We start from the raw sequence: 120,661 nt of genomic DNA on the forward strand, positions 1-120,661 counted from the left end.
CCAAATAAACAACTACCCCACTCCAAGATGGTGACTCCTAAATGAGCCCACCCCGGGGACCGGACCCGCTCGAACAGCGGTGGACTCCAATTAAGGTGCAGGTGAGAGGGCACTTTAAAAACCAGGGCTAACAACAAAATGAAATAAAAGTAAATACAAAACAGGTTGAGATTAAAACGCTATTCAGCGTGAAGATATTGATCCCGCCTCTCACACCGTGGCTGTGAGGTAATTTTACAGTAGACTAATACATGTTCGGAACTGCGGGCCAAAATTTAGATTGCGAAGAAGTGCAACGAGATGTACTAAACTGAGGTAATATAAGGCTTTATCTATATCCGCCAGAAGTAGTGCAGCCGGGGCGTCTAGGTGATCCACAGTTACTTGGCATTATGCGCTCCCCTAATGTTGTGGTGGCTTGCACATCGCGGCATAAAGCCAGCTTGATCTGCGTGATCAAGATCTGTTATGTTAGGCATGAACCTATTAGCTAGTAGTTTAGCAATCAATTTAGCCTCTAGGTTAAGAAGAGAAATATCTGGGAATCAACCTGGTTTTAGGACACCACCACATCTGTGTGTCTCCAGTCCGGCAGGAGTCTACCCTCCTGTACCACGGTCTGGAGCGTTGCCAAGTAAGGGACTCCCAGTTGTGGCATATATATTTTTAAAAATTCACATGGAAATCCATTGGAGCCTGGAGCTTTACCTGGTCTCAGCTTGGCAGCAGCAGCCGTGAGTTCTTCAATCATAATGGGAGCGTCTAGCTGTGTCTTGGGGATGTTTGAGATGGCCCTTGGGGGAGGCCGTCAAGGAATTTTTGGATAGTAGCAGCTAGCAGAGAATAATGTTTTGCATATAGCTGTCTATAGTAGTCAGCAAAGCGGTCAGCTATCGATAACGTATCTGTCAGAACATTCCTGTCTGGGCTCCTGATGCACAGTATGTGGGTAGACCGTGTGGCTTGCTGGCATAGCCTATGCAGTTGCTTGCTGGATTTGTCGCCCCATTGGTATATGCCACTTCTAGAGGACAGCCATGTAGTCTTTGCTTCTTCCATTAACTCATCATCATACCTTCATTGTATCTGGACCAGGACTCGAGTCGGGGTACCACGCGGGTGGACGGCGTCGACCCACTTATTTTCCAGGGGGTAGGCCGTCCTTCCTGCTTATCAAAACGCTGTCCACCCTGCGCTGGCCTGTTCCTTCAAAATGCGATAAAGCGCGCACCGACCAAACCACGCATTTCCGGGTGAAGCCTCGGACTGCTTGCTGATCACCACACCCCTGCACCTAGGGTTACGTTAACTACGCCTATTGCAGCTCTTGCAACCCACCCCACCCCTTTGCCGGGAAGTCGTACCTACTTGTAGAACAGAGACATCTGCGACCAACCAGTGGTCATAGCAGATGTCACTGAATGGGTGTTTCTGCACCTCAGCAGTCCCGCCCTCGTGCTCCATGCCCTTTTTTTCGTGTTTTTCTTGCTCTGGCTTCTTTTCTTTTTGGATGTGACCGGATCCGGATATCGACGCAGCTCGCCCTCCCTTCCTGGCCTCGCCTGCTGCCTGACATGCTGGAGACTTCCCTTCCTGCATCTATGACCTACACCGTCTCCTAGGAAACCATTTTCCGCCTAGCGACGTTGGCGACAGTTTCACTTCTGAGGTAAGTGTAAGTTTAATGGCTGCATAAACAATGTTTGACACGGAAACCACGTTTCTGTCTAGTAGATCTGCATCTTTATTGAATTACACCCATCCCTGCGCCCTTTGCTTTTACGCCCGCTTTCCATATGGCTTATATGACAAGATTCCCAGTAAAAATGCTATACCTTTAACAGACCATGGGCTCCTCCTGAAGGTGGCCAGGCAGCATTCATTACATGGGCGCCTACTCTTCCCATCCTGTCCTTTTTTTTTTCCTTCTTGGCTACATCTCACGAGATTTATCGTAATTAGTTTAACTAAATATTTATGGGCTGGGATTCAGAGGAAGAGGGAGACTCGACAAGGGGTGAATGTTATTGTAACTAGCCGATGTTGACGCTACTGTATACAGCCTGAGTTTTCTTCAAAAACCACAATTAGATGTCTTTTTCGTTTTAGTGTGACCTAGCTTCAACTTTGTTACCATGATTTTATGATTTGAAGCAGTTCCTTAACGTCTTAAATCGTTTTCTAGGTTTTGTTCTGGCATCAGTCTAAACCTTATGAAGATACATTTTTGACACATCTCTATATCAAAGTTTTTGGAGGATTCCGCATTAGAGACAAAGGGAATAGAATTTTGATAATTAATATGTATTTGGAAGGACCGATTTGTCCTTTCTGTCTGACATAGATATTAGAAGCAACAACTCCTTCTAGGGTAGAAACGAAGTACATTTAGATTGACGTAGGTTTAAAGGCATAGGTGTACATCTAAGAGTGCTCATACTCACTACCCCAGAGTGTGTGTGTATGTTACTGAAACATGTATGCACTCACTGTTCTAGAATATGTACTGTCCCAGAGTATGTGCTTGTTACTGGGAAGTGCTGGTACTCACTGTCCCAGAGTGTGCTTGTTACAGAGTAGTGCTGGTACTCACTGTCCCAGAGTGTGCTTGTTACTGGGAAGTGCTGGTACTCACTGTCCCAGAGTGTGCTTGTTACTGGGAAGTGCTGGTACTCACTGTCCCACAGTACGTGTTTTCTATTGAGAATTGCTGATGTTCGCTATTCTATAGTGTGTGTTTGTTACTGCGAAGAGGTGGTACTCACTGTCCCAGAGTGTGCTTTTTACAGAGAAATGCTGATAATCCCTTTTGTTAAATCCCTTTTGTTAAATCCAAATCCGGATCCCCATTAGATACTTGCCCTGCGCACATCCTTCGCCACATCTATACAACCTGTCCTGATCCCCCCCTTCACTTCCTTAACAGCTCCCTCTCCCAGGGGGTTGTAGCCAATCCACTGAAAACCGCTGTTATTGTCCCCATCCTAAAAAAACCTGGCGCAGATCCTTCGATCCCCGCCAACTACCGCCCTATTTCCCTCCTACCATTCTTGGCCAAAGTGCTCGAACGCCATGTCACCAGCTCTCTGAGCACCTTTGTGGAGGAGTATGGGATTCTGGCTCCCTGCCAGGCCGGTTTTCGCCCCGCACACACCACGGAGTCCGTAGTTCTTTCGGTCCTTGACAACCTCAGGGAAGGAATGGATACCAACCAGGCCCAGGCCTTGGTTCTCCTCGATCTCTCAGCCGCCTTTGACACGGTTGACCATACCATCTTACTTTCCCGTGTCAAGGCGGCGGGGATCGGTGGCACCGCTCTGGTATGGCTATCCTCCTTCCTGAGAGACCGCACCCAGGCTGTTCGCCTGGGTGACTTTTTCGCGGACTTCCGGAAAGTTCAGTGCGGGGTTCCCCAAGGTTCCTCCCTCTCACCCCTCCTGTTTAACCTTTATATTGCCCCCCTTATTTTTTCACTACAGCAAATGGACGTCAGCGTATACAATTACGCTGACGACCTTCAACTTGTTTTCAACCTGTCTTCTTCCCCTGCTTCCATCTCAAACTTCCAGTCTATTATGATCTTTATCCAGGACTGGATGAACTACAATCACCTGAAGCTTAATCCGGATAAAACCGAATTGGTGCTGACAGGTGGTTGCTCCAGTCCCTGGTCTTCACTTTTTTGGCCCCCTTCCCTAGGCTCTCCCCCGGTCCCCTCCACCTCAGTTAAAACTTTAGGCATCAAACTCAATTCTCAGCTCACCCTTCACTCCCAGGTCAGCTCTGTGGTGTCCTCTTCCTTCTTGTCACTACTCACCATCCGCAAGGTATCCCGCTTTTTTACCTTTGATGCATTGAAATTGATCATCTTAGCGATGGTCATTTCCCGCCTGGATTACGGCAACGCCCTATATGCGGGTATTCCTGCATATAGTCTACGGCGGTTGCAGCTGATCCAGAACCAAGCGGCACGGCTGGTGTTTAATCTCCCGAAATCTCACCATGTCACTCCCCTCCTCAGATCCCTGCATTGGCTCCCTGTCCGCGAGCGCGTCCAGTTTAAACTTGCCTCTATCACCTTTCAAGCACGACTGGGCGCAGCTCCGGCCTTTATAAGTGGAGTAGTGTGGCTCACTGGTTAGAGGCGGCAGGCCTGAGAGCTGAAGTCAGCCTGGGACCAGGGTTCAATTCCCGACGCGGCAGGGTCGTGGACCTTGGTCAGCGGACTCGATAATTCTCGCTTCGGTGCTTACTCTAATCAGGGGTTCCACTCGGCAACTCTGGGCATTAGCTTGCCTAATCTCCACAACGGCCCCACCAATTCCGGGGATGCCTGGCTCCACCTTGGGGACTCCCAGCAAGGGACCATCCCACAGGGAAAGCCAGGACGGGTTCCCCAGAGTTATACAGCGCCGGGACGCCCCGTTGCTGGGGCAGCTGTGCGCTTTACAAGTATACTACATTTACATTTTACATTTACATTTATAACATCCGAGATTGTGCCTTATGTTTCTACCAGGGAACTGCGCTCTTCCTCGCAATCCCTATTGTCAGCCCCTCGCTTTCGGAGAAAGAAATGGGGAGGATCTAAGTTTGCAACCCTCGCCCCACTCCTGTGGAATTCCCTTCCTTCTGAGCTCAGATCTATAACTCTGTACCCTCAATTTCGGAAGAAACTTAAAGCCCTCCTGTTTGCCAAATGTTTCAACTAGATTACTTGGGGCTGTCTCCCTCTTATTCTGTTCTCCCTACTCCCTCTTTGGAGACCTGTCTTTTGCAGCGCCATGAAACCGCCGGTGAAAGTGCGCTATACAAATATTTTAAACTCAAACTCAAACACTCACTATCCCAGATGTGGTTAATTAAAAGTGCTGGTACTCACTGTCCCAGAGTGTGTGTTTGTTACTGAGAAGAGGTGGTACTCACTGTCTGAGTGTGCTTTTTACAGAGAAGGGCTGGTACTCACTATCCCAGATGTGTTTCTTAATGAGAAATGCTGGTACCCACTGTCCCAGAGTGTGTGTTTGTTAATGAGAAGTGCTGGTACTCACTGTCCCAGAGTGTACTTGTTATAGAGAAGTGTTGGTATTCACTGCCCCACTGTGTGTGTAGTTACTGAGAAGAGCTGGTACTCACTGTCCCAGAGTGTGTGTTTGTTACTGAGAAGAGAGGTACTCACTGTCCCAATGTTGTGCGTTTGGTACTGAGAAGAGAGGTACTCACTGTCCCAATGTGAGTTTGGTACTGAGAAGAGAGGTACCCACTGTCCCAGATTGTGTGTTTGTTAATGAGCAGTGCTGGTGTTCACTGTCATAGAGTGTGTGTTTGTTACTGAGAAGAGCTGGTACTCACTGCCCCATAGTGTGTGTGTATGTTATTGAGAAGTGCTGGTACTCACTGTCCCAGTATATGTGCTTGTTAAAGAAAAGTGGTGGTACTCGCTGTCCCAGTGTGTGTTTTTGTTAATGAGAAGTGCAGGTGCTCACTGTCCCAGAGTGTGTGTTTGTTACTCAGAAGAGAGGTACCCACTGTCCCAGATTGTGTGTTTGTTAATGAGAAGTGCTGGTGATCACTGTCCTAGAGTGTGTGTTTGTTACTGAGAATAGAGGCACCCACTGTCCCAGAGTGTGTGCTTGTTAATGAGAAGTGCTGGTACTCACTGTCCCAGAGGGTGTGTTTGTTACTGAGGAGAGACGTAGAATGGGTGCCTGTTAAAATGAAGTGCTGATACTCACTGTTCCAGGTTGTGTGTTTGGTATTGAGAAGTACTCACTGTCCCAGAATATGTGCTTGTTAACGAGGGAATAGAATTTTGATAATTAATATGTATTTGGAAGGACCGATTTGTCCTTTCTGTCTGACATAGATATTAGAAGCAACAACTCCTTCTAGGGTAGAAACGATGTACATTTAGATTGACGTAGGTTTAAAGGCATAGGTGTACATTTAGGAGTGCTCATACTCACTACCCCAGAGTGTGTGCGTATGTTACTGAAACATGTATGCGCTCACTGTTCCAGAATATGTGCTGTCCCAGAGTATGTGCTTGTTACTGGGAAGTGCTGGTACTCACTGTCCCAGAGTGTGCTTGTTACAGAGTAGTGCTGGTACTCACTTTCCCAGAGTGTGCTTGTTACTGGGAAGTGCTGGTACTCACTGTCCCAGAGTGTGCTTGTTACTGAGAAGTGCTGGCACTCACTGTCCCACAGTACGTTTTTTCTATTGAGAAGTGCTGATGTTCGCTATTCTATAGTGTGTGTTTGTTACTGCGAAGAGGTGGTACTCACTGTCCCAGAGTGTGCTTTTTACAGAGAAATGCTGGTACTCACTATCCCAGATGTGGTTGTTAATTAAAAGTGCTGGTACTCACTGTCCCAGAGTGTGTGTTTGTTACTGAGAAGAGGTGGTACTCACTGTCTGAGTGTGCTTTTTATAGAGAAGGGCTGGTACTCACTATCCCAGATGTGTTTCTTAATGAGAAATGCTGGTACTCACTGTCCCAGAGTGTGTGTTTGTTAATGAGAAGTGCTGGTACTCACTGTCCCAGAGTGTACTTGTTAAAGAGAAGTGTTGGTATTCACTGCCCCACTGTGTGTGTAGTTACTGAGAAGAGCTGGTACTCACTGTCCCAGAGTGTGTGTTTGTTACTGAGAAGAGAGGTACTCGCTGTCCCAATGTTGTGCGTTTGGTACTGAGAAGAGAGGTACTCACTGTCTCAATGTGAGTTTGGTACTGAGAAGAGAGGTACCCACTGCCCCATAGTGTGTGTGTATGTTATTGAGAAGTGCTGGTACTCACTGTCCCAGTATATGTGCTTGTTAAAGAAAAGTGGTGGTACTCGCTGTCCCAGTGTGTGTTTTTGTTAATGAGAAGTGCAGGTGCTCACTGTCCCAGAGTGTGTGTTTGTTACTCAGAAGAGAGGTACCCACTGTCCCAGATTGTGTGTTTGTTAATGAGAAGTGCTGGTGATCACTGTCCTAGAGTGTGTGTTTGTTACTGAGAAGAGAGGCACCCACTGTCCCAGAGTGTGTGCTTGTTAATGAGAAGTGCTGGTACTCACTGTCCCAGAGGGTGTATTTGTTACTGAGGAGAGACGTAGAATGTGTGCCTGTTAAAATGAAGTGCTGATACTCACTGTTCCAGGTTGTGTGTTTGGTATTGAGAAGTACTCACTGTCCCAGAATATGTGCTTGTTAACGAGGGAATAGAATTTTGATAATTAATATGTATTTGGAAGGACCGATTTGTCCTTTCTGTCTGACATAGATATTAGAAGCAACAACTCCTTCTAGGGTAGAAACGATGTACATTTAGATTGACGTAGGGTTAAAGGCATAGGTGTACATTTAGGAGTGCTCATACTCACTACCCCAGAGTGTGTGCGTATGTTACTGAAACATGTATGCGCTCACTGTTCCAGAATATGTGCTGTCCCAGAGTATGTGCTTGTTACTGGGAAGTGCTGGTACTCACTGTCCCAGAGTGTGCTTGTTACAGAGTAGTGCTGGTACTCACTTTCCCAGAGTGTGCTTGTTACTGGGAAGTGCTGGTACTCACTGTCCCAGAGTGTGCTTGTTACTGGGAAGTGCTGGCACTCACTGTCCCAGAGTGTGCTTGTTACAGAGTAGTGCTGGTACTCACTTTCCCAGAGTGTGCTTGTTACTGGGAAGTGCTGGTACTCACTGTCCCAGAGTGTGCTTGTTAATGGGAAGTGCTGGTACTCACTGTCCCAGAGTATGTGCTTGTTACTGGGAAGTGCTGGTACTCACTGTCCCAGAGTGTGCTTGTTACAGAGTAGTGCTGGTACTCTCTTTCCCAGAGTGTGCTTGTTACTGGGAAGTGCTGGTACTCACTGTCCCAGAGTGTGCTTGTTACTGGGAAGTGCTGGCACTCACTGTCCCACAGTACGTTTTTTCTATTGAGAAGTGCTGATGTTCGCTATTCTATAGTGTGTGTTTGTTACTGCGAAGAGGTGGTACTCACTGTCCCAGAGTGTGCTTTTTACAGAGAAATGCTGGTACTCACTATCCCAGATGTGGTTGTTAATTAAAAGTGCTGGTACTCACTGTCCCAGAGTGTGTGTTTGTTACTGAGAAGAGGTGGTACTCACTGTCTGAGTGTGCTTTTTATAGAGAAGGGCTGGTACTCACTATCCCAGATGTGTTTCTTAATGAGAAATGCTGGTACTCACTGTCCCAGAGTGTGTGTTTGTTAATGAGAAGTGCTGGTACTCACTGTCCCAGAGTGTACTTGTTAAAGAGAAGTGTTGGTATTCACTGCCCCACTGTGTGTGTAGTTACTGAGAAGAGCTGGTACTCACTGTCCCAGAGTGTGTGTTTGTTACTGAGAAGAGAGGTACTCGCTGTCCCAATGTTGTGCGTTTGGTACTGAGAAGAGAGGTACTCACTGTCTCAATGTGAGTTTGGTACTGAGAAGAGAGGTACCCACTGCCCCATAGTGTGTGTGTATGTTATTGAGAAGTGCTGGTACTCACTGTCCCAGTATATGTGCTTGTTAAAGAAAAGTGGTGGTACTCGCTGTCCCAGTGTGTGTTTTTGTTAATGAGAAGTGCAGGTGCTCACTGTCCCAGAGTGTGTGTTTGTTACTCAGAAGAGAGGTACCCACTGTCCCAGATTGTGTGTTTGTTAATGAGAAGTGCTGGTGATCACTGTCCTAGAGTGTGTGTTTGTTACTGAGAAGAGAGGCACCCACTGTCCCAGAGTGTGTGCTTGTTAATGAGAAGTGCTGGTACTCACTGTCCCAGAGGGTGTGTTTGTTACTGAGGAGAGACGTAGAATGTGTGCCTGTTAAAATGAAGTGCTGATACTCACTGTTCCAGGTTGTGTGTTTGGTATTGAGAAGTACTCACTGTCCCAGAATATATGCTTGTTAACGAGGGAATAGAATTTTGATAATTAATATGTATTTGGAAGGACCGATTTGTCCTTTCTGTCTGACATAGATATTAGAAGCAACAACTCCTTCTAGGGTAGAAACGATGTACATTTAGATTGACGTAGGTTTAAAGGCATAGGTGTACATTTAGGAGTGCTCATACTCACTACCCCAGAGTGTGTGCGTATGTTACTGAAACATGTATGCGCTCACTGTTCCAGAATATGTGCTGTCCCAGAGTATGTGCTTGTTACTGGGAAGTGCTGGTACTCACTGTCCCAGAGTGTGCTTGTTACAGAGTAGTGCTGGTACTCACTTTCCCAGAGTGTGCTTGTTACTGGGAAGTGCTGGTACTCACTGTCCCAGAGTGTGCTTGTTACTGGGAAGTGCTGGCACTCACTGTCCCACAGTACGTTTTTTCTATTGAGAAGTGCTGATGTTCGCTATTCTATAGTGTGTGTTTGTTACTGCGAAGAGGTGGTACTCACTGTCCCAGAGTGTGCTTTTTACAGAGAAATGCTGGTACTCACTATCCCAGATGTAGTTGTTAATTAAAAGTGCTGGTACTCACTGTCCCAGAGTGTGTGTTTGTTACTGAGAAGAGGTGGTACTCACTGTCTGAGTGTGCTTTTTATAGAGAAGGGCTGGTACTCACTATCCCAGATGTGTTTCTTAATGAGAAATGCTGGTACTCACTGTCCCAGAGTGTGTGTTTGTTAATGAGAAGTGCTGGTACTCACTGTCCCAGAGTGTACTTGTTAAAGAGAAGTGTTGGTATTCACTGCCCCACTGTGTGTGTAGTTACTGAGAAGAGCTGGTACTCACTGTCCCAGAGTGTGTGTTTGTTACTAAGAAGAGAGGTACTCGCTGTCCCAATGTTGTGCGTTTGGTACTGAGAAGAGAGGTACTCACTGTCTCAATGTGAGTTTGGTACTGAGAAGAGAGGTACCCACTGCCCCATAGTGTGTGTGTATGTTATTGAGAAGTGCTGGTACTCACTGTCCCAGTATATGTGCTTGTTAAAGAAAAGTGGTGGTACTCGCTGTCCCAGTGTGTGTTTTTGTTAATGAGAAGTGCAGGTGCTCACTGTCCCAGAGTGTGTGTTTGTTACTCAGAAGAGAGGTACCCACTGTCCCAGATTGTGTGTTTGTTAATGAGAAGTGCTGGTGATCACTGTCCTAGAGTGTGTGTTTGTTACTGAGAAGAGAGGCACCCACTGTCCCAGAGTGTGTGCTTGTTACTGAGAAGTGCTGGTACTCACTGTCCCAGAGGGTGTGTTTGTTACTGAGGAGAGACGTAGAATGTGTGCCTGTTAAAATGAAGTGCTGATACTCACTGTTCCAGGTTGTGTGTTTGGTATTGAGAAGTACTCACTGTCCCAGAATATGTGCTTGTTAACGAGGGAATAGAATTTTGATAATTAATATGTATTTGGAAGGACCGATTTGTCCTTTCTGTCTGACATAGATATTAGAAGCAACAACTCCTTCTAGGGTAGAAACGATGTACATTTAGATTGACGTAGGTTTAAAGGCATAGGTGTACATTTAGGAGTGCTCATACTCACTACCCCAGAGTGTGTGTGTATGTTACTGAAACATGTATGCGCTCACTGTTCCAGAATATGTACTGTCCCAGAGTATGTGCTTGTTACTGGGAAGTGCTGGTACTCACTGTCCCAGAGTGTGCTTGTTACAGAGTAGTGCTGGTACTCACTTTCCCAGAGTGTGCTTGTTACTGGGAAGTGCTGGTACTCACTGTCCCAGAGTGTGCTTGTTATTGGGAAGTGCTGGCACTCACTGTCCCACAGTACGTTTTTTCTATTGAGAAGTGCTGATGTTCGCTATTCTATAGTGTGTGTTTGTTACTGCGAAGAGGTGGTACTCACTGTCCCAGAGTGTGCTTTTTACAGAGAAATGCTGGTACTCACTATCCCAGATGTGGTTGTTAATTAAAAGTGCTGGTACTCACTGTCCCAGAGTGTGTGTTTGTTACTGAGAAGAGGTGGTACTCACTGTCTGAGTGTGCTTTTTATAGAGAAGGGCTGGTACTCACTATCCCAGATGTGTTTCTTAATGAGAAATGCTGGTACTCACTGTCCCAGAGTGTGTGTTTGTTAATGAGAAGTGCTGGTACTCACTGTCCCAGAGTGTACTTGTTACAGAGAAGTGTTGGTATTCACTGCCCCACTGTGTGTGTAGTTACTGAGAAGAGCTGGTACTCACTGTCCCAGAGTGTGTGTTTGTTACTGAGAAGAGAGGTACTCGCTGTCCCAATGTTGTGCGTTTGGTACTGAGAAGAGAGGTACTCACTGTCTCAATGTGAGTTTGGTACTGAGAAGAGAGGTACCCACTATCCCAGATTGTGTGTTTGTTAATGAGAAGTGCTAGTGTTCACTGTCCTAGAGTGTGTGTTTGTTACTGAGAAGAGCTGGTACTCACTGCCCCATAGTGTGTGTGTATGTTATTGAGAAGTGCTGGTACTCACTGTCCCATAATATGTGCTTGTTAAAGAAAAGTGGTGGTACTCGCTGTCCCAGTGTGTGTTTTTGTTAATGAGAAGTGCAGGTGCTCACTGTCCCAGAGTGTGTGTTTGTTACTCAGAAGAGAGGTACCCACTGTCCCAGATTGTGTGTTTGTTAATGAGAAGTGCTGGTGATCACTGTCCTAGAGTGTGTGTTTGTTACTGAGAAGAGAGGCACCCACTGTCCCAGAGTGTGTTCTTGTTAATGAGAAGTGCTGGTACTCACTGTCCCAGAGGGTGTGTTTGTTACTGAGGAGAGACGTAGAATGTATCCCAGGTTGTGTGTTTGGTATTGAGAAGAGAAGTACTCACTGTCCCAGAATATGTGCTTGTTAACGAGAAGAGGTGGTACTCACTATCCTAGATGTGTTTGTTAATGAAAAGTGCTGATACTCACTGTCCCAGAGTGTGCGTTTGTTACTGAGAAGAGAGGGACTCACTGTCCCAGAATATGTGCTTGTTTACGAGAAGTCCTGGAACTTTTTTGCCATTGAAATGATGGCCCTTTGCGGGGCGCGTGCTGGTATTTCCCATTTAAAACCAGGGGCAGGGGCTGCCCGTTTACAGCACAGCTTGGGTTGTCGCGGACTTCCTTCTGCTCCCTGTGAATAGATAGAGAGATGCGGTTGGAAGTGGGGGCGCCTGGTGAGAATAAGAGGGGTGAATGTTATTGTAATTAGCCGATGTTGACGCTACTGTATACCGCCTGAGTTTTCTTCAAACACCACAATTGGATGTCTTTTTCGTTTTAGTGTGACCTACCTTCAACTTTGTTACCATGATCTTATGATTTGAAGCAGTTCCTGAACGTCTTAAATCGTTTTCTAGGTTTTGTTCTGGCATCAGTCTAAACCTTGTGAAGATACATTTTTGACACATCTCTATATCAAAGTTTTTCGAGGATTCCGCATTAGAGACAAAGGGAATAGAATTTTGATAATTAATATGTATTTGGAAGGACCGTTTTGTCCTTTCTGTCCGACATAAATCTTAGAAGCAACAACTCCTTCTAGGGTAGAAAAGATGTACATTTAGAGTGATGTAGGTTTAAAGGCATAGGTGTACTTCTGAAGAGTGGAAGTTAGGTAAATGAGTGGACTTTCACACTAGTTGTCTGTGGATGAAGAGACTCTAAAATGGAATTTTCGTCTTCACTCTTATGTCATTCTTTCCTGCTGTGATGCCATCGAACCTCCAGAAATAACCAGAGCCTGGGTACCTATAAGAGAACCGCTTTTTATATCGAGATCATCCCAAACCTGCCTACCATGCTCATCAAGCATTGTCATAGCCAATAGGTCTCGCCGTGGGGACCTTGTAAGTGTTTCGCCATGCAACGGTTGATGTTGGTGCACCAAGGATATTGTGCTGCATAACTAAATACTTAGAAGGTTTCAAAAGCGAGATCTATTGGCTATGCCAATGCTTGTTGTTAATTTCCCTTGACTGTTGCTTGTTTGGCAGTGACTCTCAGGTAGCTGTGGCTAACAGATCATTAGTGCCTACTCTCCACCTCTTTTTCGGACTCTGTGTAATCCTATGAAATAGGTCCATTGTATCACTTTGAGACAGGTTCTTTAATGCTTCTCATTGCTGAATAGGGTGCAATGAAGGGTATCTATTACTTTGCACTTTGTAGCTTGGTTTTCACTGAGTGGAAAGCGTCACTCTAAGTGTCACACATACACACTGAAATCATGGAAACGTCACACATAAGTAGGGCTCTCCGTTTTATGGTATTTATTTTTTTAACATTTCCGTCTGTACTTACCCATATTTATCATTTGGCCATTTTAACTGTATTTATCCATAATTCTTTTGTGCTTTGCACATAAATGAGATTGCCAAACTGAACCTTTCCTTATTTATTTCACTGATTGACGCACACTCATACTTTGCTGTCTGTCGAGTTTTAGCTATTTAAGCTGGCAATTATTACATAACAATCAATCCACTGTAATACCAGCATTATACCATAAATGTATGTTGACATATGCCATTGTTTAAAGAAATGTCATCCTGTTTTTTAATTTCCATGCTGTCCAGCTGCTGGCCTATAATTCATGAAAGACAGCATGGACAGTCACTTAAAAGTATGGCAATTTTCTGTATTTATGCACTTTTAAAAATAAATGCAGGCAGAAAACAGATTGTTTTCGGTCTGTATTTATCAGTGAAAAATCCTTAAACTGAACACGTGGAGCCTTACAAATAAGCATCATGAAAACTTGGCAGCTATTTGTATTAATTCGAGTTATGCACTATTATCCCATCACTTTGCGACATGGAAGGCCAGCCTAACTGAAGTACACCATACCTACCTTGCATGAGAATGATTTCAACCCATTTTGTGCAGCTGCACTTTACAAGCCTGTAACATAGCTTGAGGAACTGCATCTTTTGCTTTGCTCTTGACCAATTCTCCTCCACACATCATGCATGACCTTTCCAATTGACTTTCCTATTAGTTCCCTAGTGGAATTGTTGTTAGGGCAAGGAAGCATGGAGGTTTCTAAGTTTAGGGTTAAAAGTGATCTCTTTTGAAAGGTCGCAATGCAGTCAATATAGGCAACCTGCTATGCCGCCAACATCCAAAAGTGCTTTAACCTCCTCAAATATTAAAATTTGGGTGCTCAAGATTGATTGAAATCTATGGAATGCCTCCGAACCGTTTCTAAGGCATGAATAACCATGGCAGCAGGATGCCACCATTCCTTCAACTATGAAAATGCTTAGAGTTGCCTAATGTGGAATATTTTATTTGCACTACAGCCTACAGTATCTTGGGAGCCATCCTATTCAACAGATCTCCCTGCCTGGCATTTGTCCTGCTCGCACCTGCAATGGTCCATCCTGCAACACAGCAGGCCCGCATTGGGTCCCATGCTCACCCAGGACACAACACAGATCTCCAGGAAGTCGCACAGCCAGCTGCTGCCAGACCGGAAACTTTACCTTCTACCCCTAGCACGGAGCCTGCAACAGTGGTAGCCAAGAGAGGTAAAAAGCGCTGGTACTCCTTGCTAGAAAACGTTTGGTTCATATATGACCACTAATCATTTTAATTTAATGTTTATACAGATTCCAGAACTTTCCACCACAGAAATGTGAGAAAAATGTGTTTTTTGACAATTTTTATGGGAAACGAAATGAGCAATAGCACACCGGGAAAACTGAAGATCATAATTTGCTAATTGAGGGAATTTTTCTTTTTTAAAAGGGCATTGTGTGACTTTCTCTGTTTTTTTTATTATAATACCACCACAAACCGGGATGGCTGGCTCATTGGACCACAAACAGTTTCCTAAGTGCCAAAAGTAATCCGAAAAATATTTTTGCCAAGCAATTTTGCAATTTTTTCTCCTCACCAACCATCAGTGAATATGAGATTGACCAATTCAAAAAATATAGCTGACCCAATGCTTTCTGCTTTCTACAGAGCTAAGCAAACGTAAATCCAGCATCATGGATTTCTTTTCAAATGCAAACAAGAGATCTCAATGCACAGTGCATTGAGTCCTCACTGTTGAAATGTCTTGAAAGACATGGATTTTGCAACAAGTTCCTTGCAGACAGTTGGATAGGGGTGTTCAGTGATGGTGCCAGTGTAATGCTTGGGAGAAACTCTGGTGTTTTGGAGAGGCTATGTTGTAAATACCCTTGCCTTGTAAAATGGCACTGTCTATGCCACCGGCTTTAGCTCAGTGTAGCGGACACAGTTGGTACAGTGCCTGGCCTCAAGCACCTTGCATAATTTTTCAAAAAACTGTATGCCATGTACCACCAGTCTCCCAAAAATCAGCGAGAACTCTCTGCATATGTGAAAGAGTTAGAAATTGCAATACTGAAAATTGGGCGAGTATTTTCAATCCATTGGATTGCTTCTAGCAAAAGGGCAATACAAGCAGTGTGGGAGTCATACCCAACCCTTCACCAGTATTTTGTTCAGTCCAGCTTGAGTACTTCTTGTGATGCCAAACACCGTGCTACTTTCAGCAGGCTGAATAAAATCCTGACATCTTCTGAATTTTTGCTGAATCTCGACGGTGTTGCGGATGTGGTTCATGAAATTGTAACACTGTCAGAAGCACTTCAAAGGGATGTAGTAACACTGCGATGAGCTGACCAGCTCATCAATCGTACAGTAAGGGCAATTGAAAAGCTTAAGGAGTTTCCAGCGACACACAGGAAGGAGGCTGCACAAACTATTGAGAGTGGCTTATTTAGATGAGTGCCAATAAGCTGGGAGGACTCACGTGGTCAGGTAAAAATAAACCTTCCCCAGTTTTATCAAAATCTGGCAGATAACTTGCGCTCCAGGTTGTATGCACAGTCTGCAAGCAATAGGTCAGCCACATCATCTCGGACAGATGAATTTTTAGTTCTTACATCAGAAATAGATGTTATCAACCCACAGAAGTGGATAAACGACATTGAGAGCCCATGGTATGAAGGTGAGGAGAAACTACAAAACTTGTGTAGGAGATTTGCTCTTAATTATAAAGGCATATCTGAAGGCTTCAGAGACTATGTTGATAATGGTGGTAATGAGATTCCAGAGCAACTGCAACCTGTTTTGAGGGCTGTAAATACACTCCCTGTGACTTCAAGTGACTGCGAAAGGGGTTTCAGCACAATGAACTTGATAATGTCACCCATATGAAGCTGCCTTGGTATCGGACATCTTTCCTTATTAATGTTCATAAACCTCATGGGCCCTCCTCTGCCTCTTTGGAATCCAATGCGTATGTCTATGCAGATGATACTCAGTCGAGAAAGGTAGATCCGACAGCCCAGCACAATAAAAGATATGCAGACGCATGGGCGTTTTTTAATTGATGGTTTTCAATGCTATAAGCGGTCTCACCAATTTTCCATGGTCAAACATCTTGTGGCAGTATAACATGTCCCATAATGTCTGCAATAACAGATGTACAGATTATCAGGTTGAAACTGTACAGAGTGCACCTTGCATTTTTTTTCTCATGGTCACAGTGTATTAAACTTGTCAGTATATTTAAATGTGGTGTTCTAGGTAGCGTAATACATTTTTATAGTTTTGATAATCACTATTGTAGTTTTTACCATGTGCTTTTCTTTGGGGGGTTTTTCAACGCACAAACTCTGCTTTTGTTCATGGTGCCATGTTTTAGTATGCCTCACTTACAGCACTTAATGGCTTGACTAATGTAGTTGTATGACAAACTTCATCCATATTTGGGCTGTTAATTCCCCCACAAAGGGACCTTAAGTCACAGGCTTAAGTACTGAGCAGCTTCAATTGTTAAATCTTGCAATATGTGCAAATTATAGATCTGCCTCACATGTGATGCCACTTTTGCAGTGATGTCACTTCCTGCCGTGATGTCACTTCCTGCCATAATGTCACTTCCTGTTACACCACCTAAATTGGAGAGTCCCCCCACTTCTTTTTTTAGGACTTAGGACTTGTGCCCTGATCTGGACCATATGCCAACATGCCTGCGCCCCCTCCCCGCCCCGCCTCTGTCTCTCCAGAGTCAACAATTGGGCTTCAGTATATATGAATTTGTCACGCTGTTGTTTGCGTTTGTGTCGTTTGTGTGCACAGAGAGAGATCAACACCATGCAGGGTCAGTTTCATTGCCTCCTGTAGGGTCCCAGCCGAAAGCACAGTCCCTGTGTTTGAGTGAATGGACTCCTGTTTCGCTCAGTATAAGTGTTCCTTATTGTTGATCGTGGAGCTGCCACGAGGACATACGCCAACGAAAGGGTGGTCGGCTCTGGCACACTAGGAGGTTGAGTCATATCATAGCATAATCTGACAGGCTCCTAGGTAATATCTCTGTATGTGTAGCTAGCTGGGACGAATATGTAATCAATGCGGGAGAACGTCTGGTGTACCTGTCAATAGTATGGGTAGCCTTATTCTATTGGATGGAGAATGTGCCATGTATCTGTCCATTCCATGTCTCTGGACAGGCAAAGAAGGTGTGATTCTCATATGATCCCAGGTTCCCCGGAGGGACGCCATCTATCTTATTGTGTAAGTAATATATTGTTCCAGTCCCCACCAATGGTAGTAGTCCTTCTGGAATATCTAGCCAGATGTCTGTTAGTAGTTCGGTAAAGGCCTGGGATAAGTGGGGGGGCATAGACACTACCTAAGACCACCCTTTTCATCAAATAGAGTGCCTGCCACTAAGACATATTTGCCCAGCTTGTCTATCCTAGTCTGGGTGGCGTTAAATGGGACTCTGCGATGTATCTGGAGCGCCATGCCTCTGCAGCCCCTAACGAAGCTAGAGTGGTAGTCCAAGTCCTAGCCGAATCTAGAGAGCCAGGGGGTCTTTGTTACCATAAGATGTGTTTCCTGAAGGATTAGGACATCTACACCCAGGCGATTGGCCTGTCAAAGCACCACCCTCCTTTTAACTTCTTCTAGGACACCTCGGATGTTCCAATTGATAATATGGAGCTTGCCCTGTGAGGTAATAGACTTATCTTCCATGGTGTGAGTGTTGCGTGTGTTTGGGAGCCTGCAGAAGGGCCATAGTCGCTTCTGAATGGGCCGCCATTATGTACATGTGGAGCATAACATGTAAAACTAATAAACGATCCCTGTTCCCTCCACCCAAACACCAATACTTCAGAAACATTGATGTACCTGTGGCAGCGGCAGGCCTGGCCTGGCCAACTCCATCAGGAGTTGGTGACCCTGCCCTTCAAATGGATCCCTGAGTGCCCACCCGCAAAAATAACTTTTTCCTGCTTTTCAGGTGATCTCCCAACAAAGGAATCCAATTATAACCTGCAGGAGAGCAAAACAATACAACATATATAGACTAATCTCGGGTTCCATCGGTGATCGGGCCACCGCCATCCCTTTTGCTCACCAAGTTCATTCCAAGTGTTCGGGAGGGCATTGTTTGATTGTAACTATGTGCCCGTGAGCACCAAGAGGATGCTGATCTGTGCCGCTGCTTCCCTTTGGGTGTGGATTGTCGACTTACGTTGTCATTTGTGAAAGAGTCTGATTCGAGGGACGGCAGGCTGCGAGATTTCACCGATATTTCTTTGCCCTTCCAGGCGAACACCTCTTCTGGGGTATCAAAGAACAAGGTGCGAAATTTATAAACCACTCTTAGGCGGGCCGGGAAAAGGAGGGCAAACACTATTTTGAGGCTGCAAAGCCACGCCTCCACCTCAATGAATGACTGCTGGTTTTGTTGAACAAGTTTAATATAGTCAGAGAAAATCATGATATGCTGCGATTGGTATTAGTGAGATTCCAGCAGCCTTGGGAAGAATTGTGCCCCTGTCGTGGAAATTTAGTATTCCGGCAATGATCGGTGGGGACTTGCTGCCCAAGAAGCTTCCTGGTAAGGGCCCTGTGTTGCCTTTCCATGATGAAGCAGGGGAGAGTCAGGCGGCAACCAGGTCAGCAGCCAGGTAGTGAGGATTTTCCCGACGTGACCCTTGCATCCTTCGACGAAGCACACGAAGCGTAGGTTATTTCACCTGCCTTTTCCCTCTGTGTCTTCTGCCCACGTTGTCAGGCTACCCAGTGGGCTACTCTGCTCACCAGTGAGTGTGGTCCCCGGGCACCAGGTCACCGCGCCGCACCACGTATCCCCTGAAGATTCAACTGTTCACCGATGCGACCCGGGGCCTCCTCTGGTGTTGTAGTGTTGGGCCTCAGGCCCACATAGAGGCAGACACAGGGGAATGTACATTAGTAACTGGCCCTGAGCACGTGCACCCGGGCCCTTTTATTGACGGGGCTACGTCACTCGTGGCACCCGTGATGGATGGGTGTGGGGGTGCAGTGTGCCCAGCCCTCGAGGGAGTGGCTGGCGTTACAACTTCCTGCGGGACACTAGAACGTGTCTCGCAGGATACTACATTCCTCCCCAACTTTATTGAGGAACAAACAAAAATGGTAGTCCAACCTGTGGGGATAAAAGAAACAGTTAACTAGTTACCACAGGGTCCATCAGTCTATAGAGTCAGGTGGCAGGACGACAGCAGACCTGGATTGGTGACTTGGCTTGCAGCAGAACCTTCTCGGCGGGCACCCGTAGTTTAACCTGAGGGCCTCAGGGCACGACCGCTGGCTGGGAGATGTCCTCTGCATGCCGACAGTTCGTTGACGGTGATATGTCTTGCTGCCTTGCCTGGTTTCCACTTTGCTGACATCCGTGATGGTCCGTGGTGGGTTCTAACAGTTCATTGTAGTGAGCTGCGTCATAAAAATGGATGGAGTCCTACAGGAGAGTTCGCAGAGGTGTGGCTGGGCTGACTGTCATTGTTGAACGGCTTGGCTGTGACCGGAAACCTGTCTGTGAAATAGTCTCTACTCACTCTCCCGCCTGGGGAGGCCCGTTTTCGGGGTTGCTGCGGGACTGTAGGAGGGCTGCACTGAGGGGTGCTTGTGTGCCATCTGGTGGCATCTGCAGGACCACTGCGGAGCCATTACTTAGTCAACGCCCAACTCCCATGGGTGGATGAGTCGTGGACAAGACTTGCCTTTGCTGCTGCGGTTTCGGTGTATGCCAGGTTCACAGGTGGCCTCTGGTTTCTTTTGTCTGCTGGTGTGGCGACGGTGCAGGACTCCAGTCCGCCGATCTTCTGGGAGTAGCGATGTTTGACGCAGGTGATGATGGCTGTCTTGATGGCGGTTGCCAGCCATGTGGTTACTTGGGATGACAGGTGGTGGCTTGGTGGGAGTGTTGGAATGTCCGGGGGGACTTGGCAGCCATGTGCCTCCGCTTTGCTGATGTTGACCTTAGTTGGCGGCTTGACACGTAGAGTGTTCGGTTCCTCTCTTGCCTTGGTGGGGCCACTGCCGACTCCATCTTGAGGCGGTGAGAGGGCAGGCGCTCAGTGCCGGTCTTCGCCCATGGCATCTGCGGACAGGAGCTCGGGGACGGACGGTTGCCTGGGGAAGCATTGGGATGAGACGTGGACTGCGCTTGCTGCGGCTTATGTTTGGTTCATCCGTGAGGCTGTGTCCTGGGACGTTGGTCCGTCGCCTGGGGAAGCGTTGGGATGAGACGTGGACTGCGCTTGCTGCGGCTTATGTTTTGGTTCATCCGTGAGGCTGTATCCTGGAACGCCGGTCCGCGTTGGTGGCTGTCTGGCGTGTCAGGGTGTGCTTCTTGGCTGGCTGTGAGTCCTCGGTTTTCTCCCTTTGTTGGCTTGTTCAGCCCACCTGTGCTCATCCGGTCTTCGGGGTGACAGGGCTGTCACTCTTCTTCTTTTCTTCGAGGGCGTTTGGATCTCGAGGCAGCGCTGTCGTGGCGCCGGCTTCTGCCTTTGATCTGGCGTGCTTGTCGAGACTAGTCACTTGGTGACGTGTTTCTTGCTTGTTGGGCGACGTGACGTCCGGTCTTGTGTCGCTGTTCGGTGGAGCGCATGGTGCTGTGGTGGCCTGCCACGTGGAGTGTGCGACTCCTCTCTTGCCTGTCGTGGGTCACCGCCAACTCCATCTGGAGGCAGTGCGAGGGAGGACACTGTTGTGTGGTCTTCGGCCTACTGCAGGGCTTCACTGTGGCAGTGGAGATGTGGGTGCTCTCCTACCTGCGTTCAGCAGTGCTTCTTTATGGAGATGTCTCCTGGGTGGTGTCTGTGCAATCAGGTGCACTGGCGCTGCTTTCTGCGCGCTTCTGGCTTTGCGTGGTCTTTGCGTGCTCGTTCTTGGATGCTTTCTTCTGGCACTTGGGGTGCCTGTGGTGTGGTTGACGGTTGTGCCTGTTCACCGGCAGGGGCGAGTGATGTGACATTATCACTGGCGGTGGCTTTGGGCGGCCACGTGCGGTGCGTGCTCTGCACTAGTCTTTCTTGTGCCATTGCTGGGGGCAGCTTCCCTTGAGACATCGCAGTCCTAGTTGTTTGTCCATTCCTGCTAGTGGGGCGGTCCGTGTGTGGCTCTGAGTTTTCTATAGCTCCTTGCGGGCTATGTCCATCTCTCCCCCGGACTTTGCAGAAGTGGCAGGCGGTGCTCTTGCCTATATGAGGCTGGTGCGGCTGGGGGCACCTTGGGGCTCTTGGGTGTGGTGGCTACCTGTAGACTTTGCAGTCTTCGAAGGCGTCCTGGCTGTTTTCCCTTGCATGGTGCAGAGGGCCACTCTGTGAGCGTTCTTCTCTGAGGGCACGTTTTGCTGTGCCTGGCGCCAGTCGTCTCGGCTGCTGGGCATGGGCCGGTTGGTTAACAAGGTGCGGTGTCTTAGTACTGCAGGTTTGTAGAGCGATGTCGGGTGGCGCAGAACTCCGTGCCGTGACTGTCTGTGGGCTGCAGTGTGGGTTCAAGAATACTGTGTGGTTCCCTTTCTGGAGGGCTGCCCGGTGTGGCTGATGTCGGTGGTATCAGCAGCTTTGCTTTTCCTGTTGTCGTTGCCTTGCACATGGGAGCGCACTGTGGGGCCCAGGTCGCAGGGGCTTCTCAGGGCTGGTGCATTGCTGGGTTTCTAGGTGGTGGAGCTCTTCACTGAGTCCTGTGGTTGCTTTGGTAACTTGTGTGTGGTGCAGGCACGTGGCTGCTGGGTGGCGCTGCGTTCGTGGTCTGTTCTCTCTGGGCCACAGCAGCTTAAAGGAGGGGCAGCCTTTGCTGGTGCTCTGTGTTCCTCCCTGGTGAAGGCACAGTGCTGCATCTGGTGCTGAGGGGGCGAGCCCGGTGTGGTGTCCCCAGGGCTTGTGGTGCGTTCATGCAGGCTTTTTATGGTGTCCTGGTGTAGAGGGACCAGACGGGCGCTGGCAGCGTGCCGTAGCTTTACTTTACGAGTGCAGGCTACGCGGAATCACCAGTGCAGGCAAGAGTTTATTCTTGTGCAGACCATCGAGGGGCACCCGTGGGGAGCTGGGAAGTCTGCGTGGTTTACTTTGGGTTAGGGTGAAATGGGCTGCACCGTTTGCTCGTGTGGGGTCTTATGTAGTGTTTGCGACTCAGCCTTGTTTCTGGGCCTGGGTCGCCTGGTTTGGGCCGCTCTATGAATGCATGGGCATTGATCTTCTTGCTATGATAATTATACCAGTGTGCTCTGACTTTCGCACTGTAGGCTGTTAATTCTTTGTGTGCTTGGTTCAGCGGCTGCAGTACCACTAATGGCCGCTGGGTGGCAGTGTAGCGCTTCAGTGCCCGGCAGACTTTCCTGGAGATTGCAGGCTTCTGCTCTGGCTGCAGTTGTGTGAGCTGGCTGTGCTTTCCCTGGAGCATCGTGGAGGAAGGTGTCGGGACATGGCCTGCAGTGCGCGCCATAGAAGGCAAGTTAAGGCAGTTAACCCTTCCTGCCCTGAAGCTGGGAGCTCTTGCAGGGGGCACGATGCGTGCGGCTGTTTTTTTTGTTTGTTGCTGTTTTTGCGCTGGTTTAGACTGTGTCTCTGTGACGGACATTGGGGGCAGCCTTTATGTGCAGAAGTGGTTTCCCCCCTTTTCTGCACTCATATCTGGAGTCTGGGTGCCGAGTACCTGCAACACCCACTGCAGTTACCACTGGGGTTGTTACGGACGTAGGGCCGGCAGCCCGAGGGATGCAGGTTGATCGCTGCAGTTACGAGGGCCTTAACCCACCGACTTGCGGCCTTGCTTTCTTCTGCTGCAGGGGGCGCTTTTGCGAGGCTTGGGGTTCCGTTTCTTGAGGGCTACACCTTTCACTGCGCTCTCCTTCCCGGAGCCGATCACCACAGCGAGAGGTCGCCGCTCATGTTCGTGGGCCTCTCTGGGGTATGCCTGCGTGGCTCTGTCTTCATTGAGCGTGCGCACCTCACCACAGGGACATATGGCGGTAGGATGGACATAAATCTGATGTGCCAGATCTGTAATATCGCTCTTCAAGCCGCGCGGGCACTTTATGACGGCGGCGCTTCACCCCGATTATTTTCGCCGCTCACTTCTTCGTGTGTGCCAGGCGGCTCGTCCGGTGTCCGGCAGCTTGTCGCAGCAGGTGGGGTTGCGGAGGCATGAGGGCAGCAGTATGGTCCTACCGGTCAGCGCAGGTGAGCACCGTGGGTGGCTGCTCCTTGCCTCGTGTAGCTTCAGACCCTGTCACACCGGCAGCCTGTAGTCGGATGCCGCCTATTATGTGTCCTCCTCCTTCCTCATGAGGAACTGCTGGCGGCAGCACACGCGGGTCAGACCCGCTCGTCGCCATTGTAGTGTTGGGCCTCAGGCCCACATAGAGGCAGACACAGGGGAATGTACATTAGTAACTGGCCCTGAGCACGTGCACCCGGGCCCTTTTATTGACGGGGCTACGTCACTCGTGGCACCCGTGATGGATGGGTGTGGGGGTGCAGTGTGCCCAGCCCTCGAGGGAGTGGCTGGCGTTACAACTTCCTGCGGGACACTAGAACGTGTCTCGCAGGATACTACAGGTGTGTCTTCGGTGGTGGGTGCCTCCTCTGCTAGTTGATGTCAGGCCCGGGGGAATGTTCTGATCAATGCCAGAGTGGGCTGACTCCTCCCCCCCACCTACCCATTGGGAGCGCCCCCTTGGGGCCAGCCTCATCTTCCCACATCTTGGCGGGCCCGGTGTGCGCCGCAGCTAATGCCCTCCCCCTCTCAGGCCTCTCCCTCAGTGCCACAACACCGCAGCGGAAATTATTATTTTGCCCCTGGGGGCCCACCGGCTATGCAGCCGTGGTCGAAGCCCGGCACCAGTCCACAGCTCGCCGACCAGGCCACCAAGATGTGCCTCCCAGCCGAGGCACCTCCGGGCACTGCAGTAAGGCGCAGGAGCCTTTGTATTAAGCCCAGGGCACAAGTCCTAATAAAAGAAATGGGGGGACGCTGACGTCACAAAAGGAAGTGACGTCACAAAAGGTGGCTTGCCCTCAGTTGCAGTTTATAGTTATCGAGCTCCCGGCAAAATAAGTGGGGGGACGCCATCCACCCGCGTGGTACCCCGACTCGAGCCCTGATTAAGCCCAATGCATTTTGGGGAAAAAATCTCTTCTACAGGGGCATCTGGTAAAAATTAAGGTCAACGCCAACAGATTGTATTAACCAAAGTAAGGCACACACCATATAACTCTTGCAGATTATTACTACTGATGTGAACTCCCTGCCCCCCCTCATCCCCCCAAACAACAACATATCACTGTGGACACTTTACATTGAATTAATAAATCATACATACATTGAGCCATAATTAACATAACGAAACCCACAACTCAAATGCACCGAAAATACCTCGTGCTTAAAAACATGCTGCATATAAAACAATCCCAATATCCAAACTGTACCTGGACTGTGAGAACGATAAAAGAAAATATCGGATCAGCCTTGCGGTCACGTGTTATTGAGTACAGGTTTGAAAGCCAGGGCTAAGCTGGCTAAGTATACACAGGGTGGTTATGCAGTTACTCGTTTACGGGCACACAGTTGAGACATGTTTTTTCTTATTTAGAGACACTTTTTGATTTATTGTTTTCGAAAGGCTTTTGCAACACCGTAGTGTTAGGTTTTTAAACTGCTGAGGTTTTTGCGAGTAAGCACGGAGTAAGTGATTTATGTATATTTGTTATTGTTCTCACAGAATGAGTTCAAGTAAGCACAAGGTACTTATGTGTATTTAAGTTGTGGGTTTGTTTACATTAATAATGGCTCGATGTATGTATGATTTATTAATTTTATGTAAATTATCCACAGTGGTATATTGTTGTTTGTGGGGGCGTGGGGTTTACATCAATAGTAATATGGGTACAAGTTACATGGGGTGTGCATTACTTTGGTTAATATGAATGATCTGTTGGCGTTAACTTTAATGGGATGTTCTCCTTAATAATTTTAAACGGTTCCCCTAAAGAAAAGATGGTTTTCTCGAAATGCATTGGGCTTAATAGTAAGGATGATATCTTTGCTGCTACATCCAATGATATACAATGCTTTGGAACTATTTTAACGACCAAGAAAACATGAAAAACCGGAATATTTTCACTCATCTTGTGCAAATTGCCAAAAGAGATGGACAAGATTGACGATAAAAAATAAGATTAAAAATGCTTACTTGGAGTCACATGGGCCTACGGGCTCCAGTTATTGTCTGTGCACCCTGATTCTTGTGACCTACACAGCTCACCAGTGATTCTTGAAGTACACATCTCTGTGTGCCAGGCCTACGAGCACTAGAAGAGTCATAGGTAAGTCACCCCTATATCAGGCCTTACAGCCCTGAGGCAGGGTACACTATACCTCATGTGAGCGCATAACAGTGTGAGCAGATTTGCCCCTATAATGTCGAAGTCCGTTCTTAGACATATGTGCGCGGTGAAGCCATACTGAGTACACTGGCTGGGAACTATTTCAAGATGTTTGGGACCAAACATCTCAGATTAATGAGCCCACACTAATGTCAGTGGTGTTGGATTCATTAATAAATTCACTCCAAGGGCACCTCAGAGGAGCCCCAATAAAACCTACCAACCCACTAGTGTGGGCCTGACTGGTCTCATTGCCTATGCTGACGATACCCAGCTTTTGTTTACTTGGGGGGGGGGGGGGAATGAGTGCCACATTTCCTCTGCTAAAAAACTGTCTGTCCAAGGTCTTTCATTGGCTGGCCTCTGCACAACTAAAATGTAATGCGGAGAAGTCTGAAATCCTCTTGTATGGAAAATGTCCTCCTCAGTTCAGAGAATCACTCTGGCCATCCCATTTTGCAATGCCAGCCTCAAAGAGGCAACCCGCCAAGAATCTGGGAGTCTGGTTGAGGAGAGTCTCATGTTTGCAACCCAGGTCAAGAAGTTAGCTGGGAACTGTTTTGGGCTACTTAAAAGACTTAGGAAATTCCATCCACTGCTCCCTAGGGCCGCTAAGGAAACAGTTATTTGAGCCCTGATTTTATCCCAGTTGGACTACGCCAATGCCTGCTTAACAAACTCCAGGTTTTTCAGAATGCAACAGCCAGGCTTCTTCTTAACTTCCCCGCGAGAAGTAGCGTGCAACAACATCTGCGTGCACTTCACTGGCTGCCCGTAATCAAAAGGAGTACATTTAAGTACTTAGTTATAGCACACCGTGCTCTTCAGGCCTCTGGCCCAATCAACTACGAAAGCGCTTCTCTTTTTATACACCTGAGAGACATCTGCGCTCCTCCACTTAACTTCCGGCGCATGTTCCGCAATTGCAGCTGCAAAGGATGGGTGGCCCTCCCCTTGTTTTGAAAGCCACTTAAGCCTGGAACTCGTTACCGTTCATTCTTTGGTGCATTCAGGATCCCATTCTGTATAAAAAAAACTGAAAATATTTCTCTTACTTAATCTGATCCCCACTCTCTCTTAGGCTCGCGCCGGGACACTCTTCGGAGTATCCGTGCACGTTACAAATATTTATAACATAACATAACAAAGAAGAGCCATGCAGCAGCAAAGACTGAAGACACCAACTGACTTGGCCCCATTTCTACTGGCCTCTTTGCAGCCCTCAAAGACCCTGCTACAGAATAGTGACTCGTACCGAAGCCCTGCAGCCTATAGAACCCTGGGAGGACTTCCTACCTTCTAAAAAGACTCCTAATCTCCGGTGGACAGCGGACTTGTCCAGAAGAAAGCCAACTATAAAGACAAAGTGCTCTGCCTGTGAAACCGCAAAACTAACCACCTCTGCATCCAAGGCCAGTTGGCCCACCAGTCCAGAAAAGGTTCCCCAGCAATCCTAAACAAGAGTACTTTTGTGGGTTGACCCCTGCCAGACTCCACGTCGACACCTGTAGGTTCTGCACGACGACCCCCCAACTGCGACTGCATCAGTAAGCCGTCTTCCAACGCCAAAGGACACCCTTGCACCTGGAGCCCCGGGGCCTTGCAGAGATCTACACACAGTGTCACGATGTTACAGCACATCCTAACTTTCCTGTGCAGCTGTAGGTTTCGTACAGACTCCTGGCCTGAGCCTGCAGCCTGCAGCCTTTTTCCGATTTCAAGATTCTCCATTTGTTTGCATTTGGAGCCTGACGCTATGTTAACACCTGCACCCGGCCACCCGTGTGCCACTGAGGGTGTACGTTTGGTGCTACCTTGTGGCCCCACTCGGCTTACCTTAACTCACGGAGACTGGGTTACCAAACAGTTCTACTTACCTGTAAGTAATTCCACTTCTAATGCCCCCTTTCTCCATTGGATTACTTTGGCACCAGATCCCGAGTTAGACCTCTGCACCCGGCCGCCCCAGTGCTTCTGGTTGTCCAGTGAGGTCTCTTACCTGAACCTTGCCTGGTACTGATTCTCCATCCAAAAGCTCAATATCGTAAATCATTTACTTACCTGCTTATTGCTGATTATGTTTCCTTCCGTAGGATAACATTGTACTGATTGAAAAATGCACTGTGTCCACTTTAAAAAACAGTGATATTGCAAAACGTATTTTACTGCAACAAAGTATCTTTGGTTCTATAAAATAAATGTAATACTAACAATAATTTTACAAACCATTAGTCTTGGATTTAGTCATTGAATGTGTGTACAACAAATGCTTAGCACTGCACTCTGATAAGCCTAACTGCTCTCCCACATTACTACAAAAGAGAGCATTAGGATTCTCTACTTAAGCCTCTGTAATGCCTCTGGGGATTTACTGGACTCTGTGTACACTATACCTTACTTTGGTATAGTATATACAGAGTCAGCTTCCTACACCCTCCATGCCGCAGTGTGGACCTGACTGGTCTGCACCATCCTGCCACCTCTAGACATGTTTCTGATCCCATGAGGTGAGAGCTTTTTGCGCTTGTGGGTCACAAAGCCTGCTCTGGGTAGAAGTTCTTCACACCCACCCTCAAGCTGGAACAGCATAGAACAGCGGTGAGCCTCAAAGGCTTCCTGCCCTTTGTTATGCTGACCAGGGCCTTTGGGAGACCCGCATTTAAAGGCTGGATCTGCCATTGTAGAAGGTGTTTGCCTGCTGAAGTGGCTCCCACCTTGTAGGAGACCCTTTTTTCGGCAAATGAATGAGTGTTTCAGGTCATTACGCTTAGGCGTACCTTTTAGAAAATTTTCTTCGCTAACATTTCTTTAGGGAAAAAAGAAATGTGACTTGTGTGCTAGAAGTTATTCCCTGAACATGGGAGACAGTTGAGTAATTTTCCTGTCCCAGATGTCAGGAAAAATGTTTAGGATGTAATTAGATAGAAAAAAAGCCAGTGGGTGTGGTAGTAGTGGGCTCATTAGAAAAAGCATCATCGCTGAACTCTAATTGTGGCACTGGATTCCACAGTAAAAGTCACAACACTACCCCCAACTACCATTAATGTAATAACTAAGACTGCAACAAAGATTGTCTCTTTTCCATGGGCTGCTGTAAAGCCATTGCTATATCGCATAGGATTAGGACCCCAGATCTTTTTCTTTCTGTGGGACCACTCTCACGCAGTATTGCGCCTTCCTTTTCTTTCCAAATATAAATCCGTAACCTATGGGGCTTTTTAAATCCCACTTTATTAAATGTCTATGTTGCCCCTTTGATTTTTCACAATTTGCTCCTGCAATGATAACACCCATTTGTTGGCATATCAGAATGATACTAAAATAATCAGTATCCGTACTTTTAAATCCTGTATCAAAGATGTGGCCCATTGGATAGCTGCCAATGCACTAAAAAAGTAACTCAGAAAAGACTAAGGTACTGAATTTGTGACGGCCTATTTGAACAACTGCCTAATGGCTGTATAATCTGCACTCATTACCAGTTCTCTTGGAGTCTTCTGCTACTTGGACATTCTCCTTGGGTAGGCTCTCTTTTTTTATTCCTCAATGAATCACCAGCTGCTCCAGTATCTGGTGGACTCGGCTCTGACCTCTCCCCAAGAATTGAAAAAGAAATCAGACAAATGGGTCCGAACCAGGGTGAAGCAGAAAAACAATAGTTGTGGAGGTGACCAGAAGAAGCAAGATTCTTTTAAGGCCAAAACAATGAGTAGGGAGAAAGGTAAAGATGAAAAGGGGTCTTCACAAGTTCCCCAAAAATCTTTCTCTGGGGGTGGGCCCCCAAAACTCTGGCAAAAAAAGCTTGGTGTTACCTGTGTAAGGGGAAAGGCCAAAGAGCAAGGGATACCAATTATTCTAAGGCTAACACCAAGGAAACTACTACTACTTACCCTAAGGAAACTAGTGCCCCTAGCACCAGTGCAAGTAGTAGTAGTGCCAGCAAGGGATTAGTAGAGTTGACCTTGGGTTCAGAAGTGGGTTCTGGCCTAGTCGGAACTCCCACTCAGGCTGTGTTGGTCTGTGACAGTGGTATGGAACTTGCAACTAAAGTCCCACTAACCTGGGCAAGTACAGGCAACAGCCTCTGATTAATGGTCATATAACTGTGGTATACAGGGACACAGTCCAGTGTCACTAGGGCCACAGAGAACCTTGCGTCTCCTGATCAGATCATACTTGGTCAACTTTACCAAGTGAACAATGCAAGCAATGTCAGGGCTGATCATTTCTTGGCAGTTGTAAATCTCAGCTGGGTTGGGGTAACTGACACTAAAAGAGCTGTGGTTTCCCCAGACTTACTGTGGACTGTCAGTTGGGCATTAATTTAGAACTTCCAGCCTGGTCTGAAGTGGATTTCAAGACACATGCAGAGAGGATGGGAATCGCTGCCAGTGCATTTGCTGTTACTTGTGCTCAGGCCAAACAGTTAGGTACTGAAAGAGCTCTGGCTCCTGGAAAAAATGAACCAGCTACCTCCTAAGAGAAGGAGCAGGAAGGGTAAAGAATTATCTTCCTCCCAGTGAGGATCAGGCTCCTCAGGGAGATGACCTCAGCCCCTGTGAAGGAACTGTTCCAGAGGGCCTGACACAGCAGAGCGCTTGGGAGCAGATTTTACTCTGGAGCAGAAATACTGCCCCTCTATTGTTTTATGAGTGCAGAGACCCCAAGCACATGGTGCAATCAGGAGGCTGGTTATACCTTAGAAATTAATAGTTTTCTTCTATCCCTAGCACATGACATTCCCCTTGCAGGACATCTTGAGCAAAGCAGGGCTTGGGACAGGCTTGTCCCTCACTTTCACTGGCCCACATGTCTGTAGACATCAAGGAGTTTTGTCACTCCTTTGTTACTTGCCAAGCCAGTGGTAAGTCAGGTGGCACAACAAGAGAGCCCTTAATTCCACTTCCAGTGGTGTGGCTCCCTTTGAGAGGGTAGGGATAGACATTGTTGGTCCCTTAAACCCTCCAACAGCCTCTAGACACAGTAACATCCTAGTGGTGGTGGATCATGCAACCAGGAATCCAGATGCTATTCCACTTAGAACCACTACAGCTCCTGTAGTGGCTAGGGCCCTTCTAGTAGTCTTTTCAAGAGCGGGTATTCCTAAGGAGGTCTTGTCAGACAGAGGTACACACTTCATGTTGCGCCACAGACCCGAAATATGGAGTGTGGTGTAAACTACAAGTTTACCACACTCTACCGTTCACAGTGCAATAGGCTTGTTGAAAGGTTCAACAAGACCCTAAAGGGTATGACCATGGGACTTCCAGAAAAGCTCATGCAAAAATGGGATGTCTTGTATCTGACTTAGCACGCCCTGATTGCTTTTGGTAATGTTGGGTGGGGGGATCCATTGGTGGAACCGCTTGGGTCATCATGTTTGGGGCCTGGGACGAGCTTCCACTGTGACAGATACTTGTTCTTGGAGGTATGGGGTTGGGGGGTGGCAGGGGGGGTCATGAGGGGTTATTTGTTGTTAATTCTATGTTTTATGCACCATGCACACAATTCCTTGCTCCGTCATTACTACATCGTCTAGCACAGTGGTTCTGTGCGCCGCAGCACCCCATGCGCCGTAATGAGGTGCCAGGGGTGCCGCGGCACGATGTGTGAAATTGCAGCCGCAGTGTGGGGGGAGTTAGTAATGCCACCTTAATCATTCTGAAACATGTCTGGCCCAAGGGCGACGTGCAGGCTTAGTCTCTGCCATTGCTTGAGAGGCTGGGGCCAGTGTGTGTATGTGTGCGAGTCATCTGGGGAGGGTAGTACATGTCTGTGTGAAAGGAGGGGATGTGTGTGTGAAGAGCTACAGGCTAATGAACCCAAGTGTGTATGCACGCGAGTGTGAGGAGGGAGGTCTTGCTCTTGTGTGTTCGTGTGCATGGCAGTATGAGTGTTAGAAGGGAAAAGGTGGTGACAGGGCCGGCTCTAGGGCGGTGCGATTGGTGCCATAGCACCGGGCGCTGACTTGGGGTGGGGGCATCATTTTTACAAGTATCTTATCATTTTGAAAGCACCTGCTTCAGCCTTCTTGGCCTCAAGCAATTTGTCAGGCATCAATTAAAATGTCAAGTTAAAGCTGGTGTTTAATGTCTTCCTGGAAAAAGAACTGAGGTTTGTCTACTGGAAGTTTTCAACTCATCCTAAGGAAGCGCAGAGCGTTAAAATGCCTGCTGCTAAGAACGTGTACAATGCAGATAAAAAACTGCATATAATGTAAATAGGTCAGGGGGTTACTGCTTCTGTAAGAGAGCTCCCTTTGTTACTCGTCATTTATAAAGCAGCCACTGCAGCTCCTGCGCTCTGGCACACGTCAACTAGCATACAGGTGAGGCATGCACACACGATCAAAGAGCATGCATACACACTTAAGCGCTGAATGGCTGTGCGTGCACACAGAAAAGTGCACACACTTCAGAGAGAGAATCTCGAAAGTGTGCACAAAGGCAGGCACTTCTGAGCAGAGAGTGTCCACCCGCGAGCAAAGAGCATGCAAACATAGGTAACGTGCACACCCTCGAAATTGCTAACACACACAGAATACACACCTTCCAAAGAGAGAGCATGTGAAGTGTGCACATACCACCGTTAGCATGCCTAGACAGGCAAGGCAAATGCATGCACATGCTCAGTGACCGTGTACACCAATAAAAAATGGTTGGGAGCCACGGCCAACTGCCGATTAGGTCAAGGGAGCCACAGGTCAAAAAAGTTTGGGAACCACTGGTCTAGCAGTGCACGCTATGAGAACCAGGAATGGCCCACACCACGGCTAACTCTCCGCTGGGGCAACTCAACATCATCACCTGGAATGTGGGGGATTTACTGAATAAGGTTAAGTAGGGGCGATGCTCCATCTGGCAAAGCGCTACTCGGCCGACATACTACTATTGCAGGAGACACATCTTCTAGGCACTAAAGCCCCTTGCCTCTCCCGTTATGGGTTCGCCACGGTGTATCACTCAGGCTTCACTTTTACATAGCATATACACACGTGTATGAATGTGATTATGTACAATAATGATTGATACTTCTGTGTGGAGAAGTGTGGCTCAGGGGTTAGAGGCAGCAGACCCGGAAGCTGAGATCGGTCCTGGACCAGGGTTCAATTCCCCGCCTTGGCGGGTTCTTGGGCTAAAAATTCCACGGACTCGATAATTCTCGCCCCGGTGCCTCCTCGACTCACGGGTTCACACTCTGCGACTCTGGGCAATAGCTTGCTTAATCTCCACAACGGCCCCTCGCGGCGGGATGCCTGACTTTCACCTTGTGGATACCCTGCTATCTCACAGGGGAATACCAGGAAGGGTTCCCTAAGCAAGCGCCGGGAAACCCACTGCGGGTAGCTGTGCGCTATATAAGCTCAACTACATTTACATTTACGATCTCTATACAACAGGTGAAGTAGGAGAGGAGGGGATAGAGGGTGGAACACAAATGTTACCCCATACACATTCCATTTGCCTCATACTTGTGGCCACTTTTTCAGGCATCCCCTGGACTCATATACAGTCTTTTCCCTCATGATGCATCAATCCATGTCCTTTTTCCAGGTGTCTACTTTAGGTGTAATCATTGCACCTCATATTCTGGTGACATTCCGCTTGGCGACCATCAGGCCCAGTGTTATCCACATTTATTTTTTGCTGTTCAGATCTGTGGGCTCCCTGATATTCATCAAGCATCTTTTGATTTCAAGATCCATTCTCAACCCCTGAGCCTCCTTCATACTAATGTGTACTCCCCTCCAGTATCGTTTGATATGTGCACATTTCCATATCCATCCATAATAATATTATAAAGAGAGAGCCCAAACCTTTGAGGCGGGTAATCTCAGTAACCACAGCACCAATCACAACACCCAATACAGCGTTGGAATGGGCAGTTGCAGCAGAAGGACATAGGCTATGCAAACGGCCACCATATACATTTAAAAGGTAAAAGAACCCTGCCAGTAAAGTAGTGCCTTGTGGGCGTGTCTGCGTTGTGCTGTGGGCGTGGGCTGGGGACGTGACTAACGCTGGGGGCGTGTGGTACCGCCATCATATCGTGGGCTGTGGGCGTGTGCTGGGGCCGTGACAAATGCTGGGGGCGTGTGTCTGCCCTTCATGCCATGTGAGTCATACATACAAGCGCCGATTACGTTGCTGCGCAGCATCAAGGGGCACGCTGGGGGCGTGACACGCTGGGAGCGTGAGAAACGCTGGGGGTGTGTGTCCAGCCTTCATGCCATGTGAACGCAATTGCACCGCATCAAGGGGCACGCTGGGGGTGTGAGAAATGCTGGGGGTGTGTGCTACGTTCCGCCCTTCATGCCATGTGGGTCGTACATTAATCAGAAGATCGTCTGCTGTGGTCGTGTGCTGGGGGCGTGACAAACGTGTTCAGCTGGAGGCGTGGTAAGTAACGTTACCTTAAAAAAGAGAGAGAGTTTCCCAGAGACCAGAAAGGACTGGGTACAGAGTAGTTTTCAGATGTGCCCACAACTAAAATAGTCTCTCTTTAAGAACAATATTGGCATGTATTTCTTTGTAGAAAGAAGAACACATTGGGTTTTTAATCGTCTGTCCTGAAGAAGGTGTCATTATACCTTAAGCACCGAAACGCGTCGACAAAGGACTTATTTTACTGTATGTGTATACTGAATATGTTTATTGAGTAAATTGTGAATTGCTTGCCTGACTTAATATTTAAGTTTGAATTGTTATCAACAGTGACTCTGAGCTAGAATACCGTAATCCGGAATTGTTAGAGAGAGGTGTTAATATTGTACCAGAGCACTGTACGTATATATTTCAAAAATGTTTTAATGGGAGGAGCTTGGCGGGCATCCGTGATGGCCGCGTGAGCACAGCGCTCTCCGGACCCCCGCCACTCCCGGCATGATATCCTGAACATATCCTGAGTCTTCACGAGGATTTATGTAGAGGACGCTGGGCTGATCTTCCTGTGATTTTTGGAATTTGATTTGGACCCGGGGCGCCGAAGATACGGCGATTCGAACTTTCGGGGTCCGCCCTTGGGGTGCGCCCGGGACTGGGTGAGGCTCTCTGGCCGTCTCGGAGTTGAACAACAACGGCAGGGGGATTGGACTTGTGGGTCCCCCTCTTAAGTTTCGGTTTCGATTCTGCCTCAGACTGAGACATCTGGCAGGGGCGTCTGGCCTGGGCTGGGTCCGGCACACGGTACGGCTGTCGGGCCTTTGGCTGACTTATTCTCCTTTCAGGCTGGTCCTCTCTTTGGGGTACCCTTGCAGCGGCCTTTTGGTCCCGACGCCCTACTTTCCTGTGGCCATTTCCATCGGGTCGAGTGAGTCTCCTGGTGACGCGGTTTCCGACATGGCGGGCAGAGGGGACCGAGAGACACGAAAGACCAAGACGCCCCTGCGTGGGGGCCCGGTCCAGTCTAACGTTATGGACCGCTACACCCATGCGAAGGGGTCCCCCGGAGCCGCCCTGCCTGGCCCAAGTGCGGTTGACCACATCGTGGACACATCAACGGAACCGTCCTTGCAGGACATCATGGGCGCCATTTCTGGCATGAAGGAAACGATAGGTCAACAATATGAAGCTTTGGCCCACAAAATCGACACCGTGGCCATTGATGTGAACTTGATTCGGGCCGACCTATCTAAAACCAATGAGAAGGTGAAGTCACTGGATCTCAAGTCATCCAGCCTCACGGCAGACGTCTCGGAGATACAGACAGAGATTGGCAATCTCCGTAGGGTGAACGAGTTCATGACCCGGCGCTTGGAGGACTTTGAGAACAGGGCACGTCGCTGTAATGTGCGTGTGGTTGGCGTTCCGGAGAATCCAGAACCGCACTCTGTTGATCTCCTGGTTGAGGACCTGATCCAGAACTACCTCTCTCCGTCTGGGCTGAGTAAGTTCTTTGCAGTGGAGCGTGCCCATCGTGTTCCGGGAGGCCAGGGTAAGCCTGGCGCCCCGCCGAGGCCTATTGTTGCGAAACTCTTCCACTATAGGGATCGGGACGCTATCCTGCAGGCATCACGTGTGAAGGGCCCGTGGGCCTTTGAGAATGCCACGGTGAACTTTTATCCGGACTTTTCTCAACAGGTGCAGAAACAGCGTATGGGCTTCCGTGGAGTCAAGAAGCGTCTCCGGGACATGGGACTGCGCTACGCTATGCTTTTTCCGACCAGGCTGCGAGTTGAGTACAATGAACGAACCTTCTTCTTTGATCGGCCTGATTCTGTGAATGACTGGCTGGACTCCCTGCCGGACCGACCTCCTGCGGCTGAGTCCGCCGCCCACCCGGGTGGTGCTGAGGGTGGTGTAGAGAGCTGAACTGTTTGTTTATGCCCGGGTCCTCGTGTAAAGTAACTTCTTCTGGGATTCTATGCCTAAGTGCCTCTGCTGTCTGAGTGTTTTCTTTGTTATTTTTCTTGTTGGGGTGGCGGGTGGGTCAGAGCCTTTCCTCCTCCGGGGTCTTTTTGTAGAATGGGGGTTCTTGGGCGACAGGCACACTGCATGTTGGGGTGGCTTTTTAGCTTCTTGCAGGGGTGCAGGGTGGGGGGTGTTTTCTCGATTGTTGGGGGGTGGGTGGATGGGAAGTTTGATGTTTGTGTGTTGTGTTCTCAAGGCGATTCTATCTTGCTAATGATGTTTTTGATGTCATGCTCATTGGAGGGGGGTTGCGGCGTTGCTGTATGGGATGGGGGGTAGCGGGTTGAGGTTTATTTCGTGGAATGTTAATGGTCTGGGGGATCGTATTAAGCGGGGTGTGGTGTTGCGATGTATACGACGTTTGTCTCCAGATATTGTTTTTCTACAGGAGACTCATTTGGTAGGCAATACATGTCGTGCAATGAATAGGTGGGGCTATCGCCTCGCCGCACATTCAGGGTTTACCACGGGTTCCAGGGGGGTGGGTATCCTTGTTCGGGCTTCCCTCCCCCTAGCTATTGATGATGTGGTCCTTGATGATCGGGGGCGTTACGCCGTCCTCGTGGGTCGCTATGAGGGTCGAACCCTTTCCATGTTTGCCGTTTATGTGCCCCCCGGTCTACAGACCTCTACCTTTTCCGATTTGGGCCGTGTGTTATTGAACCTCCCTGATAGTACTCTCTTCATAGCAGGTGACTTTAATTCTGTGCTCTCCGGTCTACATGATCGTCACCCCCCTAGGGACACCCCTTTGGCCCAACAGTGGCTGGGTGGGTTTCTGGATACGTTCGGCTTGGTGGATTGCTGGAGACTTATGCATCCTACTCAGCTTCAATACACTTTCCACTCTGGGGCCCATGGGAGTCTGTCTAGACTGGATTATTTCCTGATGCCTGCGGCGCAGTCGCCAGCGGTTCGTGAGATTAGGCACCTCCCCCGGGGCATCTCTGATCATTCCCCGCTCTGGCTTTGTTTTGAGGTGGGGTGGAGGTGGCGGGCCGGGTGGCTCCTATCAGCCCATGGTACCTCACCTCCCCCGAGACCCGCAATCTCTTGATTAAGTCTTTGGACAATTATTTTTTAGACAACGAGGGTTCCGTCTCTTTGGCTGTATCCCTGTGGGAGGCCTTTAAGACAGTGATTCGCGGGCAGGCCCTTTCCCTTATTGCCGAAGCCAAAAGGGCGAGGAATCGGGAGGTGGTAGACCTTGAGAGGGAGATTGCTGAGATAGAGGCTGACCTAGAATCGAATGTTACATCTGCTAAACTCCACGCCCTGGGTCTGAAACAATTTGCTTATACGTCTTTGGTCACAGATGCGGCTAAACTGATGTTTCGGGAGCAACAGGGTCGTTTGTATGATGTGGGGGACAAAGCGGGTAAATTACTGGCATGGTTGGATAAGACGGAGAGGGCGAATCGTGTGGTGCCTGTGATTCAGACTTTGAGTGGCGTGGGAGTGACAGACCCGGTTGGAATAGTTGAATGTTTTGCGGATTATTTTCGTGCGGTTTATACCCCTGTGTCTGAACGGGATGTTGATGACTCTCGCCTTTTGTTGCGTGATATAGCTCTGCCCAGTGTTTCCGATTTAGACCGAGTATCTTTGGAGTCCCCTTTTACTACGGACGAGATAGCGACGGCCATTCGCTCACTCCGATCGGGCAAAGCTTTGGGCCCGAATGGATTGCCAATGGAATTGTACAAGCTACGTCCTGACAGGGTGGCGCCCTATCTTCGTACCATGTTTTTGGAATCCCGCGAACGGGGTATTCTCCCGTATGATCAGCGTTTGGCTTCGATAGTTGTTATTCCCAAAGAAGGTAAACCTCGGGACCTTTGTTCGTCTTACAGGCCCATTTCCCTGTTGAATGTTGAACCCAAGGTCCTGGCTAAGCTCCTGGCAACCCGCCTCTTGACGGTCATTAGTGGCTTGGTTCATCCAGATCAATCCGGATTTATCCCACATCGCAACACGGCTCTTAACCTACGTCGTCTCCACGGCGCTGTTGCGAGGGCGGGGCTTCTGACGGAGCCGGCCATTTTGGCTTCGCTGGACGCCTCGATGGCCTTTGACACGGTAGAGTGGCCCTATCTTTGGGCAGCTCTTGAGAAATTCGGTTTTGGTCCTGAGTTTATTGGTTGGGTGAAGTTGTTATACGCCGAACCCTTGGCACAGGTAGTGGTAAACGGTCGAGTTTCTGTCCCCTTCTGTCTTGGTAGGGGGACCCGTCAGGGATGCCCCCTGTCTCCGTTGCTTTTCGCGCTTGCTCTGGAACCGTTGGCTGCGTGGCTTCGATGGGAACCTTCACTCAAAGGGATCCGTTGGTCACCGGATTTTGAAGACCGCGTCTCGCTTTATGCAGATGACATTCTTCTGTATCTTACTTCCCCGCGTAAATCTTTAAATGTCTTATTCGACGTTCTTACTTCGTTTGGTGCTAACTCGGGTCTGGTTATTAATTGGGCTAAGTCCTGTGTATATGTTCTTTCGGGTGTTTTGCCCCCATTACCGGACAGGTTTCCTATCCAGGTTGTCCAATCTGGCTTCAAGTATTTGGGGATTTTTATTACGCTGGACTCCTCACTCCGGTTCGAGCGTAACCTCCTCCCCCCGCTTCTTAGACTGCGACTGGATGTGGTCCGTTGGCGTAAGCTACCCCTGTCTCCTCTGGGCAGGGCTGCCCTTTTTAAAATGATGTCTTTGCCGCGATTCCTATACGCGCTTCAAAATTCTTATGACGACATTCCCGCTACCTATTTCCGGGAGATCGAGAGTCTTCAAAGGCAACTGATCTGGGACGGGCGTCCACGCATCGCTCTTGCGAAACTTACTATCCCTTGGTATGACGGGGGCATGGCGCTCCCCGAAATCAAGAGATATTATTGGGCTGCCCAGCTGTCTGCCATTAACCACGCAATGTATTCCCCGGGTCGAGATCCGGCCTTTGAGATGGATAGACTCCAGCTGCCGGGAGGGGATTTTAATAGAGCACTTTATTCCAGATCGGCCGGGCGCCATCTTGTGGGCCCGTCCAGGATCGCAGTCAATGTGTGGCGCGCCGCGAATGTGAGTTTGGGATGGGAGAACCAACTGACAATGGCGACCCCCGCTTTATGCTTCTGAACGTTTGGGGTGTCTCTGGTCTACTAAGGGCTTTGACCGCTGGGATATGATTGGGATATGTAAAGTGGGTGACGTCTGTGTGCAGGGTAGAGTGAAGTCTTTCCAGGCCCTTAAGGCAGAATATGACTTGAGTGATAGAGAGTTTTTTTCGGGATTTGCAGGTCCGGCATGCCCTGGCTTCAGTTCTGACTTCTGATGTGACCCTGCCCGAGTCCTCTCCCCTTGAGGATCGTATACTGGATGGACACCTGCCCGATAGCACTATCTCCCTTATCTACAAGAAACTGATTAATAATCGCGCTGACTTATTGGTCCGACTTAGGGAGGTTTGGGTCGGTGACGGATTGGACTTGGATGACGAGGATTGGCAGTCGGCACTCTCTTCTCCGAAAGAGGTCGCCATCCCCGCCCGTCTCCGTTTGGTTCAACTTAAGATCCTCCACCGGGTGTATGTAACTGGTCCGCGTCTGGTTGTGATGGGTTTTTCCCCGGATGGTTTATGTAAGCGTGGTTGTGGGATGAGTGCCACATTTCTGCATATTCTTTGGGAGTGCCCGGTGGTAGCAGCCTACTGGATTGATGTGCTTGCGGTGATGACTGTTGTGACTGGTGTTACCCTGCGGCCTGAGGCCCGACGATGCCTGTTGAACGTGTGGGAACCCACCGACTATTCTGTGGCCCAGACCAGATGGGCGACCTTGGGATACATGGTCGCGAAGCGGGACATCGCGCAACTTTGGGGCGCATCCAGACCTCCCGAAGTTTCGGTGTGGGAGGATAACATGGACTGGTCCATGTTCCGAGAGAAGACCGTCTATGTGGCTAGGGGCAGACCCAGGGCGTGGACGAAGATTTGGGGTCAGTGGAATGCATATCGTGGAGATATTTGTGCCCCTCCCTTGGTTGACACTCCAGATGTGACCCTATCTCCCTAGGCTGACGTTCCCGAAATTTTTTCATATGGTTTTAGGATTTTCCTGCCCTCCCCGCTGGCCCCCCCCGGCCATGCCGAGTTTCATTGCTTTGCTTTTGTCTTCCTGATTAGTTGCTTTCCCCTCCGCCTCCTGGGCTGACTTGATTACTGTGCATTCGCCTTGTTTAGAGTTTGTTGTTTTTATGATTAATATAAAAATTGTTATGTCCTGTCCTATGCTTCGAGCAATAATTGGTACCTTCCTTGTGCCCGGCCACGGGAATGATCGTTCGCTACTTATGTTGTGCGTTGCTATTAGCGGCCAGCCCGTGTGGTTGTAGGCCCATCTCTGTAACTCTTATTTTATTGCTCAATAAAAGTAAAAAAAAAAAAAAAAAAAAATGTTTTAATGATCAACGAACTTGTTTTAATAAAATTAATCTTGAGAGATCTTAATTCAAACCTAGTGTGGTGTTATAATAACATTTAGTGTCACGGTCTAAAAACAAAAGCTATTTGACAGATATGTAGGCCTGTTGGTCACTAATATAAAAGCCTAATAACACAGTAAGTAACGTTACTGCAGCCTCACCTGCACGCTGTTACTGAACTCTCTCATTCAACGAAATTACACGCGCCTGCTACCATCAACCAGGGCTCTAGCCCGGGCTCTAGCCGGGCTCAGGCGGCAGATCAGTACACTAATTACACACGCCTGATAACATCAACCATGGCTGCAGCTGGGCCTCTAGCGGGGGAACACACGCCTGCTAACATCAAACAGGCCTGCATCTGGGCCTTAAGCGTGGGAACACGCAAATGAGCGTGTCTGCGGGGACAATTACTGCAGCCTCTCCTACTCGCTGTCACTCAACTCTCTCATTAAACGGATTTACCCGCGGCTGATAACTCACTCATTCAACGACATTACACGCGCCTGCTAGCATCAACCAGGGCTGTAGCTGGGCTCAGGCGGCGGATCACTACACCAATTACACGCGCCTGCTAACATCAACCAGGGCTGCAGCTGGGCCTTCTCCGTCCCGATTGTAATGAAACAAAAAATGTTGTCTACCGCGAGATTTTAAAATAAATTGCCCACGCCAAATACACACATTACACACATTCTATTTCATACCCGGACAACGTCTGGACGGGCTGCTAGTTATATATAGAAACGTACCCTCTTGACCACACTGCCCCCTGCACCCGGGATCCTCCCTACTGCCCATTGTGACCATTGTTGGCCTATCAACAGAGACAATGGTCCCTAAGCAGGAAATAATAAACACAAATAAATATAGACTAGATAGTTCTATATCATATGTCCAGCCGGACAGTTTAATTTCCAATGAAGAAATATGTATAAAAAATCAGTGTGATACAAGTGGGACACCAGCCGGTGCCAAACTAGCACACTCAAAGGAAAAAGGACAGGGGAATTTCCAGGCAAATTTTGGACTGTCTGAGTATCATAAATCATAGACACACAATGCAAACTATACACATATGCAACTAGTAAAACACTTGATTAATATGCATTTAGTGTATTCAAGGTCGACGACGTTTCGAACCCAATTAAAATACAAGGTTCATCCTCAGGACAACAATGAATTGCCTAATGAGCACAATTATATATAGTGCCCACACAAGGGGACGCCGTATTAGGCTTAGTGGTTGTAATAATAGGCGTATTGCCAAACCCGGGACCTCTATTGCGGTATCACAATATCGGGCAGTTCATATCCAATAAAAACACAGGTCCTCAATGGGGGTCCTTGTCAGTCGTGGGACAAGGACTTTGTGAGGGGCCTATGTTCTGGGGAGGGTGGCGGTCGAGTCCCCCCCCGACACAACCGAGCTGAAGTCTCCACCCATCAATAGCCGCCCCGTGTAGAATGTTAGCAGGATATTGCCCAGGTCTTTGAATGTCTGCCTTTGTAGTCCTGTGGGAACATATACCGCTACTATTGTGAGTGTTGCTCCCTCCCATTTCCCTGACACGGCAGCATACCTGCCCTTTGCATCTGTCCAAGTTTGTTCAATCGACATAGGGAAGGAGCATTTTGTAATAATGCCACCTCCCCTGGAGCCTGTAGTGAAGCCGGAATGTATTACCAGACGATATCCCCACCTGGTTAAGGCTTTGTAAGTGTTGCCAATAAGGTGTGTCTCCTGGAGCAGTACCAGCTCTGGGGCCTGTCTTTTGATAAGCTGTAATACTATATGTCTCTTTAGCTTATCTCCCAGGCCGTTAACATTCCAGGACAAAAGCTTAATACTTTTCTCCAGTGGTGCTCCCATGTTTATGGTTGTTGCTGAGTTACTGTCCGACTCCCTCCCGCTACCTGTGTTGTATGTGGTCGCGCTGTCAACTAACATATAATATAAAACATACCAAGCCCACCAACCCCCCCTACCTGCTCCCCTGCACTCTGGGCCTAAAGCTGACCATAACCCCAACTATGCAGACTAAATGTATAATATAAGGGGGTGGATTCACATCCCCGGTGTTTACCCACTATGTACATTTTACATTTTAATCAGCTAGGTAATTTAAGAACATTAGTTAAGTCACTTAGCATAGTCATTGACGGTGGTGTCCAACGTCGGTGCTGTCTCTTCCCGACCTCAGTGCAACTATGTTGTTCCATTTTTAATTTTCTCCAAACGATGCACCGGTCACAAAGCAGGTTGTCCTGTCCGGGTTGGCCCTTTTCCTCTTCGGGCATTATGATCTTTCGCAGGTCTCTATCTCTCGAGCCAATCTGTTGCCGCATCTGGGTTGTCTAAGAACCAGACCCTACCTTCTGCCTCGACTCAGAGTCTGGCGGAGAACAGCATTGAGTACTGAAGGCCCTTTTCCCTAAGTTGTTTCTTGATACCCAAGAAGGATCTTCGCTGTCTCTGTACATTTATCGTAAAGTCCGGGAAGAAGGCTATTTCACTGTTTTCGTATTTGACTGGGGGGGAGGGTCACTTGGGCAGCTTGTAATATAATATCTCTGTCTCTAAAGAACAGGAGTTTTGTCAACATTGGACGTGGGGGCACCCACGGTTTCAGTCTTCCACCTGGGATTCTGTGCGCCCTTTCGACAGTAAAAAAGTTGGTGAAGCCCTTGGCCTTCAGGTATTTCACAGTTAGAACTTCCACAAAGAGATCTGCTGCAGGGCCTTCTGCCCTTTCAGGTACACCGATAATTCTCACATTGTTTTTCGTGATTGACCTTCGTAATCATCCAACTTGTCCTCCGCTACTTTTCAAAAGGCTTGTATTTCTTTAATGTCTTGTTGCATTTGCTTGGAGTCCCTGTTAAGGTCAGTCATGACAGTTTCCATTTTCTTGACTTTCTCTCCCATTTTATGTAGGTCTGCTCTCATCAGAGTGACCTCCGTCGTGATTGAGTCAATTTCTTGCTCTAGTGACGTGCGCACGCCCGAGATGGCGTCCATAATGTTGTTCACGGTCAGGTCGTTCTCCTATTGCTCTTGTCCCGCTATCGCACTGCCTTTGTTTGCCATTTCAGGATCAGCCTATCTTTGAGTTGCAAATGTGTCTAGTTTTGTCTGCAGCGTACCCTTAGGGCCCTTGGTTCCTGACATTGCGACCACTAATTGGTACTGCTCAATAGACCGCTTTGCCCGTGCCTGGATTATGGCGTGTCTCCTGGTCCGCCTGTGTCTCCAACAAAAAGTACAGATGTACTTTACCTTTTGGCTCTCAGGGTCGTCCTTTCAGGTCTGCTGCTCTCTAATAATATGCAGAGCCGGTTCCCAGTCGAGTTCAGAGTAGCTGGGCCTATTATTTGGTGAGTTGACTATTTACACGCTTCTGGTCCTTTTGCTGCGTTTGCAATTCCGGGTATGCTGCTGCTGACCATTCACGGCTGTCCAGTCCTCAAGTCCATCAAATGCACCTTTAGCTCTCCTAGTTCTTACAATGGTATATTGCACAATATAATTGCTTCATGCCCTGTTAATATGGCTGAAGCTGCGGGACCCACCACAATCTCCACCTCACACTTTTAAACTCACAAGATCAGCACAATTCTTGCACTCTCTCAGGCGAGTATGAATTTATGGGTTACGGTCCCTCTATAAGTCGTTGCTCCTTTTGAAACTACAGTCTTCCCATTGGATTGGCTGGGACTTCCCTTATTTTCTTGGCTCTTCAATGTATTCGGCGAAGGTGGATGCTCCAGATTTAATTCTAGGTGGCAGCCCCCCAGCCTCTATATTGCGATAGGTGTGTTTGTTCCCAAATGTCCATGCCTCTGCCTGGCACTTTAATGGCTCACACTATTGCCTTGTTTCAATTATGATCTGCGTCAGGAATCAGGCTTGTGTGCTTTGTAGCGTTGTTTTCCTGATTTTGCCAGTGTTTCTTTCCCCTCTGACCCGGCGGTGCAGCCGCTCACCTCTTTGAGTTTTACTGCGGGGTTTATCAGGCCTTCGGTTCCACGCCTCCCTGAATGCTGGCTTCATTTTGCCGCCGCCCTTGGCTCCATCTGTACGCAAGCCCACAGCTTCCGGAGTCCGCTAGGCCGCAACATTCAGGTCTTCTTTTCTCAGCCGGAACATTGAAGTAATTTCCGGTGTCATAAAGTGAATACCAAAATGTGCACACTCTTCTTTAACACCCAATATTCACCAGACACTTTTTGTTGGGTAATTCTTGAAACATTCACTAAAATCAGCGAAGAAGCTTTTTTTTACAAAGAACAAAGATGGGTGCATCGTCTGTCTTCTGACAAACAAGGACATAATGAAGACATTCCTTGGAGCGCTTTACGCACTTAAAAACTCCCTTGGAATAGCATCTTATTACTGACACCTATTGCCCTTTATTAGACCCAGTACACTAAGATTCACATTCATGTGATATTATATATTGGAGATGCTTTACAGGAGATGATAATGAAGCTTTATTGTGACCTTTACTCCACTCCAAAATGGCCCCTAAGCTTTCCATAGATTACGAAATGGCCCCCATCCTCCTTTTCTTCTCTTTACCATAAACGGAGGACGCGCCAAACTCACGATGGTTGCCAACCAAGATTACCCTTAAAACTCGACACATAACTTATTAGGTTACTCTCCTATCTGCATTTCACATAGTGCGGGACAGAACAATATATAGCTTCAGTAGCCTCACGTCCGCTCACCATGTATATACTGTTTATTTAAACTAAGGCAGAAGCCCGGGCGGTCGAGTATTTTATTAATTCAACAACCTCCAAAACACTGTACTTGATTGGGGTTGTTTCCATAGCCTTCAGATGTAGAAACTTACTTGCTGCTCAAGTTAGGGTACCCACACCAAGATGGCGCACGCAGTATAGAGAACAGCACAATGGCTGTCCTCACTCATGCCTTCGGTCCAGCAGCAGCTGGTAGCAATCAGGAGTTAACGAGGAGGAGCAGCAGGTATTCAAACCGGGCTTTTTCACTACACCATACCTCCTGGTCCCGGCAGCAGTGGGTAGATCCTTGGACACATTGCATACTATGCAAACATGAATACTATGTTAACCTTTATGGTCTGTTGATGTTCTGCACTCCCAACCCCTGTTAAAGGGTTACCAGCCAGGTTAAAACATTCAACTAGGTAGACATTTCCCTACCTCCTCTCCCTTTTTTGTTTCTTTAGCCAGACTTTAGTAACAAATATGAAGCTTGTGTAGTTCCACCATAACTGGGATCACTTATTAATGCTGTGGGCAATGTTAATGAACTACCCCTGAATGACGTGCACTTCTCTATGTGCCAGTTAGCATGATGTAGGAGCATGTCACTATGGGCCAGATGTAGGTGGCTAAATACCGGTCAGTAACATTTTAGCGTTACCGACCGGTATTTAGCCATTCCTAATGTAGGTAAGGAATTGGTAAATAAGGAATCGGTAAATACCGATTCCTTAATACCAATTCCTTATTGCTCTTGCATTTAAGGAATCGGTAATACCAATTCCTTAAATGCAATGTAGGAAGCATATTAAAGGGTGCCTTTGAGCCTAAAGAAATCGGTAATTACCACCAACTTCAAGTTGGTGGTAATTACCGATTTCCCTTAAAAAGGACTTTTGTTGCTTTTTTTAAAGTGCTATGTAGCACACATCCATGCCCTTAGGGCATGGATGTGCGCCACATGTGCACACATGCACATTTCAGGGGTGCAACAGGGTGTCCTTTGGACACCCTGGCACCCTTGAAATACCTCCCGGTATTACTGATTCGGTAATACTGAATCGCTAATACTGAATGTCTTCACATTCATTCCTATGGGCCTCCTAGCCCATAGAAATGAAAGGGTAGGTGTGGAAAATGACTAAAATCGGTATACATAAGCAGCGTTCATTTATGTTCACCATAGCCACTGTTGAGCGTAAAGTGAGAATCATGAAACATTGGCCACACCATCTTGTCCCTTTTAGGCCCCATCGCGAAAGTAGGTGGCAGTCATTTTTGTGTCACGACCTCTCTGCCCACTGCCAATAGCCTGCGCGCCTCTCCCCCTCACACCCCAGCCTCGCAAGCATTCCCCCGTGCCCCGACAGCCCCCGGTTTCTCCTGCTTGGGCCATAAGCGCACCTCTAGCGCGACCCTGTCTCCGAGCCACATCCCGTGCTGAACCCCCTCGCTCTTTCATCTCATTCAAGAACAGGCCCCTTTTTGATAAACTCTTCCTCCCTGCCCGATTGTCCAGCCCGATCCCAGGCCATCACCTAGCCCGACAGATGCAGTTTATTGCCCCCTACAGTAGGACCTCACCTCACATCAAAGGAGCGGTGGTTAATCAATACCCTCACACCTCCAGATCCGACCGATCGCCCACTTTCCCGTTCCCAGCAGAATGTCCAGCTGCGCGACAACCACCACATGCTGAGGTTGGGGTGGGAACTCTACTGTAAATATGTGTGGGAACGGGGGTGAAGCGGGGATTCCGAGGATGTCTTTCCGTACATCAAAGTATTGACAAGAATGTGTTTTATGTAATAAAGCAATAAACCTGTGTATAAGAGGCCAGGCCTCAAGGATGCTATTTAGAGCACCTCGAGAAGATACCCTGTTGTCTGATTTGACGTGTTCTGCTCCGTCGGAATAAACTCCTGTTTCCTGCCTTCTGTCTCCAGCGCCTGCCTCTTTGTTTGGTAATCTCGAATGGTATGAGAGGCGGCTAACGCCGGGCAAATACTGAAGGGTTCTTGGTCGAATTCGGCCCTACCTTTCGACATAGGTATTCATTATTACCGAATCTCAATTAAAAATTCGGTAATAAGGAATATTAAGGATTCTGTATTTTTATACCGAATCTTTACCTACATAGGAAATACCGATTTCTTAATAGCGAATCTGTAAAATTCGCTATTAAGAAATCGGTATTTCTGATTTACCTACATCTGGCCCTTAATGTTCTAAGGAGGCCCACATATCTAATCCTCTAGTTTATCCAATTAAAACGCTATTAACTTCGCAAGCTGGTAGCTTTTAACTGTTCCTTTTTATCTGAATACCCCTGTAGTACACGGGGAAGTTCCTCATATGTTGACCTGCCGGGGATTGATGAAGCAGTAGTATATCCTAATTAGGGTGAGTCTTGTGCTCTTTCTGCAGTTTTTGGTTTTTAACACACGGGTTTGGTCACTACACAACTGTTCAATAATGTGACCACTTCAAATTTGGCACCTGGTGTTGTTATGCCTGTAACACCTCACCACTATGTGCTGTCATTTAGACACACAGGGAACAGGACAGTAGTGTGTGATACTTGTGATATTTGTTTTACATCATACATTAATATGTGATTTTCTCTCCATAATAGGTATATCCAGTACTACCAGCCATTAGACAGAGTAAGTCATGGTGGCTTAAATCCCAAACATTAATTATTATTGTTTTCGAGTCCACCGTAGTGTAGATAGTTTTTTAACTTTAGGTCCTAACAAATAGCCTCTAGACTCGTAGAACTGCGAAGAAACATGTTAACTACACGGAAGAGCGCCACACCTAAGACATTAACTTAGCATTGAGCCTTTCCTCTTTATTTTAATCAGGGTAGGAGAACACACAATTAACCCCTTCCATGCTGATGACGGCCCCCGTCTGTCATGCAACACGGTGGGCGTGTGCCGATGACGGCTGGGGGCCGTCATGATCCCGCCCACTCTTTAGAAGTGCCGCACAGGCACTGAATCGCAGCCGCGCCCAAGGGGTTAAAGTTATTTTTGCTGGTACTCCCAATCCTGTTTTAACTCGCATAAACATCACACACCACTTATTCATCTACACTCGCTAAATCTCTCACTCACATGGCACCAAACGGCTATTTGGAAAAAGATCTCTGCCAAAGTGCCCCTCATCTGGAGCCCGTCAGGCATTGCATCGCCAGACAGACGAGGAGCAGCCCGATGATGAAGCATGGCACCCAACTAGGTGTGTGAGGGCATTACATTCCAAAGAAATGGATTCCCATCTCTTTGACTCTGTGGTCTACTGTCCTTTGTATATTGCTTAATTCTAGATCATTCAGGAACAGCACAACTTTCATTTTCATAAAAAGGGCACCCCTGACATACGGAACACAGATCTCGACGGACTGGAGAAGAGGACCAAAGAAGGATTGAGGCTACACTGACGTGGACTGCACCTGCTGGACTTGGTGGCTAGCCAAAGAGAAGGGACTGAGAGTCATCTCTGGAGCCCAGCCAAAGCAAGAGACTCAAAGGGTCAGTTGGCTGATCTTTTCACAGCACAGGGACACAACAGCTGAAGAAGCCTGCTGGGGCAAGTTAGTTGCATAGATCTTCGCATTGCCACTGTAGAGCACCAGAGACTAGGACCTCACATCCAAAGTTGCAGCAGAGCCTTTTGGACTATGGAGAGTCGCCGAAGTGTCCCTTTGTCACCCAGATGGCAAGTTAACGTGCCAGGAAGGATTCCACTGTGACCTTGATATCCTGTGACTGGTAGCCTAGTGGTGTCTGGACTTGTGCCAGAACTGAGAGGACTTTGAGTTACGTTGACCCCTATTGCCAGGACTGCATCACCAAGTTCATAGTTCGCGCAGTAGCTTCAGAAAGACCACTAATGACCATGTCACATCCACAGCCTTCTTGAGCATCTTCAGCATCCTATATCCCTTGCATGAGGACCACTACCAAAGGAACCTACAGCAAAAGGATAAAAATGCCTTGAAATGGTTGAAGACAACTTCTTCCTCCAAGGTAACTGTTTCCGAGGATCTTGCTGTCCCACTGACTGACTCCCTGCCATTGTTGGGTGCCTAAAGTAACTCAAAGTAACGCATTAATAATTACCCACATATTTCCTGAAGAAGTTTCTAAGTCTCAGATTAGTTGAATTTGCCAGTGGTTGTTCACGGTTAAGTAAAAAGTGTATATTCACTGTACCTTGTACATTCTATATCGCAGGAACCCTCCATTGGATCTTTTTCACTTTGGTCTCTAACAATACATAAACATACAGTATATTTTTATAAAATGGTGGTGGGATTCTTGAGTGTTTTGCAGATTTCCTCTTCAATTGTTTTGGTGCTGTTTAAATGCCTAACACTTATTCCGTTGTGTAAGCCTGACTGCTCAGAGCCACAGCTATTCAGAGTTCAACTAAGAGTTTCACAATCAAAACTTCGTCCCAGAAGGGTTGCTAGGTGTGTTATATGGTGAGACCGCACAACTAACCTACCTTGCAAGTGTATGAACTCACTTGCCCCTGCCCGCACAGCTGAATTTTTAGCACACTTTGCTAAATTGAATCAAACCTTTACAATGTTTTTCTCAATTTCTTAATACATTTCTCTACACATTATAGCACTCATCTGTGTACATTTATTGCAAATGACTTTATACCATCATATCATGTTAATTCATGAAAACATCGTACTTGTACATGAATTTAAACAAAAAACAGAACATGATCTCGATCAACAAACAATTCTCTGTGTAGTTGCTTCCCAGTGCATTTCGGGATCCACTGATCCCTTCTTCAGGGGTGAGCTGGTAACTTGTGTATGTCTGAAAAATGCCTGGAAGAACACCCACTGAGACCTGTAATCTTGCTCAAAAAGCTGCCCTCTTTATTCACACGTTTAACTCCGGTCCTGGCCAACCTGCATCGAAACTCACTCCTCCTCCTCCTTCACTGCTGGTATGCTTTGTTTGCTGTTTTCGTGTCACCGTTTAAGACGCTCAAGTTCAGAGGCAGGCTTCCTCTTTCCCACTCAGCACGCTTAAAAGATTTACTGAGTTTACAGTGGATGAAACTGTTAATACATCAAAACAGGAGTGTGTGACATACCATCAAACTCAAGAGACCGCACAACTAAACCATATAGTACACCCCATTTCCTTACATTGGTGCCTACGATGAGATCCACAACTTGTGTTTAACAGTACTATACTGTTGTTAAAGCTTGAGACCACTGAAAATCCACCAAAGAAGCTAAAAGCTTGAGACCACTGAAAATCCACCAAAGAGGGGGGCGTGGCCAACAGCATGGCAGTGTTGCTGCGTTTTTCGCTAGCTCTGCCGGCCCGTATAAATCCTATTGTTTATCCTGACCCTCGACGTCTGAAAATTGCCGCGGGCTGATCGGAAGGTGTGCAGAGCCTGCGACGGGCTTGATGATTGATGGAAACAAGGTTTTTATATTGAAACTGGCTGTTCACGTACCGTCATCGAGGTGTGGCCCCTTTAAGATGTGCTCTGCCAGAGCGGCCTCTGGTGACCTATGAGGGAAACAACCATTACAACGCAACTTTTACAACGCACTACCATTACAACGAAACTTTTACAACGCAAAACCCATTACAACGCATGTATTTACAACGCATGTTTTTACAACGCAGGTACCTTTACAACGCATACCATTACAACGTAAGTATTGGTAAGTATATAATTATATTTTAAATTTTATATGTTTGGTTTTTTTTAAGGGGTATTTTTAGGGTTGAGGGTCAGTTTTTAGTTTTTGGGTAAAGGGTATTTTTAGGGTTTAGGGTCAGTTTTTAGTTTTTGGGTAAAGGGGTATTTTTAGGGTTCAGGGTCAGTTTTCAGTTTTTGTGTAAAGGGGTATTTTTAGGGTTTAGGGTTAGTTTTCAGTTTTTGGGTAAAGGGGTATTTTTAGGGTTCAGGGTCAGTTTTCAGTTTTTGGGTAAAGGGGCATTTTTAGGGTTCAGGGTCAGTTTTCAGTTTTTGGGTAAAGGGGTATTTTTAGGGTTCAGGGTCAGTTTTCAGTTTTTGGGTAAAGGGGTATTTTTAGGGTTCAGGGTCAGTTTTCAGTTTTTGGGTAAAGGGTATTTTTAGGGTTCAGGGTCAGTTTTCAGTTTTTGGGTAAAGGGGTATTTTTATGGTTCCGGGTCAGTTTTCAGTTTTTGGGTAAAGGGGTATTTTTAGGCTTCAGGGTCAGTTTTGGGTTTTTGGGTAAAGGGGTATTTTTAGGGTTCAGGGTCATTTTTGGGTTTTTGGGGTACAGGGGTATTTTTAGGGTTCAGGGTCAGTTTTGAGTTTTTGGGTAAAGGGTTATTTTTAGGGTTCAGGGTCAGTTTTGGGTTTTTGGGGTACAGGGGTATTTTTAGTGTTCAGGGTCAGTTTTGGGTTTTTGGGGTACAGGGGTATTTTTAGGGTTCAGGGTCAGTTTTGGGTTTTTGGGGTACAGGGGTATAAGAAAAAAATTAAATAAAATTAATTTTAAATGAAGTCAATTAAATTAAATTAAATTAAATTAAATTATATTATTTTCAATTATTTTAAATTTAAAAAAATTAATATATACTTACCAATACTTACGTTGTAATGGTATGCGTTGTGAAGGTACCTGCGTTGTAAAAACATGCGTTGTAAATACATGCGTTGTAAAAGTTTTTGCGTTGTAATAAATTCGTTGTAATGGCATGCGTTGTAAAAGTATGAGTTGTAACGTCATACATCCGACCTATGAAGCCCGCGAGAACCCGGGATTGTGAGGCGGAAGAGAGACACGCCGCTGGGGAGCCAATCCTGAGACTGGACAGGAGGCTAATAAAATCCCCAACCTTCAAGGGACACGCAGAGAGGAGAAGTGGTGACCCGCTCGGTGCAGTAGCTGAATCAGATCAGCCGCACTGAGATGCCTGTCTCCTAGAGTTGATGCCGCCTTATGGAGAGATCATCGTGCTGACTCCCGGTAGGAAACTCTGGGTTTGAGAGCAGATGCTCCGTTCTCTCCCTCTGTGGTGGACAGCAGTAGCGAGTCGGCTTGCCTGAGGCAGTGAGGCCCTGCAGGATTCTCCCAGAAGTGGCGAGGGAGAGAAAGACAGTGTGATTGAGTGGAGGGGGCCACGCAATCGTAAGGGGGCTCAAGGGAACTGATTGGTGGACTTCTTCTTTTACCCCTGAGGCCTTCATTATCTTCTATGTGTGCTGTCTAACTGAGAGGTCTAAGCGCTGATGTACTTGAGGGCCCTGGGGCACATTTCTCCAGCCGTGAATAGAGAAAGGAGGCTCTCTGGACACTGGGACCCCACATTATGGACTGTGCAGTATCTAGATATAGTGACCTGGGACCGCACTTCAAAGCCTGGGGGCAAATGATTGTAGAGACAGCAGGGCCAGATAAAGAGACACGAGGAACGCAGTACTCCACCTTGTATGTGAGAGGAGGCCAGGGGGGTGAGCTGCAGGCAATCCGGCAGGCCTGGCTCTGGACTTGATCCTCTCCCCCCCCATCGTGGATTTTGAGGTTTGTGAGTGGAACATTGTAATATCTGGCGGAGGGGTGGATAGAGGCCTGATACTTTCTTAAGATGCCCGACAGGGTTAATGGAGAAGAGGTGCGATTACATCGTCCTCTGCGGCCCAACAGGATCTACGCTGCTCCGGGAGTCCCAAGACACCCAAGGGGTGAGTGCCAAAGGGGCCAACTACAGTGCACAAGGAGCCAAGACTGTGGGGAAGGAAGCCTGGCTGCAACACGTTTCCAGATCATTTAAGATGGTGAGAGATAAAGAACCCAAATCAGCGAAGCAGGAAAACTTAGATCGTTTCGACAAAGTACTCCCGGGTGCCAGCGGAAGCGGAGGGTGGTCTTCCTCCCATACCAGATAATGCGGCAATAGAGAGAGCTTGAAGGGGAAGATGGCGGAGCTACGCTCAGAGGTCATGCTACTGTGCCATGACCTGTGAACGGTCTCCGAAAGAGTTACAGAGGTGGACCACCGTGTCTCGGATCTTGAAGATACTTCCCATGCCACTCTGAAAGACGTAACGGGACTCCTAGCTACAATGAAGGAAGTGGTCGTGAGGGTCAACGATGCTGAAAATAGGGCCCGCAGGAACCACCTTAGATTCATTGGCTTTCCGGATAATGCAGAGCGAACTGATCCGAGCCAGTTTCTCCTGACGTTCCTAAAAGTATGTACGCTGGACCTCGTTAAATTGCCCCCAGTCCCTCTTTTTGTTGAACGTTTCTAAAGGACACCCTTCCAGAGACTCAGTTCTCGTCCTGTTTTGTCATAGAGAGGGTGCACCGGATACCCAATGTTCGTCCGCCGCCAGGGGCTCCCCCTAGACCGTTGATAGCCTGTTTCGTGAACTTTCAAGACCGAGATCTAATACTCCGGGAGATGTGAAAGAAAGGGGAGATTATCTACGAGAATACACAGGTGATGTTGTTCCCGGACTATTAATGCAAAGTACAGAAGCTACGACGAACCTTTGACCCCATTAACCCCTTCGACGCTCATGACGAGCTGGGCTCGTCATGAGGTAGCCTCCTCGCACGCTCATGACGAGCCCAGCTCGTCATGTAAAGTGCGCTTTCGCAAAATCCAGCGTACGGGGGGGAATCATGCCGCACGCATGCGGTTAAGGTGAAACTGAGAGTACTTGGGATCCAATACATGCTGCTGTTTCCAGCTAAATTCAAGGTTCTCTTTCAAGGCACCACACATTTTTTCAGACTCCAGAAGAGGCATGGTCATGGATTGAGGAACGGCCCTGTCTGGGGCGCGGGTCACCCCAAGCTCCCGCTCTGTTTGCGGAAAAAAGGATGGGTTCCAGTCAGGAAAGACCTAAAGAAAAACGTCAGCATCGTGTATTGAAATGCCGGACTGCAACTGTGGGAACACCAGGAAGAGCTCTGATGCCTAGAGACAGTAAGACCTATGTATCGGACTCGGATGACGATCCCGTCCGGGACAGCACGATGCGAACTTGGCAGTGATCAAGTGACAATGCTAACACTGAACTCTCAGCAGAAAGAGAAGAATCTGCAGATGCGGACAGTGAGCACCCACTTCTGGAGAGTATACAACGGTTGGAGACTCCTGATCTGACCCCACTGGGGGGAACCACACAGCTACTGCAACCATGTAGCAATGGCGAAGAGGAATGAGGACCATGGGCCGGATGCCCGCCAGGAGACAGTAAGATACTCCCTGGGCCTGGCAGACTTTGTGTGACACAGGGAAGTATGCAGTCTGTTGACATTGTTTTGCTGTATAGTTGATTGAAATGGGGATGGGGGAGGGTTACAGACCTCTTGGTGGATTACCCACGCCAGAGTTGTCCTGTTGACAAATTGGGGGGTGGCATGGGTGCCTGAAGAGTGTAGGATGGGGGGACCGATGGACTCCGTCCAACGTTGCAGTTTTTGTTTTTTTGAGAGGGGGTGATGTTCGTTTCAGTTATTTTGCATGAATACAGAGTGTGATGGGGGAAGGGATGTGGACGCTGCTCCAGAAGAGTGCTGGGCATGTATTGATTTGAAACCTTTTTTGCAATGACTGAGGGTAGTTACACAATATTGAAATGGAATGACAATGGGTTAGGAAACAAAATTAAACGGGGTCTAGTTTCTAACTATCTTAAAAGACTCAAACCCGACATAATGTTTTACAGGAGACACACCTAATGGGTGCACATTGCTCTTTTCAGGAGAGCGTGACACTACATCACTTGCTCGAGAGGAGTGGCTATTCTCATTAAAAAGTCACCCCTTTTTTATGTCACTCGTCGCTGGGTGTACCCAGATGAGACATATGTGGCTTTACAGGGAGCTTGGAATTGTACGACATTCTTACTTGTTAGTGTCTATGCTCCTCCATGCCTGAAGCAACGTACACTGGATAAGATGACGGAGCTCCTTTTGCAGTCTGGTCCCGCCACGCATATTATAGGTGGGGACTTTAACGATGTGAGTGAACCCTTTTTAGATCGCACCCACCCACGGCCTGGATCCCATGATCCCACCCCTTTAGCACAGTTCCAAGCGCCCCTAGGGTTGACCGACCTGTGGAGACGACACCACTCGATTACACGTGCCTACTCCTGTTTCTCAGGGGCTCACAGGGTGTTTTAGAGACTGGATTACCTCTTCGCTCCATTAGGAGATATCCACCATGTGGAAAAGATGGAATACTTAGCTAGGGGTATCTCCGATCACTAGCCGCTTCTACTAAAGGTGGGGGGGGAGGGGCAGCCAAGGAGCAAACGAGATTGAGTGCGTGGGCCTTGAAGACAAACGGGTTGCTAAAGAACTTACGGTGGACTCAGAGCTCTATTTTAAGGAAAACTTCGGCTCAGTACAGTCGGCAGTCATTTTATGGGAAGCATATAAGGCGGTGATACGGAATAGAGCATAGAAAATGGCGAGAAACCCAAGAGGTAGCAGCCCTAGATAGCAAGCTGTTGTGTTTAGAAGGAAGTGGCTCCGCCGCATTGAGCGAGCACACCCTACGCTAATTTGAAATAACTAAAAGGGAGTACCACGCGTTGGTCACACAAGAGGCAAAGGCTCACCAACTAGCAGTTCAACACCGGCTATACAAGACAGGAGATAGAACAGGTAAAATACTCGCATGGCTTGGCAGGAAGGAAATAGAGTTGAGATGGGTAATGTCCATCCTAGAACGGGCCATATTCACACCACCCTCCAAGATATAGCGGGGACTTTTGCCTGTATTATACAGAACTCAATGCAGCTGGACCTCAGGCAAGTGAGGCACAATTAGCCCACTACCTAGTTACAATTGTGCTTCCTGTGCTCTCCCAGAAGGTGAGGGACAGGCTTGAAGGAAACATAGCGCTCAACAAAGTATCGGGTCCAAATGGACAACCAGGAGATTTTTTAAAAATAAATAGCAGTCTGCTGGCCCCACATTTACTCAACACATCAAGAGAGCAGGGGATCCTCTCAAAAGACCTCCGCACGGCAACAATGGAGGTAATTCATAAAACATAGAAACCTCGGGGCGTGGCTTGGATGGCGGCCTGAGCGGACGTGCGCTCCGGAGGCTCCCCGTCCTGAACCCCAGTAAGCCCTTAAAATAGTCTACAGACCCCCCGATTGATCCGTACCCAGACCGCCGCTGCCGGGGGACCTGCTGCAGGAGTCAGCGGAACGACAAACATCGGGCGGCCGCTGCCGGAGAGCCCTCCACGCGTCTATCTGAGGTCCGGCCCTGAGAAAATGGCAGCGATCTCCGCCAACCGTTGGCACTGAACCGCTCGGCCATGCCCTGCCGGGACACAGACATCGGCCGGCCCCTGCCGGGTGCGCCCCGCCTGGATCGGGCGAAAGAAGAGGTACGAGGGCACTTGCGGTGGGCGGCAGTGAGCGGAGCAAGCTGCGGGAGGTGACGGCGCCCGCGACCGGGGAGCTGTGCAATCGAGGCCCGGGATCGGGCCTGCTCCAGTCCGCCCCCAGGCAGCGCCAGTGCTCTGGTGCGGAAGGCACACAGCGGCGGGGGGCCCCGACCACCACAGCGAAAACCCGCGAGAAGCAGCGGAGGTGCCGGAGAGCCGGGAGGTGAGGCGGGTGCGTGTAAGAGGCAGCAAGGAGCGGGCAGCGAGGCACTTGAGTCCCCGGCGTGGGGCCTACCACCGTCAGCCGGCGGAGGGCCTGCTATATTGGATCCGAGTGGCGGAGCGGTGGGTCACCACACAGCACCTGACGTAATGGCCGGGCCCGGGGCCAGATCCTAGCCTCCGTGGCGGCGCTCCAACCTGCATGGGCGTACTGAAAGGACAAGCGGCATTAAGAAGGAGCCGGATGCGTAGGTGGGGTGTGCTGCGCCAGGCCGGAGGAGGTGCAATCGCCCTGCGGGCAGAGAGACTGCGAGCTTGCAGGACCCCACACACAAGCTGAAAGCCACTTGGCTTCAGGCATCTCTACGTCGGGGTGGTGCATCGGAGCGAGGGGCAGCCAGACGTTCTCAGTCGCCATCTCAAGCAGGGGAGAGCGCTTGACCAGCTGCGCCACTCCCTTTGGATAACCGGTCACTCGGGATACCTTTGGGGGCAGAGGTTGGAGGCATCATGGCGACCGGAGGGCGCACAATATCGGACATGCTAACAAAAGGCGCCCCTAAAACTGAGAAAAGCCCATCCCCTCCGGCAGCGGGGAAGGACGTGGTGGGCCGAGACAACGGGAGGGCCACCATCACGAAAATGTTCCTGGAAACCCTTTTCAACTCCCTCCGGGAAGACTTTCAAACTTTAAATCAAGAAATGGCGGGAGACTTCAGAGAGTTGCGCCGCGACGTTGATGGGCTAAGGGAACGCGTGGCTGCGGTGGAGGAGGCGGACCAGAATAGGAGCGAAGAAATTGAGCAACTCCAGCAAGAAGTGGTCCGTCTCCGCGAACAACAGGTTGACTTGCAGGCACACGCGGAGGACCTGGAAAACCGCTCCCGAAGAAATAACATACGGGTCCGGGGTGTGCCTTCCCAAGTAGAAGGGAGCGACATATCTCACTTCTTACAAGGCCTCTGTCGGGAGATCCTTTAGGACACAGATGATTGCGTAATCTGCATTGACAGCCCCCCCCACCCCCCCGGATATCCTTGCATTTCTGCCAGACTTCCCCTTAAAAGAGAGAATCCTAAAAGAGGCATGCCGGAAACAGCCTTTCCAATACCGCGGCGCACCTGTGGCGCTGTTCCAGGACCTGTCAGTAATCACCCTACAGAAGAGGAAGACCTTTAGACCGGCCACCACGTTCCTGCGAGACAAAGGCATCCCTTACTTCTGGGGACATCCTTTCAGGTTAATCTTTAAGTGGAACGGGGCACTACAGCAGCTCAGATCATTCCGGAATACCTGCACATTGCTAGGCATCGAGCCAGACGAAGACACGCCAAAAAACAATGCAGCTCGACTCTCCCTGCGCGACGACACGCCGCGTGCACCAAGAGACGGTTGGCAACGAGTGGGCCGCAGGCACTCCCCCAAAGCGTCCCTTAAACCGGACCCAGCTACGGTTGCACATGAACAAGCGTCTGCTATTCAGGAGGTGTCCAAGGATACGGCGGCGGCGGACTAACTCACCTCCAGACGCAGCAAGTGTGGGGGTTTCTTTTGCATTTCCAGTGCATAAGGCTGGGGGGGAGGGGCGGGGGGCCGCTGGTGCTGCCATTGCCACGTATTCCCTTATCTCGTGACTTTGCCACGGGCCTGGACTGTGTCTGAATAGGCCTGGTACTATGACTGTTTGCTGGGTGTTTGAGGTTGGGGTTAGGGAGGGGAATGTTGAGGGAGGAAGGCGGGATGGTGGTTAGGGGAGGGGTGGCGGGGGGAACAGTTGGGGGGGCCGGGTCGGGGGTCGGAGATGGGGTTGGGGTGGGGGGAGGAACCGTGGGCGGGAACCAGTGTGCCAGGGGGACTTGCGAGACTGGACTGCTCGCCACAGTCTCACTCACCACGGCGACGGGATTGCACTCACACTGCGCTCCTTTTTGTCTGATTTTCCATGACAGATCCCACGATAATGATATTGTCCCTTAATGTAAAGGGTCAGAACAACCCTGTCAAGAGGAGAGCTATGCTTTCGTTCCTGGAACACTCCGGGGCTGAGATTTGTCTACTGCAAGAGACTCACCTTCTGCCAAAGGATTGGCACAGAATGCACTCCCGTGCCTTTCCCCAACAGTTCTTTTCCTCTCTCCCAACGAAAAAGGCAGGAGTAGCTATCCTGGTGTCTAGACGCTTCCAGGGCACGGTGGGGGACAAGGCGGGGGAGGTCAAAGGCAGACTCTTAGCTTACACCTTCCTGATAGGAGGCCAACGCTTGACGATCGGTACCCTCTACGCCCCAAACACGGGACAGGAGGCCTTTTTGAAGGGTGCCATCTCAGAATCGCTCCAATCCTCTAACTCCCACTTGCTCATCGGGGGGACTTCAATCTGGTGATGGACACAAAGGTGGACAGGTCGGGCCACCGCTATGGGGACACTGGTGCTCTTTCCGCTGCTAGCGCGGAGTTGCTGCAGGAGAGGGGCCTGGTAGACCTATGGAGAGCCAAACATCCCAGCGCGACACAATTCACCTTCTATTCCCATGTACATCACACCTACGCCAGACTATATCACTTCCTGGGTTCCTCTGACCTGCTCGCGGTACTCGGCGACGTTAGCATTATACCGGCGGCCCTCTCTGATCATGACGCGGTTGAGTTCTCACTTAGGGTCCCCAAGTCCACTCGCCCCCCTGGGTCATGGCGGCTGCGCGAAACCCTTCTGCAGCGGCCCGACGTCGCCAAACAACTTCACACGTGCATCACTGACTACTTGGCTACCAATGACACCTCGGAGACGTCGGTCTCGGCCCTGTGGGGCGCCCTGAAATCGGTGGCCCGGGGGAACTTATTGCAATTGCAGCGGCGGAGAACAAGGTCCGCAAGGCTAAGAGGGAAGAGCTCACCGCTCGGGTTTCTGAGCTGGAGAGAGTTCATAGTCGCACCGGCGCTCCGCGGATCTGGCAACAATTGAAGGCCGCTAGGGCCCAGCTCGCCAGCTTGGGCATGGACAGGGCGGAATTTGCCGCTCTTCGTCTATGTCACACCTACTATGTCGGGGGTAATAAAACTGGCCGCTTACTCGCTAGCGCCCTGAGGGCTAAAACCCAGCGCTCGCAAATCTCTAGCCTTACAGACGACTCGGGGGCCAATATCACTGGGGAAACCCAGGTCGCAGAGGAGTTTCGGACCTTCTATGCCTCTTTATATAGGGCCGACACTGTGTCAACGGAGGACGTCTATGCATATCTGGAATCGGCAGAGATCACCGCGCTATCTCAGGCAGCGCGGATGCCCTGGATGCCCCCATTCGCGTGGATGAGGTGCTGGCTGCTATATCCCGCCTCCGCCCTCTCAAATCCCCTGGACCAGACGGCTTCTCGGCTGGTTTTTACAAAACCTTCAGCCAGCTATTGGCCCCTGTTCTCACCCGGCTCTTTAACTCTTTTGAGGCCCCAAGCTCCATCCCCCCGGATATGCTGGCGGCTAAGATTGTGGTGCTATCAAAACCGGGCAAGAAACCCACGTACTGCTCCGCGTTCCCCCCTATCTCTTTGCTCAACCTGGACCTGAAACTCTTTGCGGGCGTATTGGCTGCGCAATGGCATGGTGTCAGCTGCCTTTCCGCTGGCCATTTTTTTGATCTGCAGGGCATCCTCTCCCTTTCGGATATAACACAATACTACGACGTCACCTCCCCGCACCTTTTCCAATACTTCCAAGTCCGGCATTGGCTCACGCACCAGCATTCCACCCCCCTAGTGGGTTGACCTAGGACGAACTTCGAGCAGTGGCTGGTGACGAAAGACTCGCATAGGCATCTTATTTCGGATCTCTATAAAATGCTCACGCCTCCGTCCTTACCGGGCAAAACTGCAGGTCAGAGACGCTGGGAAGGGGAACTAGGGAGGACCCTGACATCCAGGGAATGGAGCTACATCTATTACAGGGCCTCACACACCACACGCAACACCGCAGGTAGGGATGCAGCTGTGAAATTGCCCATGTACTGGCATCTTACTCCAGTCCGGCTCAATAGGGGAAATCCAATCCGTGATGCGCTGTGCTGGAGGGGATGCGGAGAGCGGGGCACCTTGACTCATCTCCTCTGGGACTGCTGTGAAATTCAGGATTACTGGAAGGCAGTCCTGGACGACATTGACTCTACTTTTAATACTGAAATCCAGCGCTTTCCCGCTTACACCGTCTTGGGCCTCCCTAATGCACTCATCTTTCCTCTAAAATTGCCCAGAGGTCGCCAAATGGGGCACGCCATGCAGGCTGCAGCACAACATATTCTATTACTCTGGGGTTCCACCACCAAACCTACTCATACGGGGTGGTTACACAAACTCCGGTTCACCTTGGGGATGGAACGCATTCAGGCCACACTTACACACTCCGCGGCTGCGTTTCGAAAGCTTTGGCTGCCGCTGCTGTCCCTCCTGTCCAAGGAGTTTAATGAGATTACATGCCCCAGATACCTCCGCATATTGCGACTCACGGAGGCTCCTCCTGACCCTCCGTGATCTCATGTACACCTGCAGTATTCCTCAAGTGTCTGCTTCCATGATTGCTTCACAACTACGGCACACTGGTTGGGGTGGTAGGGGTGGGGGGGAGTTGGGGGTAAGGGGGGGTTCCGGGTTTCTGTTCCTATCTATCATCTACAGCCTTGGCATGATACTTTCGATTGGGCACCTGTACCTAGCTTACTGTTTGATCTACAGAGAAGACATGACCGTCTGTCTCGCTCGCCTGCTATGCCTATTGCCTTTCCATTGTATTGCCATGCCTGTTTTTGCTTTTAAAATCTATAAAACACATTTGAAATTAAAACAGAGAAACCTCCTGACAACTGTGGGTACTATCGACCCATATCATTGCTTAATATAGAAACGAAGATCCTGGCAACTATCCTCACGACGCGCTTTAACCTGCGACGATTGGCTAATTGGATGGACACTTTCATCCCTGAGTGTACCAGCACCTCACCTCCGCACCATCTTGCACTGAGCAAAACAGCACTTTCACACCTGTAGGGGTAAATAATTCGCTTCACACTCCCTCTATAGCACACACCTACCCACCCTACAAACCTCACAGCGCTCCTACCCTCCTCTTTCCCACTTTTTTCCCTTCTTTCCCCTTACTCACTTCAACGGAATCACAAAATGGTGTCCAACACTACCTAGCTGCAACTGCTCGCACCGCTCGCAACCAATAAGCAGCAAGCTCTTGCTCGTAACGCCTCAGCCTATCAGATGGCACAATTCCCAAATATCGATATCTGTAAATTTCGATATTTCTCAAAAACTACTGAATGGATTTACACCAAATAAACAAAGGCGTGCTTTCTGGACCAAAATTCCCTGCCAAATTTGGGGTAATTCCGTTCACCCGTTCGACCTGTAGCCTTCTCTAAAGTTTCCTATGGAAATTAACATTGAAAAAACACGTTTTGGGACCCCCCTTTTTTCTCAGCCACCCCTTGACGAATCACCCCCAAACTTTCCACATAGGAGCTGATCTCAACATAGAATTAGTTTTTAACAATTCACCAATATTCGTCAATCGGCCGCCAGTAGGTAATGTATGTATATTACCTACTGGCAGTCGCCAGTAGGTATATATAGTTAGGATTTTTTTGAATAGGGATTTCTGAAAATTCTATGTTGAATAACTTTGGCGTTGATGGACGGAATTGGCTGAAATTTTCAGGAAAATGCCACATTTTGTTTCTGAGCGTCCCCTGAAAGTTTGGGGGGGTTTCGTCAAGCGGGGGCCGAGAAAAAAGGGGGGTCCCAAAACGTGTTTTTAACATTGAGTTTTCCATAGGGCGGTTGGACTCACTTTTAGCTCGAACGGCTGAATGGATTTCCACAAAACTTGGCAAAATTGTAGGGACTGGTAGCCCGATGTGCCTTTGCTATGTCTCAAGATATATGCTCCAGTGGTTTTTACGAAAATTAACTTTGAAAAATATATATTGGGCTACATTGGGCTATATATATGTTAGAGCCCAAATGTAGCCCAATGTAGCCCAATGTAGCCCAATGTAGCCCAATGTAGCCCAAAGATGGCCACCAGAGACAAAAAAAAACAAATGTAGCCCAAATATCAGCCAGATGTAGCCCAACTATAGCCCAATGACAGAATGTCCCAGAGTGTTCTAAAGAACAACTAGAACGCTAACAGTCTTACTTATGACAAAAGTATGGCACACCTGAAGTCATCTTGATTGGAATAAAGTGGTAACACTTAATACATTTAATTTGAAAAGGAACAAAATGAGAGGTTTCATTTTGCCATAGAAATGTTATATATATATATATATATTCACTGAAAAAACCATAGGTTCGAGACCATATATAGTTAGCTGGACATTTTATTGACATAAAACCAATGAAATTCCATATATAGTTAGTTGCACTAACTATATATCGCGCACCCGCAATCCACTGCTGATGATGTCACATATTATATCATTCATTACATGGCCAGTGACATCACTGATGACATCACTGATGACATCTCAAATGACATCACTGATGACATCTCAAATGACATCACTGATGACATCATCTAGTGTCTGTGTGTTTTTGTAAAGTTTAAATATGTTTTACATATTGAAGAATGAGTGGATGTATGGAAGACTGAGTGTGTGTGTGGCTGGCTGGGAGGTGTGTGACTCTGTGCATATCAATGTGTACTTGTATCAGTGATTGTATAAGAGAGTAAGTATGTGTTAGTATATGTGTGAAAAGTATGGTGTTCTGTGTTTAACTGTATAGATGAGGAAATCGAATTGTGATTGATTCTTCACAGGACTGACTAGGTGTATGAGTGCATATGATAGTGTTGTAATAATGAGTGACTGTATGTATGAGTGATTGTATGAGTGAATGTGTGTGTAGACGTAGGAATCAGTGAGTTCGTATGTAGTAACTGGTATTGGTGTGTCATGATGTCATCAGTGATGTCATTTGAGATGTCATCAGTGATATAATTTGAGAAGTCATCAGTGATGTCATCAGTGATGTCACTGAAGTATGGTGTTCTGTGTTTAACTGTATAGATGAGGAAATGGAAGTGTGATTGATTCTTTACAGGACTGACTAGGTGTGTGAGTAACTCCATGGATGAGTGGCAGTGTGTGAGTGTCTGCATAGGTGTATGAGTGCATATGATAGTGTTGTAATAATGAGTGACTGTATGTATGAGTGATTGTATGGGTGAATGAGTGAATGTGTGTGTAGACGTAGGAATCAGTGAGTGCGTATGTAGTAACTGGTATTGGTGTGTCATGATGTCATCAGTGATGTCATTTGAGATGTCATCAGTGATGTCATCAGTGATGTCATTTGAGATGTCATCAGTGATGTCATCAGTGATGTCACTGACCATGTCATGAATGATGTAATATGTGACATCATCAGCAGTGGATTGCGGGTGCGCGATATATAGTTAGTGCAACTAACTATATATGGAATTTCATTGGTTTTATGTCAATAAAATGTCCAGCTAACTATATATGGTCTCTAACCTATGGTTTTTTCAGAGAATTTTCAAGGTTTTGTAAATGCGAATTCCTAACTATATATGGTCTATAACCTATGGTTTTTTCAGTGAATTTTCAAGGTTTTGTAAATGCTAATTCCTAACTATATATGGTCTATAACCTATGGTTTTTTCAGTGAATTTCAATGGTTTTTTAATAGCAAATATCATAAGCTGTCGAATGTCAAGTACGTGATAAGTAAAAACATTTTCGTGTTTATGCACACTGATCTGCTTTGAATGCTGCCCCCCCCCCCTCATTTCTATTAGGAGTACTCTCTCTTTGCAGATAGTGAAGGGTAGTTAACGCAGGCCTTTGCCCCCGTTGTAATCCGTCGTGCCTGCTTCTCTCTCCATTTCATTGATTGTTCTCTTTGGTTCATTCTCTATTTACAAACAAGCACAGAGTCGCAATACTCTGTTTAGTCTTTGCAGATAGCGAAAAATCGTGTAAAAAAACAAAAGGAATCGAGCAAAATCAGTAGGCCACTAATGGGATCTCTTTTTGACCTGGCTAAAATAGAAACATTAGGAACAACCTGTTGAAAATAGCAATGTGTATGTACATAAGCGGCGTTCATTTGTGTTCACAGTACCCCTTGTTGATTGTTTGAATCGAGCATTGAATTGTTCGAAGTTGGTTCTCTTAAGGATCTTCTCTGCCTGCAAACGAGGAAGAATAGGAATATTCTCTCTCCCTTTGCAGATAGTGAAAGGTAGGTAACGCAAACCTTTAACACGTCGTGCCTATTTCGTTCCTCATTGATTGATTGTTTGCCCGAACATTGACTGTTTGAGAATTGGTTCTTTTTGGAGGTATTCCCTGTTTGCAAATAAACGTAGGAAAATCTTTGCAAGTAGTGAAAGGGTAGGTAATGCGGACCTTTGTCCCCCGTTGTAATCTGTCATGCCTATCTACTCCCCACTGATTGATGCACCTGTTTCACCCGGACCATTTACTAGAGATAGGTCATCTGGCCCGACCAGAGAGCACCCCTAGTGAAAAGGACATATGCAATAATAACGAAGTGATCACTGTATCCTGTTAACAGAAACTTTAGCATGAAACAACCTGGAAAGAAAGGAATAGGAAAACGAAAATCAGTAGGCCACTGATGAACTTTTTATTAAATAACAAACAAAGAAACGATAACAATACGTAATGATAAAACCTATTATTGTCCTAGAAACAAGAAACGTTAGAAGTAAGCCCGTAATAAGAAACCTGAAAACAGTAAGAGAAACCAAGTGTGACATTGCAACGGCCACAAGGCAATTAGGCTTCATCGCCCCTCACTGACCCAAAACGTGTCTGTCCCACCGCCTGCCACGCCCAAATAACGGCAAACTGGAAAAGATACAAGTCAGCAGACATCCGCCCCATTCTGGAAACTTTATCGGGATTGTACTTGATTGAGTGTGATGTCACAAACATTTGTGCGGATCTAGATTGTGTTAAGGAATACAATAGGTTAAGAAGAGAGTATGCGCCACATTTGCCTCAATATCCTTTGTTTGAGAAACAGGTTTCCGGCTACGCCCAGCCGGTAGCAACACATATAAGGCGGGTCCTGCTGCCAACCGTCGGCCAGGAGATCATCACGTAGGGTGTAGCCGGAGGAGAGGCCGAGGCCAGCGGGACCCGGCCAGGGGGATTGCTACGACCACCCTGGAGAGTTGCAGGGGGGGGAATGTCCGTGTCCTCGACCCTCCCCTCTCTCTCCCAGTCCGGTCACCATCAACCAGAGGCCGAGGCCGACGGGATCCGGCCGCGGTGGCGGTAACCCTGGAGAATTGCAGGTTAGACCCTCTCTCTCCCAGTCTGGGCCAGCATCCATGGAGGGCCTGGGAGTGGAGAGGCCACTGCACGAAAGGCCCAGGAGAGGCACCACACGCCAAGGCCTGCCCCACCGGATGAGCCAAGGAACCCGTTCATGGGGCCAGAGCAAAGGGCGTCCGGCCGCCATCCACCGGACGTCCGGCCCAAAGACGGACGGGACATTTCTTCTTTCTTTTATAATGGCTGCGACAACACTGGGGGGGGATGTCTTGCACATGCCTCCGACCCCCCTCCACTCGTCCTCATCGCCTGGTCCGGCCATAACAAATGTCAAGCGAGACGCCGTGGGGTGCACTGGGTGGGAGAGACGGTGCGAACAGGCCTCTCCCGCCTCCCCAGGTGGAGGCTTCCCAGCTGCACCCTCAGCGCTCCAGGCGCCCGGAAAAGGGTTCTTCCACTGTGGCGATGCTGCAACGTCTCGCCCGGCAGGGTGGAGCCCGTCCGCTCATTTGACCCCGCGATCGCCAGTAGCTACCGAACTCTCAAAATGGCGGTCGACCTGGCAAGAGCGGGCCCAGCATGAAGAAATGGCCCGGTCACTGGTTGACTCCACCACCGTAGTCCTCCACGACCTTGAAGATTCTAGAGGAGCCGCGGGAGTCCCCGACCCCCGCAGACACCCCCGATGGGGAATGACTGCCATGATCGCCCGTGGAGTGACGAAACTGTAGCCGCGGGACGTCGGCGCTCCCATGCTGGCGCCAGCCTCAGTTTGAATGACTAGAAACCTGCAGACCTCAGTTCCGGTGAAAGCACAGTGTGACCCGGTAGGAAAAATTGTTGCACCCCCTCCCCTTTTTGACTGATGGTTCAAACCACCGATCCTTTCCTTTGCCCTTTTAACGGAACTTTGGACTGACCCCCCCCCCCCCCCCCGCGGCGCCCCACGCCGTTATTTGCTGGGCGGCAACTTACTAGACATCACCTTCGTGCCATCCAGATTTCAGCGCGTTCTGCTGCCTTGGAACTATTCGCACAACAGACCGCTACTGACAACCCACCCCCCGGGACGCCCCACGCCGGATACCCAAATCAGTGCGGCACCCAGGCAACATCTCCTGAATTTTCATAATTTGAAAGAACTAGTAACATGTCCTCATCAGGAATTTCCTCTTCAATCATCTCATCAGGAATCTCCTCATGAAAAGTCTGCAATGATGATTCTTGTAACTCTATGGTCTCCAAACATTCGATAAATTCGCCGTCAAGAGATTGATCAAAAAAATCATTCAAGTCATCTCCTCCTTGTGAGAATATTTCATTATTGGTGCTGTCAATTTCATTAAATGTAGTGGATAATTCAAAAGAAATTGCCACGTTCTCTTCATTGTTTGAATGTTTTTACTGTTTTTGTTTTGTTGTATATATTTATAAGTTATTAAAGTTTTATATTCCTACTACTTTGTTGGAGTGCTATATATCTTTAATGTGACACATAATTGTAAAAACTTTGATGTACAAATAGTCATCCCTGGAATCTTCCGCTTCAGGCTCGGTCCCCTCCCCAATCACAATACAGGATGGTTTTCAGATAGTAGGAACGTGTGTGGTTTGACGGATCTCATCGGGTGTGGGCCTTGATCTACTATAACTCCTTTGAAGAGGGGTGATTCTTTACAGCTGGGGCCATAAACTACATCTGCAGGGCTAGCTGATAGCCTGGACAATCGGACACAGAGGAAGAGGAGTGTCAGAGGGTGCGGTAGTGAATAGGGCGAAAGGGAGGTGTCGGGCGGGCACAGAGTGTGATTCTCAGGGAAGAGCAGCGCAGATGGGGGGAGGTTTATTGCCGATGCATAAGACAGAGAGCGGGGGTGACCAGTGCCTGGGGAAGATGCTTGCGAGGGTGGGGAGCCATGCTACGGATCAACAGCGTGCAGAGAGTGGGTCTGGTCAAGGCATCTAAAATGGCTGCCGTGCACGACAAAAGTGTGGCATTTCAAAAAAGGCAAGATGGCGCAGACAATGTTTTTCAACACTTCCTCATTTCCTTCGAATCGAACGTTAACAGACGTTGGTGCATATTACCAAAGTTAAGCGATATTTATCGCTAACGATGCTTAGCAACAAATTTTTTACCGCTAAGCATCGTCAGAAATTATCGCAGATAAACCTTGCTATTATCAAGGTTTATCGCAAATGCGATAAAAAACGGCCGCAATGCATGAATATCGCTAAAAAGTCAGCGATATTCATGCATTACCGAGCTAATGCTCTTAGCCATGTTATCCACCTCCCATTGGATAACATGGCTAAGAACTGCTCAGGGCAGGTGTTAGTTTTTGGAGATATTCGCGCTTAGCGCGAATATCTCCAAAAGTTGGTAATAGGAGATAGATATCTTGCATGTTGTAATGCAAGTTATTGTGGTATATGGAACTCATACCATAATCTCTCAGGAAAACAGAAACTGATCCTTTTGGGACCGCCTGAGAAGGCCTAGGGGGTGAGGGGTACTCTACTTTGCCCCCTTTTCACGTTCCGAACTATTTTATTTTACTCTCTTCTGTAATTACACAAAATGGCAGCGATAAGATGCATCAGACACAGACAGTGAGAGAAAGGAGGCCGGAGATGAAGAAGAGATGTCAAATACACATTGGAGATAATATAGTGGGAGAAGGAAAGTAAATATGAGTAAACTTACCATGTAACATAAAAATGTTGCACTCTATACTATAAGTCTCATTTTATACTACAATCACTTCGCTACAACCTCATAAATTAAAAATAAAAATGAATAATGTCTCAAACAATTTTTGATTTCTAAATATAAATTTATTCTTCTGAATTTTCAAAATTTGAAAGAACTAGTAACATGTCCTCATCAGGAATTTCCTCTTCAATCATCTCATCAGGAATCTCCTCATGAAAAGTCTGCAATGATGATTCTTGTAACTCTATGGTCTCCAAACATTCGATAAATTTGCCATCAAGAGATTGATCAAAAAAATCAATCAAGTCATCTCCTCCTTGTGAGAATATTTCATTATTGGTGCTGTCAATTTCAATAAATGTAGTGGATAATTCAAAAGAAATTGCCACGGTCTCTTCATTGTGAGCCATTTTATTTTGAAATTGCTTGCTGTAAATTGCAGAAAAAAATAATCACTTTCATTTATCGTTTTTAGTAATACATAATATAAAACTAACTTTATCAAGTATTTAGTATAACAGAAGGACTGTAAATAAATAACAGAAAACATTTTTCAAATTATCTTAAAGTGTACAACATAGTTCCCCTTACAAATTAACAACTCACCTTTTTAAAAGTAGGAGAAGTGTTAGTACTGTGTAAATCAAACACCAGAAATTGAGCACCAAAAATTCCTCACAAATATACCTCAGACAGTAGTATCACAAAATGGCTGTGGTTTCCTCTCATTTTAGATATATACATAACCAATTAACTTTCATCACACACAAATACAAAACCAAAGTAACATTTTAATTGGTTCTAAATTTCAACACTTTCAAATGTGTTTTCCCCATGCAATTTTCCATAGAACATTTAGATACGTCTACAGCCTGAATGGCTGAACGGAATTACACCAAACTTGGCAAAATGGTACATCAAACCTAAGAGGTCAGGGAGGATCTACTATGCCCCCTTATGGTCATTTGCCCCTTCGCTTTGGCCTCCTCTTGTCTCTCGATCCTACCGAGAGACAAGATGGCGGCCGCTACGGACTGTTTGGAATGTTTACAGACGCCGGAGAACCAATCAGCTTCGCAAAGCTCCGTAATGCGAAAAGTACGCGAAGCGGAGCGCTGTTACAGATATATATCTTTTTTTTAACGTTAATATCTCAAAATCCACTGGAGCACATATATTGAGACCTAGCAAAGGCACATCGGGCTACCAGTCCCTAATATTTTGCCAAGTTTCGTGCAAATCCATTCAGCCGTTCGATTATTATTATTTTTTTTTTTTTTTGCCCGGCGGGGCCCTTTTAAAACCTCCACATCAAACCTAGGGGGTCAGGGAGGATCTACTATGCCCCCTTATGGTCATTTGCCCCTTCGCTTTGGCCTCCTCTTGTCTCTCGATCCTACCGAGAGACAAGATGGCGGCCGCTACGGACTGTTTGGAATGTTTACAGACGCCGGAGAACCAATCAGCTTCGCTTCACAAAGCTCCGTAACGCGAAAAGTACGCGAACTGGAGCGCTGCCCGGTCCGCTGTTACAGATATATATCTTTTTTTGAACGTTAATTTCTCAAAATCCACTGCAGCACATATATTGAGACCTAGCAAAGGCACATCGGGCTACCAGTCCCTACAATTTTGCCAAGTTTCGTGCAAATCCATTCAGCCGTTCGGGCTAAAAGTGAGGCCAACCGCCCTATGGAAAACTCAATGTTAAAAACACGTTTTGGGACCCCCCTTTTTTCTCAGCCCCCCCTTGACAAACCCCCCAAATTTTCAGTGGCTGCTCAGAAACAAAATGTTCAATTTTCCTGAAAATTTCAGCCAATTCCGTCCACAAACGCCAAAGTTATTAGACATAGAATTTTCAAAAATCCCATAGAGAAAAAATCCTAACTATATATACCTACTGGCGACCGCCAGTAGGTAATATATATATATATATATTACCTACTGGCGGTCGCCAGTAGGTATATATAGTTAGGATTTTTTTGAATAGGGATTTCTGAAAATTCTATGTTGAATAACTTTGGCGTTGATGGACGGAATTGGCTGAAATTTTCAGGAAAATGCCACATTTTGTTTCTGAGCGTCCCCAGAAAGTTTGGGGGGGGGGGGTTTCGTCAAGCGGGGGCCGAGAAAAAAGGGGGGTCCCAAAACGTGTTTTTAACATTGAGTTTTCCATAGGGCGGTTGGACTCACTTTTAGCTCGAACGGCTGAATGGATTTCTATGAAACTTGGCAAAATTGTAGAGACTGTTTGCCCGATGTGCCTTTGCTAGGTCTTCTAGATATGTGCTCCAGTGGATTTTGAGAAATTAACGTTCAAAAATATATATATATCTGTGACAGCGTCCCGGTTAGCGCCCCGGTTCGCGTACCAGACGCGTAACGGAACTTTGCGAGGAGAAGCGGATTGGCTCTCCGGTGACTGTCAACATTCTAAACAGTCCGGAGCGGCCGCCATCTTGAGACAAGAGGTGGAAATAAACAAAGGGGGAAATGAATGAAAGGGGGCAAGGTAGACCCCTCCTGACCCCCTAGGATTGATGTGGGAGCTATTAAAGGGCCCCGCGGGGCAAAAAAATGAAATAATTTTTTTTTCGATTTTTCGCGGTGGAAGCGCTACCCTGTACGCGAACCGGGTAGCTCACCGGTAGCGTAACGGGAGTCCGCCATCTTGTGTTTCGGACGAATTTAGTCACAAGATGGAGGATAAACAATGGGTATAAGGGCGCATGGGAGACATATCCTGACCCCCTAGGTTTTCTGAGGGTGGCTGAGGAGGCCCATATATGTAAAAAAAAAAAAATTCGCACGGTTAGCGCCCGGTCCGCGCACCGGGTAGCGTTCCGGAAAGCGTAACAAGGGGAAAACCAAGGGAAATATTAAAATAATATTTTAGAGTGCTTTGAGGTAGGGTAGCTCTGAATAGAGCTGTTGTGTTGTGTGGATGATGTAAGTACCAACATGTAGGTACCAATGAAGAGTCTAAAATTCAATGTACACCGTCTCCGCTGTAGATATTTTGTATGTTCTAATATGGGTTATTTAAATGTAAATGTGTGGAAAAGCACTTCATGCTTTAAAGCAATTGTATTTTTGAACTGATTGTTCTTTCCTCTTAGTCCTCCTCTTTGTTTTTTTTTTCCAACACTCTTCTTCAGCATGATAGTTGATAAATTCGTTCCCTCAAAAAATTTATATACGTAAAAAAATTATATTAAATACATATAAAATATATTTTTCCTTTAAAAGAAGAATACATTTTACAGCTTTTGATATTTGCTATTAAAAAACCATTGAAATTCACTGAACAAACCATAGGTTATAGACCATATATAGTTAGGAATTAGCATTTACAAAACCTTGAAAATTCACTGAAAAAACCATAGGTTATAGACCATATATAGTTAGGAATTAGCATTTACAAAACCTTATTTTACTCACACAAAACCATTGAAATTCGCATATATAGTTAGTTGCACTAACTATATATCGCGCACCCGCAATCCACTGCTGATCATGTCACATATTACATCATTCATGAGATGGTCAGTGACATCACTGATGACATCTCAAATGACATCACTGATGACATCACTGATGACAACATCCAGTGACTGTATGTTTCTGTAAAGTTAAAATATGTCTTACATATTGAAGAATGAGTGGATGTATAAGTGTCTGGATGAAGGATTTAGTAGGTGCATGACTGACTGTATGAGTGAGTGATTAAATGTGTCTCACTGAGTGCATGGGTTAGTGACTAAACTGTCTTAATTTGTGCATCATTATGTCTGTTGTTCTGTAAAGTGCTGCATGTGTTGATCAGTAGCTATATGAGTAACTATATGGGTTATTGATTGGTTGCCCAAGTATTTGTATGGGAGACTGAGTGTGTGTGTGGGTGGCTGGGAGGTGTATGACTCTGTGCATAGATGTGTGAGCAGTTGATTCACTAGATGTATGGGTTCAAAAGTGCATGTGGAAACAGCTGTATGGGCGGTTGACTGTGTGCATGAGTGTATTGGTGAGTGAATGGATATCTCAGTGCTACATGTCAAAGTAAGTACATATGTAAAACACAGTACATGTGAGAGTTGACATATATAAATAACTATGCATAAGAGCCAGTGAATGTGTGAGTGGCTGTATGGATCATTGTGAACTTGTATCAGGGATTGTATAAGAGAGTAAATATGTGTTAGTATATGTTTGAATAAGTAAGGTGTGTATAACTGTATAGTTGAGGAAATGGAGGTGTGATTGATTCTTTGCATGACTGACTAGGTGTGTGAGTAACTCCATGGATGAGTGACAGTCTGTGAGTGTCTGTTTACACTGAGTGTATCTAAGGGTATATTAGAGTCTGAAGAGGTTCATCGTATTATCACATGAATGATGTCATCAGTGATGTGATCAGTGATGTCATCAGTGATGTCATCAGTGATGTCATTTGAGATGTCATCAGTGATGTCATTTGAGATGTCATCAGTGATGTCATTTGAGATGTCATCAGTGATGTCATCAGTGATGTCATTTGAGATGTCATCAGTGATGTCATCAGTGATGTTACTGACCATGTCATGAATAATATAATATGTGACATGATCAGCAGTGGATTGCGGGTGCGCGATATATAGTTAGTGCAACTAACTATATATGCGAATTTCAATGGTTTTGTGTGAGTAAAATAAGGTTTTGTAAATGCTAATTCCTAACTATATATGGTCTATAACCTATGGTTTTTTCAGTGAATATATATATATATTCACTGAAAAAAACATAGGTTTCACACCAGTTATAGTTAGGAATTAGCATTTAAAAAGCCTATTAAATTCACTGAAAAAACCATAGGTTTCACACCAGTTATAGTTAGCTAGAAATTTCATGTCATGAGTGATGTAATATGTGATGTCATCAGCAGTGCATTGCAGGCGCGCAAGTTATAGTGAGTCCAACTAACTATAACGTGGGAATTTCAATGGTTTTATGCGAGTAAAATTTCCAGCTAACTATAACTGGTGTGAAACCTATGGTTTTTTCAGTGAATTTAATAGGTTTTTTAAATGCTAATTCCTAACTATAACTGGTGTGAAACCTATGGTTTTTTCAGTGAATTTCAATGGTTTTTTAATAGCAAATCTCTATAGGTATAAAAAGTAAAAAATTATATAACGAATTTTATATTGTATAATTATGTATTTTTTTTTTGCCCTGGGGCGCTCCCGGGGCGCGTACCGGTGAATGCACGGGTAAGCGCAATGTTACGGCACGCCCAGCGGCGCGTACCGGGGAGCGTCCCGTTAGCGCTATTCTCGCGAACGAAAACAACATCGTGACGTTTCGCGTAACTGCGTGATTCGTCATATGATGCACTGAGTAAGCGCACTCGGAAGCACGCGAGCGCATACGATCGCGCAACGTCCTGACGCGCTTACGCTACGCACCCCCGGGCGCGCCCCGGAGCGCGACTACGGGCGCGCCCTGGGGCGCGTAGCGTAAGCGCGTCGGGTCATGTGATCTGAAAATAACACTTTTCATTGGTGCAGATCAGTTTTGGTTTCCAAATGATGAAAGCCCGGATCATGTGACTTGAAAATAACACTTTTCATTGGTCAAGAACAGTTCTGTTTTCCAAATGATGAAAGACTCCACCTTTTTTCCTTATTCTGACTTTGTCCTTTGACTGAGGAAGACCTGTTTCAACAACAAAGAGAATTATTTTGTACTTTAAAATGGCTACAGTAGCAGCAGCAGCTGGAGCATCTGCACCACCACCACCACCACCACCAAGAGGACCACCACAACAGTACATTGGTGGTCAAGAAGAGGAGGATGAGGAAGAGGAAGAGGAGGAGAGGAGAAGATGGCTGGCTGAAGACAATACCCCATACCAGCCAAGGCCACACATTGTATGGGAGTTTTTTTCAATTCCAGAGGGCAAGAAAAAAGTCGTGCGGCCAAGGTAACTTGCCTAATCTGTGGCTCAGAACTCTCAAGGGGCAACCCAAACAAAAAATATTCCTTTGGTAATAATACCATGATTAGACATATGAACCGCAAGCATCCAAACAACTATTCTCGTGCAGAGATGAGGGAACTGTCCAGAAACCTCCCCCAGTCTTCAAGGACCACCTCCAAAAGAAAGCAACCCACTCCATCGGGACCAGAAACAACGGAGACGATGCCTTGCATTCAACAACGATTTGAAGATTTTAGAGTAACATGTATTTACTGTGGTAAGCTCATCTCCTATGGTGAAAAGAGCCTAAAGCTCATCGTCTTTGCTGATGACAACCACAATTGCCCCAAAAAACCCTAATTTTTTCCGTTTTTTGTTTTTTGCTCCAGTTGAGCCATTTTCAATTCCCTTTTTTTGTTTCTCCCCATAAAAAATACAAAAAAATATAAAACTGTTCAGAAAAGCCAAAAAAAGTACAAAATGTTCAAAAAAACATTAAAAAAATATAAAACAACAAAAAGAAGAAAAAAACAGTTCTTTTTAGAACTACCTTTAATTTATAAAAATAAACCAATATTTTTAAAGAATCTCTGTCAATTTTTTTTTCCTCAGGGTACGCGCACCGGGGCGCATTTTTTACTACACTTTGTATCTGTGAAAGAGAGAAGAAAAAATAAGTTATAATTAGTAAAATATGTATTTTAAATTAAAAGATACAAATGAAGAGGTTAAAAAGCATAACAGTGTATTTAGAAATAAAGTAAGAGTGAAGGACATAGAAAGGGAAATAAAGTAAGGTAGAGGACAAAAAGAGAGAAAAAGAAATAGAAGGAGAGCAAATTAGTAAGAGTAAGGCGTATAGATTCACTGACAAAGAGGAAGAGAAGAACAGAGAAATGAACTGTAGGTAAGAAAGATACTAAAACAGTGTGAGTTAGCAAAACTAAGTCAGGAAACAGTAGTAAGTAAAAAGATAATGACAGAGACGGAAAAGAGTCTAATTAAGGATGGATTCAGAAGAATGAGGAATAGAAGATAACTGAGAGTAAGTGAAGAACAGTCATAGAGTGAAGGGATGAAGGGAGAGAGGATAATATACAATGATTGTGGGAAATGGAGTGAGGAAGTTAGTAGACAGACACACTAAGAGAAGAACTGAGTGAGGTGGAGTACAATGAGTAAGCAAAGGAAATGAGTAAGGGAGCAAAAAAAGGAAACAGAGGAGAAGACGACTAAAACAGTGGTACTGAGAGAAAATAATTTTGTGATGAAAGTAAAGAGAAGGACATTGAAAGAAAGGAAATGAGGGATAGTAATGGAACCAGACTAAAATAAATGGGATGAAGAACGATGAGAGAGGAGCAGTGAAGTTGTTATAAAAGAAATGATAGAAGGTAGATAAACACAAGTGAACATAACACAAGGAGAGTGAGGCACTGAGGACATAGAGGTAGTGAACGAAAAATAGAGAGAAGAGGTCAAAAGAAAAGAGCAAACAAAGATAAGCGAGGGAGAGTGGGTGATTTATAGTGATAGAGTGCGACAATATTGCTGAGTGGGTAAAGAGGAATTACTAAAAGAGCAAAGGAGGAAAATAAGGAAAAGGGAAGTACAGCAGAGAGACTGAAAGCTGAAAAGTTATGCAAGGGAGAGAGGGGATGCAGACAGTTGAAATGAGAATGAGGGGTTGTGAAAGAAGTGGAGTAAAGGAACGGGGTTACAAAAAGTGAGAGAAAGACATTATAAGTGAGTAAAAAGAGATGAAAGAGGATAGAAAAAGGAAAGTGAGTGTCAGACAATGGGAATACAATTTAATTTACACAATCCAAAGTATAGAATAACTTGTACAACATGTTACATAGTTTATTTTTGCTGTTGTCAGAATATATTGAATTTTACTTAAAACAGTGAGTTCAAATTACTCATCATATGACAGCGGGAAAAAAAAACACAATCTAAAAGATTGTGTTTTTAAAAAAAACTTAGATACTGACAAATGACAAATGTACACTAATGTTTGATTCACTTACTTTTCCTTTAGGCCAAATAGTATATCATGAATGTCCTTTTCTCGTTGGAAAGTACTCTGCTGTTCACTAAAAAATCCATTTCATCAACCTTCTAGAAGAAAAGCTCCAAGAACATCTGAAATATTTTCATTATTTTCAAATACTCCTTTTTTCAGTCATGACTCTTTACTCATTCCTTCACCATTCCTTAAGGCCAAATAGTGTCAGATGTATCAGTATATTTTCAAATTACTTAAAACAAACTCTAAAATTACCGTTTTTCCGACGTTCTGAAAGAAAGACTCAAACAACATTTTCACAATATTTAAATTTTCGTAATTCTATCTCTGACTCACTCATGTTCATCATTTCCTATAATACTGATATCACTTACTATGAGATCCACTTACAGTACCTATATGACAACTCAATTTTTTATATTATCTTGATCACTTTTACTCAAAATATAGTTTTAAACAGCAAACTAACCTTTATTAACTGCTCCCGTCTTCATAGGCCAATTACCTTTACTTAATTTTTGGTTGTAAAAACACTAGATATGAATTTTTTAAGTCAAAAGGCAAACGTTGTTTTAAAGTCAAATGAGTGTCATTACAAAGGGTCCAACCTTTACAACTTTTAAAATAGCATGTGTAATGCCCTGATGTTGTTGAAGGACCGTCATGATAAATAATAGCTACAGTTGCAAACGTTCTTCCTGAAATTGATAATTGAGAAGCCACACAATTTTTAATAGAAGTTGTCAATTTAGTTCCATCAGGTCTACATCGTTGGAACATTAAAATGACATAGTGACCATAACTTCGTAGAAATAATGTGGACAGCATTGCAGACTTACATTGGGTACACACCATATTGTGATCAGCTGCTTTAATGAGATTATTAAAAGGCACTGATTTGCAGTCTGGTAAACTCAAATATATAAATCTTTCAGTGTCTATTCTAGTACTACTTGATAAAGTACAGTTATCACAGTCATGCTGCCATTGATAAAAAAGGTTAAAAAGCTTTTTTATATCTACTCCTTCATCTTCCAATACATCAAACATATACATTAAAAATTCCTGACAATCCTGCTGAATTATCTGTGAAAATTGATTTTGACCAGAACATATGTCTAGAAGATTTCTAATTTCTGAAACACTTTCTATTTTTGCTCTATCACTGCTACATTTCTCAAACACAGAATTCAATAAACAGCAGAATGTTTGATCCCGATTTTCAACAATCTGTTCTTGTAAATTTTGAAGAAAAAAAACAACATTAACTACTACATTAGCATAGCAGTTGACACCAGAACTGTTTTCAAACTGAAATTCAACAACATCTTCAACAGAATCCTTTTTCTTTCTGCTTACAATTACAGTTTCATCTACTTTTTGTCTTTTTGCTAGTACCTCACTGCAATTATTCTCATTTCTTCTTTTTCGGCCTACCACACGTTTTTCAAACAGAGGATATTGAGGCAAATGTGGAGCATACTCTCTTCTTAACCTATTGTATTCTGTAAGACAATCTAGATCAGCACAAATCTTTGTTTCATCACACTCAATCAAGTACAATCCTGATAAAGTTCTGACTCGTGATAATGCCACATATGCCATACCCTCTTTAAACACAGAACTTCCAATGTTCACCAAAGCACTATCTACACTTAAACCGTGAGATTTATGAATTGTCACTGCATATGCCAAACAAACAGGAAACTGTTTTCGGCGAACATATAAGTCTTTCACAAGCAAAAATCTAGCTGAACAACGACAAATTTGTTCTATTTCGTCAATGCCATCAAATTTAATTTTTAAAATTTCAATTCCATCTCTATTTTTGTAATTCACAAAACCAACAACATGACCCATTGCTCCATTTACCAGACCTCTTTCAACATTTAAATTCCTTCTCAAAATGATACGACAATTTAAACACACATTCAGAGTCTTTTCAAAACCAGCAGTTTTAGATATAGTCTTCTCTAATGAATCCAATTTTGATTTCAAATTTTCTGACAAAATAATTGTTGCTCCCATATGTTCTATTTTATCTGTAGCTTCCAGTTTTACTATCTCTTCATTTTCTAACTTTAACATTTTGTTGTTGAACATGGAACATTCTTTCAGAGTAGGCATCAAACATATGACAGATTTCTTCTCGTTAATTTTCTTAAAAATATTCTCTGGAAGAATGTTTTCATTTGGGTACAAATTTGAAATTAATCGTCCATGTAAAGCTTCTTTCCCATGCTGACTTATTTTTCCGATTCTTACATCTTGTAGAATATTTTTATAATCTTCATCCTTTGCCTGCCGCATATTTTGGAGTAGTTCTGCATATTTGAAATTTAACCATATATTAACGTTTCCAATGCTTCCTAGGTACTTCCTGGTATCTTCATGCGTGACCATTTTAAACACTGGTTGACCTTTCACTGGAGTCAACTGCAGTAGATCTCCAAAAACAATAATGTGTTTTCCTCCAAATAAGACATCATAGTCTGTTCTAAGAATTTCTTGCATTCTCAAATGCACAAAAGCAAGCATTAGATTTGAGACCATGCTTACTTCATCCATGATAAGAAGTTTCATTTTCTTCAGGACTCTGGAAACTTCAGAACACGCATCTCCAGATAGCTTGTGGTATTGCAATTTGTTATCATGCTCCACTGGTAGCATCAGTAAACGATGTAAAGTAATCCCTTTAATATTATGTGCTGCCAGCCCAGTTGGAGCGGTAACAACACAAGACAGCGGTGATTCAGTGCTTTTCTGCAGATAAATTGCAATTGCTTTAATCAGAAAACTTTTTCCAGTTCCCGCTTCTCCACTTACGTACAGTTGGACTGGTTTAAATGATGTACATGAGCACTCTTTTTTCTCATGAGTGAATCCATGTTCAATCTGTTCTGTGACTTCGTCATATATCTGTTTCTGCTCAAGGTTTAGTTGTTTCACCAAATCTTCTAAGTTAACTACATCATCTTGAGCTTGTTCCATAGCTCTTTCACAGCATATATTCCATTATTGATATCTTCTCTGATGTTCCTCTTATAAATATAGCTTTGAAGAACTTCATAGAGACTTTTTCCTGTTCCCGCTTCTCCACTCACGTACAGTCGGACAGGCTTAAATGATGTACATGAGCACTCTTTCTTCTCATGACTCAATCCATGTTCAACCTGTTCTGTGACTTCGTCATATATCTGTTTCTGCTCAAGGTTTAATTGTTTCACCAAATCTTCTAAATTAATTACATCCTCTTGAGCTTGCTCCATAGCTCTTTCCACCTCATCCATGGCAGTGGCAGCTTCATTTTGGATAATTGGTCCTCCTAGTGGATCCTGACTCAATGAAGCAGAACTCTGACTGTCTTGAGAACTGTCTCTCACAATCTCTGCAGCAATTGTTGCTTCTTGCTCTATTTCTTCATTCAACATTTGCAGATAATTTGGAAAAACAGGACATTCTATGGTATCCTTCGTTGCATTAAAAGAGTCTTCATAACAGAGAAAATCTCCAAGTAGTTCCTCTTCTGTACGCCATGGTTTAAAGAGTTGCGAAATAGCCAAATAGTAAAATTCTCTTTTGTCTTGATTTTCACAACTCAATTTTCGATGATTAATCAAATGACCTTTTCTCTGTTTCACTAGACATCCTTCACATCCAATGACAGCATATATTCCATTATTGATATCTTCTCTGATGTTCCTCTTATAAATATAGCTTTGAAGAACTTCATAGAGACAAGCGTTTTCAAGGTGAGGACTTCTATTTGGATAGTATGTATCCAACATGTTTGTCTTCAAAATATCTGTACTTTCTGGTTCTTTCTCTGCCAAATACTCTATCTCTTGTACAGATTTCAAAACTCGGTTTCGTGTTGCAGCAAGACCTAGACTTATCCAAATGATGGTTCTAGATTTGGCATAGAGACTTGCTGATGACAATCGATCAGAACATTCTTATGCTCCAATTTCTCGATGCGACAACATCTTCAGACTGTAACTGTATAATTTCTTGCTTAGACTCTTTTCATGTGAAATGTCCTCCCACATTTCCTTCAGTTCTGTCTTTTCTTTTTTTGTGATGTAAGACGTCACATATCGAGCCACAGCAGTAGAGTTGTCAGCAACGAATTGAATATCCATGTTAGCGTTCCACATGGACAAAATCACTGGGTTGTAGTCGTTGATGTACTTGGACTCTTCGTTTCTTTTTAAATTGTATGTATTTTTGGGTGATTTCCTCGTCACAGTATGTCGTAGAGAAGACATCAAATTATTGACTCTTCCTTTAGTCGTGGAAAGCCGAAACGACATTTTGTGTAGAACTTGTCCTTGTTTCTGAATTTTCGACGACAGTACTTTCCACAATGATGGGATTGAAAGCGTAAAACTTGTTGCCTTAAACTGTTTTCTTCGGTAGTTTTCGGAACAGCACATGTTGAATACTCTTCAATGAAGCTCATCACTGCCTCATCCTAATCTGTTCCAAATTTGCGTGCATCTTTAATCCACAACAACATATGTATATGAGGAGCACCTCTCGCTTGATACTCCTTTCTCCAAAAGAAATCCAAAACCTCTCCAAGGGGAGGATTTTTTTTGTTGGTAATAAAAGACATCATAGCTTCAAATCTATGATTAAAATATCTGCATACATTCACTGGATCCAAAGAACACAGTTCTCCAGGTGTTTTGAATTCTATATTTTGTATATTTGCATATGCCTCTCGTAGAAATTGAAGTAAGTCGTCCCATGCATACTCGGCACAGCTAAGAGTGAGGAACCATGTAGGAGTTCCTAAGTTTCTTAGCATACATTTCAATTCCCCATGACGACGGTACCAATACTCGTTTGTACCACGCTGACATGCCATGAGATTGATTAAATGAGATTCCAAAATATTATCTCGCAGATTCACTTTCTCCATAAAGTCCCTCGCCGAAACATTTTGCAGATGTGCTCCACTTTTCAGTATATGGTTTACTGCATAAGAAAGCCCAGACAAGTCACTTTCATACAGTAGATGAAACAAATAAGGAATGCATTGACGAAACCTTGGATCTTCAGCATATAATCTTACAGTTCGATATTCAGATGCAGGAATTTGAAGTGGTCGATCGTCATATCGTCCACCTCGACCTGTTGGAAATAAATGTGGAAAACAACGAGCTTCCAAACTTTCTTCCCATACACTAATGGGACTTCCTTTTGCTGCTTTCATTTGAAACAAGTCAATTGCATTCCCCATCACTTCTTTGGAATGCAAAGGATGAACAGTATAATGTTCATATATTTCTTCACTTCTAGACACATCAACTTTTTCAATTTGGCCAGTTGAACAATCACTGTCTTCATCTGCAGCTGTTTCCTCTGCTTCAACACATACATGTTTGTAGGACTCATTGTTTTTGACCAAATACAACGTTGCCTTTTTGACTTTCTTAACATCCACTAAATCTTGCCAGATTTTCTTACTCTTTGTCGGAACCCCATTAACTAGAATAACCAGAGGTTCCTCTTCCACTTTCTCTACACCAATGGTATCAATATTTTTCTTGAAATCTAGAGTCAAATAAACAACTCTTCCCTTTAATCCTCTCTGTAAATCTGAAGGAGGCAATTTCCCTATCTTAGGCTCCATGCGAACAATAGCCTGAAAAGGATGGACACATTGAATCAAAATAGACTCATATGTATTTAAATCCATCAATTCAGGAGGAATGTCTACCAACTCCAGATTATTATGAACAGCTCTAGCAGGCATTCTGTTTTGATTTAATTTATCATAACAATATTTACAAATACGCTGATCAGAACTCAAATCAAAACAATTCTCCACCCACAAATAAGTTGCAAAATTCTTCCACTCATAATTATTTATCTTTTCACTTTTTACGGATAAATCAACTAATCTAGTTTGATGCTTATAATGAGTTCGTCGACAACACACACAAGTAAAATTCGGCCTTTCACTTGATTTCACCTTAAACCTGTTAATTTCCTGGTCAAACTTTTCTGTACTTGAAATCTGTACATTGTCTTCCTCATTATCTTGAATTTCTGTCTCAATTTCTACACTGTCCTCTTTTTCACCAAAATAACAAATTTCTATTTCTTCACAAATCTTCTTCACATCTAATTCAGTTCCATGCAAAAGAGCACTGTTTAATTGTTTAAGCTTAAGTGCTGGACTTTTTGCATAATACAACATTCTCACTAATTTCCTCATTTTGGTATGATGCACTGCTAACATCCTAAAATGATGAAAAACACTCTGACAGACTTTTCTAGAAAGACAAGCCAGTGAATGCCCTTGCAAACCTGTGTTTTCTCTCACTCTGCGAGGATCTAAGTTTTGCAACAACTTCATTTTCTGCTTTAGACTTTTCTTACTATATGTACGTAAGAAATTACAAATCAAATCAATTGATTCCTGTCGCACACTACAAATACTACTACACTTCCAAGTGTACACTGGACCCTTAGTACGTCTCCCTAAAACTTCATCAGTTAACACCTCTTCTGGTTCTCTAGGCACAAGTTTCTCTTTTTCAATCGGACAACCGTCTTTCACCTCATATGCTCGACCACTGGTGTCAACTGCATGCACTAAATCATTCTCCTGGAAGTAACTCTCCTCATTAAAAAATGGCTCACAACTTGAACTGTGCATCCATTCTCTTGAAAAAACTTTACAAAAATTAGTCCGATTAATTACTCTTTTCCATCTACTGTTTGATTTGAAAACATCAATTGTCTTGTTAAGTGTCCTAATTCTATTGATTATTAAAATAAATAATTTTTTCTTAACTTCAAAAGCCTGATCAACAATCTTCTCTACACTTTTCTTTTTCTTATAAAAAGCAGCTCTCTGTTTACCTTTCCTAATGTTTTTTAACAAATTTAAAACCACCCTATTGTGAAACATTTGTTTACAAATGTCTCTAAACTGATTCTGCCTTCTATTCCTATACATATTATTCTCTCCTGCTCCAGTTGTAAGATTTTTGGAGGGTCTCTCCTTCCTTTTCAAATTTACTCTCTCATTCTCTTTTTCTACATGCTGTCCAACATTTTTTTTTGATCTACATATGTTCCGTAAGAAAGACTTAGTTGTCTTACCAGGAGCTTTGTTCCTGTTTTTTGAAGTATTTGTTGTGGAAGAGTGCTGTAATTCCGTTGCTGTTTTTGTTTTTTTGCGGTTTTCATGTTTTCTTCTCCTTACTCTTGAAATCTTGATTTCAATCTGTGTTAAAGAAAATAATAGCACATGATAGACCACTATTACCAAACAACAAAGCAATGACAAAAAGCAAATGGTCTATTCAGGGTTACAGATCAGGTGAGGATTCTCCAGGGGTGCAGAAGAGGTGAGGCATGTATTGAAGAGTGTAGTGGAAAAGAGCTCTGTCCACAGGTACAAAGAAGATGAGACCTGTGTCTAAGAGTGCAGTAGGGTATAGGCTTCATGAAGTCTAGTCCACTGCACTCTTACACACAGGCTTCACCACCTATGCTTCCCAGGAAAGGTCTCTCTCCCACTACAGTCTTGAACATAGGCCTCACCTCCTCTGTCCCTCTGGACATGCCTCACCTCATCTGCACAATCTACTTCCTAATCTGAAGTAACACAGGTGACATTATTGTGAAAGGATGAAATATATGTATTTAATCATGCAGACACTATTTATTCCTTCTCAAAAATCTAAAACTCATTCATTTGCACCAAAATCGTTTTTTAAATAACATTTTAGACACACACTGCAGGTCCTATGTATAAGCATTCAGTGTCCATGAGTACAGTGGAGAGGACTGACCTCCTCTCACCCTTGGACAAGCCTTACCTCATCTGTGTCCTCTGGACAGGCCTCAATGTATTGAGTATAATTGATGGTAACTGGGTGCAGATAAGGTGACGCATGTCCAAGGGTGTAAATAAGCTGAGGCCTGTCTAAGGATACAGATTAGTTAAAGTCTATTCAGGGTTGCAGATGAGGTGAGGATTGTCTAGGGGTGCAGAAGAGGTGAGGCCTGTATTGAAGAGTGTAGTGGAAGAGAGGTCTGTCCACGGGTACAAAGAAGGTGAGACCTGTGTCTAGGAGTGCAGTGGAGTACAGGCTTCATAAAGCCTAGTCCACTGCACTCTTAGACACAGGCCTCACCACCTACGCTCTCCAGAAAAGGCCTCTCTCCCACTACAGTCTTGAACACAGGCCTCACCTCCTCTGTCCCTCTGGACATTCCTCACCTCATCTGCATAATCTACTTCCTAATCTCAGGTAACACAGGTCACATTATTGTGAAAGGATGAAATATATGTATTTAATCATGCAGACACTATTTATTCCTTCTCAAAAATCTAAAACTCATTGATTTGCACCAAAATCGTTTTTTAAATAACATTTTAGACACACACTGCGGGTCCTATGTACAAGCATTCAGTGTCCATGAGTACAGTGGAGAGGACTGACCTCCTCTGACCCTTGGACAAGCCTTACCTCATCTGTGTCCTCTGGACAGGCCTCAATGTATTGAGTATAAATGATGGTAACTGGGTGCAGATGAGGTGACGCATGTCCAAGGGTGTAAATAAGCTGAGGCCTGTCTAAGGATACAGATTAGTTGAATTCTATTCAGGGTTGCAGATAAGGTGAGGATTGTCTAGGGGTCCAGGAGAGGTGAGGTCTGTATTGAAGAGAGGTCTGTCCACAGGTACAAAGAAGGTGAGACCTGTGTTTAAGAGTGCAGTGGGGGATAGGCTTCATAAAGACTAGTCCACTGCACTCTTAAACACAGGCCTCACCACCTATACTCCCCAGGAAAGGTCTCTCTCCCACTACAGTCTTGAACACAGACCTCACCTCCTCTGTCCCTCTGGACATGCCTCACCCCAACTGCACAATCTACTTCCTAATCTGAGGTAACACAGGTGACATTATTGTGAAAGGTTGAAATATATTTATTTAATCATGCAGACACTATTTATTCCTTCTCAAAAATCTAAAAGTCATTCATTTCCCCCAAAATCGTTTTTGACATCACATTTAAGAAACACAGCACAGCACCTATGTACAAGCATTCCATGTCACTACTAAAACTTCACAATTTTACAAAATACATTTCCTCTATGCAACGAAACTCAATGTGCTTCCTACACTGAGTTAACACAGGTAACATCATTCTGAAAAGGTCAAATTTATTTCTTTCAGCATGAAAACACTATTTATTCCATCTCAAAAATGTAAAAGCCATTCATTTTCCCCAAAATCGTTTTTGACTTCACATTTAAGAAACACAGCACAGGTCCTATGTACAAGCATTCCATGTCATTACTGAAACCTCACTATTTTACAAAATACAATTCCTCTATGCAAACAAACTCAATGTGCTTCCTACACTGAGTTAACACAGGTAACATCATTGTAAAGAGTCAAATTGACGCCTGTGTCTAAGAGTGCAGTCGGGGATAGGCTTCATGAAGCCTTGTCCACTGCACTCTTAGACACAAGCCTCACCACCTATGCTCCCCAGGAAAGCCCTCTCTCCCACTACAGTCTTGAACAAAGGCCTCACCTCCTCTGTACCTCTGGACATGCCTCACCTCATCTGCACAATCTACTTCCTAATCTGAGGTAACACAGGTGACATCATTGTGAAAGGGGCAAATGTATTTCTTTAAGCATGCAGTCACTCTTTATTCCTTCTCAAAAATGTAAAAGCCATTCATTTTCCCCAAAATCGTTTTTCACATCACATTTAAGAAACACAGCACAGGTCTTATGTACAAGCATTCCATGTCACTACTGAAACTTCACAATTTTATAAAATACAATTCCTCTATGCAAAGAAACTCAATGTGCTTCCTACACTGAGTTAACACACGTAACATCATTGTGAAAAGGTCAAATGTATTTCTTTAAGCATGCAGAGACTATTTATTCCTACTCAAAAATGTAAAAGCCATTCATTTTCCCCAAAATCGTTTTTGACATCTAATTTAAGAAACACAGCATAGGTCCTATGTACAAGCATTCAATTTCACTACTGAAATTCAACCATTATCAAAAAAAATGACACAATCCAACAGCAAAGAAACTCAATGTGTTTCCTACTCTGAGTTAACACAGGTAACATCATTGTGAAAGGGTCAAATTTTTTTCTTTAAGCATGCAGACACTCTTTATTGCTTCTCAAAAATGCAAAAGCCATTCATTTTCCCCAAAATCGTTTTTGACATCACATTTAAGAAACACAGCACAGGTCCTATGTACAAGCATTCCATGTCACTACTGAAACTTCACAATTTTACAAAATACAATTCCTCTATGCAAAGAAACTCAATGTGCTTCCTACACTGAGTTAACACAGGTAACATCATTGTGAAAGGGTCAAATTTTTTTCTTTAAGCATGCAGACACTCTTTATTGCTTCTCAAAAATGTAAAAGCCATTCGTTTTCCCCAAAATCGTTTTTGACATCACATATATTAAACACAGCACAGGTCCTATGTACAAGCATTCCATGTCACTACTGAAACTTCACAATTTTACAAAATACAATTCCTCTATGCAGTAAAAACTTTTTACCAAGCATTATCAAAAAGCATGACACAAAGCAACATTAAAAAACTACAATTTGCTTCCAAATCTTATCCATAGAGTATACAAGTCTCTATGTATATTAAATGAATCATTACTCACCTTTACAAATGCTTTAGGAGATTGAGAACAGTGTCAGACACACACACCAATATTTCTTTAGCAGAGCAAAAGGTAAGTACTCCAGGCACTGCAACCATGAATGGCACAGAGAACCTCTAATTCTACACACATATTGCACATGGTAACCAATCAAAACTCTTCCCTCTCTATTTTCAAACCAACACCCTTCCCCCCCTCAGCCTTTTCTACCTGTTACCATAGCAACTCCCTCCTCACTGAGCTCTCAGGGTTAAAAGTTTATTCTACAATGTTGCAAATGAACTAAGCAAGGATGTTTGACCTCTCAATACACCAGCTTATCCGCTGCAATCTTTCTTTAAATGACTTTTTCTTAACCATTCAAATTGCTTCTTTCACAGAACAGAACCATGCACCCTAACTTCCAGTTTTCAACTATCTGAATCCACCAATCATTGCTTGTGATTGAAGAGCACTGATACTCCACAGTTTTTTTTTTTGCAAACTCATACTGTTCCAACTGCCCCTTCATTCCCACACTTCATCTGACTGCACCAGAACCTCCTCTTACCATGTATTCTGTCTGGATTATTGGACATAGCTACATCCACTGGGCTCAAAGGTATGCAGCTACCAGAAATTTTCACAACCTTGACTTACCAAATGTAGACATAAAATGGATTGGCCAAAGAGGATTGAGATGTCATCAATTGATACCATTGGTGAAAACCTTTTTGCATCTGCCACACCCTAACCTCATAATTCTGCACTGTGGTGGAAATGACTTAGGCACTTTGACTGGGGTAGGTCTGGAAATGCTTTTAAAGGACACCTTTGAGCAATTGATGGCACTTTTTCCTCAAACTGCCTTGGTATATTCCAATATATGCCTAAGACAGAAATGGAAGTGGTCCAACCAATTTTGTCCACAATTTGAGAAAGCACGGAAACATGTGAATACATCTGTTTCTGCTTACATGAGAGACTATGGAATGGGTTCAATATACAACAACAACTTGCGTTACAACATGCAAGATATCTACAGAGGAGATGGTGTGCACTTCTCAGATGAGGGGAATAGAATATTCCTCCTGAATATAAGACTGTGCATTGGAACCTACTTGTAGGTACCTAAATGAGCCACAGAACCCAAAAGCTCTTTTCCGAGCTACCCTACCTCTGATCACTCAAAATGATTATTTTACTCTAACTTTTTTCACTGTTTTTCACCAAAGTACGCTCCCCGGTACGCTTCCCGGTGCGTGTACCGGGCGATCCCCCCGCGAAAATTTAAAAACAAATTGGGTTTTTTGGGCCTATATGGGCCTCCTAAGCCCCCCTCAGAAAACCTAGGGGGTCAGGGAGTGTCGACCGTGCCCCCTTTTACCCATTCCCAACGTTGTTTGTCCTCCATCTTGTGTCTCAAATCTACCGAAACACAAGATGGAGGACTCCAGTAGCGCTGCCGGTACGAGCACCGGGGCGCGCACCGGGAAGCGCTCCCAAAAAATGTTAAGAGTTAATTTACATAAAAACCACTGGAGACACTTTCACCAAATATAGAATAGGCCCTACTACATACCAATCCCTACCATTTTCCCAAATTTAGTGGAATTCCATTGAGCCATTTCAGCTGTAGCATTGTCTAAATATCCTGAGGTAAATTACATGACAAAAACACATCTGAAGTGTTAGAATTTACAACCAATTAAAATGTTACCTTCATTTTCTACTTTTTTTTCCTGAGATTTGATTGGTTATGTACATGAATATAAATGAAAAATGAGAGGGAAACACGGCCATTTTGACTACAACTACCTGAGGTACATCTTGAAAGGATTTTCGCATTTTGTCTTCTTCACCTCTCTGTAAAGTAAGTTGATCATTTGTAAGGGGCACTTTAAGTTAATTTGTAAAAACGTTTTCTGATAGTTATTTACTGTCCCTCTGCTATAGTTATAGATAGAGATAGGCTCCTCTGTTATATTTATGGATTGACTTAGGCTTCTCTGCTATAATTATGAATTTACTTACGCTTCTTCACAGGCACTTTTTTATATTTCTACTTCCTGCCTGTTACCATACACTGCCCAAAGTTAACTTCACTGTTAAAAAATCAGAACTACCTGTCTGAACTTAAACCCAACAGTGCCCTAACTCTACTGATATAGTTATTTTTTATGCAATTTACAGCAAAAAAATGGAAGGGGAGCAAGAAAACATCAATCTTTCCTTCAAGATTACATATGAGGAGATTCTTAATGAAGATTTTGTTGAAGAAGATTTTATGGATCAGTCTTTGGATCAACAATTTATTGAATGTTTACAAGATATAGAAACATGCATTTTTGAGGAGATTCCAGATGATCTAATGCTGGAGGTTTTATTGAACTATGAAAATTCTAACCAATAAATTTTTATTTAATAATTAAAAATTGTTTGAGACATTATTCATTTTTATATCTAATTCATGAAGTACTACCAAAATGATTATGTTTATATTATAGTATAAAGTGAAACTTACAGTATACTGTGCAATTATAAAACATCATAAGGGAGCAGGGTAGACTACCCATGATCCCCTAGGTCTTCTCAGGGAGTACTTAAAGGATTTATATTTATATTATAGTATAAAGTGAAACAGTATACTGTGCAATTTTAAATCATCATAACGGAGCAGGGTAGACTACCCATGATCCCCTAGGTCTTCTCAGGGAGTACTTAAAGGATCTGTTTCTGCTTTCCTGACAGACTATGGTATGGATTCCATATACCACAATAACTTCTGTAACAACATGCAAGATATCTACAGAAAAAAAGGTGTACATTGAATTTAAGACTCTGCATTGGTACCTACATGTTGGTACTTAAATCACCCACACAACACAACACAACAACTCTATTCAGAGCTACCCTACCTCTAAGCACTTTAAATTATTATTTTACTGTTTCACTGAGTTTTCCCCATGTGTGGGGGGGGAGGTGTGGGGAGGGATGGTGGGGTGTGTCTGTGAGGTGTGTGTGTGTGTGTCTGGGGGTGTGAGGTGTGTGTAGGTGTGTGGGGTATGTGGGTGTGGGTGGGGGTGTGGGGGTGTAAGGTGTGTGTGTGGGTGTGTGGGGTGTTTGAGTGTAGGTGGAGGTGTGGGTGTGTGTGGGAAGTGTGTGGGTGTGGGGGGTATGTGTGTAGAATGTGTGTATATGTGTGGGATGTGTGGGTGTGTCTGTGAGGTGTGTGTGTGTGTGGGGGGGAGGGAGGTGTGTGTGTGGGATGTGTGGGGTGTGTCTGTGAGGTATCTGTGTGTGTGTGTGTGTGTGTGTGCGCGTGTGTGTGTGTGTGTGTGTTGGAGGGGGTGAGGTGTGGGTGTGGATGTGTAAGGTGTCGGTGTGGGGGTGTGTGGTGTTTGGGTGGAGGTGGAGGTGTGCGTGTGTGAGGAGTGTGTGGCTGTGGGGGTGTGGGTGTGTATGGGACGTACTTGTAGGTACCTAAAACAGCCACAGAACCCAAAAGCTCTTTTCAGAGCTACCCTACCTCTAATCACTCAAAATGATTTTTTTACACTACTATTTTCACTATTTTTCCCCAAAGTACGCTCCCTGGTATGCTCCCCGGTGCGCATACCGGGCGCTCCCCCCGCGAAAATCGAAAAAAAATGAGAACATTTTTTTTCACCCGCAGGACCCTTTTATGGCCCCCACATCAAACCTAGGGGGTCAGGGGGGGTCTAACCTGCCCCCTTTTAGTTATTTCCCCCTTTGTTTTTGCCACCTCTTGTGTCTCGATCCTACCGAGACACAAGATGGCGGCCGCTCCGGACTGTTTGGATTGTTTACAGACACCCGAGAGCCAATCAGCTTTCCGTGCGCAAGTCGCGTGGCGTGCCCGGAGCGCTCCCCGGTGCGCGTACTGGGGCGCGGCTATAGATATATATATTTTTTTGAACCTAAATTACTCAAAATCCACTGGAGCACATATCTTGAGACATAGCAAAGGCACATCGGGCTACCAGTCCCTACAATTTTGCCAAGTTTGGTGAAAATCCATTCAGCCGTTCGAGCTAAAAGTGAGTCCGACCGCCCTATGGAAAGTAACATGGGGAAAACACGTTTTGGGACCCCCCCTTTTATCTCGGCCCCCGCTTGACGGATCCCCCCAAACTTTCAGGGAAGGACCGGAGCGCCGCGAGGCAACGTTGAGGAAAATTTCAGGCAGATTCCTCAACCGGCGCCAAAGTTATTCCCAATAGAATGTTGCGATTTCCCTATGGAAAACAATCCTAACTATAACTACCTACTGGCGACCGCCAGTAGGTTTTATATATATATATATATATATATATATTCTTCACAAACGGTGGGAGGAGGTGTTCCTGATATATATATATATATATATATATATATATATATATATTTATATATATATATAATATTTATTTATTTATATAATATATAAACAACATATTTTGTTAGCATTTAGAAGCCATATTTGACCCATTGGGCCCATTCAGCATAAGCATATTGATGATGTACATATATATGGCGTACATTAAATAACCGGTACATCATCAACTAAGCAATAGTAAACAGTAATAACACAATGCATGCGATAATCCCATTATGTTGTCTTGCAGGTTCCCAATCACATCCAATCAACCTCTTGTATTTAATGTGTGATCTATAATCAATGTCTATACCTCAGTTAGGGCGTGTCGTATGTGTCCAGTAGTGAGTGTGAGGGACAGAATACCGATGTAATCTGCCCAGCGCTGCCATATTTCGGTATGTTTTTGTGGGCATCCTTGGGCGATGAATACTGGGCGTTCCAGGCCCATGCAGAAATCAAGACCTTTCTTCCATACACCCATCAGTGAAGGGTTGGTTACTTTCCATAGTCGGGCTATGTCTTTCTTTGCGATGGTGAGGCCCAGAAACAAAAGGTGGCGTTTATATTTGTTACCCCCTATTTCATCAGCAATATGTAGGAGTGTAGTGTTGTTCCTATATTCCCAATAAGCTCTGCGCATTGGAATAATATATCCTATAGATGTGAGGTAGGACTTATGTTCTACTAGGTCTCTATCGAATATATTAAACTTAATTGTGAGTGCCAGCTAGCTCAGAGGTCACTAGAAACTTTCTTGAATAAACAAGAAGGGATTAGTTTTTGACAACCGCATAAACATGACAACTTTGCTTCCCCAAGATAAAACGTATCTTCAGAGTCCTGAAAACAATAGATAGATATTTTATTCAGTCATTCGTGCATGCTTCGTTTCACCAGAGGTGCAGAGAAATAGAGAGACGGGCGTTTTCAATAAAAGTATTTATTGAACAGTCTTCTTTCTCATGCAGAAGAAATTAACTGCTACAATCGTAATACTGGCTGTAAAGTATAATGCATACAGCAAGAATAGTATTATAAAATAACACTGTAAAAGCATGGTATGGTTTCTAAGCCATAAAATACATACATAAATAAATAAAGACTAAAAGTACTCAACTGGTGCCTCTAAAATACGCCTACCCCGATGTACCTAACCTAAGTCTAGTACGAGGGAAGAAGTAAGTGAGGTGTAGCATAAGTATAGTATTCCTTTGCCAAGAATCTATCCAAGATTTCTCTTAGGGTCAAATCAGCTCCGTACCATGGTTTTAGAATGAAGGAGGTCTGGTATCTCTTTGTCTCCGGACTCTATTTCCCAACACACCGCAAGGGGAGCTTGGAAACACTGGAGCTGGATTTCTCGGCAAGAGAAAAGACAGCGTTTCTCTCAGTGCGTCTGCTGGAGGGTAGGCTTCCTTCGGCACTTGCTGTAGCAAGATGCGTCGGGCAAATAGATAGTCGAACTGCTCCAAATCACCGTGTGTTTGCTATGGCAAGTGTGGGAATATTTATACCTTGAAGGTGCCGAGTTTGACGTACATTTGGACATAATAACGTCATCAAAACTCCATGAGTTCATGGACAAATCAATATTCAAGCAAGGGGAAGTCCCTAACTGCTGAAGCCGAGTTTTCCAAGAAATCGTTGTGGCTTTTCGGAACTAGTGGAAGTAGCCATGCCGTATTTGGACTGGATTGGTTATGTCTACATATGGTTGTGAATTCAATGCCTATATAAGGACAAGGTGATTTATACCTATATAAGGGCATGAATCGGGAAAATTACACTAGGGTCCTAAAATGCTATGCAACACCCACTCCACTTTATTATGTTTGACATTACTAAATTCAAGCACTAAAACATATTTAAAGCATATGTTTACAATCCCATCCAAAAATACATAAAGATGCATTTGAAATGGTTGCACACGAAAATGAGCATTTGCACTGTACGCATTTGAAAGCAATGAGTCCAATTTAAGTATGAAGTATGATATTGGCAATGCTTACTGAATGAATCATAAAAATGACATTTATGAAATGGCTCTTAAATACAGAAGAAAAAAGGTTGAGACCATCCCATAGCATAATATGTAAACTGTTTTGGTTTCTGGATAAGGTCAATATTGTTTCTAGGAAGTATTCAAAGAATTCTTGTTCTCTAAGAATAGTTCTACTTAAAGCAGATTACTTTTTGCCAAAGTTCAATTTTGGAAAAAAGTCCAATCAAATCGTAGAAAAATACAGTTTCAAAGTTTGAAGTTTTTGTTTTGAAAAATGAAGGTCGAATCCAAAGTTGATAGAACGCTGTGTGCTTATCTCAAAAGTTAATCTCGGTGTCAGGAGAAAACATTAAGGGCCAGATGTAGGTAGCCAAATACCGGTCGGAAACGGCCGAATTCGGCCGTTACCGACCGGTATTTGGAGATCGGCATGTAGGTGACAGAAAATAGGCCGAATCGGTAAATTTCCCGATTCGGTAAAGTTACCGATCGGTAAAGTTACCGATCGGTAAAGTTACCGATCGGTAAAGTTACCGATCGGCAAAGTTACCGATCGGTAACTTTACCGATCGGTAAAATACCGATTCGGTAATTAAGAATAGGTAAAATTGAAGTTTGAGATGTAGGGAGGCTCTGAAATACCGATTATGGGCCCAAATCGGTATTTAAGAGTCGGTATTTACCATGGATTCAAATCAGGTGTTAACCAGGTACAGCCTATAAAAAAGGACCCAAAATGCAATTCTGTTTGCAAAATGGCGGCATTCTATGTAATTGCAAGACGGCTACGGCTACAGGAGGAAGGAGAGAGGGAATGGCTGAGACAGGAGCAGGTCTACAGGCAGAGGGTGACCCTGTTCATGCTCACAGAGGAAGAGATTGTGCAAAGGTACAGGTTGGCTCCAGACACCATCATGGAACTCATCAGGGACCTCAAACCTCTGTTGGAGCACCCCACCCCAAGGGCACATGCAATACCAGCACATGTACAGGTGCTGTGCAGCATCCACCTGCTGGCGTCAGGGAGCTACCAGAGCGTGGTTGCTGTGGTGGGAGGGGTGACCCAGAGCAGCCTCTCAAGGTTTTTTCACAGATTCCTAGACGCCATGTTGCACAGGATGGACCATTACATTTCTTTTCCATCCACCCATGCAGAACTGGTTCAAACCAAATCGGACTTCTACCAGATGGCAGGATTTCCCCATATCATCGGATGCATTGATGGCACACACATCCCCATTTGTCCCCCTGCTGCCACAGAATACATTTACCGCAATAGGAAATCAACCCACACCATCAACGTGCAGGTGATTTGCAATGCTAAGCACTACATCACAGACCTTGTAGCAAAATTCCCGGGAAGTACCCATGATTCATATATATTTCAGAACAGTGGCATCTATGAACGGCTGACTGCAGGGGAATTTGGTGAAGGCTACCTCCTAGGTAAGACACAGTGTGCAACACATATTAGACCTATTGCAATTAGCAGTACATGTATGCATGTGAGTAAATTATTCCCTTTTCTTTCCAGGAGACAGTGCATATGCCCTTCGCTCATTCATACTAACCCCCTACCTCAACCCCTCAACACCCAGCCAAAGGAGGTACAACCGGGCACACAAGCGCACACGCAATGTTGTTGAGAGAACATTTGGAATTTGGAAGAGCAGGTTTAGATGCCTGCACAAGAGTGGAGGTGCAAGGCAGTATACCCCCATCACATGCTGTAAGATCATTGCTGCCTGTGCCATGTTGCACAATCTGGCTGTTAAGAAGGGGACTGAGGTGGAGTTAAGTGACTATGAGGATCACGACGACGACAATGCTGTGCCTGAAAGACATCCTGCAGGAGTGTCAACACCAAGTGATGGCAGATACAGACGTGAGGAGATTACACGCAACTATTTCTGAGTAAGTGAAGACACTGAGCTATAGTCAAAGCACAAGCTTCTGTTTATTTAGGTCCCATAAACAGATGGTAAAGAAAAAAAGAGCAACAGTAAGCATTTTACATCAATGCTCACAGTGAGCAAACACACTCAGACAGGTCTTGAACCCACCCACCATAGTTGCATATTGTCACTAGGCTTGTTTAAATGGCACAAATGTGCAAATGTAACTTTAACAACTAAATAAACAAATGTCCACAGGCAGTAGGCCATAGTAAAAAATGTTCATTTTCGGCCACGCTTTGCACTGCCAGGTGTTTGTGGCTCAGCCTGTACACTGGGCGTTTGGCCTGTAGCCTCACCCTGTCGCCTGCTGCTCCTCCTTGGCTCAACACCATGTGGGCTAGCTGTGCTGCTCCTACTGGTGCTAGGTTCACTGTCCGGCACGTCAAGAGCAGAACTTTGTGCACTTTGTGCATTGAGTAGGGCCTCCAGCGCACCAGTCATTCCAGCTATGCCCCTTGTTAACTGGTTGGTATTATTAGTCAGGACTTCCTGGCTATTGATGCTACGCCTGCATAGCAGGGATGTGGCTGTTGCCAGGCGGTGTAAGGATTTCTCTGCCCTCTGTGCTCGCTGCTTGTCCCTGCGCCTTGCAGCAATTTCAGAGTCAAGTTTAGTGCACAGTTGCTGTATGCCTGTTGCCATGCACTTGTTCACCTCCACAAGCTCTTGTATGCCCTTGCCAATGTCCTGAATGTTAATGTTCATGTTTCTCATTTGTCTCTGACAGGCCATGATGCCCTTGCCCTGCATCCTCTGTATCCTGACCATCGATCCCTCCAGGCCTTGGAAGACACTGGACCCCTCCCCACGTGCACCTGCACCCCTTACTTGGACTGTGCGCCTTCTAGTGGTAGGTGGTACAGGCTCTGTGCCGGGCTGCAGTGTGGCAGTGATGTCAGCCTCAGACAAGTCATGTGACTCTACACCCACCATTTCCTCAGCACCTATCTCCATTTGCAGCAGTGGGGAAACAACATGCCTCCTGCTAGGGTGTGCAACAGGTGTTACCAATTCAAGGGATGCAGGCATTTCTGGTGATGACACCAATAGTGGTGACTGTGAGGGAATTGGGGATCCATGCATTTCCTCACTGATGTCTGTTGCTTGGGAGGGTGGCTGCCCACTCGGAACCCCTGTGTCCTGGGATGCACTGGGCCCTGGATCCTGACTGTCATCCCTCTGGGGTGCCGTGCCTTCTGCCTCCTCGGACTGCCTTCTGGATGTGTGACCTGTGGACATATGGGCACATATCAGCTAGGTGCTAATGTGTCACAGCCACTACAATTAAACATATCAATTTGCACTTTGAACATGCTGCTTGCCCTTCATTTTGTCTGCAAACATTTAAATTACTTGTTGGTTACAGTGCTATGTCACATGTTCTGTCAAAGACTGACTACATGTACCATGATGCATTGCTACAGTTTTGCACACACACCATGGGACTGGGGTAACTGAGCTGCAAGGGGTGAGGGATGGATGGGGGTGGGAGGGGGATTGCTGTGCATGCATCTTACCTTTTGTTTTTGCAGATTTAGCCGAGCTGTCCACTTCTCCCAGTCCATGGACACTTTCAGACTCCAGGGTTGTGGCTACCAGCTCCTCAAGCTCGGTGAGTGGGGGTGCTGTGTTCTTTCCTCCACCTGTTTTCTGTGACTGTTTGTGGCGATCAGCCAATTTTTTCTTTGTGAGGCTCCTTAGGTCATAGAACCTCTTCTTTAAGTCTTCTGTCACTCTGGTGGTCACTCCCACAGCATTCACTTTATCTAGGATGTCCAGCCATATTTTCCTTTTTGTGGATTCTGCCACAGTGAGGGACAGTTTACCAAAAAGTCTGTGGTGTACCTTGACCACCTCCTCAACAAGCACCTGTAATTCAGTACCACTGAACTTAAGTTTCCTTTTCCTTTCTGCCTGCTCACTTTCCCTGCTGCTTTCCATTTTGAAGTGTTCTCAATTCACAAGCTCTGCCTGCTGCTGCTGCTGCTCCCAGTCTCTCTGCTCCAACTGCCTTTCCAGAACCTTCTAATTAGTTGCAACTGCCTGTGTGCACACTTCCTGCCAGGAAGGGGGAGGGTGGTTGCAGCTGATTGGCTGTTGTGTTGAGTTTCACTTTTGGTTGCTGGCCGACGCGGGAAATACCGATCGGTATTTACCGATCGGTATTTACCGATCGGTATTTCCAATGCTTTCCTATGGGACTTTTGCCCCATAGGAATGCATTGGCCATACCGATCGGTAAATACCGATCGGTAATTACCGATTCAAAATTTACCGATTCTTATTTACCGATTCTTACCGAATCGGTAATTGGAACATCTGGATGTTCCTACATACCCCCCCTTCTTATTTACCGATTCTTATTTACCGAATCGGTAAAATTCGGTAATTAAGGATCGGTAAATAAGTTTTACCTACATCTGGCCCTAAATCTTCTAAGCTGGCAAAGAAATCATCTACCACAGTAGGTGAAAGTTGAACCACTTCATTAAGTAGATCAATCGTACACAAATGAGAAGCATCGCCGTCAGCGTCAGTCGCATTATCAATGTTCGCAGTAGATGGTACCTGTGTGCCTGTTGGTCCACGTATCTCACCCTCAGCTGGAATAGCTGGTGAGACCTCAATGAATGCCGTCATCAGGATTGGTAGCCGCTGGGGACAACACAATGCATGAGTCGATACCGAACCAAGAGTCAACATCCGTTGGCAGTGCTGATGGAAGTGTCAGACAAATATCCAACACGCATTCCTTTCCACAAAGCAGGCATCGTAGAACAGGTAAGATGCAATCTTGCCAGATTGGTCTGAACGATAGGAACCACGTGGTATTCAGATCTCTCAAACGAGCCAAGCCAAGAATCTGTGTTATACGCTCACGGTACTGCATTGCCAGAAGAGTGTTCTCCATGGTAATCTGGGTATCGCTGGTGACTGGACTTGCCATATCGGAGCAGAAGGAAAAAAAATAGTATCCCTGGTACGAGTCCCAAAATGAGAGGCAGGCCGCCGAACACAGAGTGCATGAAGTTAGTTTGGAAAAATGCCTAGGACTGCTTCAAAGGGTGCTAAAAGTCCCGACAAAATCGTCTTATATACATGTACAATACCACTGGTATCAGACATGTTTAAGATACGACCTAACATTTCTACGAAATGTATGGGGCAGTTTGTTGATGATAGGGCATGTATCTCCGCAGAGGACCTTGCAACTTGCAGATCATACGTCTCTCTGGACGAGGTCAATGCCACAGTTTTTTGTAAAAGAATGGCTTTCATTCTGCTTAAAGTATCAATTTGTATAGAAGAGATGTTCAGTGAAGGCCATAGTGGCGACTACCCGTCTGTCTTAGTTATAGGAAACAATACTCGGACAAGACAGAAGTCCTCATCCTCGGACTGTCCCCCTCCACCTGGGATGACTCCTGGTGGCCCCCTGCCCTGGGCAACGCACCCAAGCCAACGGACCACGCACGCAACCTGGGCTTCATCCTGGACTCCTCCCTCTCGATGACCAGACAAGTCAACGCCGTGTCATCATCATGTTTGAACATCCTACGCATGCTCCGAAAGATCTTCCGATGGATCCCCACCGAAACCAGGAATACGGTCACCCAGGCACTCGTCACCAGCCGACTGGACTACGGAAACACCCTCTACACCGGAACCACAGCCAAACTTCAGAAAAGACTCCAACGCATCCAGAACGCCTCCGCACGACTCATCCTTGACATCCCCCAACACAGCCACATCTCCGGACACCTGAGAGACCTGCACTGGCTCCCCGTCAGCAAGAGAATCACGTTCCGACTCCTCACCTACGCACACAAGGCCCTCCACGACCTGGGCCCCAGATACCTCAACAACCGCCTGACCTTCTACACTCCCATCCACCAGCTACGATCTACCAGCCACGCCCTTGCCGCCATTCCACGCATCCGAAAAACCACCATGGGAGGAAGATCCTTCTCCTACCTGGCAGCCAAGACTTGGAACTCCCTCCCAATCCACCTCCGTCTGACCCAGGACCACCTCTCCTTCAGGAAGCAACTCAAGACCTGGCTGTTCGAGCAGTAGCGGAACCCCCCCCCAAGCGCCTTGAGACCCTCCGGGTGAGTAGCGCGCTATACAAATTGATTGATTGATTGATTGATTACTTGCATACAGCAAGTGACTCAGGCTGACGCACTAATGAGATAGGCTATTCCTGTCATCATTCCACAACAGCTGTGATCATTCAACATTATGTAGCTCCCATTGGACAGCTGCCTAAAAATTGGATCTATCACTGCTGCCGGGAATCCTGCAGGTGGCAGGATAAGTTGGTCGGAGAACCATTGCAGGCTCCATGTAAATTAATACCCTGACATAAAAGTGTACCGCTCAGTGTGCTTTTGCAATTTTTACCACTAAGAAATACCTCCTTTTCCCTCTCCAACATTTGTGTGTGTATGGTAAATCCCAGGTCGACTTTATGTATTCTTTACCCAACCTTTTATTCAGGCCTGCTGGTATGTGTTTCAAGCAATACTGAAACTGGAAAATCGTCACTGGTATTGTGATGGTGCCATGTATTATCCATTCCACGGCTGGTTTCTCAGAAACGGTTAATAGTAATTGTTCCAGTTTTTCTATGCTCAGCACCGTATAGTCTGCTCCCCTCTGTGCCAAAAACATTTTTTTATCCGTAAGGTTAAATCCAGTAAACAATGACGTGGTGTTGATTAGACGCCAAGGCACATAGCCTGAACGAATGTTTTGTAACGTCCAGCCTAGCAGCATTATAGAACGCAATTGAGACTGTCCTGTTCCACTATGTCCATGGCAGAAGATAGTTTAGGAAAATAAAGCACAGAGTTCCCCAGAAAGACTGAGAAGGAAGAGTGTGTATGTGTATAGGGAAAGACAAGAGGGGAAGGAAAAGGGGATTTCCCTCTTGGGAACTAGAACCCTCACACACCCAGCAAGCTAGGTGTCATGCTTCATCATATGGGTCCTGCTCCTCGTCAGACTGGCACTGCAATGTCTGACGGGCACCCGCGAAGGGGCTCTTTAGCGGAGATCTTTTGTTCCAGCCATATGGTGCATGTGTGTGAGAGGGCAGAAGAAGTGTGTAGTCGTGAGAAGCTGGTGGTGATTCCACAAGGATTTTTAATAGCGTGGCTGACTCCCTTGGTTAAAAAGGTGGGAGGGGAGATAGAACGCTACGGAAGTAAGTGGCGGAGGTATCTACGACCCTCTAGTTAGGTCGACATGTTTCATGCTAAACTAGCAATTCTTCAGGACCTTGGTGACTAGTACTACACAGTGAACTAAAAAGCTTGTATACAACCTTGACTTGGTTGGTCTGTGATGAGCAGGCCAAATGGTCCTGCTTCAAGTAATGCGACCCTGGGAGTATCCCTAAGGTGCCCCGCAGTCTGCTCCTGTGGGACCTGCACAGAGGAGTCAGGGACCCCTACGGCGTGCGGTCTCAGCCTGCAACACCTACCCCCACGTGGAATCCGTGGCGGATCCGGAGCGACTGAGGATACAATGCTGTCCAAAGAGTAAATTCTGGATGACAGAGTCCTTAACCCATTGTCAACTACAGAGAGAGCTTTCTCTAAATTAATACGATCAATTTCTCGTATTCGTTTTGCAATTTCCATTTGCATGACTTTCCAGGCTTCATTATAAGCAGCATAAATACCGGCGTATATGAAAAGTTTATGATGTGGTTAAATCTCTCAAATCAACGCCGTCTTTAAGTAAAGTTAAGTGTTGTTTTATATCTGGGATTGCGGATTTTTGTAGCCACTCAAGGCACAGTTTTCCTACACTGTAAGTTGTTACTATCCCTGGATGTTGTCTCTGGACATATCTTGGATCTGGCCTAGTTACTGTAACCCCTTGTGTCTTATTCAGGAATCTATCTTGACAATTATTCGTGCCTGTGGGCCAAATTAACCATGTTTTCCAATCAAGATTAGTTCTGTTCTGTTGTAAAATATATTTTACGTCTACCTCCTCATCTGCAGTTCCATTACTATCAGGTGTGGGTTTAGGTATGGACGGTTTGTTTGTCTTTTTTTTTAGCAAGGCCAAGACAAGATGTCTGTTGGACAGTTTTATTTAAGAACATTATTTGTTCTGAGATGATGCAGGCTCTAAATAAGGCTTCTAAGCCTTGCACCTGCCAGTCTTTTGTGCCCCAGACAGTTTTTGCCTCAATGTTGTCTTTCCAAAAGTCAAAACCTAATGTGGACAATTGAGCATAAAAGGCTGCAGAATAAATTTGCTTAGTATTAGTCAACATACTTTTCATTCCTGTCTTATTAACATTTTTAGTGAAATGTTTCTGGATTTGTGACATTAAAACCTGAGAAGTATGGACATTTTTCATTAAATGTTTTTGAGCTACCCTTTGGTGGCGTCAGGTAATGTTCCCATTGATTATCAGTAAAAACATTTCTAGGGTTTGCAGATTTGTGCAAATAATGATGACCATAATGATTAAAACAATATATTTGTTCATAATCTGATGAACCTTCTAAGTATTCATGTTTTGTAAATTTTGCTGACATTTCTAAGTCTGCCATCATGTTATTAACAGTCTCAAAGTCCCAATCATCAGAAAATGTGCTGGGTGAAACAAAATCACTCAAGGAAACCTTAAATTGGTGTGCAATCTTCAACAGCTCTACTGGACCGTAAATGTCATAATCAGTTCTGTCCCATGCTATACCAACAGGTAGAGGAACGGCTGTGATGTTCACTGATGACAGGTCTCTTTGTTCACGATGAGATGATTTGTGTGGCTTCAGGAGCAAGTTGATGTTCTTACTTGCTGTGTCCATTTTACTATATTTTCCATCTATTAGCTTTCCCAAACTTAAAACAAGAAGGAGCCATAGTAGGAGAAAAGGTACACCTAACACAATCCAAAAATCAACCCATGGTGAAACCAGATATGTATTTGCAAGCTGGTGAAAAAGTTCTGTTACTTGTTCCTTGAAAGTTTTATTTGCTGGCGTTGTTTCAGGCTCACTGGGATCCTCAGAAAATTTATGAAATAGCCAGAGGCAGTTCTGTCAATTGTTGTTGGTATTGCATCCGGATTATTTGAAATCACTGGAGCTGCTTGGTCCCTTGACATATTAGTATAGTGAGATGCTACATCATTGTAGACGGGAGTTTCTTGACGAACTGGTATTTGGGTTTCAAGAGGCACAAGTTCCATGGCTTTGTTGCATAGTCCTTCTTTTCTTACTGCAGATTCTTCAAAGGTGATGAGTTTCTCAGTTGGAACCTCTTGGATAATAGCGAGATTTGGTCATCTGCTACACCTTTGGAGTCCACTGGGCCTACTACTTATTATCAGCCACATGGTGTGGTTTTACCAGGTCAATTGATACGAACCGGTTCTCCTTTCTTCCAGCAAGGGGCGGCAGTAACACTGTTCTTGATCCGTGGATTGCTAAGATAGGTACTGAAATTTCTGTAAGAAGGCCCAAATTCCTTCTTGTCCGCTATTTTCTCTCTGACCAGATCCCCAATCTTTGGAATCCAGACAGCTCTTGCAGGGACAGGTGGTTTTTCTTCAGTGATCGTTGGCTTCTGTAATGTGTTGCTTAGACTTCTTGTTTCATTTAAGTCCTGCAAAACAGCCAAACAGTCTTTGAAATCAAAGGGTTTTTGTTCTACCACTGAAGTATGACGATCGAGGTCTTCGACAATCATTTTAGTACCAAAAAGGATTTCATATGGAGTGATTCCACCCAGAGAATTTCTTGGCAGATTGTTAAGACTACGTTGGACACTTATTAGATGTTTCACCCACCCGTCACCCGAGCCTAATACCCTTGCTGTTATAGATTGCTTTATGTCACGTTTTTTTCTTTCCACAATCGAATTTCCCTCAGGATGGAATGGACTTGAGTACCGTAATGCTACGCCCAAGCTGGCTAAGGCCTCCTTGTAAGCTCGAGAGCTAAACGCAGGACCCTGGTCAGAATGTAGCATGCCGCAAATCTTGTATAACAGTTCGGGCGTCAGCCGAGCGCTGAGGCCACATCCAAATGAATCTTGTCCTAATAGTTGTGGGACCGCATTCGTCCATGGTGACGTCTGCGTGTAGAAAGTCTAATGCTGTCTAACAATGGTGTCTGTACTGGGCTGGTTACACTGTAGTCAGGTATCTGGTGACTCTCTATGCTATGATCTCTGTAGCAGACATCAAAATTAATTCCAAATTCGCAAATGTGGGCATTCATCCCTGGCCACCAGTACGTCTCTTTTAATTCTAGTAGAGATTTTGAGATCCCTTGATGTATCAGTCCCTCTCCCATATGTGCTTCTTGTATTAAAGCACCTCTACATTCCCTGTTTGGAATTACCCTATCCCCCACTCCAGGGATTCGAGCAAAAGGAACGGAGTTTGCGTCAATTATGTATGAATATTCGAGTGGATAGTTTAGAGGTAACGCTGCACCGCTGCCTTTGCTTGTGGCATTGACAGCTAGCATTGTTTCGCCATCTATTTCTGTTTTTGAACGAGTGATCGCAGCTACGGGAGCCTTTTGCACAGCTACCTTCGAGGCTTCATCAGCCAATGAATTCCCTGCAACGTGAACACCATCATGCTGATGACTCAGTGTATGGATCGCGTGAGTCTTTTGTAGTTCTTTCTGTAATAAAACTACTTGTTCCCAAAGCAACTTATGCTTGATTGTGCCACCTTTTGCATCTTTGAAACGTTTTGAACCCAGTTCTGCAAGTATTCATTATAAGATTGGATGCAGTAATATGAATCGCACACTATGAGTGTGGGGATTTCGCGAACGGTATTTTCAAGCGCCATCTCGAAAGCTTGAAGTTCAGCTCGCTGAGCTGTACAATCTCCTAGAGATTGAGCTTTTGTGACCATAGGTCGGAATTTACCATCGCACCAGCGACCTTTAACAATCGCACACTCTGCACTAGAAGCTTGTTACCCCCCAATTGCGGGTTGTGCTGATACGTCTGTATAAATTATACATCCGTAATGTTCTAGAGGCAGAATCTCAGCGGGCAGAGGACATTCTTGTTCGTATTGTAGAAATTCTTGAGTTTTCAAGTAGGGGTCAAAAACGTATTCAACGTCTCTTGTAGCAAGAGAATTAACCCATTGTATCCATATCGGATGTAAAGCTTTTGCTTTTGGAATGCTCGCTTTTGTCACTGTCTCTAAGGCAGGTACAGGAGTAACAACCTTTATGCGTTTTCCTGTGTAAGAGCTCTCTCTTTTGCTACTGCAGTTTGAACCGCTGTCAGAATTTTTTCTGTTGAAGTGAATTTCATTTCAGCTTGTGTGTACAAGTGTGATTTATAAGCTATTGGTACCTTTTCACCTTCATTAAAAGTTAGGTACGTGAATCCTTATCTCACTGGGATGATTCAGATTACAAGATTGGGTACGTTTATGCATGTCTGTAAATGGGTTGTTGCTAACATGTCTGTTTGCACTGAACGCAAAATTTCTGTGTGTTTTTGAGTCCAATTAGTAGGTATGAAATCAGGTTTGATTAATTCGTAGAGAGGTTTAACCTTTTCTGCGTAGTTAAGAATGTAAGTTCTTCTGAAATTCTGGAATCCTAGAATTGACTGTAAGTTTTTCAGCGTTTTTGGAGGTTGGAGCAGTGCACATTTTTCTAAAAAGTTTACTGCCAGGCTTTTTCCTTCACTTGGAAGTTTGTATCCTAAGAATAGGACGTTGAGATGGGCAATTCTTGATTTTTTTAAGTTGAATTTGTACCCTTCAGGGACGAGTCCAAGTATTATGGTGTTCACCCTGTTCAAGTGCCTGTCCAAGTCATCATCTGTAAGATAGATGTCATTGACATAAGATAATGCCTCATCATCATACGTTTGCATCATACTGTTACTCTGGCTGAAAATAGCCCTGGACTATTCTTGAATCCCTGGGGGAGACGACAGAAGTGACCCTCTGTCTCCCTAATTGAGAAAGCGGTCAAATACCTGCTTTATGGACCTGATTAAAAAACCAGAGTCAGGCCATTACAGGACGGACAAGTCTGACATCCGCCCGACAGACCAGGCCCGCAGAATTAGATGGAGCAGAGTTGTATCTGGAGACTTTTTTAACAACCTATTAACTAAGGTAGGAACTGAGCTGCACACATGTATGAACGTGCAAGCAGGGAATGAAGAAGTTTTAGAGGCATACTCAAAAATCTGTACCCAGGTCGCAGCCGATCTTAGACGGCCAGGCAAAGCTAAGGACCCTGCAGGGGTGGGCTGGTTTGACCATAACTGTTCATCAGCTGATCAAAAGCTGATGGCGGCCCTGAAACATAAACCAGTGGATAAGGCCCTTGTGGCCTCATCAAGGAAAGCCTATAAAGACGCACTGGAAATCAGAAGACGGGAAATTAGGGATGCGGCCTGGGAAGAATTAACCTCCATAGATGTTCTTAAGAATAGCTCCAAATTTTGGGCAGTTGTAAACAAACCCTTTTTCCATGATCCTTGTAATGACCAACTGGATTGTGGCATTCAGGAACAAGTGTGGTGTTCTCATTTTAAGTCAGTTTATGACGGGGAACACCCAGGGGAGGTGGCTATACCTACCCCTATTGTGGATTCCTATACCTTAGTGGTTACTGAGACAGAGGTGGCAGACACCATCAGGAAGATGACATGTAACAAGGCTCCGGGCCCTGATGGCATCCCAGCCGACCTCTTTAAATCAGACGCCAAGACCTGGTCTAGAGTTGTAACCAATGTTTTTAACAGGGTATGTAAATCAGGTATTCCGGGCACCTGGTCTGAATCCGTCATTATACCCATTTTTAAGAAAGGTAATAGAGGGGAACTTAGCTGTTATCGCCCAATCTCCCTAATTGATTCTGCTGTGAAAGTGCTAGGTCGGGTGGTCTTAGGAATACTTACAGGTTGGCTGGCTGAAACAAATACCCTTTCAGGCCTACAATTTGGGTTTAGGAAAGGACGAGGCACTATAGATCAAAGCCTTAACCTCCAACTATTAATTGGGAAATACACAATCGCCAATAGGGGCACGCTATATTTAGCCTTCATGGACCTTTCCTCGGCTTTTGACCGTGTGAATAGGTCCAAATTATGGGGGTTGCTTCTTAAGCTTGTCGTGGAAAAAAACATTGTGTACTTCCTTGCCGACCTCCATAGGGACCTCTCGGCCACAGTTAGATATGACCGTTTGGGTAATTGTACGGGTAAGATTGGGATCACTAATAGGGTTAGGCAGGGCTGTAATTTGGCCCCCCTACTCTTTACCCTTTACATTAATGATCTAGGCTCTGTTTTAACTGAAGTGTGCAAGGATATACCAAGGGCAGGCAAGCATTTCATCCCGGCATTACTTTATGCGGATGATGCCGCTCTTATAGCACGCACAGCAGTAGGGCTGCAATGTCTTTTAAATTCATTTGCTGATTTTATGAAAGCGTTGGATCTCAGTGTGAATTTTTCAAAATCACATGTAATGATTGTGGGGAGTAAACCCAAAAGAATTAAAACTTTGCACTGTGAAGGGAATGTTTTGTCTAGGGTTTCCATATTTCCATATTTAGGGGTTACTTTTGATGACAAGTCCACATGGTTGCCCCAATTGGCAGCAAAACTTAATGCTTTTGCCAGGTCCATTTTGGCAGTTTTGGGTTTTGCTCGCAAACTGGGGGTGAAGCCGTTGCAAGGGGTGCTGAAGATATATGATGCCAAATGTATCTCATTAGCCATGTACGGAGCAGATCTTTGGGGGTTTAAAAACGTAAAGGCCATGCAGGTGGCAGAGGATAAGTTCTTGAAATCTATCTTATCTGTCCCCCAGTCAACCTCCGGTTACATCGCTCACCAAGAGTGTAGGGTAGAATACTTAGAAGATCGTATAGCCATTGCCCCGCTATTAAAATGGATCTCAATTTGGCTGAACCCTGAATTGGAGTTGAATCATGAAATTCTCAGGGATTGCCTAGCCCTTGAGCATGGCAACTCTATCCCCTGGCTGAATTATGTTAAAAAACTAGCAGTAAAATTGGGCTGCCCGGAATTGTTTGACCGGCCAAATAAACTATTGAAGGGGGATGTGAAATGGGTGAAAGACACACATAAGCTGATGGTATGTCTGGCCAGAGAGGACAAGGAGCTGGGTAAACCAACAGTAAGGGCTCATCAGCTGTTAATAACCTCAAGAGAAATAGAACCCTATTTAAGAATCGTTAATAATACTAATCATCGTTTCTTATTGACAAAGTTCAGATTGAACAAATTCCTTATTCTTCTTACAGAACGTCCAGGTTGGACTAAGGAGAAAGACCTGGAGATCTGTTTGTGTGATGGATTTTCCGTCATGGACACTGTGCACTTTATTTTCTTCTGTGAACATTTTCGCCCTATCCGCAAAAGGTTCATTATTCCTCTTATTAAAGACAAGGGCTTTAGACAAGTTAAATCTGCCCTCTTGTATTTGCAGCTGCTGTCGAATATTTGGGAGATTTTTAACATAGCGAACTTTTTGACAATAGCTATTCGGCTTAAGAGGAAGATTAAGTGGACCTATTGAACATAGCGGAGGTGAATCGCTGAATTGTGACTGAGAGCTTTCTTTTTTTAAACTGTTCTTCTTCTCTTAATGGTCTTTTTATATGATATTTGCAGATATAATGAAATTTTCCCTTGCCTATATTGTTAGTGTATGTTTTGTAACTATGATAATGTACTGTATGGATTGCTAATTTGCACAATTTTTTCTTGTATTTGATTGTGGTCTTGACTTTTGATGTTTAGTATACTTTTATGGTTTCTGCTGTGAACCGAATAAAGTACTTTTAACTGACTGACCTGCTTTCAGGTGCGATATTTTGACAGAAGAAACCGTTGGAAATATCTAATGTGGTTTTATATTTTTTGCGCACGATGTTATTCATTGGTGCTGCACTGTGTGCATTTTGTACTGCAAAGGTTTTGCAACAAGAATTTAAATGTCTGTAGTCCAAAACTAGACGATATGTATTGTCTGGTTTGGAGACAGGAAACAAAGGATTGTTCATGGACAAGGTGCATGTTTCAATCACCCCTTGGTATTCAAGTTGATCTAAGATCTCCCTGACCTGTTTTTTTGCTTCTTGCTTAACTGGATACTGCCTCTGAGCAGTAGGTTGATTTTTTTACTAGATCCTATGGTGAGGAGAGTCCTCATCCCATCCCACATGATTTTTATATAATGCTGGCGCCTGGGCCACAGCCCATTTTCTGGCATAGGTGTATTTTTTATGAATAGGTACCTGATTTGAGAAGGCTGGCATAATGATCTCTTTGCCAAGTGGGCACTCCCTGACAAATTCAGGTGGCCAGTCTTTTTCAGCCAGAAGGATGTCATAACCCTTAGAGAGTTTTTCCCAAAGGAGTGCTCTTATTTTTCTAGTTATGTCCCCCTCTATCCGGGGTGTTACTTCATATAACTTATGGGGTACACTAACCCTGGTATCAGCAGTTTCAACTTGAATGTATTCATTCAGGTCCACTGTCTCCCGATGACCCTTCAGGATCTTGCGAGCTATGGTAACTTCTGCTGCGCTGAATGGGCATTGTCTAGGCCCACTCCCGTTCTTGAGTTGTGTCCTCAAGATCCTCGGCATGTGTCATTTTTAGACTTGCTACCTTCTTTTCGGTGAATTGAGTTTTCTTATTTTTTGGAACTTGTTGATCGTCTTTGGACTTCACGCGTTCTTCCTTGTGTTCCCTGGTGTCAGCAGTTTCAACTTGAATGCATTCATTCAATTCCACTGTCTCCAGATGATCCTTCAAGATCTTGCGAGCTATGGTGACCTCTGCTGCACTGTCTAGCATTGTTTGGGCCCACTCCCCATTCTTGAGTTGTGTCATCAAGATCTTCGGCATGGCTGATCTTTAGACTTGCTACCTTCTTCTTGGTGAATTGAGTTTTCTTATTTTTTGGAACATGCTGTTCGTCTTTGGACTTCACGCGTTCTTTTTGTTCTGATCGTCCTCTTCTTTCCGATTTCTGTGAGGAAGTCTGAAAGGTACGAGAGGAACGTGTATCAGTATCTTGATATCTATCAGGTTTTCTCAAATTATCCCTGTTTCTGAGGTTATACCTTTTTTCAGAGGGCTTCTTTTGAGGAAACCTACCTCTGGATTGAGAATGCTTCTCCTTGGAAGTGTCTGTATAGTATTTTCCCACTTCTTTTTAGGAGTAGTCAGATTGTTTTTAATGAAAACTTTTTCAGGATTTTCTGTTAGTTTGGGCTTTACTGGTTTCCCACCCAAACTAACCGTACCTAGTTCTTCATAGGATTTTTCTATTATTCTGGCCAGTTCATATGGTTGCTCAGTTACATCAAGTTCTTTTAGTTTTTGGCGGATTGCCACGGATGCTGCTTCACCTTCAATATTAGCTAATATTATAGCTGAGACCTGTTTGAAATCCTTCAGTAACTTCATACCGAGATTTAAAACAGATTCTGCCCCGTATTCATTTTGAATCTGTTTCAGGACGTCTGGTATTACTGCCATGGGTGGAACACCGGGCCGGGGGGGCGCGTACAGCGCCCCCATGCTCTTGACGAGGTCAGCTCGTCATGAGCTACGGCGCGCCGGTGCTCATGACGAGCTGAGCTCGTCATGACCGCGCCCGTTCCAATGGAACGTTCAGCACAGCAGGGGAATCAGCCCAGCGTGCGAGCGTTCCACGGAACAGGCGCGGTCGCTCATGACGAGCTGAGCTCGTCATGAGCATCAAAGAGGTTAATAGTTTTAGCTGAGCTAACAGTTCTACATCTGTCATTCTTTCAATATCAGGATGTGGTGTATAGCTGGCTAGTATCGGCCATGTTGCTCCTGGTCTACCTAGTGGACCGAGCCTTGTAATGTGATTTTAATGTTGTAGGGCGCCTTTAAACCTGAGCTGATACTCTTGGTAAATTAGTGGAATTTCAATGTCCTCGAAAGGAACGTATTCCGCTGGAGGTTCCTCTATCTTGAAGAAATGGAACACATGTGATCTTGGATTTGCTGGAAATGAACAAATTGCCAACATTTCTCCATTCATTAGCTAAATATCGCCTTATCTTTTGTTTTAAATCATAGTATTCCTGGTCTTGTTAGAGGTCGTCAACATAGGCACACCAATTGCGTGCAGAAAAGTGGATTATAAGAAACAGCGATCAGTAAGGTATATAGCTGCACTGTTTCTTTGACAATAATAATAGTACCTAAGTACAGGATAATGAGCCATTATAATTGATAAGTACACCTTCCCCCTCCAGTTTCTCTGAGAACCATCGGATTCATCCAGTAATATCAAGGGTGACTAAATCCAGAACAGGAACGACAGAGTATCCAAATCCTTTATTCAGGTAGTAAATTATAGCCTACTTGTTCCGTATCCTGGCATAATGTAAATAGAGTTAATATACATTAATGATAATTGTTTTCACTCTAGAAAGCACTCTTATTAGAAGTTGTTTTATAAAAATCGATTTATGGGCCTCATGAGAGTTATGACTACCTGAGAATTCTTTTACACACTCCAGGCAGAGTCTAGATACCTAAAAGTACTTTTGGCATAAGATCGTTATTAGAAAGACTGCAGTTATAACAACGACAGGATCTATATCCTTAAGATATGTCCTTGTCAACTAGCTTATGAATAAGAATAACAATATAATCCTTGGCTCCTCCCTATGCACATGTCTCTCCCTTGATTTGCAACATACGTGAACCCCTCCCTACCATTCTCTCATGGAGTAAGAATTATGCTCCTTACCTAATTTAAGCTCCCATCTGCAAGCATTACAAGTATGTCAGGCTATGAAATTGGTGTAAATATTGTATATATGTATATAACATGGATGAGAAAATTGTATAAATTGTTAATAATTGTATAGTTTTATGGATCAATAAAACACAAATGTATGAAGTGCAATTTAGCTCAGTAGGTAAAGGCCTCTGTATAGTAGGAAATGTAAATAATTTAGAGATAAAATGTGATTTAATAATAGGAAAAACAATTGTTAGACGTTGTTAGCAGATTAATAGTCTGCGGATGAAGTACTAAACTATTATTTCTCATTATTGTAGCATGAAGTTCTTGCAATAATTGAAAATACAGATTTCCTGAGGAAGGCGACTAGCCGAAACGCGTTGGAAGGGAATACATGCTGTATTTATATATGGAAATCATGATTGGTTAATTATTGTAAATAGTCATATCAGTTGTCATATCATGACTGAAACTTCTTTTTAAAAAACCATATATCTATGATGTAAATGTGTGATTGAAATATCAAAATGAATGTAAATATATCAACGCACCTTTTTTTGTACTGAGAAAAGAAAAAAAGAAAAAATAGAATTTCTGAATACAAATAAAAAAAGAATAATATCAAATAAGGCTTCTCTGGAAATTTAATATAATATAATACAACGTCTCGTTCATTTCAAAGTAAAAGTACACGTAACCCGGTGTGTGCAGTTCAGTCTTTCTAAACAGTATTCTACCTTGCTAGGGTTTATCCGTTAAGGCAGGGGCCCCAAATTTTCCAAATAACTTCAGGGAAGATAATCCATGAATCGAATACCTCTGTCTGTCGATATTCGTGTGCCTGTAGGGGAAATATTACCCTACCACCTCTTGATGAAAGGCCATTTTGTATAAGCTTTATAGCGATGGTTTTCCATACATTTTCTGGGATGATTATAGCATCCGCATCGGTTTTTTGGAAACCTGTAAGGTTTAAACCCGGTTGGTTTGCATTTAATGCATCTCCACCGTTTTCTCCGTCACTACTTGACATTTTGTTGACTGAAAGTTTGCAGAGCAAGTTTCAAGGAAATAAAGATAAGGTTCACAATATTTTGGAACACTGTATCCTTCAACGTTGAACAAAACCAAAAACTAATACATAGGATTTTCGCCCTCCTCAGTTATGGCGGGTATTTTATCCTTTAACCCACTCCAGACGTCAATTGGAGTATTTTACGGGAAAAAGGGGTCTCTGTGAAAAGCACGACTGAGTTACTCTAGTATCTAGCGTTACATTAGTGCCTTACCAAACGTTGGACGCCATGTAGTGTAGTTCCTATATTCCCAATAGGCTCTGCGCATTGGAATAATATATCCTATAGATGTGACGTAGGACTTATGTCTACTAGGTCTCTATCGAATATATTAAACTTAATTGTGAGTGCCAGCTAGCTCAGAGGTCACTAGAAACTTTCTCGAATAAAGAAGAAGGGATTAGTTTCTGACAACCGCATAAACATGACTACTTTGTTTCCATAAGATAAAACGTATCTTCAGAGTCGTGGAAACAATAGATAGATAGTTTACTCAGTCATTTGTGCATGCTTCGTTTCATCGGAGGTGCAGAGAAATAGAGAGACGGGCGTTTTCAATAAGAGTATTGAACAGTCTTCTTTCTCATGCAGAAGAAATGAACTGCTACAATCGTAATACTGGCTGTAAAGTATAATGCATACAGCAAGAAGAGTATTATAAAATAATACTGTATAAGCATGGTATGGTTTCTAAGCCATAAAATACATAAATAAATAAAGACTAAAAGTATTCAACTGGTGCTTCTAAAATACACCTACCCCGATGTACCTAACCTAAGTCTAGTACGAGGAAAGAAGTAAGTGAGGTGTAGCATAAGTATAGTATTCTTTTGCCAAGAATCTATCCAAGATTTCTCTTAGGGTCTAATCAGCTCCGTACCTTGGTTTTAGAATGAAGGAGGTCAGGTATCTCTTTGTCTCCGGACTCGATTTCCCAACACCCCGCAGGGGAGCTTGGAAACACTGGAGCTGGATTTCTCGGCAAGAGAAAAGACAGCATCTCTCTCAGTGCGTCTGCTGGAAGGTCGGCTTACTTCGGCACTTGCTGTAGCGAGATGCGTCGGGCAAGTAGATAGTCGAACTGCTCCAAACCACTGTGTGTTTGCTATGGCAAGTGTGGGCATATTTATACCTTGAAGGTGCCGAGTTTGACGTACAGTTGGACATAATAATGTCATCAAAGAGTCATAGTTCTTTGAAAACTCCATGAGTTCTGGACAAATCAATATTCAAGCAAGGGGAAGTCCCTAACTGCTGAAGCCAAGTTTTCCAAGAAATCGTTGTGGCTTTTCGGAACTAGTGGAAGTAGCCATGCCGTATTTGGACTGGATCGGTTATGTCTAAATATGGTTCTGATTTCTATGCCTATATAAGGACAAGGTGATTTATACCTATATAAGGGCATGAATCGTGAAAATTACACTAGGGTCCTAAAATGCTATACAACAGGAGAGCTAGCTTGGAGGATGTAGGGAGCTCCCTACCTAGGAGTTCGGAGAGACATGCAAATACTCTCTGCCAAAACCTGGCCAGTGCACAGCATGACCAAACTGTGTGCAAGAAAGAGCCATATGCAGCATTGCAGAGCAGACAGGTAGGAGAGGGCACCAGGCCGGACCACCACAGTTTATATCATGTGAAATATGCCCTATGTAAGTATTTCAGTTTTATAAGTCTGAGACTGGATGAGATGGATGCGTCGTGGGGGGACTCTAGGGCCGCATTCCAATCGTCATTGTCTAGTGGGACTATTTTGGCATGCCATGTCTCCCGAAGGGCTGTCAATGTGTTTTGATTATTTGTGATGATCGTTTGATATATTTTTGTAATCTTATGGTCTCCTAGTGCACCCATGAGCAGTTTGCCTTCCAGTGGATTGAATTCAGGGAGTGTCGACAGATCTTTAATGTATGGATCAAGGTGTGTCGGAACTACAGATACTTGTAGAATTGTGTATGTGGCATGTGGAATTCAGTTTGCAGATATTGGAAGGATTTGAGTATTGTTCCATGTATAACTGTCTCGAGTATAGTTATAACAATATCTTCCCAGTGTCGTAAGACTTGTAATGTAGCTATCGGCGGTACAAGGTCACCACCCCACGGTGGGCTCTCCCGTGTGAGGTTGCCCCACCATCCCATACGTTTCAGTGATTTTTTTTCCATACCTCCAATTCTTAATGCAGGTAAGGGGTGCGTCCCATGAAGAGGAACTTGACCGAATTGGCTGGATCCCCTCGATCACCATACCACCATTCATTTAGGATTTGCAAATGTGTTGCCGCTCGGTACGACTGTATGTCTGCTGCTGTGATCCCGCCGAAATATGTAGATTGGTAGCATGTGCGTTGCGCCACTCGGCTGGTACCCTCTCCTCACATGAATTGCCTGAGGATAGTGTTGATTTCCCAAAACCATGTTGCCGGAATTGGATAGGGGTTATTTTGTAGCTGATATAACAGGCAGGGCAGGGATACTATCTTAAAAATGGCGGAGTGGCCGAAGAGGTTAAGTGGTAGATGGGAACATGATTGCCTGCTCTCGCCTCATTAATGGATCTAAATTATGTTGCCATGCCATGCACTGTGAAGCTATCAGGAAGATGTATTGCATGCCCTCTGAGGCTATAGTTAGTCTTTGTGCCCAAGCACCTGTCACCTGCGTACTTGCAACCGGCCATAGAACTGACTTGGCTGTGTTCATATAGAGTCCTGAGGTCTCACCAAATACCTCTATTATACGGAGGGGCCGGACGCCAGACCTATGGGGATCAGCTATAAAGAATAATACATAATCAGCATATAATGCAATTCGGTCGGACAACTCCGGAGACCAATCGAAACCCCTCGGCTGCGTGTCTATTCTTACCAACGCCGCCAGCGGCTCTAGTGCCAATGCAAATAAATAGGGCAAAAGTGGACATTTCTGTCGGGTGCCTCTGTGAATAGGAAATCATAAAGATATTGAGCCCGCCTCTCACACCGTGGCTGTGAGGTCATTTTACAGTAGACTTATATATGTTAGGAACTGCGGACCAAAATTTAGATTGCGAAGAAGTGCGACGAGATGTACTCAACTGACGCAATATAAGGCTTTATCCATATCCGCCAGGAGTAGTGCAGCCGGGGCGTCTAGGTGATCCACAGTCACTTGGTATTATGTGCTCCCCTACTGTTGTGGTGGCTTGCACATCGCGGCATAAAGTCAGCTTTATCTGCGTGAGCCAGATCCGTTATGTTAGGCATGAGCCTATTAGCTAGTAGTTTAGCAATCAATTTAGCCTCTAGGTTAAGAAGAGAAATCGGGTGGTAGGAGGAGTGAACCTCTGGGAATCAACGTGGTTTCAGGACACCACCACTTCTGCGTGCCTCCAGCCGGCGGTAGTCTACCCTCCTGCACCACAGTCTGTAGTGCTGCCAAGTAAGGGACTCCCAGTTGTGGCATATATATTTTGAAAAATTCACATGAAAATCCATTGGAGCCTGGAGCTTGGACTGTGAGAACGATAAAAAAATATATCGGATCAGCCTTGGGGTCACGTGTTATTGAGTACAGGTTTGAAAGCCAGGGCTAAGCTGGCTGAGTATACAAAGGGTGGTTATGCAGTTACTCGTTTACGGGCACACAGTTGAGACATGTTTTTTCTTATTTAGAGACACTTTTTGATTTATTGTTTTCGAAAGGCTTTTGCAACACCATAGTATTAGGTTTTTTTCACAACAAATTTTATTGAGTGATTAAGCAAAGCGAGATACGTGGCTCCCCACAGTCAGGAGATCACCACCAATCATCATGACATAGTTTATCATTAGTGCAAAGTCTATTCAATAAAAAGACAAATAACCTGAACCCCCCCCTCCTCCACCCACCAATCCCAGCTACCCAACTACCCTGCTACCCACCCCTTATCCCTCCCTAACCCCGTGCACGTGAGTATACAAGACAATCAGTATTTGGTCGTGGTGTGTTAGGTATGACGCACTTCCTAGGCCTGTACAGCATCTTCTACCTGTATTTCCTCCTCTTGTTCCACTGGGGGGTCCAGTAGCAACCCCCTATATTCCGCCCACCGCTTCCAGATCTTAAAATGCTTGCGGGGGCATCCTCTTGCTTCATATACCGGGCGCTCCAATCCCATAAAGTAGTCTAGTCCAGCCTTCCATGCACACAGGGGGTGCTCGCTCTCCCTTCCACGCTCGGGCCAGGTCTCTTTTGGCAACCACAAGCCCCAACAACAATAGGTGACGTTTATATATATTGCCACCTACACCCTCCAAGACATGGAGCAACCCTAACCGAGGGGTGAGGGGAAGATCCCATCCCAAAACCTCTGACAAGCAACTCCAAACACCCCTCCAGAATCTGACCAACCCAGCACATGACCACACAGTATGCAGCAGCGTACCTGTTGCAGCCCCACAGCGCAGACACTCCGGAGACCCAATTAGTCCCGCCTTCCACAGCCGCTCTCGGGTATAGTATGCCCTGTGTAAGTACTTGGATTGAATTAGCCTAAGTCGTATGGCAATGGCTGCCCCTCGCGGGTACTCCAGGGCCTCCCTCCAATCATCCTCATCCAGGGGACCAACATCCTCCTCCCACACCTCCTTAAGTGGAAGTAGCGTGGTTGAGCAATGAGTAACCAGTGTTTGATAAATTCGGGACACCTTCTTATCTCCAAGGTCTCCCATGAATACCTTCGCTTCAGCTGGGCTGAATTCCGGGAGTGACTCCAAATTAGTGAGGCTAGGTGCTAATGCATGGCGAAACGGAAGATATCGAAAGAATTGGGTCTTAGGCATGTGGAACTCGGTGTTGAGCTCCTGGAACGATTTGAGGGTGACCCCGGTCAAAACATGACCCAACGACGAGATTCCAATCGCGTCCCAGCCATCAAATCCCGCCAACGTGGCCAGCGCGGGTAGTCGCCGGTTTTTCCACAACGGAGTCTCTGCCGTTAACCTACCCCACCAGCCCATGCGACGCAGTGCCTGTCTCCACACAGCAAAGACAACTCGCGTGGCACACGGCAATGTCCGCCGCAGCCTAGCCGAGTATAGGACCGTATGGAGGGTATTATCCCCCATCAGCAATCGCTCCAAGGCATATGCCGGTTCTCCTCTGTCTCCATACCACCATTCATTGAGTACCAGTAACTGGGAGGCCTGATAATATGATAATAGGTCCGACGTGGCCAAACCACCACAGTACGTGGACAGGAAGCACGTCCGCAGCACCACCCTGGCAGCACCTCCAGCCCATAAGAAACGGCCCAAAACGGAGTTGACCTGCCGAAACCACTGGGGGTTAATTGGATGTGGGTAGCTTTGCAGCTGGTATAGGAGTCGTGGGAGTGCAACCATTTTGAAGATCGCGGACCTACCGAAAATAGTTAGGGGCATCCGGGACCACGTTTTCACGTCCGTCTGGACCCTCTCCCACACTGGCACTATGTTACGTTCCCAAGCAATATCCACAGACTCTGAGAGGAACACCCCCAGGTACTTCAAGCCACCGGCCGCCACCTGCAACGCTGATGCCCAGGGACCCGCCGCGGCCCCGCCACCCAACACCCACAGAGTGGACTTGCGTGGGTTGAGACAAAGGCCCGACACTTCCCCAAAAACACGCATAATTTCCAAGACTCGGGCCCCGATCTGTGTAGATCAGTGAGAAAGAAGAGGACGTCATCTGCATATAATGCAATTCTGTCCGTGAGGTTCCCACTCCACTCAAAGCTCCGCATCTGTGCATCAATGCGCACCCAAGAGGCCAGACGCTCCATGGCTAGTGCAAATAAGTGTGGGGAGAGTGGACACCCCTGTCGGGTCCGCCGGCTAATCGGAAACTCTTCCGAGACCTCCCCAGAGACACGCACCGAAGCGGTGATATCTGTATATAGTAATTTGATGTAGGAAATAAACACGGGGCCCAGATTGAGACGGGGCAGGAGCACAAATAGGTACGTCCAACTAACTGAGTCAAAAGCTCTATCAATGTCCACTAGCAGCAGAGCCGCCTGTTCCCCCGTGGCTCCCATGGTGTCAACCGCCGCCTGCGCCCGTCGGATGTTGTGCCGCGTCGCCCTATGGGGCATGAAGCCGGCCTGGTCGGGGTGGACGAGATCCGTCATATATGGGAGTAGCCGGTTCGCTAACGCCTTAGCCAGTATTTTAGCCTCTATGTTGAGGAGAGATATCGGACGATACGAGTCATGTTTGTCCGGAGGTCTGCCCGGTTTCTGAAAGCCTACAACTTCGGCATGGCGCCAGTCAGGCGGCAGCCTACCCTGTGTTTGCGCCGCTTCTAACGCATTCCGGTAATGGGAGCCCAATTGGAGCTGGAATTTCCTATAAAATTCACTCGGGAAGCCACTTGGCCCAGGTGCCTTCCCGGTGTTGAGCTGTCCCAGTGCGTCTCCCAGTTCCTCCTCTGTAAGGGGAAGGTCCAGTGTCGTCTTGGTCTCATCCGAGACCGCCCTCGGCGGTAAGTCATCGATCAATTTAGCGACTTTATCCTCCGATAGTCTATCCTGCGGAGCATATTGCGCCTTGAAGTAATGGGCGAAACTCGCTGCCAGCTCCCCCGGATCAGTAATCGCCACTCCGTCCTCAGCAGTGAGGCCCGGTAGCGTAAGCGGCTGGAAGGTACGCTGACACAGCCTATGAAGCATGGTACAGGACTTGTCTCCCCACTGATATACTCTACTCCGCGTGGCCAGCCACGCCTGTCTAGCCTCATCGATCAATACAGATGCATAGGACTGCTGCGCCTGCAGGAGCAACCTCACCGCTATCTCATCTCCCCCTCCCCGGCACCTCAGTTCCAAGGTTTCCACCAGCGTGGCTGCCTCCGCGATAGCCTCCCGACGTCGTCGACGGGCCGCCGCGCACCACGCGATGTCTACACCCCGTAAGACGGGCTTCATGGCCTCCCAAACTACTACTGCAGCTAAAGACGCATCTCTTTCCCTAGTGCTCTTGCCCTCCCACTATTCCGAGTCTCTTTCCCCACCCCCCCTCCCAAACCTCCCCCCCCTTTTTCACTCTCTGTCTCCTCCATGGCCCGCTGAAATGCAGAGTTAGGGCTCCTAGCGCTGGGATACCTCTGGGTGACTTTGCGCTCTATAAAATAAAATAATAATAATAATAATAATAATCTATGTCTTCTACTAGGTTTTCCTACCAGTAATGGGCAATCGCACCCCGTAGATGCTGGACGTAGTCAGGCCGCTGAAGGTGCCACGAGGACATCCTCCACCGGAATGGTTGTCGTTTCTTAAGTAGGTCGACCCTGACCACCACTGGGGAGTGGTCGGACAGCCCTCTCGGCAAAATCCCGGCCTCCCGCACCCTGTTCAGGTATACACTTGGCATAAACACATAATCCAATCTCGAGAAGGAGCCATGCACCGCCGAAACATACGTGTACTCCCGTACCTTGGGATGCATATGTCGCCACACATCCACCCAACCCATCCCCATCGCATTCAACCGGGTAGGGGGGGCAGCCACCAGCGTCTCCCGCAATCGCTGACGGTCCATACACACGTCAATTACTTCGTTCCAATCGCCCCCCAACACTGCCATGGACTCCGGGATATCCTCCCATACCGCAAACAGCCTCTCAGACAAAGACCACTGCAGGGGGGGAGGGGCGTAAACACTACCAAAGACCACTGGTTCAGTACCCACCACACCTTTGACAAAAATGTAGCGACCCTGGGGATCTGCCCATTGTCTCTCGTGGACGTACACCAACCTGCGATGCACCAATATAGCAACCCCTCTGGATCCCCTAGCAAACCCGGCATGAAAGACTTGTTGGTAGCCAAACCTCTGTAAACTGAGCACTTTTGTACCCAGCATGTGCGTTTCTTGT

The 120,661-nt window shown here is 45.6% G+C and overlaps 2 long non-coding RNA genes across 2 annotated transcripts; both read left to right on the plus strand.

Moving 5' to 3' along the window:
* Positions 1–1,643: 1,643 nt before the first annotated feature.
* On the plus strand, positions 1,644–112,328 carry LOC144770375 (uncharacterized). The gene is made up of 3 exons (XR_013598875.1): positions 1,644–1,669; positions 14,191–14,418; positions 112,023–112,328. It is a non-coding gene; the product is annotated as an uncharacterized LOC144770375 (long non-coding RNA).
* LOC144770370 (uncharacterized) lies at positions 95,486–97,213 on the plus strand. The gene is made up of 2 exons (XR_013598873.1): positions 95,486–95,859; positions 96,631–97,213. It is a non-coding gene; the product is annotated as an uncharacterized LOC144770370 (long non-coding RNA).
* Positions 112,329–120,661: the final 8,333 nt, after the last annotated feature.

This window comes from Lissotriton helveticus, chromosome 1_1 (assembly GCF_964261635.1).
Source record: "Lissotriton helveticus chromosome 1_1, aLisHel1.1, whole genome shotgun sequence".
In the NCBI taxonomy this organism is placed as follows: domain Eukaryota; kingdom Metazoa; phylum Chordata; class Amphibia; order Caudata; family Salamandridae; genus Lissotriton; species Lissotriton helveticus.